The sequence below is a fragment of the Periophthalmus magnuspinnatus genome, chromosome 5, assembly GCF_009829125.3.
Source record: "Periophthalmus magnuspinnatus isolate fPerMag1 chromosome 5, fPerMag1.2.pri, whole genome shotgun sequence".
In the NCBI taxonomy this organism is placed as follows: Eukaryota; Metazoa; Chordata; class Actinopteri; order Gobiiformes; family Gobiidae; genus Periophthalmus; species Periophthalmus magnuspinnatus.
In genome coordinates this window covers 20,209,424-20,337,722 of record NC_047130.1, presented here as the reverse complement: position 1 = coordinate 20,337,722, position 128,299 = coordinate 20,209,424, and the positions used below count along the sequence as shown (strand labels likewise).

At 38.0% G+C, this 128,299-nt stretch overlaps 8 protein-coding genes and 3 non-coding genes across 12 annotated transcripts in view; 6 read left to right on the top strand and 5 right to left on the bottom strand.

Moving 5' to 3' along the window:
• Positions 1–3,959: 3,959 nt before the first annotated feature.
• On the bottom strand, positions 3,960–5,248 carry LOC117371547 (E3 ubiquitin-protein ligase TRIM39-like). The gene is given in 4 exon segments (XM_055221854.1): positions 3,960–4,087; positions 4,090–4,536; positions 4,613–4,756; positions 4,801–5,248. Coding segments are annotated over 4 exon segments (1,167 nt in total).
• Positions 5,249–11,806: 6,558 nt separating this feature from the next.
• LOC117371410 (zinc finger protein 227-like) lies at positions 11,807–15,631 on the bottom strand. Its single transcript, XM_033967091.2, has 2 exons — positions 15,368–15,631; positions 11,807–14,425 (listed from the first exon to the last, which is right to left on the bottom strand). The coding sequence occupies exons 1-2, from the start codon at positions 15,582–15,584 to the stop codon at positions 13,539–13,541; spliced, it is 1,104 nt and encodes a 367-aa protein (XP_033822982.1). The 5' UTR covers positions 15,585–15,631; the 3' UTR covers positions 11,807–13,538.
• Positions 15,632–16,203: 572 nt separating this feature from the next.
• Positions 16,204–24,748, top strand: gnl3 (guanine nucleotide binding protein-like 3 (nucleolar)). Its single transcript, XM_033967070.2, has 15 exons — positions 16,204–16,320; positions 16,498–16,556; positions 17,143–17,283; positions 17,653–17,772; positions 18,253–18,324; positions 18,404–18,533; positions 19,056–19,159; positions 20,061–20,211; positions 20,287–20,374; positions 20,842–21,019; positions 21,611–21,753; positions 22,591–22,727; positions 23,697–23,851; positions 24,056–24,116; positions 24,452–24,748. Exons 1-15 carry the CDS (start codon positions 16,308–16,310, stop codon positions 24,544–24,546), a joined length of 1,647 nt encoding a protein of 548 aa, XP_033822961.1. The 5' UTR covers positions 16,204–16,307; the 3' UTR covers positions 24,547–24,748.
• Positions 19,209–19,340, top strand: LOC117371731 (small nucleolar RNA SNORA47). Its single transcript, XR_004541482.1, has one exon. It is a non-coding gene; the product is annotated as a small nucleolar RNA SNORA47 (small nucleolar RNA).
• LOC117371729 (small nucleolar RNA SNORD19) lies at positions 21,794–21,867 on the top strand. The gene has a single exon (XR_004541480.1). It is a non-coding gene; the product is annotated as a small nucleolar RNA SNORD19 (small nucleolar RNA).
• Positions 23,373–23,446, top strand: LOC117371728 (small nucleolar RNA SNORD19). Its single transcript, XR_004541479.1, has one exon. It is a non-coding gene; the product is annotated as a small nucleolar RNA SNORD19 (small nucleolar RNA).
• Positions 24,749–25,154: 406 nt separating the features above from the next.
• Positions 25,155–32,225, bottom strand: glt8d1 (glycosyltransferase 8 domain containing 1). Its single transcript, XM_033966521.2, has 11 exons — positions 32,141–32,225; positions 31,872–32,017; positions 31,668–31,766; positions 30,372–30,585; positions 29,881–29,998; positions 29,687–29,771; positions 28,954–29,066; positions 27,774–27,940; positions 27,174–27,286; positions 26,235–26,449; positions 25,155–25,782 (listed from the first exon to the last, which is right to left on the bottom strand). The coding sequence occupies exons 2-10, from the start codon at positions 31,885–31,887 to the stop codon at positions 26,265–26,267; spliced, it is 1,110 nt and encodes a 369-aa protein (XP_033822412.1). The 5' UTR covers positions 31,888–32,017; positions 32,141–32,225; the 3' UTR covers positions 25,155–25,782; positions 26,235–26,264.
• A 277-nt stretch (positions 32,226–32,502) lies between these two features.
• spcs1 (signal peptidase complex subunit 1) lies at positions 32,503–33,912 on the top strand. Its single transcript, XM_033966686.2, has 4 exons — positions 32,503–32,668; positions 33,324–33,383; positions 33,466–33,552; positions 33,637–33,912. Exons 1-4 carry the CDS (start codon positions 32,633–32,635, stop codon positions 33,760–33,762), a joined length of 309 nt encoding a protein of 102 aa, XP_033822577.1. The 5' UTR covers positions 32,503–32,632; the 3' UTR covers positions 33,763–33,912.
• Positions 33,778–44,444, bottom strand: nek4 (NIMA-related kinase 4). The gene is made up of 15 exons (XM_033967247.2): positions 44,182–44,444; positions 43,259–43,525; positions 42,575–42,772; positions 42,219–42,326; positions 41,480–41,634; positions 40,058–40,202; positions 39,180–39,815; positions 38,756–38,806; positions 37,956–38,114; positions 37,773–37,839; positions 36,560–36,672; positions 35,862–35,941; positions 35,591–35,775; positions 34,932–35,065; positions 33,778–34,386 (listed from the first exon to the last, which is right to left on the bottom strand). Exons 1-15 carry the CDS (start codon positions 44,269–44,271, stop codon positions 34,288–34,290), a joined length of 2,487 nt encoding a protein of 828 aa, XP_033823138.1. The 5' UTR covers positions 44,272–44,444; the 3' UTR covers positions 33,778–34,287.
• Positions 44,445–45,222: 778 nt separating this feature from the next.
• camk1b (calcium/calmodulin-dependent protein kinase Ib) lies at positions 45,223–101,412 on the top strand. 2 transcript variants are annotated; one of them, XM_033966901.2, is made up of 12 exons: positions 45,223–45,326; positions 58,710–58,817; positions 81,868–81,999; positions 90,072–90,146; positions 93,725–93,863; positions 94,284–94,410; positions 94,496–94,571; positions 94,644–94,756; positions 95,444–95,522; positions 95,601–95,688; positions 96,277–96,385; positions 98,027–101,412. In XM_033966901.2, exons 2-12 carry the CDS (start codon positions 58,738–58,740, stop codon positions 98,068–98,070), a joined length of 1,062 nt encoding a protein of 353 aa, XP_033822792.1. In that variant the 5' UTR covers positions 45,223–45,326; positions 58,710–58,737; the 3' UTR covers positions 98,071–101,412. The 2 variants fall into 2 exon arrangements, with proteins under 2 accessions (XP_033822792.1, XP_033822791.1); XM_033966900.2 differs by lacking the exon at positions 45,223–45,326 and adding an exon at positions 51,725–51,766.
• Positions 101,413–119,032: 17,620 nt separating this feature from the next.
• ccdc3b (coiled-coil domain containing 3b) overlaps positions 119,033–128,299 on the bottom strand; it is a 21,376-nt gene continuing 12,109 nt past the window's right edge. Inside the window, exons 2-3 of the mRNA XM_033966695.2 lie at positions 128,231–128,299; positions 119,033–121,812 (exon numbers count right to left, since the gene is read on the bottom strand). The exon at positions 128,231–128,299 is cut by the window's right edge and continues 106 nt beyond it. Of these exons, the coding sequence (XP_033822586.1) occupies positions 121,528–121,812; positions 128,231–128,299 (354 nt within the window). The 3' untranslated portion in view covers positions 119,033–121,527. The remainder of the gene's footprint in view (positions 121,813–128,230) is intronic.

Below are 128,299 nucleotides of genomic sequence, written 5' to 3'. Positions count from 1 at the left end.
AAATTTAGTTACTCAAGTACTCTCCAAAAGTGTTAAAAGTCCATTTGTCAGTTACATACGTATAAGTATCTTGTTGCTTTCTTTTTATCTTCACCGGCTTTACACCTGCGGTTGTCACTGTCCTTTCTCCGAGAAATTAAAATGTGAAAAGTGAAATTGAGCAAAAATAAATACAAAATCTCAACATATCCTTCTGGAAATGTGAAAACCAAATTTGAATCCGGTATTTCCCATATGTTTTTCCGTGATAGTCTGTTGTTTGGTCTTTATGCTCTTGGGAGTTGTGGCAAACAAGTGCACAAGATTCCTCCAGCTAATTCTGCGCTCTGGTCGAGGGCAACTTAATATGTGACAACTGTGCAGCACGACGCAGGCACGCAACACAGGGGCAGGAGTGGGGGCCGTGATTTACATAGATATGAGTGAATAATGACTTCATACTTTTATTACTGTATTAAAGGCCCATATTTTCTGACCTATGTTATTATGTTTCCTCATCACAAACAGACCTGGAGTTGTGTTTTGTTTCTTACAGATTTGTTTAATACAGAAACCCTGCAAATTTAGTCTCAGTTTGAGTTCTTCTCTCAAACAGAAAACACTCTGTTCCACCTTGTGATGTCATGCTGTAATACAGGAAGTGCTCCACTGTGTTTTTAAACTCCATACACCTTCACCAGAATCATTTGGATAATTTCAGCCCTAGAATTCCCATCTCTACTGAACTAAAAGGGAAAAGGAGCTGTTACTTTGAAAATTACCGCTTCATGACATCACAAGGTGGAACAGAGCATTTTGAGCTTTAGAGATGTTACAGACTAATAATAAAGAGTTACTCAAACATGTGTGAATTAAACAAAACACAACTCCAGGTCAATAGCATAAAAATAGGATTAGAAATAGTTAATACAAAATCAAAATTAGTGCAGTAACTTTCTAACCAAAAAACAGGCTTGCATCTCCACAAACCTGACTCTTATTTGGTGGAGGAGGGACTCATCCTGCCTATGGTTTTAACTTTCTGTTTCCATGAAATCATACAGGTAACATGTCACCTCCAGAAAACTACATATTTATTTGCACATTTACTTTTTATATTTTAAATGTATTTTGTTATTGTTTCTTTTATTATTTATGTGCATCTTGATTTTGATTGCATGAACACTATTTGCTCTTTGTTTTATATTATCAGTGAATTTCTCCACTGTGAGATCAATATAATTCTCTTCTTTATTTTTTGCACCACTATAGTTGGTCAGCAAATACTATTACTACACTCTGACCTAAGTCTGCAGAATGTTATGGATTCTTGAGTGAAAACATTGATTTAAAAAAACAAAAAAAATCACAAAATAAACACAAAATATATCATTTTTGGTCACATCTTTTTATTTACAACTTCTCTCTTTCTGACCATATAAACCTCAGTGGGAAGAACATAACCTTGTTACCACTGATAAGGATCATTTCATAGCAACAAACTCTGAGCTGTTTGCTTGTATTCATACATTTATAATTTATTTGTAACAACATCTCATAGCAAGAGGGTCCCGGGTTTGCAAGTGGAGTTTGCATATTCTCTCAAACATGCACAGTAGACTTAGGTACTCCAAACCCTAGTTCGAGTGGGTCAAATGCAGAGGACACATTTTTTATATATTATCTGGCTTAAGGGCCCTGTACCCATTAATATTTTTCTGTCTTGCCAAGTACAGATATTTTGTATAAGCAGCTCTTTAGGTCAAAATAATTCTGTGTACTGTCTGCATCTTATTCTTAAGCCTTTGATTGTCTGATAATCAGGACATGCACGTTAGCATGCTAGTTGCTGTTAGCATTGTTATGATGACAGGTGGATCAAAAACTCAAAGATTTACAGGGTTTATTAACAAAAGGACAAAGGCTGGGTGCTGGGTCAGAGGTTGATGTGGACTGCGGGTGTGAAGAAAACATGAAAAAACAAAGTAACTGGAAAAATGAACTAAGATGATGATGGCAGCGTGTGGAAGAATCAGCCGAGTATTTGTACTGCAGAGGTTGTAGCTTGATTGGCAATGGGCTGCAGGGAAGAAAAGGGTGGAAACCATCAGTGAGGGTGGTGTCAGACTCTGTGCCCAGCTCCAATCATACAGAGACACAGAAGGGAGAGGGGAGATAGCACAGGCAGTAAAAGTTGTGTACAGTGCTTATAAACTCATTGCAGTGAATAATTAGGATGCATAAGATAAGTGAGGAACAACTCTGGACCACAGCAAACTGTTTAAAATGAACGGTTTTAAAAAGTTTTAAGGCAGTAAAAACCCAGTACAGCACCTTTAACTGCCCCTCTGAAATGGTGGGAGGGCATCAGAGCAAGACAGACCCTGGAGCTGGTGGTAAGTTGTTGAAATGGGACCCAGATGGAGGCGCTGTGAAGAGGGTCGGAGCACAGCGGTGGGCAGAAACCCGAGGAGAGCTGCAGATGTGTGGTGGATCATGTATGTGACATTATTTCTGTTTGATTTGTACATGTGACAAGACTCCCAGCGTTCTGGTATGTAAATAAATTATAGAGTAAGTAAGTGTCACTCTCAAAGTCTGCACTGCAAAAGTCTCTTGTACAGTCTTTTAGATATGTTAATTGGAATTCTTTCTTCGTAAACCTTCCCAGTGTGATCGGGCTGCTCTCAGAGGAGGAGCAGACTTCTGACAACTCTCTCCAGGGAAAACTTTCGCCTGGTTCCTTCTTGATCAATCACATCATCCTGGAAATTGACTCACAGGGCGTCCACCGTAGACTATATAAAGAAGTGGACTATGGGAGTGTGACCCATAGTGTTCGGCTCCAGTCAAATGAAGCTCATCAGTGTTATGTTGCTAATTCTAACAGGAGTGACCTTGGGGAAAGAAGGCACCTGATTTGTCTCTTATTAATGTTCATATCATGATGTACAGACACTATAGTGTAATAAAAATACCAGGATCATATAGAGCGGGTTAATATGAACATTTTAAGACCAAAATGATGAGCATGGCAGCAATAGTTCCAGAGAGAGGGGTGAAGTAAATGGGAGTTGATGTAGTCAGAAGCGAACTCATGATCACTTCCTGTTTGGAACGTGGTGGCTAGTGGGTTAGCTCTGTCCATTTATATACGCAGTTTTTGCCGTCTACGTATAACTAGTAAGATTCACTAAAGAAGCACTATGGAAGTTTTTGTTGGGGAGCTTGTCTCCATGGAGAGATTTTTGTCTGCCTGAAATGTTCCACAGTATGACATTAAATAGGGCTGCACAGATTAAATGACTAATGGTGACTAGTCGAGTATAAAAAATAATCATAGTCGTATTTTGATACAAGTTATGGTCATCTTGAACAGACTCTAAAATGCAAATGGAAAGATCTTTTTTTATGACAGAGACAGTTATTACAATACTCAGTTCATAAACCAAAATTGGACAGAAATATGTAAATATGTTGTGAGAGTACTATATGTTTATAAGTTTATTTATTTTTGTTGTTGTACAGTTTTCATTGATACAATATGTTGGAATTAGATAAAAGCAAAAAGATAAACTAAGACAGTAGGTCACAATCCATTTCCTCCGTGTCAAAAATGACACATCACAGGCTTCCATTCACATATTTACATGTAGACTGTAGTTAAGGATATCAAGCTAAATGTCACTTATGTAAATGTCAATGTAAATGTCACTTGCTGCTAGTGTGGGGAAAATGGCATAGTCATTTCAGAATTCACCTAATAACCAGCAGGTAGCTGGTTTGAATCTCCGCTCATTCTGCCATTGTAATTACAGTTAAAACAACACAAAACTTTATAACAAAAAAGGAAGCAGCCAAATGTGACTTTGATGCAGTAAACATGAGATTGGCTCTGTGGCACTTTAATAGTGTGTGTATAGTTTAATCAGCGGTTTTGCTTTTTCCAGTAAACATTCAGACTGAGGTAGGGTTACGTCTTAATCCTCTGGAAGCTCTCTGGTTTTAGCACCACCTGCTGGTCCTACTGAGAAAAATGGAAACAATGTCTCAGTGAAGGCGTGTTTGTAAGTGTACAGGTGTGTCATGTGCTCAGTGTCATAGAAGCCCTCCTCACTGTGACAGGAGTTCGACACCCATTTGTGTATTTACCGTCTTTGTGTTTTAAACACCAAATTCCATACTCAGGCGTAGCGTAGAGCTGTTCTTTTCTCTGGCCTGACTCTTTGGCCACTCCTGTGACCCAGTCTTTATAGTCCCCCACCTCCACATCCCACTGGTGTGTCCCAGAGCTGAAGCCCTCAGAGCCCAGAACACTGGGGCTGCTTGTGAACCTCTGTGGATTATCAGGGACCACACAATAGTCTGTCTCTCCATGTCTGACACTGCTCAGATCCTCAGACAGAAACACACTTTCCTCTGCCGTGTTGTAGAGGCTGTAGTGGACCACACTCTTCATCTTCTTCTTCCAGACCCTGAAGCCCAGGTTGCCCAGGACTTTGGCCTGGTTGAGGAGGGCCTCTTTGGGCCATGGGGGCTCTACGGTGACGGTTGCATCTTTGTTGTGGGGTTAAGTTGCAGTTTTGAGAAAGGTCCATGTGTCTGTGTGTGCGCTGCTCCAGCTCCTGGATACTGGTGCTTAAAGAGGATAGTCTGTCCCTGAGAATCTGCAGAGCTGAGTTCAGACTGTGGCTCTGTCTGAGCTGCTCCCCCCTCAGCACGGCTAAGGCCTTCTCCTGCTCCTGTTTGAGGAACCGATGTAGCTCCTCAAACACAGCTCTGATGTGACACATGCAGACCGCAGCCTGGTGCTTTGTATACTCCTGCAGTCGCTCATAGGTTGTCTCTGGTCTTTCAGAGCTTGTATATGTGATGATAGCTGCTCCTTTAGCTCCCGCTCAGCCACCTCTGCAGACACCACCTTGTGCTGTGTGTGCAGAGAGAACTCACAGACAGGACAGAGCAGTCGGGCCTCATCTTTGCAGAACAAGCCCGGTACCTCTGGATGAACACTGCACATCCACTGCTGCTGAGACTTCTGCCTCTGTCTGAAGGCCGCACCCAGCTCTCTCAGAGAAAAGTTTATATCCAGATCCTCTTTGGAGGACATCCTGCGGCAGACGGGGCAGCTCTTGTCCTGGTTCTTGTCCCAGTAGTCCTTGAGGCAGCTGTAGCAGAAGCTGTGGTGACAGCTCAGAGACACTGGCTCAGTGTAAGTGTCCAGACACACGGGACAGGTCAGAAAGTCCCTCAGTTCAGACAATGCCATTGTACAGCAGAGTGTAAATGAGTGCTGTTCTGTTGAATCCCGAGACACTCTATCTGAGTACTTTAAGTTTCTCTGCGCTTCCTGTTCGACCAGTCTGTACACAATCCTCACCATTTATCTGAAATCCTCAGTATTTCACTTTAGGTAGTTATTCTTATTCTTATTCTTATTCTTATTCTTATTCTTATTATTGTTGTTGTTGTTGTTGTTGTTGTTGTTGTTGTTGTTGTTGTTATTATTATTATTATTATTATTATTATTATTATTATTATTATTATTATTATTATTATTATTATTATTATTATTATTATTATTATTATTATTATAAAGGGCATTAAAAATGCATCAATTTCACAACACAAATAACACCCCTGCAGCCACAACTGAGTCACTGTGCACCTGTAACTGACAAAACTGTCCATGAGATCGTCACCAGTCTGAGTTCATCTACACGCTGCCTCGATGTGTTACCCACTACATTTCTAAAGTCAACAGTTTGCTGTCACCACTCACTTGCATAGTTAAAATGTCACTTCAATCTGGAACATTCCCAAGAGCTTTGAACACTGCAGTCATCAAGCCTCTCTTACAGAAGAGCAGTTTTGATGCCACAGTGCTGAGCAATTACGACCCATCTCAAATCTTTTTAGGCAAAGTCCTTGAAAAACTGGTTTACCAAATGTGATACAGGCAAAGTCTTATTAAATCCTAAATCCTATTAGATCTGAATGCTGCTTTTGACACCTGTTGATCATGGGCTCCTACAAAGACTAGAGGAGTGGGTGGGCACCTGTGGTACAGCACTAAATTGGTTCAAGTTCTATCTAGAAGACAGGTAGTGCATTGTTGAAATTGCAAATTGTGTCTCAGGTCACACGGCCCTGGTCAATCCTGGGACCCCTGTTGTTCAATGTCTACATGCTGTCATTAGACCACTTAATACAGCAATAATGTGTCCTACCACTATACAGATGACACTCAGATCTATGTCTCACTGCAGCAGGTGAATATGGACCAGTGGGTTCACTCTGCCACTGCATCCAACAGATCAGTGTGTGGATGTAAAACAACTTTCTCCAGCTAAACTCAGACAAGACTGAAGTCAGCATCTTTGGCCCACAAAAACAAAGAGAAAGTGTCAGCAGTCACTTCCAAGCTTCAAATCAGGCTAGAAATCTAGGCTCAAATCAGGCTAGAAACATCTGCAGCTTTTTACCATCTAAAAAAAAAAACATTGCAAAAATCAAAGCTATACTGTCTAAACCACAGTTGAAGAGACTTATCCATGCATTTGTCTCCAGTAGGTTAGACTACTGTAACGTCCTCCTCACTGGCTTCTCCAAACGAGCTTTAAAACAGCTGCAGTATATCCAGAACACTGCTGCTCGGGTCCTGACTAGAACCAGGAAGTATTTCACACATGCCTCCTGTGCTCAGGTCTCTGGCTCCTGTGGCTCACAGAATAGACTTTAAAGCAGCTCTGCTTGTGAACAAGTCTCTCCATGGACCAGCACCAAAGAACATCTCCCACATGTTAGAGCCACATGAACCATCTCACACTCTGAGGACTTCAGGGACCGGCCTCCTGCTGGTGCCCAGAGTCAGGACTAAACATGGAGAATCAGTGATTCAGTTTTATGCAGCTTAAACCTGGAAGATGTGAGACAGGCCTCTATACAATGTTTAAATCCAGACTCAAAACGGTTCTGTTTATCTGTGCATATGACTGAAAGGGTTTTGTTCTGCACTCTTGTCTTTTAATGTTCATTTTATGATGATTATTTATGTTTTAATTTGTTTGTATTGTGATTTTAATGTATTTTTATTCTGTAAAGCAGTTGAATTACTTTGTGTACCAACTGTGCTATACAAATAAACTTGCCTTGTCTTGTCTTGCCTACTAAGTCTTGTACTCAAAAGGACAATACACAATAGATTTTTTTAAATGATTTGTTAAATCCTTTATCTTTTCTTCATAAAGATACAAGTGCCCTGTGTCACATGCTGTGGTTTGGCCTCCATGAAATAAACCCTATCTGTACATTCTATCAGCCGCTGTGTGTAACTGTAGCACTGTGTAAATCTGCTGACGACTCTGTGTCCTTTAGAGTCCATGAACCAGACCTGAGACTGGACTAAACCTGGCCCTGTCTGTTACTATGCAAATACTGTATCAAAGTCCTAATTATACAATATGTTTTTTTGGCATTTAATGATAAACAATGGCACATTTATTTTTTTTATTTTAAACTGTAATATTGATCTAAAACAACTTAAAAGACCTATATTACTGTACTTTCTGATCTATGTTATAATGTTTCTTCATCAAAAATATACATGGAGTTTCATACATGTTTTAACACAAATTCTGCATATTCAGCCTCAGTTCTTCTCTCAAACAGAAAACACTTTGCTCCATTTTGTAATGTAATACAGGAAGTGGTCCATTGTCCTTTTAAACTCTATAAGCCTTCACTGGAATCATTTGAATGATTTCAGCCCTGGAATTGACAATCTCTACTAAAGGCAAAACTTAGCTGTTAACTTGAAAACTACATGACATCACAAGGTGGAACAGAGCATTTTCAGCTTTAGCGATCTAGACAGACTGATGAATCAGGATTACTCAAACAAGTGTGGATGAAACAACACATAATCAGTATGTTTTTGATGAGATTATAACATTATAACATGGCTTAAAGCTCACAAGAATTCATTTTGTGTACTGTAGGACCTGTAATAATAGAAACGAGTCCATTGACTTCCTGGTTGAAATGCAGAACTGATTGCTATTAGCATTTCACTGTAGCAAGCATCTAAAGATCTTCAGTTTTATTTATTTTTATTTTTATTTTTATTTTTATTTTTATTTTTATTTTTATTTTTATTTTTATTTTTATTTTTATTTTTATTTTTATTTTTATTTTTATTTTTATTTTTATTTTTATTTTTTTAATGGCTACACAACATTTTTGAACATTTGTGTCGTGTAGACATTCATTTTTTTGAAGAACTGCAAGAAAGTACAGAATTATGAGCGGGCATAGGTGATATGTGCAAACAGAAATTTTCTAAGCATAGATTACTCAAACATTAATATATAATGTATAATAATAATAATAATAATAATAATAATAATAATAATAATAATAATAATAATAATAATAATAATAATAAAAACACACAATACAATTTAAAAAAAATGGTGTAATTGCTTATGTGGTGTGGAATACAAAAAATTCAAACAGATTTAAATGAAAGTTCAGGTATGACTTTGATAATTACATAACATACATGAACCTGACGAGCCAGTCGTGAAATATCTATGTCTACTTACTGTTGTAGTCACACTGGTCTAACCACAGCCTTACAGCTTGTTGATGACACTGATGCTGTCCCCTGCGTCAGTCTCTCCTCTCTCTACACTCCTCTCACTGTCCCGCTGAAGGATGACTGCAGACTCTATGAAATATGATCAGCGACGACACCTTAAGACACACCAGCACAAAGATCCTCTGTCCCGAGGCCAAACCCACAGATATGTCTGCCAGACTTCTGCGGGTCAGTTAAAACAACACTGCGTGACTTTCAACAGGGGGCACATCACCTATAAGATCACATGGAAATTAAAAGTACTTTAAACATATTTATGAACATTCCCCATGGAGATAGACCGCTTTGCCATAACCAAAAGAACAACATTTCCATGGAAACAAGCAGGTGGAGGCACTTGTCCAGGCCAAATAAGAGTCAGGTTTGTGGAGAGGCAAGCCCGATTACTGTGCCTTTTTCTTGGTTTTACAACAATAAAAACATCCATACTTTAAATAGATGTTTTTTATTTTAGTCTATTCTTTGGCTAAAAGGTCACACAGTGGAACTCAGTCTTTAACTAACTCAAAAACCCACCTCTTCTCTCTGGCATTTAATACTAGCTAGACTGTGTTTTATTGCTCTTTTCTTATGTATCGTGTTATCTATATATTTGTTTTTTGTTGTCACGGGTTGGGTCGACAAAGTCTTTTTCAATTGTACAAGTGTTTGAATAATCCTACCACCTATTTAAAAAAAACCATAGCTAACGATTTCACCATACCAACAGAAAAAAATACTGAACTTGATGTCAGTTTTTCCGTGTGAATATGCCCAGCAATTACTTTAAGACTCTAAACCTAAACGGGGTTAAAAGATTATATGATGTAACTCGGCCTATTTTAAGTACCCATTTGAACAACACACAGATTTTAACAAATATCTTAATGATTGTCCAGTTTTGCCCTGATGTAGACCTGGATTGATCCCATATAGCCCTTGTTTAGTCCTGGTCCACGTTTACTTCCTGGTTTAGTCCCAGTCAACTTTTATGTGGTGTAGCCTGTGCAAAAGATCATCTATATCTTATAACTAAGCATATATAGACCTCGTGATAATAACATCTCCAAGACTAGCCCTGTATTTTCTAGTTCAATGATAAAAGCTCTTGCATATTTCTTTATTAGTGTCAGTCCTGTACAGTGCCTCCTTTGAACACATAAGCAGCAGACAGACACACCCGGGTTAGTCCTGCTTTGGATCTGGTTTTGGACTTGGTTGTGGCTGGACTTACAGAGGGGGACTCCTGATCAAACACAAGCTGCAGACTTCATTAGCCTCATTACAGACCGGCTCACATGGAAATAGGTTAGGTCTATCCCCACTCCTCTGCTCCAGCCAGACTCTCGCCAAATGGTACTCACTGTACATCTGCATATTCAAATCAAACATCAAACTGCTCTACTAAAACACTGAAAACACATGATTATATACTTACCATGCACGATCTGATTGCAAATGCTTCTGATAATTATTTAAATCTAAATTAAAATTAGACACAAGATATATATATATATATATATATATATATATATATATATATATATATATATATATATATATATATAATTTTGTACAATTTTACATATTTCTTTTCAGAGATTCTCTACTTTGCCTGTAGAATATATACAATCTTATCAGTACAAGGTGATTGTTTTGAAGACATCTGAGTAGATTTCTAAAGCAAAAGAGTTTTAGAGTGAAGATGATTTATAAAGAAACATAAATAGATTTCTGCATAGGGAAAAATCAAGGTTTGAGATTTGGTTATGGTGTAATGGATGAAATAGACCAGTGTTTCTCAAACGGTGGTACACGTCAGCTGGGTCCTCTACAGTTTGAGTATTTGTAAAGTGTACTTGTAGCTACATGAGAGCAGACCCAAAGGGAACTTGGCTAAACCAATCAAACAAACCCATACAGTACATCCCTCTGCCTGTGGGCTGAACCAACGCTGACTCCTCGTGGTCCATATTTCCCTATACAGGATTTTCCTTTTCACTAGAGGGCAGCAGAGAGTTGCCCCAATACTGGTAAATTTATGGTAGGAAAGTGCCTGTTCAAACTTTACTGGAGTGGAGCAATGTGACTTAGCTACTTTTGGAACTAACACATTAATGCTACTTGGTAAGAAGATTAAATACCCTAATTATTATGAAATGCTTGTTAAAAATATGAAAAAAGACAGAGAGACAGTGAATCCTGAATACCTACTTTATTAAAAATACATTTATTCCACATGTTTACACATTAACACTTCAGATAGTGAGAGGAAGAGGCTGTCTTCACCACATACTGGATTCATAGATTGTAAAAAAGAAAAGGCAAGTGAAAAAAATAAAAACAAGGCAATAAAACAATAACCCCAACTCCCTGCAGTCTGGAGGTTTTTTTGTTTTTGTTTTTACATGATCTGGAATAACAACACTGCCCCTGAGAAGACATTTGAACTGGATCATGATATGACATTTTGACATTTAGATCGCCCAACTAATAACTTAAAACATTTTATCTAGTTAATATATATATATATAATTTTTATTTTTTTTTGGCAAATTGGACATAATTTAAACAATTGAAAACCATTAGATGAACAGTAATGATGACACATAACCAAACTACCTCTAGTCTGTTAAATTGTTCTGTTGTGAAATTTGTAGTTTCCTGTGACATAAAATTTAAATCTATACACATTATATTTATTTGATTATGTGGGACTCTAAAACAAAGGCTTTCAGTAGCCTGTTGGTCAAATAAAGATAGCTGTTAGAAAAAATAAAAAAGCTAAAAGTTAACTGTATATAGAGTAAGATAGTGGCTAGAAGCATTAGTTTGTTAGTATTCTGTAGCAGTGTTTTTCAATGGAAGATTAAATGCTTTAACTGTTTACAAAACTTGCAAAATGAAAAATATCAGCAATTATAAGTTTGGGAAGAATTTGGAATAATCTGAAATGCTCAAAATGTAGTTAACAATTTGGCACAAAAACTAGGAACTGCTTTGGATTGCATCTTCAGAACTATTTTTATTTTTACATCAATATTTAGCCAATTCTGCAATGCCACAACTCTTAAAATGGATACACCTCATACGAAATGGCATTGAATCAAAAATATAATGTAAATCCAATCAGGATCGCAAGGATTGGAGTCAAATTATCTCACACTAAAAAACTCAAGACATATGTGACATACAGACGTTTTATTGTAAGAAGTAAGACAATGTAATGTAATAGTTATACAATAAATCTAAAAATAGAATAATACATTTGTGACCAGTGCCAGAATGCCTTGTAACAAAATAATGACAAGTTTATCTACATAGAAACTGGCAGCTATGTCCATCAATTATACACTTATTCCATGCAAATATCATCTAAAATGTTGCTAAACTGTGAATCTAAAATAAAAAATAGAGAAACAAAGAGATATAAAGATACACACTGTGCTGCTAAACACTGTCGGAGTCATTATCGTGTAAAGTCACAAAAAATAATGTGGAAGACTAATCGGAAAAGTAGTTATTGTCTTAGAATGTGCCTGATTAAAAAAATAAAAACGTATAAAATTGGCTATAAGGGCCTATGAAGACACTGCAATAGGGCTAGGAGACAGATCCGATCATTTTCAACATTTCACTTTAAACAGTCAGAAAAGACTTTACAGTTGTTTTGCTTGGTTTGCACTACCAACGTGACAGAAGTATAAATATTGGACTTGCAGAAGCCAATTTATTATGTTCAATAGTTTTAAGTATTTTTTTAAGTTAAGTAAATTACTTTTTTGGCTAGGATAGAGGATTTTTCCTCTTCTATCTCTGGTACTATACTGAAATCTGTTGCAAAATGACAATGCCAGCTTAGGTAAGATAGACCTCCAGTAATCAACAGTTTAAAGTTATGGTGAAGGCAGACTATTGTGTTCTCTGTATTTGGACCATTGTTAAATACAGTTGGGGTTAAACCTGTTAAAAGTAGGTTTACTGACAAGAGTACCTAGCTGGAGGATGGACATATTTTAGGTTCATGGGGGAAACTAGAGTCCCTGAAGGATGCATAAATAGATAGATGGATAATAGATTTTTCTATGAATATTTCATCCCATCACAGAAAACATGTCGTTTTATGTGGCGAGTTCATTTAACAAGTCACTGTAGCGCTTTGGTAAGCTTGTCATGTTTGTACAGCGCAATATATATCCAAGCTTTTACACATTATAGCTACTTGACTCAACTACACAGATGTGATCAATAGAAGTGGGATTTCCCTTGTAAAAAACTAAAGCTAAAAACACAAATTGTACCATGTCACCCAGCCCTATTTCTCCTTATGGCAGAGATTGCGCATTTAAAAGACATTTTCACACTGTAGGAATCTTTTAGCAAGCCATTTCTTAGAACTCGTTAAAAAGTTGATTCCTACTGTAAAAAAAAATACCATAGAAAGAACACATGGGTTAGGGAAGCGAAACAAGACTAGAGCCCCATTCACACATGCAGTCTGACCTGGAAATTTTCCTGCATTTTCCCAGAACAGGATCATGTGTGAACGAAGCCAGCCCTGCATTTTTGATCTAGCAATTCCCCGAGTAAACTACCAGGAATATGCAGGGAAGGCTTATGTGTGAATACAGTCAGAAATCAAGGAAACCAGCCAGTATTATCGCTTGGTTTCCTTGGTTACCAGTTTCCTTGGTTGCACTATACGGATACGTTCCATTCTCATTCAATTAAAATAATGCAGTACTGTGTTGCTATGTGAGAGAGCATAGAGAGCCAAATGCCAGGTTATGTGTGAACAGAGCAGACCTGACAATGCTCTGGGACTGCTGCATGTGTGAATGGGGGTCACTGCGGAACGCTGAACCTGGAAATTTACTGGGAACTATGTGTGAATGGGGGGTCTATAGTATTTACTCCCTTATTGACCTGAGAAGTATTGCCCGTCACGGTTGTGGGTTTGGAGGTGGCGTTTGATTTTGTCTGAACGGCTGAAGCACTTGCCGCAGACTGGACAGCTGTAAGGTTTCTCTCCGGTGTGAATTCTCATGTGCACTTTGAGATGAGCCATTTGTGTAAAACCTTTGCCACAAATCTGACATCTAAACGGCTTCTCTCCTGTGTGACTACGCTGATGTTCCTGTAACCTACCGGATGAGCTACAACATTTACCGCAAACGCCACATCGGTACGGCTTCTCGCGCGTGTGAACCTGAACATGCACGTGCAGATGGCCCATGTGACTAAATGCCTCCCCACAAACTTTACAACAGAACGATGACGACATATGTCCCGGGATCGGTGACTTCTGGTGCGGGCATTCTACATTGTTGCTGGCCGCAGCTTGGTTACTCATGTGAGAAGACTGCCCCCTAGTGGCTCTACCCTTCACCATCCCGCTTCCATTATCAACGCCTATAATGTCAATGTTTTCGTTGTTGGAGCAATTTGGGTTGACCGGCGCAAGAGGTTGTGGGTTAGGGTTAGAATTCGGCTCGATTTTGCGAACTGGGTTTCTACTAGGCACATCTCGCTCTCTATTCTCGACTCCCTGCTGCAGATTGGAAGAGTGGGGCGCCTCTTGTGGATAGTCGGAGCGTTGCGGGGGGTAGAGGTTCTCGGATGCGCTGCAGGAGGAGCCATGTTGGTTGTGTGGATGCGGATGGGGGTCAGGGCCTTGGTTTTGGCGGTGGTCGCGTTTGTCCTTGATCTGAATTGGGATACGCTCCTCGTGGCCCATGCTTGGGCTCCACTCGCGGCGAGGGTGTTCGCCGTCTTCATCGTCCAACAGACCCATGGAGGGACGGTCTAGAAATGCAATAATGTAATACAGAAATTAAATGTGTGAATTAAATAAAATACATAAAAACAAAGCATTAAAGATAGTCTGTACTGTATCATTAGGAAATATATCAAAGCAAACAGGGTTAACATTTGGTAACATGATTCAGTTATATGTCATAACATTAGTCTCAATCAAACTAATGCAACCACATTAGTGCAAAGTGTAATTACATTATATATTTTATATTGATATTGGTTTATTATTATTTTAATGATGACAAGTGGAGGGGAAACTGTCCGGTTAATAAAATGCCCAGTAGAGTGGATTGAATGTACACAAATAAGTCTAAGGAGGACCCTACTCCAGGCCTAAAAATTGTAAAATGTTTACATTAGACATTAGGACATACAAATGCGTGGTCAATATAATATGCAACCACATTTTCACATACTTCTTTAAACAAGAATTGTTGACAATGTCAAAATTAGGACTAACATTTAAAATCAATTGTGATTTTGGGCAGATTTACTGGTCGTCTGAGGCCTAGCTCCACCTTTTTTCCATACACCACTACTCATTTTAAAACGGTGAAATAACGATCACAATTTACATTATTTTTTAAATTTCAATAGAAACGACCTGTGCCTGTAAGTGAGTGTAGCTGCAGCTGCATTTTTCACGTCGGCAGAAAAAAAATGCACGTAGGAGGACTCCCACAGAGCCGCTATCTCAAGTCAAAGCTAGTTAGCTTATGAACAAAGGTTGCTAACGCGCTAGCCTCCTTAAAACGCCAACATTAAAGTCAACGATTTGATTTAACACTAGTTTCAATATTATGCTTAGTTTGTATGATGTATAGACCCATCCTCTTTTTTTACTACACGTCTATATTATGCAATCATTCTCACGTAAAAAGTGAAAATTTAACAAGATCCCTGTTAGCATGGTAGCATTAGCATTAGCACCTGGCCATATCTCGATGCCCGCGTCCCGAAGCCTGCGCCTCAGATGATCGTTCTCCCTCTCGCGGATCGCAATCTCCTCCTGGTACTCCAAAATGGTGTCTTCCACAGACTTGTAGATCTCCTGCGCTGCGAGCATTAAGCGCTCGGTCAAAAACACGTTTAAAAACTGCAATTTGGTCATGTTTATTCGGGTTGAACGGAGCCGTCGCGCTATCATCCAGAACGGGCCAAAAGGATGCTCTACCCAAATCACGTGACGGGGTTTGCTCTGCATTTGTTTCCCCTGCGCATGTCACAAATTAGCTTATCAAATATTTTAGTCTTTTATTAATGCTTTATCCAGTGTTTCTAAATAATAGGGGGGACTAAATGGACCCCCATAGTCTAATAACAAGCTGAACATATAATTGGTCAAATAAATTATACTTCCAGCAATTACACTCCCAGCATTACTGTATTATCATAAATATATAGAAGTACTATATTTACTCCCAAAATTGTGTCAGATAAAAAGATTTAAATATAGATCGCTTGTGTCACCAGTCCCAGTAAATAATATATACAAGTGACTGCATTTCTGTATAGTTTTGGAACAGTTGTAGCCTATATTTATTGTAAGTGGTCTCTAATAAATTCAAAATTGTGATTAAAAAGCCCAAGTTCGCAAAACCTTGTTCATTTATTAAACTATATTTCAGCAACTGAGAGTAAACTTACGACTTATAATAAAAAATGTATTCATACTTAATTCCCCCCTTTATAAATTTCCTGTGTTTTAATATACTGTACTGTATTTATTTATTTATTTATTTTAAAGCAATTCCCCCCCAGTCCACAGGGGGCGCAGTCGCCACGTGTCTCAGCACAAACCTCGTTCATTCCTCCCTGCCCCACGTGTGTGTCAGACAAGTCCTGCACATTTAAGATCTACGGCTAAAATATGAAGCGACCGAGTGAGTAATCTTTATAATTCAACATTTATATAGTAAAATTGACCAAAACATGCAGATATGTAAATTTATATGTGATGAAATGTGCGTTGATTTTGATCTCTATTACCCCTGCTCAAGCAGTGCTAGCATACGTTTAGCATCGTGTCTAAAAGTCACTGACTTTGGTTTTTATTCCAGAGTTAAAGAAGGCGAGCAAAAGGGTGTCTTGTGCCAAGCGTTACAAGATTCAGAAAAAGGTAAAAAAAAAAGAAGTATTGTTATGGTTTTGACAATAGCGACTTGCTATTCAATTTACTTCCAAACTATTAGCTGCAATGGAAATAAAACAGTAACTCTAAAAAGATTTAAGATTTACCAATCCTTTGTAAAGAAACCATTACAACTACACTCTTATGGCAGCTTGCGACAAAATTGCCATGTTTCTTCTGTTGGAAATTTTACCCCACATTTCTTGAGTAAATTGGTTTTCATAAAGCTACTTTCTGCTCAATTTAATGTCTAGTGTCAACCCAACTGATGTCAACTAATTTGTAAGCAATACTATGCACGATGAGACAAATTAATCTGATAATCAATAAGGCATTATTTATATTTTATATTATTTAAGTTTGCACTGTACTTAATTTTGAACAAACACTGGCAGTTGGTTTTGCCAGTTGAAAATCTTGTGGCAAGAAACCTTACCCACCACAGTATGATTGGGGCATTATCTAGGGCATCTGGCATACAAATTAAAAATAGATTCAATGAGTGTAGCTGGTTTAAATTATTATGAAGTACAGCAAACAGTGTAATAGTTAAACTTTCCTATTTTCTCATCAGGTCCGGGAGCATAACAGAAAACTCAGAAAGGAGGCAAAAAAGAAAGGAATCAACAAACGTCCTAAAAAAGACCTTGGGGTCCCAAGCAGTGCCCCCTTCAGAGAGGAGGTCCTGAGAGAGGCCGAGCAGCGAAGACTTCAGGTAAACCAAAAATTCAATATGCATTATATTTGGATAGTTAGGCCAGCTACAATGCACAATATATTAGAATATCTGTGTTGTAGTTTAAGATTGTAATTGTAACAAGAAAGATTGGCAGTTTTTTCTTATAAACCATAACAATTTTTTGTAGCACTCAAACAAGATAGAAAGTTCGCCAGATGAATTGATTAGTAGTGTAGCCTTGAATTTTTTGGTTTATTTACATTTCAGCTTTTTAACTTGCTCATTAAAAGGAGATTTACACAAGTGGTTATTAAATATTGTGTTTTCCCTGGTTACAGGGAATTTTAATTTGCTACCCTGGATACATTTTGAAGGCTCTAAATAATTTTCCTTTTTTTATGGCAGATTGAAGAAGAGAAGGAGAAAAGAAAACAGGCCAAAAAAGAGGAGAGGGCCCAGAAACGAAAGAAGGAGAAGGAGGGAGCAACTAAAGAAGCAGAGCCCAAAGTCAAGAAGGCTCGAAAGGTAAACTCACAGCTGCATGATGTTTCTATGGCCTGAAATGTTTGTAGTAAGTGGACAGTAGCAAAATTATTTTATTATGCTCAATTATTGAAAGGTTGGCGGTTTGATTCCCGCCTCTAACAATGGTTTCTGCATTTTATCTGTAGATTGGTTTTACAAAAATCTCCATCCACTTCTAACTACATGTTTGAGGTCTCCCTCTACCTCACTCAATCCAAAGTTGTGATCTAGATTTGATCTTGGACACTCATTATATTGCTTTCATAGGAAACTAAGGCTGGGTTCATACTTGTCCTGGTTTGGTTCAGGGTTGAGCCCTGTTTAGTCCTGATTTAGATTTTTTAAAAGTCCTTTTTAAGTCCTGGTTTAGTTCTGGTCTGTGATGTGGTTGAATTCACCTGTCATTCACTCAAAACATGGCCGAGGAGGAGGAGGTTGTTACTTTCATGATTTTAACCTTACCCTCTTATTCTTCCACAGGACGAAGCTGAAAGAAAACAGAAAGCAGTTGAGAAGAACTCAAAACATTATCTTTGTTCAGAGTTAAATAAGGTAACACACCTATTGGTAAAGCAGTACATTGTCTATATATTCTCTTTCAGTGTTTTAAATCAGAACCTGATTTCTTTAGGTAATAGATGCGTCAGATGTTCTTATTGAAGTGCTCGATGCCCGGGACCCTTTGGGCTGTCGGTGTCCACAGCTCGAGGAGACAGTTCTACAGAAAAACAAGAAACTAATTTTTCTATTAAATAAAATAGGTGAGTATTATGTATAGTAGGGCTGTACAATTTATCACAATTCTAGTTGCTCTAAATATTAAATGACAAAGGCAGCGGTTATTTAGATAATAGGATGTCCTGTATATTTTTGTTTTGTTGTACCTGTGTTTTAGACCTACAAGCATGTTCTGTAATGCAGGACATCTTTGTATTAGTTTATCAGTTCATAGTTCAGCCTTTTCTCAAATGTTAACTGCCCAAGCACAGCCAATCGGAGGGCTTTTTTCAGCTCTTACTTCTGGGTTGAGAAGAAATAAAAAATAATTCATTAGCTACAGATAGTGCGCAGTGGTCTCTTTATGTCACAAAGTAAGTTTCTGATGAGGAAACAACATAGCTCAGAAAATAGGGCAATATGGACCCTTTTAAATAATAACCTATTGTGGAGGGAAAGAATAACCCTTATTTTGAAGCAGCTAAAAACTTGTAATATTATAGTATTGAATTGTACTGAATTAAAACTCTAACTGAATTACTGAATTATTGTTTCTGTGTTTAAAGATCTAATACCCAAAGACAATGCAGACAAGTGGCTCAAGTGTTTACAAAAGGAGTTTCCGGTCGTTGCGTTCAAAGCATCTACACAGATTCAAGACAAAACTATGGTAAGTTTAATAAAAAGTGAAGAATATTTCAGGAACTAATGTAACTGTATGGAGGATTGAGAAGGTTAAGCCGCTCTGAAGTGCTGCTCTAACTGGTTATAACCTCCGAAAGAAAAAACTATGCATTCATGTAAAATCGCTCTGCTATGTGCAAGAGTGATGAAATGCTTGTGAACAAATACATTTTATCACTATTTTGATTCCTTTCCTCATATTATGTGATTTTAATTAACTATAAACGTCCTCCCTTTTTTTTTTTTTTTTTTTTTTTACCACAAACCTATGAGAGAGCTGAGTAGTTAATTTTTTGTGCAGCTGTCTCTTTGTACTAAAGTTTTGTGTGTATTTTTTTTTAGGCAGGAGATTGACCAAAACAAAATATTGACCTATGCTAGAGATTTTAAAAGTCCAAATATCAGCCTGATATATTAATCTCACTCTATTTATCACTGTTGATTTTATATTTATTTATTTTAATTGTTCATTATGGTGAAGCCAGTAGACAGCACTTACATCACTGCAACTACAAGGAATTTAGAATCTATCTCAAATCTTTAAAAAATCGTGCTTGTTGTTCATGCTCATTGTTATTTCTCTATTGAAAAAAAATAAACAGTAGAGATGGATAGATTTAGAAATGGACATATAAAAGTATTCAAATTTAATGCAGATAAAAAATGCTGAAGCTAATGTAGATGAAATGGGTTATACATATGTAATGTCATTTTGTTTTTACAGTTTTCCTGATTTCTACATTTATTACAAATCACAAAAATGAGATGCAAATAATGCACTGAAAAATCCAATCTTTCTTTTAATCTATTTCAGTTGCATCAAATCCCAGGACATCACATTGCTGATAATGAATAATATCATTTATTTTTTGTTGTGATAAATTCAGCAGGAGAAGAAAAGCCGCATCACTCCTTCAAATGGTTTGTTGGACAGATCGCGAGGAGCCACCTGCTTCGGACAAGACTGTCTCTCAAATCTGCTCACGAGCTTTTATACCACCTCCAACAGAGAGGGAGCGTTCAAGGTCGGACTTGTGGGTAAGTAGACATTTTGTAAGTTTTGATGATGTTTACATGAAATCTTTGGGTTTAAATTGTTGTATACGTTGTTAGGTTTTCCAAATGTGGGAAAGAGCAGTGTCATCAACAGTGTAAAGGGAGTTCTGGCCTGTAATGCTGGAGTGAAGAGAGGCATCACAAAGTAAGTTATTCAATAGTTTTTATTGATTAAACACTTTTGAACATACATAAACACTACACAAAAAAACAACAGGACAGCAGGCACTTTCAAATGGAATATATATATATATATATATATATATATATATATATTCTCACACACGCATAAAAAATTAGGCTGGAATTGGACATACTGATCATAAAGTAAGTTAAAGAGTGAGGCAGTTGTGGTTTGCTATAAATGAGCAAGAGCAAAAAATTAGAGCCCGGGACAATACTGCACATCTCGGGTTTGTAAAATCTTCAAGTGTGTGTCCACTCATGGACACAGGTTAAACTACAGAAAAGTGAAACTAAACCATGTGGTGGAGCACGTGTGGTCTCTACTCTGACACCAGCTTACTGAACTTGCTTACCAAAACGTGTATATTTTGTATTTATTATAATTTGACTGTTTGAGTCTGATGGCCTCCTCTGTCCCCCCTATAGGTCGATGCAAGAAGTACACATTCTGAAGAACATAAACCTGGTCGACAGCCCTGGGATTGTGGCCCAGGACTCAAACCCGGCCCCAGCTCTGGCCCTGAGGTCTCTGAGGGTCGAGGAGGGACTGGAATCTGAACTACAGGCAGCAACAACACTGCTCAAGCACTGTGATAAGACTCAGGTGAGAGGAGGAGAGAGGGGATGGGGAGGTCACCAGAGCCGTTGATAAAACATGGAAAGGCCCAGTTTGTGCACATTTAGGCTGTAGCTATGTGTTATTAAAAGTTAGTTGGTGTATGGAAGAGACTAAAACGTGTTCTAAAAAGCTTGACTTGACTTTGACCCGTACTGTATAAAGAAGTGAACTAAGTGTGACGTCACCCATAGCATTCGGCTCCAGCCAAAAGAAGCTCATCAGTTCCAGTTCTGGACAAAGTAGCGAAAATACCAGAATCATGTAGTGCGGGTTAGTACGAACATCTTAAGACCAAAATGACGAGTCTGACAGCAGCAGGTACAGAAAGAGTCACTTCCTATTTGAAAAGTGGCGACTAGAGGTTTAGCTATGTCCATTTATATATACAGTCTATGCTTTAACTTGAGCCAGACGACTTGTAATAACTTGAGTTTACAGTCTGATTGTATATCCAGTGAAACGGGACGATGTCATGTAACCACTGCCTGCGGAACCTGAAGAATGTAAAGGCACAGGACTTCAATAAATAAAGTGGATGACTGAATTTCCTTTACACCCTCTTGTTTGTTGATTCAGGTCATGCTGCAGTACACTGTCCCAGATTACAGAAGCCCTCTGGAGTTTCTCACAATGTTCGCCAAAAAACGTGGATTTCTGCAGAAAGGGGGAGTGGCCAACACAGAACAGGCAGCGGCGGCGTTTCTGGCTGACTGGACCGGGTCAGTACAAAGAATAAATGCGTTAGATTATGTGGATGTTTGGAAATGAGGACAAAACGCAAGTCTGAAATTCATTTTGAAGACTTATAATCCAACTCTGATCCAGACATTACAGTCCAGTGATTCTCAAACTTTTGAAATATTTCCCTCAAACCCGAAAAATTTAATAAAGCTGCTTTTCTATATGAACCAAGATATAACTGGATTAAATCTCATCAATTTAGCCTGAAGTAATTGCTGTCTTATTTCTTAGCCCAGATGGTCACAACAAAGTCCAAGGTTGGTTCTTTACTGAATCTAAGAACTCAACCAGGGCTAAAACTGGTCTTAAAGATTGGACTTGATTTGAACTGAAGCACTAAAACTGAACCAAGCTCTAAAACTAGGAGCTAATTTTAACTGACTAGAATTTATCTGTGTAATCCCTCAGTCATCCAGGTCTGATCCATAGCAAAAGAAAAATAAAATCTCTAATCGACAAAGTTGTAGGAGTGAAGACATTTCCAGTGTAGCTAGCTCCTCCCTTCAGATATAAAGCAGTGTCCACCATTAATCTGACCAGAACTGAAGAAGTGGCTTGGCTGAGCAGCAAAACTCCTTCACTCCTACAACATTTTGTCCAGTTGACAGATTTTTCTTTTGCTTTATCTAGGAGTAACATGGGTCAATATTGAATACAAAAAATGTTAACAAAACAATACAGGGACTGTTCACTTTATAAATAACTGCACAAGCCCCTAACCAGGTCTAAACTGGACTATGCAGTGGTCTAGACTTACTAATAACTAAAACGTGTCTAAATCATTTGGTTTGACCAGATTACTTGTTTTTGTTTAGTGCAAAGTTGAGTTACCACTGCAAACCTCCAGAGAATGCTCCTCTCCCTTCGTACATGTCTGAGGAGACTGTGGCTGAGATGAAGAAGGGATGGGACCTCAAGAGAATAAAAACAGGAAATGAAGAAACTCTGAAAGGTAAAAATATGATGGAAGAAATTTAAAGGTGCACTATGTAACTTTTGTGATTGAGGGTCTGTCACTTGCTTGTGTCCATAGAGATGTTATTACTTTAGCATCTAGAATTTATTGTGATAATTGACAAGTATTATTGTTGCTAAATAGATTCTTACTGTGAGCTGGTTCGTATCTCCATAGATCTGGCCTGTCTCCATGCTTATTGTGCTAATAGTATATTATGGTCGCTTATATCAGCTAAGCCACTAGGGGGTGGCCCCATGCTACTTCATTACTAGAAGAAGCCTGAAAGCACATGTAATGTTGCACTGCTACAGTGACGTTAATTAAAACTGAGCTAAGGTCAATCCACGTATGATTTTCTATGTTTTATTGTAAACAACACTTATCGCCATGGTGAAGTTTAATGCTATACTCTGGATCATTTCAGGCAAAGCAATAGCATGCAGGTAGCAGACCCCCTACAGAAAGGTTACATAGTACAGCTTTACATTTATTAGGTGCACTGTTTTACATTAGTTTGAACACACAAAGGGAGTCACAAATTGTATTGATTTGACTTCCTGGGACAAGTTGTGCATTAGACTGTATTTGCTGTATATAATATTAAAGTATATAATAAATAAACTGTATAGAAATGCTGTTTGGAAATGAGGACTAAACAAAAGTCTGAAATTGATTTTGAAGACTTATAATCCAACTCTGATCCAAACATAGACCTTCATATAGACATAACATAGACTTCTACCTCAGAAAACTTTACCATCCCAAGTGAACCCAACTTTATGTGAATACATTTTACTTTGTGTCAAATGTGGTGTTTGTGTAGAAAAAATGAAAGATTTTCTTTTTAATAGGACAAAATGAAATTGAATCATACATCATAGCCCTAAAGTAACTGTTGCTCTTACTGTAAATACTTTATAATGTGGTTTTTCATTGCAAAAGTCGCTCCTGTTTTTTTTGTAGCTGTGAAGTTTCCAAATCCAGCGAGCAGCATCAGTTTTACCTCCAGAGGACCGACAGCGGGACTCCTACAAGTCACTGAGATTAGGGTAAAAGAACAAGAACCCAAAGAGGAGGAGGAAGATGGAGAAGCAGATGAAAAAGAGGAGGATGAGGAGGTAAAGGAATTCATGTAAAAATAAAAAATAGGGATTCAAATATTTTTTTTTAACTCCAGTAATTTGAAATGAGGACAAAATTTCAGTCTTGAATTTTTGTTGAAGACTTCTAATCCAACTCTGATCCAACAGCTGGAAATGAATTGTGAAGAAAGAGGTCCGAGTATTAAGTGTCACAAAAATGTTTAAAAATGTTATTTTCAGATGGAGGAGGAAGTAGATTTACATGAAGAGGAAAAGAAGAGGCCACAGAAAAAAGTGACAAGTATGTAACATTTTTACTCCGACTTCAGGCCAAAATAAACTTCACTCCATAAAGTTGTGTATTATAAACCCTTTAAGTACTAAATGCTGTTAAACTGGGGTCAAAGTAGATTTGATTGTAAATGCTATCAGGATTTTCAAGCGCAAACCGCTTTTTAATAATTGTTTTTGCAAATAAGTGTCTGTAACTGAAAGTAGGAGATGCCACTTTCATTTGAAGGTGGGACAAACAAATCAGTAAACCAGTGACAAAAGGAGCATGTGATGTGTGGCCTATTTTATGTATATAATATTTCAGATGTCATAAAGAAAAAGGTCAATTATTTCTTTCTCTAGTTGCAGAACCTCTAGCTCTGGTCCGGCCTGTGGTGGTGAATATCTCCAACTCCACTGCAGACGACGCTTACGACTTCAATGTGGACTTCAAATGAACCAAGAGCCAAATGTTCTCCTCACTTAGACAGTTATGAAAAAAGGACTTTGTTAAAAAATATGGACTTTTCTATTGTCAGAAATAGAACATACCACAGCTGTTTTAACATGTTTGCAATATCTTTAAATGTTGTATATAGATTTGACTATAAAATAAAAACTATGTAATGATGACCATTGATTAAAAAGTACTTAAATCATGACTTAATGATTCAGTCAGCTTTCCCCAGCGCAGCCACTACAGATTTTAACCAGTGAATAAATGCATGAAATTGGCTTTATTTGAGGTCAGGTTACAAACGAGGTTAAATGGGAGGCCAACAGAAACGCCAAATGTTATTGGCTGTGGAGAAAGACAGCAAGTAATGGTAAAACGATCACATTTTTATATAACACTTTACATCAAGGAACCTCTCACTCATTCACTCACACATTCATACACCAGTGTACACAGACACTGGGGATGAGGTGGGTTAAGTGTCTTGCCCAAGGACACAAGGGCAGCATTTATCTGTTGGAGCTACAATCGCACCGCCAACTTTAAAGATCAGTGGACAAACACTACGAACTGAGCTACTGTCACTTGTAATAAAAATATACGAGCCAGTTTTGAATAAAAAGCTCTTTATTTAATGTATTTACAAAACTCGACATTATTTACAACTTTTATGAAAACAGGATAAAAACTTATTAAAACTGGCAACATCTCAGGTTAAGGCAGACAGGGCAAGTTATGAAAGTTTAGCACCAGTAAAAACAATAATAAAATACTTGGAATATAGTGTTTTTTGAATGTTAGCAGCTATAAAGCTAAGGCTAGTAGCTAAATTCATTACAGCTACATAAGAGTTGAAAAGGACATAACTTTGAATGTAGAAAATTGGCAAAATAAAACACATTTCTGTTACTATAAATGAAGGCAGACTGATGTTAAAATGTTTGGAGATACAGTAGTTGGACTAATTGTGTCATGTTAAAATGAGGGAAAACTGAACATTACTTTTTTTAAACTAAAATTTAAACTATAAAAAATCTAAACATGATTTGCAGGTAGAATGTCCACAGGTTAAGTGAGGTAAGGCTTTGGCGATAATAAAAAAAATACAATTGATGAGAGCATGATAGTGTTTTAAACCGAAAATTCAGACTTAACAGGGTAGTTTTTCCTGAGGTAAAATGTCGTCCAAAGTAGGTCCACTTGGTTAAAAAGGTCCCAAAACTTGACGTTTTTAAATCTGAAAAAATAAATTAATAAAAAAAATGCAAATATTAGTTTTGATTTTGGACTCATTTACTTAAAGTACAGTACAGTTTTTTTGTTTAGTTATTTATTTTTTTAGCAGTGGTGGAAGAAGTTCTTGTTTTGTTAAGTAAAAGTACAGATACCAGAGCAGAAAAAAATACTCACGTAAAAGTATCATATTAGAAAATCTACTTAAGTAAATGTATTGAAGTACTCATTTGAAAATATATTTAAAGAATAAAAAGTAAAAGTAATAAAGCTTAAAATGTGTTCAACAGAACAAAATTGTGACAATCTTTATCAAAATCACTACAATTCAGCACAAAAGTGTGACAAAGTGTGTGGTTGGTAGTTTGCCTTTATCTTTTTATTAAGAGGCTGTGTTCATATATTTTTTGGACTAAAACTTCAATTCAGTAGAATAATTATCCTGAGTAACTTCACCTTGTGTAAATGTCCTTTTTTGCAGTGGTATTATTCTTTGTCCTCGTGTCGTCTGATGGGGTGGAATTTTCCGGAGGGGTCCTGAATGTACCACAGATCCCAGAGATCAGTAAAGGCAGCGCCACGGCCCCAGGGTTTGTAATGGCCGTTCCAGTGCAGAAGTTTGGCCGCTTTGACGAACTGGAACGAGTAACGGTTACCTGCTCCTGTTGTACCTGGAAAACAAATACCATTTTTGTCAAGTTGTTCAGCATCTATTGATATTTTGCAACTGATGTCATCCTCATTCCTGAGGGTGTGAAGGTAACTGAAGGTCTGTTACTCAAATTAGACTTTAAATCTTTAATCTGAACTTTGCAGCAACACAATCTGACCATAAAGAACTGATTTGTGATTACAGTCACAAAGCTAGCATCAGTCAACAGTTTTTCAGTTAAACTCTCACCGTTTTTGTTGATAATCAAATGGATCGATGATGCTCGTATTGATCACAGGCTTCTGAAAATGTGTGTCATTTAAATCCATTTGTGTTGTTTACATCCATTCCATCCTCAAGATTTTAAAACTTATCAGGCTGTTTTTGCAAATATGTGAAAGTGATTGTCTAATTTTTAAAAACAACTATAAAACAGGACAACTGAGCATCTAGGCATGTTCAGTATGTAGATGCTGCTAATTAATATCAGTATTTGTGATTTCATTTTTGATTCATCAAAAAATGTTTAAATCAGTCCAATAATTTATCATTATACACGTGTTGTACGACAAAGTCAGATGAAGGATTGATCCTGGTTCTAATGTAAATAAATGAGCAATGAAGCTTAAGAGTTCACTGTGAAATAATCAAATACAACTAATTATATAATACAAAATATATAAAAAGTTTAAATTTGTACTCATAAACTTTACTATAACAAAATACTATGTGTTGTGTCTGACCCAGATGCCTGATGTGCCACATGGGGTCGATGGCGCCGTGTCGTTTGTAGAAGACGATGAGCAGAGGAGGAGTGATCACACTGTCACCCAGAGTCTTACTGTACAGGTCCTCACTGGAAAACACACATGTTTAAGGTTTAAAATTAAAAAAACAAAAAAAACAAACAAAAAAACAAACAAAAAAAACACGCTATAGAAATAAGTCGATGCCTAGTAAAAAAATAAGTCGTAGTTATAGTGACAGTAGCATGTGTAGTTGCAGTAATAGCAGCAGTAGTATTAGTAGCTGTAGTAGTTGTAATAGTAGTAAAGTATATTTATTGTAATAAGTTCCATCCAGAGCTTGAGCTGTAGATGTGATAGTGACAGCATCAATAGTAGTAGTTGTAGCAGTGATAGGAGTAGCAGCAGAAGTATTAGTAATAGTTGTAGTAGTAGTAGTACCTATAGTAGTAATGGTAATAGTATTTCTATATCCTCACTGTGTTTTGAGCTCCATCCAGTGCTGGAGTTGCTATAGTTATGGTGACTGTAGTAGTAGTAGTAGTAGCAGTAGCTATAGTAGCAGTGCTAATAGTAATAGTATCTGTATATCCTCACTGTGTGTTGAGCTCCATCCAGTGCTGCAGCTGCCCTGTGATGTTCTGGTTTTTCCACTCTGTCAGATTTGCGATAAAGACTCCAGGGTTAAATGAACATGTGTTTGCTCTTAGACCCAACTTCTTTATTGACTCTTTCCTGAAGTCCAGGAAACCCATGTAGTTATTCTGAAACAGATCATTTAAAATATAATCTAACCATTTTCATTTTGTTTATTAATGTAGAATATTTACAAAAGAATATATATGTTTTTAAATACATTTTTTAGAATTTACTATTACTAATCTATTTGCTTTTAACAATGTATTGATTATTATTTATTGTATTATGAAGGACTGTGTCCAAGCAATTTCCCTTGTGGACTTTAAGGTTTAAGGGCCCATATTACACTATTTCCATCTGCATCTATGTTAAAATGTTGGTTCCTCATCGAAAAAAAAACAACACACCAGAAGGTGTTTTGTTTCATTCACATGTTTAACACACAAACCCTGCATATTTAGGCTGCGTTCTCTCAAATCCAATCATTTGGATGATTTTAGCCCTTGAATTGCCAACCCCAACTGAAATAAAAGGTAAAAATAGCTGTTAACTTGAAAACTACCACTTCATGACATCACAAGGTGTAACACAGCATTTTGAGCCTGGAAGTCTAATAAGTCTAATATTGCAAGGTTACTCAAAAATGTGTGAATGAAACAAAACACAACTCCAGGTCTGTTTTTGAGGAGGTAATAACATTATAACATGGCTTTAAGCATAAGAGTCAATTTTGTGTAATATAGGACCTTTAATCTAAATGTATGAATTAAGTTTTTTAATTAAATATTAAAAGTGTCAATTTAAAGATGTATGAAGATGCTATTGCTTTGCCTGGAATAGTCAATAAGTTTATATTATGAACACCAAGATGAAACTAATACTCTAATATCCTTTCCAATCTGTTTTTAGGGATTTGTAATAATTAAATGGCTTTGAAATTTAAATAAAAAGAAAACAAAACACATTTATGAAAGTTATTGTGTAGTGAAAGAATGATGGATAATACTGTTCTTTTAATGTACACAGACTAACCAGAAAGTTTAGCTGTGATATAATTAAAACCATTGGGAGCCTGTGAGGGGGAAGCGTTTATGAAATGTACTATGCAAATAAAGTGGATTGTATTGTAGGTGGTCACCTGATTCCCAGCTCCTCTAATGATTCCTTTTGCAGAGGTCGAGTCACAGTCGTCTGAGAAGGCTGCAGCTTGTCCTGGTTTAAGATTGGTCTCAAACAGCTCCTGAATATCTCCTAAAACCAAACAAAAATTATTACCATTACCATTATACAAGTCGGAATTTGCACCCAACAACTTTATTATTTTGTCCACATATGTGAAAAATCTAATAAAATAATGTAATAATGTAATGTTGACTTATCTACACAATGTACTAAAGAAAATCATATAAACCTTCAAATTTGATAGTAAAAGCTAAAGTTAAATCTGTCAATTGGACAAAAAGTTGTAAGAGTGAAGATGCTACTCATCCAAGCCACTTCTGGTCAGATTGGTGGTGGGCACTGCCTTATATCTATCTGAAGGGAGGAGCTAACTACACTGAAACTGTAAACAGCAAGAAGGCCCCTTAAGGCTGAATGTAGGCCTTTACATTAAAGGAGCCACTCACCCATTCGAAAATTCATACACCAGTGCACACAGACACTGGGGGCGAGGAGGGTTAAGTGTCTTGCCCAAGGACATAACAACAGCATTCATCTGTGAGAGTCGCACCAACCTCAGGGTCAGTGGATCTGACCGTCCAACCAATGATGTTTATGTCGAGAGTGAGATTTGAACTGTCAACCTTCAGATCAGTGGACAAGCATTTTACCAACTGAGCTACTGTTGCTTATTTCTGAACATGACTTACCTTGTACAATAACATCATCGTCTAAATAAATGGCCTTCTCTGCCTCTGGGAAGTAAAGGGGGAGGTAGAATCTTGCAAATGCCAACTGCAAAATAAGTACAGACAATGTAAGTTATGTAAACTTATATTATTCTTATATAGTGTTACCACAGTGAAAAAAATGTTATGGGTTTGTGTTGTGTAACTTGTCTTACTGGTTTTGAGGCTTCCACGCTGTTTGAGTCTTGAGAAATTTTTCCTTTGAGGAGCTCTGGATCAAATATAACTATTCTATGTTTAATGCTTTTTAGTTTTGATTCACCAAGCCATGCGCTGTGGAACAAAAAAAAACAAAATTATAATAATAGGTCACACAATAAAAGAGCATCCATACAATGCAATTTTAACCATGGTTCCATTTAGGGCTGCATAAAATATAAACAAAAATAAATATGTATTGGCCTAAATGCAGAGTAACAAAAAGAGTATGATAGGCTTGCTCTCCAATTTAGACAGATTTCTGAACCATAAATATCAAAACCCAACCATAACGTAGACCCCAAGATGAGTAGTCTTTGCACTTGTAGACACTAACAGGAATCTGACAAATAAACTATGATGATATAAATTATATATTTTTATCCATCTGCATATCAACATTAGACAAATAACCTGCCCAAATCTCAGTTACACACCACAGACTTACTTGAGGTGCTGTACGGTGTGGTTGAGAGTGACTATAGTGAACACCACATTAGCTTTAGTGTTGGAGTAGATGCTGTTTATGGCCGTCATCGTGGCGCCCAGTCGGTCCTCAGTCGCTGTAATCAGAACCAAGATTTCATCTCCGGATCTGGGCCCTGAGTCTGGATGCAGGTTCTGAGAGAGCTCCGCTTCAAACGGAAGGACCACTCCGGCATCTGGAGAAAAAAGGGAAGAATCAACAAAAAGCAGCTACTGTATTGTTGACTTTTGCTCGAATTAAGCCTGAACTATTTTATGCATATTTTAGAGCAGAGTGGCTCCAATTTTTTTTTTATTTTTTTTTTACAAAATACCACCCAAGAAAACATTTGGCTTTCTGAGTACCCCCAGATATAAACCGGATCAATAACAAGTCTAAAACATGACTATTTCAGGTTTTAAGACCACTGCTTCAGTTCTATCCCAAAGGAGAACAAACTCAGTTAAAACTTTACTCTTAATTAAACAAACACTTAAACTGCAGGAGTCCACTTACCACACTTGTATGGAACAATGTTTTGTCATAAAGCTGTAAGGCTGCAGTACTGCTGACATGGCTACCACATTTTGTGAAGTACAACAATTTTGTCTACTAAAAATTTAAATCAGTGGTTCTCAAACTTAAACAAAAAACTTTTGGCCTTCTGAGTACCTCCAGATCTAAACTAGGCTATAACACATCCATAAGAGGACTATTTCAGAATTTAATTAGGACAAAGTTAGGTCTAAAATATGACTAAACCATTCCTACTGTAGTTCTGACCAAGAAATAACCCCAAAAAGAACAACAAACTGTATAATATCAACATTGAACTAAACACTTGAACTATAGTAGTCCACATACCACAGTATCTAAAACAATATTTTAGATAATTGAATGGCAAAATTACAATGAAATGATTTGATGTTGCTAATTTGAAGGCCTTTTCCCATTTATCTGAAGGTCAAAGTTTGATTATTTCTGCCACCGGAACAGTTCTTGTGTCCTTGGGCAGGACACTGAAATGCAATACCCACACAAGTTTTTCCCTATTTCAGTGAAAGGGAAGAGTCCATCTGTGTTAGTTTGTAACAGTCCCAATAAAAGTGATTTTTATAATGCAATTTACTTTGTGTCACATTTAAATGATCAGGGTTAAAAATGGTTCCCACGGTCACACCAGCTGAGAACCACTGGCCTCTTATTTGTCTGTGCAGATTATTGAACTAAAACACTGGGCCAAAATAAACCACCAATTTTAGTTTATCATAATTTTACCTGGATTCTCTTTGTGTAAAATGTCGCTGAGACTGAGGAGGTTTCTCTGAACAATAATAAGGAAAGCCACAGCCAGAAGCACCAGAATCACCAAGTTTACTGAAAAACACAGATTTACATTCTACACTGAGCAATTCAAGAATTAAAAGGCTTACAGACGAATGCAAATATAAACCAAATTGTACATTAAGAAATAATTCTCACCTTTTCGTAGTGTCATAATGGCGTCTTCATTCGTCCCTTTAGTGATTTTAGAATTGTATAAAAACTAAATTTAAGACGCGAAATAGATGATGTAAGGAAAGGCTGGAGGAGGATGAGATGCTAACTGAGGTCAGCTGCAGCGGCGTCTACAGAAAACAAAGATCATTTAAAAATTCCATTATAAACCTCAGTCAAAACATGTAGATAAATGAAAATACAATAAAAATGCATCTTTAAATCAAATAAAATGGCAAAGAAAGACAATTTACCTTGACTGCCAAACTGCCAACTCAACATTGGCAACTTTATTTGCTATCGAGGTTGGCTGTAGTAGGGTTACGGTCATATTTCCTGAACAAAATAGCAGTAAAACATATGTAATAGTGTTCTTTAAAAATACGTATCTGAATATAAGATATGCTGTAAGTTCAATACTAATTTAAGTATTAAATATTTTGGCCTTAATGAAGGAGAAAAAAATAGAAGTTAGTTAGATTTTATACTGGCATTATAAAAGACAGCTAAAGTATTATTTGCTAACGGTTAACAAAATGGATGGCCGCGGCGCTTATTTAGCCGAGCTCGAGTTGTATCCAAGTACTTTATAGATCTGCAAATCTTTGGGCCTTAGCAGAAACAGGAAACATATTACAACGCGACGTATCTTTTTGTAAAACCGGATGTGTGCATAAAAAAGTGTTTCTTTTTGGTCCAGTTTCATCATTTTTCGCCGTGGAAGTATTCTTAATTGAAGGGAGAAGATGTTATCCATATTTAAATCCATCCCGACTCACATGGTAATGGTTTGTTGCTGGTTTTGGGATCGCTAACATTAAAAGCTGATCAGTTTATTCATGCGCTGGTTAATTTGCTTTGCAGAATTCACAGCTGCTTTCTTGCAAACTAGATCCAACATATTTTTCATTGTTTATGTTGTACAGTTTGCGTTGTAAAATAATGTGAACGCTTTAAGCTACCCATCATATGGCAAATACATTCATGTTCGTGCATAGATGTCTGAAAATGTGAAAATATCTATATTTGGATAAGGGAAGAGATAATTTTGTCACCTTTGTCTTTAATGATTTTTTAATAGCCCATCATTCCTCCAAAATGCAACTGTAACCCACTGATAAAGGGAATTATTACAATTTCACTAGTTACTTTAGGATGTTTTGTATTTGTTAATGAATACATATTTATTGCTTCTGTTATATTTTAAAATAGTCAGTCCAATAAAAAAGTGGAGTCCTAAACTTTATACTCAACCAGTTTCGGGGTCCTCATTTAGCACTGTTTACTTTCCTGTCCCTTAGTAACTGAAATGTAAGCAGAACAACGACAAAGTATTAGATTTGCTGAGAAAAAAGAGATCCTGTGTATGTAGTTTCATATCCTAACACATATTCTTAACTTTAATGTTAACTTAATATTTTTTCTTTTGTGTTACAGGACTATAAGGGTCAGAAACTGGCTGAACAGATTTTCCAAGGAATAATTCTAGTTTCAGCAGTAAGACATTGCATTAGTAGTTAATTTTCTTGACCTATTTTTTATTTGTTTTATTTGAATTAAATCTTGTTCACATTTTCAGGCAATTGGGTTTATTTACGGTTTGATTGTGGAGCAGTTCGGTTGGACTGTCTACATTGTGTTAGCTGGTTTTGCCGTGTCTTGTGTGGTAAGTTATATGTTCTAAAATTAATGCTGCTGCTTGGTTTTGTATTCATGCACAAATGTTGAAATTTGCATCTTCTCATTTCAGCTCACTCTCCCTCCATGGCCGATGTACAGAAAAAATCCTTTGAATTGGCAGCCAACTGTCCCAGAGACAAGTGGTGAACCAAGCCAAAAACCTCAAGAGAATATCAAAAAGAAGAAGCACAAATAAACTAAACCTCATCTTCACTTCAGCCTACTTTTTATATAGAAAATGCATAAAAGTGTGTCAATTATTCATTTTGAACCATTTGATAATGAAACATTTGTTACAGTGTTGCTCAATAATGGACAAGCATTTAAATAAAGTTTCAAAACAGACCAGTTTAAGTGAGTACTTTTTGTTTAGTTGAAAAGAAAAAAACAACAACTATACATTACTAGTGAATAAATATAATCTTCTGCATATTTAGAGCCCTAACCTTTTATAAAATGTAACAAAGAAACAAGAAATACATAAACTATGATACGTGCTAAAAGTACAATACTAAGCCAACAAGCAAAGTTTGCATAGATTAAAAAAAAAAAAAACAATAGAAAAAAGTTCCTCTTAAAAAAATATACAATTATTTACATTGTATTACAAAATATAATGTGATGCAGAGTTTATAGTGAAAAAAAATGGCACAGAAATATTCAAATCAAGCGTGATGATCATCTAAAAGTGTTTTGTGAACTGAAATGTGAGTGGAGGGTTTTACACTTTGAGAGCCATGTCTTCAAAGAACTTGAGCTGCCGGACCATCACAGCGTAGGCCTGGTACTTGTCATCCCCCATCAGCTCTCGGAGATGCAACTGAGAGACAGAAAGAAAAAGCAACACTGTAATCTATGACACTGCAAAAAAGTGATTTATGATCATTTATTTTGGAAAACTTGTAATTGAAGAGATTTCACAGCACACCAACTACAAATTAAACCATCTTCAAATCATACCTTTTGAGTAAAAATGGGGTGTATGTCTATTAATAACTATGCTGCTGTCTGGTTCATTAAATTGGCAATGGTGAACGTTTTGCTCTTTGGTGCAAACATTTGCTCAGGACACTCTAATATAGTAAATTATTTCATTAAATCTATGTGTGATTCTGTTACCTCAAATTGGAAATGTTTTTCAAGGCACACAAGTGTTCATACAGATTGAAAATAAAAAGATTAAGCTGAGAATTGACAAAAAAAGACTGAAATATGAACTGACAAACTAATACAAAAATCACATTTCAGAACATGTTTGTACAGAGCTAAACTACAGGTTTAGCAGTCTTTTTGCAGAATATGATAGGATATTTTGTCATCTTGGAGGAAAATATGGTACTTCAAAATTTGCAGCCTTTGCTATACCTCTCGTTTATTCTCGTCCTCCTCTTCCATGACCTCCAGCACTCTGTCCAGGAGTTTGATCCCAAGTCCCTTCAGAACGTCAGTCCTCAGCTGCTCCACGGCTCGTCTCACCTTGGCCGGACCCGACGTAGACCCTGTGAAAACACCAGGATCAACGCCAGTGTCCGTGTTTTTAAATGTAGGTATAGGGGAGGTCAGAATAGGTTGCGTTCAAGGGAAGAGAGATGAAGCATTTAAAGAAAAATATCCTACATTTAAATGGTGAAAAGTATTATTGGAAGCTGAAAGCCAAGAATAGTTTAAACAGAGCTGGAGGACTGGTCAGAATTCTGTGGTGGATTTCAAAGTTCAAAGTTTTCTCCATCAGAAAACACAAAAGTTAAATAACTTTTCACAATATCTTCAGAAAGTGATGAATTATTCAAACCCAAAAAACCCATTGTTAGTTTAAAGGACTTTAAGACATTAGATGAATATGATGAATTTGTGAAGCCAAACCAAAACACATAATGATAAGGTTTCAGGATAAGGATATTTCTTAAAAAAATGTTAATACTCCAATGAGTTATATAAATCTGTACCCACCATCTGAAATCATGACAGAATTCAAGAAGGTTGTATATAACTCTATGCACTGCTTGATTTAATATCTCTCTCACCCATACTGATGTTACTGAGGGACAGGTCTTTGGGGTTTTTGCCGTGCAGCAGCAGAGTGTCCCTGTACTTCCTGTTCAGCCTAAACTCCTGGAGGTCACATGACCCCTCTCCATCTGTGGCGGGCATCTTTAGAGTCTGCGTCATCATCTGCACCAGGTCCTGCATGTCGCTGGACTCTGCTTTCCTGATGACACAAACAAAAGTATTTAGATGAGTGTGAAATTTCTCTAGTGATGAATAGTACATTAACACATTAAACTGGACACTGACCTCTCTTTGCTATCTCCCACTGAGCACTCAGTGGAACTCGTAGATGAACTAAAATCTTCCTCATCTGACTTTTCCTGCAGCTGAAAAAGAAAATATAAATAGATAGAATTTTAGTTTAGGTATGAAACACTACTATCTGTCATCTGTGTCCTCATATATTAAGTAAACATTAAATTATGATTTGAATTGTAATGCTGGCTTAATCAAAATGACAGTTTACATGATGTGTAAGTTGTTTCTGTTTGGTAGGTTATTTGGTATATTAATATCCAATTAGAAACCCAAATGATCCATGCATCATATTGTACTTATGTGATATTTTGTGTTTAGTAACTGCTTTTGCATGTGACACTTGGTTGCTCTGCCGACACGTTGACATGAAGCTTCTATTGGTCTTTTACTAGTGTGTTTTGGAGACTGGCTCTAGTGAGATGTGACAGTTGTTGTTTTGGTGTGAGTTACGGCCTATAGCAGCCCTGTGTTCAGAAAATAAACAACCAAAAGAAAATTGGCGTGTTTCTTTACATCAAAATGCTACAAAATTATCCATATTATACACCTGCAGTATATGACAGCTAATGACATCAGGAGGGCATATTAAAACCATAAGTGTTTCATCAAAATGTCCATATTATAATAAGATTTATATTATCTGTATTATTTTGCATGTAACATAATTTGTGTGCATATACCATTACCTTGTCAGTCCTCTCTGCGATGGGGACAGACACAGAGCGACTCACTTGAACACTGCTGCCCTCCGGTTTTGAGGAGGTCACATCATAAGATGCCCTTCTCACTGGATTTATACCTGAAATAGTAAGTACAAGATAAATGATTGTGAGTACTGTAAGGAAATGTGTCCTCTGCATTTGACCCATCCACCAGTGTGTCTGGGGTCAAACCTGTCAGGCGGAGGACCAGATGTGACGATTCTGGTCAGGACTACCTTTTAGGACCATGTTTGTTGTGTAATGGTTGTGTTAAACATTTATTTCTATTCTATGCTGCTGCTCTAAGTCATCTGAATCTCTTAATCTGAAAAATTACACGTCCAGGAGCAAGACTTAAATATGAACTGCTAAACTTACACAAGAATCACATGCATTTAAGAACATGTTTGTCAAGGTTTAAACTACAGGGTGTGTAGGTTTTCTTCATACTAAGACCCCACAGACACTGTGTATTTTGTTCACTGCAGAGGATATTGTGTTACCCAAATAATTGTAGCCTTCATGATTTGCATGTTTTGGTTGATGTGGAAACCAAAGAAGTTCAGGAGACTCACTCTGTCTGAGCAGATACATCAGAGACTTTATCACTGTGAGGCGATATCTGTGAGTTTGAAAAGGATCAACAACTACAACTATTTAAAACTATATTATATCCCTTGAATGGTAAAAAGTCCCCAAAATGTCGCCTATAAACAAAAGCTCATTAACAATAACACTCAAGATGTTTTGTTTTTCTAATGACATATCCAGTTACACAGTGGTCATATTATTTAAAGGTGCACTATGTAACTTTTCAGGTGGGATGTCCATTGTCTGTTGGTCTATTTCTTTGCCTAGAAAATTCCACAGTATGGCATTAAATTATGTACATCCACTCGGATTAGCAGGCCATTATAAACAGATCTGTGGAGAGGCTCAACGTAAGAATGTGCGTTTTTCAAGATACGTTTGAGCAATAAAAACTATAATAAAAACCTGATACATTTAATGTCATACTATGGAACATTCCAGGCACAATTCTAATATAATGATGGAGACAAACCCTCTCTGATACTTTCAAATCAATTACTATCTAAATGTAAAAGACCTGACTGGCTGTTTCCAATAAAAACACAAACATGTAAAGAAAGTCACTGCTAGATGGATATTTAAATGCAACACTGTGGAAGTAAAGTACCTGACTGACAGACTCCTTCCTGTGACTGTCTCAGCCTCCTCCTCTCTCGGGCCGATAGAGGGCGCCCCTGAGAATAACCAAAGCACCGCAAATATAATAACACATACAATTCATTCATTCATAAATAAATAAATAACTCCACAGTAAAAGGTTTATGATGTCAAACAAATAGCAGTGTCTGACCTGGTGCAGAGGAGGTGTGTCTCTGTCTCTGCTCTCATTCACAGGAGTAGAGGCTGGTACATTGGGCGGTTTGGATTTTTCATTATCTGTGTGTTTCTTCTTTTTGTGGTGAACTGTAGAGTGATGTGGAGGAACGGGCAGAGGTCTGGGAGCAGAGACCTGAAACCCACACAAACAAATCTGCTTGATTGCAAGTTCACAAAGTGCTAAATAACCTGGCATCAGTGGCAGTCTGCTGACACAAGACAAAAACAGCTGAAAAACATTTGGTAAGAGGAAGGACACGCAGTGGAGTATTTGCACCAGGCTGGATAGAGTGGATCAAGTGTGAGTGATTTAGCAATTCACAGCAATAATATCATCCAGCTAACACAGCTAAACAACAAAATGCTACAATATGGTCACATTTTTATATAACGCTTTTCCACCTTCAAGTCACTCAAAGCTCTTTACATCAAGGAACCACTCACCCACTCACACACACATACACACACCACTGTACACAGACACTGGGGGTGAGGGGGTTTAAGTGTCTTGCCCTAGGACACAAAGACAGTATTCATCTGTGGGATCTGGAATCACACCACCAACCTGTGAGTCAGTGGATCTGCTCTACCATTGATGTAGAATGTTTTTTTGTTTATTGTGTGAACTTTTTCTAACCAGAGATGTTTTTTCCTGCATCTAAACTATGAACGGGATCACTAAGAATTCCATCCAAACTCCTTATTATCAGTATCATCATTGGCCCCATAACCCCACAATGATCAGGGTCTTTTTAAAGTCCAGATATGACACACCTGAACTACGGGCGGTGGCTCCAACAGTTTTTCTGTGGACTCTAGATTTGTCTGAAACAAAACAAAATAAAAATGTGTCATAAACTTTAGAAAAACAGTTAGACTCTAGGCCTTTCAAAACGCTAATTCTGAACAGTAAACAGTAATATTTAAACTACTTCATGCATTTGAGACAATAATCCCAGCAAACCCCCTTTTAAAATGAACCATATTGTAAATAACAATGAAACTGAGCTCAATAAATAAACAGTAAAGTGAAAGACTCGAGTTCGTCCTGTGATATAATAGAGAAGGTAAATATATCACCATCTATTTTAATGTATACAAGTCTAGACAATTTTTTATATTTTATGAATTCGATAAATAAAATAAATAAATATTGTGACAAGCCTAAGTGCTCTCATTACATTATAAAGCCACTCACTTGTATCTCTGGACTCTGTTTTTCCATTTGAGCTCCTCTCAGCAGCATCATGGTGTCACCTTCACCCTCCTCTTTACAATCCTCCTCCATGTCTCCTTCTAAATACTGGTTTTCTTCCTTTTTCTCTGGAACAATCGCACATTTAACCTCTTCTTTCTCTCTGTCAAAGTTGAAATCTGGGATGCCAGCTTCCTTCAGTAGCTCCATTGTATCAAGCCTATCATTTACAGCAGGGTTTTCACCTAATAATAAAAATGTATCACTTGGATTTGGTGTTGTTTTTGGACTAACATCTGAAGAGTCACTATTTACACTTGTTACAGCTTTTGAGAGGAGCAATGGGGGAGATTTAGAATGCAAAACGTCCAATTTCTTCTTGTTTTTACATTCTTTCTGGCTGTGTTTAGATGTAGGTTCGGTATTTTGGTGTTGTGAAAGAGGGGAACATGTTTTTTTAGCCTGATTTTGGTCATTTTGAAGAGGGATGTCGATGTTGATGTTGCTGATGGTTGCCATGTTGTCATTCAGGTCTTTTAAGGGAAAAGCAGGAGGAGGAGGTTTCGGAGGAGGAGTGCTTTGTTTTGGAGGGAGGTCACAGACACCATTTTCAGATATAGGTGGATGAGGTTTCGCTGGCTGAGAGAAAAAAGTGAAATTATAAAAATGAATTAGAATAATCAACTTTACATTAGCATTTGAGCATGTGTTACTAGAGTCTATCCCAGATTACATCACGTACATCGGTTTGTCACCGGATGGATTAATTAATTGCAATGCACTGTATTCCTAAATAATTTTAAAATGTAGCATGTACGGAGTCATAAAAATACATTTAAATTCATTCAGTCTAACTGGTAAACAAAAGTGAGCAGATGTACCAGCTGTTTGGGTCTGGGAGGAGGCTCATGTTGAGGACTGGGAGACATGTTCTCAGGTTTTGGTTTGGTTGCTCCAGACGACGTACTAGACTCACAATCTCCTCCTCCAACAGCAGCAGACTTCCTTTTGGAATTGGATGTTTTTCTACAGAGAGAAAAATACAAAAGAACACAACTCTATGGCTTAAAATATAATTTTTTATTTGGTTGTGTCATAAGGTGCTGTATATCAGTGCAAACTATTAATTATTACATCGTTATTGAGCACCTGAAAGGTAGATCTCAGTATGTCAAGCTGGGGACTGTGTCTCAGAAACTGTTATTAGTACCAGAGGGTTTCCTCAAGGCACTGTTCTTGCTCCATTCCTCTTCACATTATACACTACTGATTTTAATTATATCTCTGAGTCCTGCCACATTCAAAAATACTCTGATGACACAACAATAGTGGCTTGCATCAAAAATGGACAAGAAGAGGAATACAGAGAACATTTATAGATGGAGCCAAGAAAACAGTCTCATTCTAAACATCTCCAAAACTAAAGAGATGGTTATTGACTTTGGGCGCGACAGCCCCCAGTTCAAACTGTGACCATCAGTGGGGAAGATATTGAAATGTCCAACAATACCGGAGGTTCTTCCAGACAGCCATAAGACTGTGCAATAACGAGGTTTATGGCCAGTGAAGTTTTGAAGAAACCTACAATCTGAATTTCCCCTTGGGGATAAATAAAGTCTTTTTGATTTGATTTGATTAGTTTAATTTATTCAATTACAAGTGGATTTAGAAAATTGTACAAGCATCTTCACTGCCAAATAACTTTGATAGAAATAAACAGACTATGTGTTATAGGGTCTTGCAAAAGTAATGTCCTCTGGAATCACCAATGTATACAACTAAAGTAGGTTTGATTTCTTTATGTAACTAGTTTTAACATTTTTAAAGTACAACCAGACAAAAAAAATAAAAAATATCATTTAGGTTACACTAGGTCTAAAAGAGATCCAAAATTGTCCTAAACCAGGGCAAAAACTATTTCACTGACTAAATGCAAGATAGATAACTTTAATACCACATCTCCATGGAGACAAGCAGGTGGGAGATCCCCCATCAGAAAAGTTACAAAGGGCCCATATTACACTATTTTCTGATTTATGTTATAATGTTGTTTCCTCATCACAAACAGACCAGATCACACATGTTTAACACACAAACCCTGCACAATTAGTCTGAGTTCTTCTCTCAAACAGAAAACACACAGTTGCACCTTATGATGTCATGTGGTAATCAATTAAAAGAAAGGCAGAAAGAGGCAAAAATGGAGCTCACATACCATCAGGGCGAACCACACTCTCCTCTGTTCTGGTTAAGTAGAGCCATTTAAACTAATTTGATCATAACTCAAATATATAGTGCCGTACCCTTTTGTGGCCTCAAGGAATAAAGAAATCTGTCGTTTGATGTAGGGCTGTCGCAGGATGTGTTTGACATCAGGTCTGTCCTCTGGTCTTTTACTTAACAGGCTCCGGATCAGGTCTCCGAGCTGAGGGTCGTACCGGCTCGGCATCTGAGGCAGCTGTGAGAGAGGGAGAGACTGTCAATAAAACATTTCATAGAAGAAGAATTACTATGATAAACTTTGTGATTAAATACTAACCAAGGAATATTGCAATTCACAACAGAGGCAAGTCAAGTAATAAAAGAGTGAAACATTAACCTGTTAAATTCTATGTGGCAGATTTGTGTGATGACCGCTTCATAAAAGCTTACATTTTGTGGCATTTTTAATGTATGCATCATTTTGCATTTGAAAGTGCTTTAAGAAGCCAGAAAAAGAAAACTAGAAATATCACCAAAGATAGGCAGAGATCTGTTTGTCCTTCAGAATACATGGTTTTGTATTGTGTGAAATGTAATATCAAGGTCAGTTCAGGGATTTTTAAAAGCTTTTAAACAAATCTGCAAATATTATAGGTTAAATTAGAATGCAATCGCAATAATAACTTGGTGTGTTACCAGTGCTTTTAAAATCATATCTTATTCGTGTGTGGACCCAATCTTGTGTAATCTAAGTCTCACCAGTTAGGTCTAAATATCTCTTCATGATTATATGTTAAAATTTCAATAATAAAAATCAACATTATATTATATTTGACCCACCTTTCCCTCAACAATGCGATAGACCAGTGAGTTCATGTCTTTGGCGTTGAAGGCGTGTTTCAGCGTCGACATCTCATACACACAGCAGCCCAGTGCCCAAACGTCCGACTGAGGTGACAAATGAACAAAACAGAAAAAAAAAAAAACTTTATGCAAATAAATACAAATAAGGTCAAAACTATTTTAACTTGAAAAACTATATTTTTTGCATTCTAAAGTAAAAATTACTTAGTTTACTTTGACAGTACTTTAAGACGAAAGTAATATGCTAATAATAATAATAATTATTATTATTATTATTTTATTTTTATTTTTTTTATGCATAGTAGTGCACAGTAGATCTGTGTATCTTGTACCTTGTGGTTGTACGGTTTGTTAGAGAACAGCTCGGGGCTCATGTAGTAGGGCGTCCCGATCAGAGTGCTGGCCATGTCGTTCTGATTCTCCAAAACTCTTGCAATTCCCAAATCTCCCACTTTTATGATGTTTGTTTTAGTTAAAAAAATGTTCTGGGTTTTCAGATCCCGGTGGAGGATGTTTCTGTCATGGAGGTACTGAAATTAAAAAAACAAACATCACTTCTCAAAACCTCATCAAGAAAATATAAAATATCACAATAGGAAGAAACACACCAATATATTTGTGTCAGGGTACTGTTTAGTGAGTTGTATTTGTGAATAATTAAAAATATTTAGTACTACCTAGATCAGTGTTGTAAGGGCATATACATAAAAATGATGTATATAAAAATTATTTAACCACAAATTAATTGCTATGAAGGACAAATTCAGATGTTTGAAACCTGGTTTGATAAATGGTGTTTTTTGGTGCCGTTTGATAGTAAACATTTTTAAAAACAAAAACACCTCTTTTTAGAAATCAACAAAAATGTAAGGTCATGTACATTATTTGTCATTGCAAGCAAAGTTATACAGTGGAATTGCATTGGTCGAATGGAAAATTTGTCCTGAGCCTGTGACTATGCAGGGTCACCACTTTGGGCCAAGGTAAAGGAAGATATCGACAGACACCCCACTCACCTGCAGAGCCATTGCGATCTGAACAAACCACTCCACCACCTGTCTCTCAGGCAGCAGCTCCCCCTTCTGCTGCTTGAGGCGATGGTACAGGTCTCCTCCTTCACAGAAGCCCATCACGATGTAGAGCAGGCAGTCTTCCCCCTCCCACGACTCCCGGTACGTCACGATGTTCGGATGTTGCAGCTGAGACAAGAGCTGGGCCTCCTGCTCGGCCGATCGGCGCTCACGTTTAGAGGAGGTCTTTAGGTTCAACTTCTTTATCACATACTGCAGGCAGAGAATACCTTTTAAAAAAGAATATACTAACTGACTATAACTGAGCTGCCTATAGTCTCTTTTACCATGTGTTGTGCATACATAATACACTTCAATTACTGATATGTCCATCCTTGTCCATGATAGCACTATAATATTATAAAATATATAATTTTACTTAAGTAGAAGCAAAAAAATATTAGGCCTACGATAAGTAAAATCCAAATGTATAATCTGTCAACTGGACAAAAAGTTGTAGGAGTGAAGACGTTTTGCTGCACATCCAAACCACTTCTTCAGTTCTGGTCAGATCACTGGTAGACACTGCCTTACATCTATCTGAAGGGAGAAGAGAGATAACTATACTTTTCCATCTCATACACAGGCTTTACTTAGGTTGTTAAATAAACAACTATATAGATACATTTATATTAATTGTAAATCTCACACGTCTGATCAAATGAATAATGGAAAAGTGAACTTCTAATTTACATAAACAGACCAGCAAAACAGTGAGTTGAAGCTTTTAATTTGGGTGTAACTTTGATTTGCAAAATATTTGTCTTGTTTTTCCATCCAAAACAACATTCCAGTACAATAAACCTATAAACCTCTCAAAGTTAACTATTTAGGATGAGTAAAGTGTTTAATTTGAGCAGTTTTCTGACCTGTTTTCGGTCTGTTTTGTGCTTGACCAGGTGGACTTCGCCGTAGCTACCTCTACCCACCACCTTCACGAAAACGTAATTATTCATCATTCTTCGCTTGTCTCCGTAAAACAGAAAAGCACAAGAAAACAGAACCGACTCGGAGACGCATTTTAAAGACTTTTCGTATTTTTCCACCTCATGTTTGGACGATAAAGCCTCATATAAACAATGGATTTGAGCGAAAAGTTGGCTCCGTGGCGCTGGACAGAGATGCGTTTGAAAACCCCGGAAGTTCAGACTGTGGAGTTTGTCGTCACTAGGCAACAGCAGCTCCCTAGCGACGGATAAAAGAGCGGGGATACAACACAGCGACACATACAGGAGGGAGGAGGAGATATCAAGGCACAATATTAGAAATAGTAATAAAAATGAAGGTTAGTTATAGGTAAACTATGTAACCTTGCTCGTGTCACTATGTTGTGCTTAACAAGTAATCACAAAAATTTATATTCAACACAAACTTGAATTGCGAATCTGTAGTAAAGCCAGCATATCTTTTTTTTTTTTTTTTTTTTTTTTTTTAACTCAGCATTATTTTAAAATGTCTTTGTTTTTTCTGGACAAACAACTGATGCTTTCATTTGAAGTAAAAAAAAAAAAAAAAGAGTGGACTCTGCATGGATTGTTGCGTTACTAATTTCTTCCGTTAGATGGCGCTAAAATTCTATCAAATAAAAGCGCGCGCTCTTCAAACCTTTTTTTCTCCCTTAACATTATCTCTTATTGAAACTAAAAATAACCTGACAAAAAGACAAAATGAATGCACCAACTGACTATTTTATTATTTTAAATTTTACTAGAATTAATCTTAACTAAACCAACTCACCTTTGCGTCAGTTTATCGGAAGTGACTGACATTAGTTTTGACCAATAGAGTCTCAAATATGTTCACCTGCTCTCCGGCTCTGTCTTCTGATTGGTTTACGTAGAGTCTAACCCCGCCTCTTTTGTATGTGACTTAGCTGGAGGCTCGGAGCGGCTGCAGAAGTCCAGATTTACACCGAGAGGTTCAGCCGGGAGGGACCGGAGAGCAGCGAGATTCAGGCGGAGTAAACACGGACTGAACACAGGCACGGAGCTGGAGGATCACCCACATTTCATAGGTAATGCGATCTCTTTTGCTTGCATTTATAAGCACGGATCTTTACAAAAAACACTGAACTTCGCTAAGGTTTTTGAATTGCAGCTAATCTAAACTTGTATCATAACTTGAACCAATTATGACTTGGGGCATTTTAGGCACGTGTATGAAGCCAAAATATTTAATAAAACAAAAAATGCTATTATAAAGAATATAATCTAAACTTAGGTTGCATTTGGTTGTGCTTAAAATCAAATATAGTAAGCAATTACGCAAGTTATTAAGAATAATAATATCCAGAGGAGAGGAGGACAGGGAATGAATGCGTGAAATAACGTTGAGATATAATTTGCTACAATATAAATTATAGTTTTATATGACCATGTGCCTTGTCTTTCCCTGAACATATAAGATTCAGTCAGTAAATAGGTAAAGTAATAACATAAAGAGCAGAATGAGTCATAGACTGAGCTGGTAAATATGAAATGTCTTTAGTTGTGCAGTAGTGCATTAACCAGAGAAATTCCATATTTATCATTGAATCTTCAATTCAATTCCCCTTTATTTCTATAGCACATTTAAAACAACTTCAGATGACCAAAGTGTTTCCCATAAAAGTAAAAAAAAAAAGAAAAAGAAAAAAAAAAAAACAATATACAGAGAGCACAATACATAGGAATGGAACAATAAAACACCAAGATATTCTGTCCAGCTAGTGTTAAATGCCAGGGAGAAGAGGTGGGTTTTTAGTCTACTCTCAGCAGGAGCTGATCAGCTGACCTCAGTGCTCTGGGTGGAGTATAGGGCTGCAGTAACTCAAATAAAGTGGACCCATAGATCAATCAATAACATTTTGAATTGCACCCGATCAGAGAGCCAGTGCAGCTTACACAACACAGGCGTGCTCTTTATCATATTATGTATAATGGACATGTCCATTGACCACTTAATTTCCACAATATGCACACTTTTATTCTTTGGCAGCATGCGGATTGGGACAAGACATTGGATTTGGGTGGACGTGGTGGGACAGATGTGACATGGTATAATAACCTGTCTAGAATAACACGCATGACAGTGTTAAATGCAGTATCAGACGAGCCGTACCTACCGTACATATCTCTGTTGTTGTTCAGATAAGAGACTAATTTGACACAATAGAAGATTAGAAGAGTTTCCTAGTTGCCAAACTGTGTAGGGCGTGCGGTCTATTGTCATAATTTTACCTCAAGGCAAATGTGTTGGCAAAACATAAAAAGGATGAGGTGTGTGCATGTGTGTACTAATCTATTATGTCTTTTAATAGTAAAAGGTGCTGTAACTACTTTTGCAGGTTTACACTGCCAGTCAAAAGTTTGAACACATCCTCTCATTCAATGTTTTTTTTCTTCTTTATTTTACTACTACAGTTTATATAATTACTGAAGACATCAGATATATAAAGCAATATATATAGAATTATATAGTAAAGAAAAAAGTTAAATAACTCAACAAAATGTTTTTCAACAAAGCAGAGGGTGGATACTGAATATAAAATATAAGAAGCATATTTAGCAAGTTATTTACTTGTTTTTCCTTTACTTCATAATTCCATATATCTTACTTCATATTTTGTTGTGTTCCATATGTATATAAAATGTAGAAAGTAGTAAAAAAAAAAACACAGAATGAGAGGATGTGTCCAAACTTTTGACTGGTAGTGCACACACCAAAGAGCTAGGAGCTACACTTTCTGCACCTCATGAATCAACTTGAAAATACAGTTAGTATATTTAATAAGGTTTTTTAAAGGGTTTTTGATTTGTATCAGTGACACTAACTGGCCTTACAGTTGGCTTTTGTTGGCGTTTCATTGTTGTGACTACCAATTTGATCCTCTTTTGTTTGAAATTCTTTGTGTAAACATGTTAATAGTGATTGAATATGTGAGCATGAAAGGTTGTCTCAAATTTTTTTCAAGCTAAGCTGTATGGCCTGTTCATTAGAAGAGCTGTCACTATGTTTCATTTCAGTGTTATGATTATTGTGAGAAAAAACATCACAATCTTCATTAACTTTTATTGACATTCCCAAGTTAATATGACATTGAAAACATTGACTTTACGTTTTGAAGTGTTGATTTAATTGGAATTACTGTAAATCTATATAATATTTTTCAAGCCATAATGAAGTAAGAAGAACGACTTAGTTAAAGAATGAATCAGGCTTAATTAACCCCACTTAAGTAAGGGGTTAGGGTAAGAGTAAAAGTAGTTACAAAGCCTAGTTCTTTCGTAATACACATTTGTTCATTATGAATTAAGTCTTTCTTAATGGTTTATAGGTCTGACACAATAACAAATTTTGAAGTTGGATATATTGCTGAAACGATAATATTGAAACTAATTTAAGCCACTGACACGATAACCCAAAAGCAGATTTAAACCACAAAAACTATTCTAAATCTACAATGTTGTTAAAAAATTCTGCATTAAATAAACAGCAGAATGAAACACTTTAGTGCTTTAGTTTGCATCTGTAATGAGTCATAGAAGTTATTAATTCAAACTTTTATGGCTTAAATCTTATCATATAATGAAAAAAACACCAGTAGTCCAAAGAAAAAGTACACAGGATAATACTGACCCCCAAAAATTATTGTTCCAGCTTTCACATACTGAATTATACATGGATATAGTAATTACAGTGACAACCTAATGCTTTATAATGGCTTTTTAAAGTGTAGTCATTAAAAATCGTATTACTGAAAGACTTATTTGTGCTTATAAAATAAAAAGGAAATCTATGGTGAAATCTTCATGTACTTGGCACTAATGGCACAGCAGTAAAAGCTTGTGGCTGCAAACCTGCTTATGATGATGATCTAATAAAGTACAAGTCATAAAATAGGACATTTATCACTGGCTTTGGGGAACACAATGTAATCTTTTGTTATGATGTGTTGTAATTGTGATCATCTGTGAAGAGGTTAGGCCTAAGTACTTTTTAGGAATGTTTACACACTGCTGCTGCTGCTACTGCTGGCACACTCCATACAAGTCACTCCCATTAGCTGCCAGCTTGTTCACATTCACATTCTAACAGTAGGCCTGTCATGATAACATGTTTGAAGTACGATATATTGGTTTAGTTTATTGGTTTATTTTAACAGGGGCCATGTGCAAATGCATCAATCTCATAAAAGAAAAGATGCTTTACACCAGATTTAGCTAAAGCTGGTTTCCATCTGCAGTTTCTGGACAAGTTACAATTAAAATACATCCAAGTATCCATCCATTTACAGTCAAACCATGCATTCTCCCATTCTTTCATTTAAAAACATCACACTCCAAATTTCCACATTTACTGGTGAAAAAATATAGACAAGAAACGATAATATTCAGTGTAATTATGCACTTATGACATGATCACCCTAAAACAGGATGTCCCCCAAAACAACTATTATATATGTACAGTGTTTTTAATGAACATGAGCTACTATATGTGAATGAAACACGTAATGAGTCATAGAAGTTATTTATTCAACCCTTTACAGCTCAAATCATCAGAAAAGTACAAAAAAATAAGAAAAAGTTCCCCACTACTACAAAGAAAAAACACCCCAGTGATAAATATTGACCCTCCAAAATGATTGTCCCATCTGTCATGTGTTGAAGGATAAGTCGACCTACCACAAGTCTTCACCTTGTATCAGTGACACTACACTCATAGAATGTACGTGGGGACTTTTGTTGTTGTCACTTTAAATTACTTTCCCAATAATCTTTCTCTTTCTCCAAAATTGAGCTCAACTGTGCACAATATGCATTCTATAAATTACATATACCGGTACTTTTAGAATGAAGTTGTCTTTAATTTTTTTGTATTTTAACAAAAAATCCTAAAACATGCTTTTCTTCCATAAAACTCTAGAATAAGTCTGTTGTGTCAGAGTCATTTCATAAAGGTGTTAGTGTAAATGTAAGCAGGTTTGCATTACACTGGTCCCTCGTTTATCACGAGGGTTACATTCTAAAAATAACCCACAACAGGCAAAATCCGTGAAGTAGTCAGCTTTATTTTTTACAATTATTATATATGTTTTGCAGTTGTAAAACCCCTCACTACACACTTTATACACTTTTCCCAGACAGGCCTTAACATTTTCTCACATTTCTCTCTTGTTTAATTAATTAATTGTGACTCTTGTGTATTTCACAGTTCCTCTGACCGTGCCTCTTTGCTCCTTTGTAGTGTCAATCCAACATTTATGTAAATTTGTCTGAACACATTCTGTACTGTACAGGAGACACGGCACGGTGGAGACTGACGGACAATGGTCTACAGTCCCTCAGCCAATCAGGACACAGAACACAATGCACGCTCATACACTGTAAAATTGCACTAAAAAAATCAGCAAAACAGCGAGGCTGCGATAGGTGAACCACGTTATAGTGAGGGACAACTGTACTTGATAAAAATGATACCTTTATCTCCACTTTAAATCTAAAAAATCTAAAAGCAGTTTCATGGTGTAGTCCAAAGTGTGTCCTGTGGTGTGACATGAAAAATCACACATTTAAATAGTTAACCAGAATGAGCTCATCTGACATGTGTGCACCAGGAAGAGCTCAGGGGTTAAGGGGTCAAGATACAGGTCAGAATTAATAATTATCTTTTTCTTATTTTTGTAAAATCCAACTTTTCTGAAAATTCTGAACCTGTGCCAGCTTGATGTCCTGCAGTGTGACAAAGAGAAAAATACAATTGTCAAAATTATATTCTTTACGATGGAACAGTTAAATTATTATTAAACTAGCAACTTAGACATATTGAGTGATTTATTAACACTTTTTAACATGGCTACATGGCTATAGTGAAGTGTAGGTCACACCACAGGGGCAGGTTCAAATGTTTAAATGTCTCACATTAAAAGAATTGCACAAAAATGATGTAGTGTTTGTGAAAAGCCTCCTTATAATTGTTGTAGAACTGATTTGTTTTTGAAAATCATTTTAGTGTTTTGCTACAAAGGTGTGTCACACCACTCGACAGGAAAAAAAAGCAAAATTTCCATTTAACAGACACTAAAGTTGTATCTTATCTCTTATCTTGCTTTTATAAGTTACTGTGCATGAGTGCCAGACCAGAAGAACAAGCACTGGATCGGGACATGGGTGAACAAACTGAAATCAGATGCCTGTTTATTATTGTTTTATAATGTTTGTGTTGATCATAAGCTGAAAATGAAAGAGTGTCTAGTGTCAGTTCTGGGTGTCAATTTGAAGATATAAAATATGATAAACAGAAATATTGAAATTACTTTATGCCACTGACACAAAAAACTCTGAAACAAGATTATCTCAGTTAAACCCTTTCTAAATCTACAATACCGTCGTATTTATAATCAACTCAAATCCTATGGTACTACAAATATAGCACGTTTCAGTCCCTCTGATCTTCCACAGACCTGAGAGACTGAAACCTTTTACTTAGGCCTGTCATGATAACACATTTTGAAGTGCGATTAAATTGTTGACGAAAATATAGATGATAAAAGATAATGTTGAAACCAAACCATAAAACAGAATTATGTCCAAAAGAGTATTTTAAATGTATAATATTGTTTAAAAATATGAACTGCAATAAATAAATAACATAATTAACACATAAGTAGTTAGTTTGTGTCTGAGTTATAAAAGTTCAGTAAAGTATGCTAAAGTTAAGAAATAATAGCAGAGGGGGTGGGATTAAATAAGTTTTCTTCTTCCCACTCCTTTTTGGGCAATCGGAGATACTCTTTTTTTGTGTGTGTTTTGCTGTCTGTTTTTGTTTATTTTTCCTTGTCTCTTGTATCATGTGTTGATTGACATCGATTGTGGCTGCCTAGGCTATGCAAGAGAAAAGATGTCTATTTGCCCAAGACAAATAAAAAAAAAAAAAAAAATTCAAGCTCCACAGCGCAAATCTCATTGTAGTACCTAAAATTCCCACTAGTACAAAGAAAAAATGATCATGATAAATATTGACCACCAAAAATGATTGTTCCAACTATCATGTGTTGAACAAGAAGTGGATATAGTAATCATCATGACAAGCCTAATTGTACTAATAAAAGTGAACGTACACAGTCTACAGTCTAATTATGTGTTTCAGGCTTATTCATAACCTATTTTTGACACCACAGAGTAACTCCTACTAGTATCGTTTGACTTTTTCACTTACTTTACCACAAACAGCACAGCCCTTAACACTAAAGCAAATACATAAAACAGGAACCATATTTTTGTAACCTTCTCAGGAAATGTAACATCACTTCAAGACTAGAGTTCAAGACACAAGCTCCTGAATTCACTTATATACTTATAGCTGACTTAATTTTAGACATTCAAAGTTGTAGTCTGAAACGTGTGAATTCTATTGTGTTGTTGGTAAAGAAGTTGTGTCTCTTTTCTCTCTGCTCGTCTCAGGAATGGGAAATCAGTGAGTACAGCTGTTTTCAATCTTAAACCTACAGTCGGTTGCATGTGCTCCACTCATGCATAAATCTTTCCTTTTTTCCAGTCCGATTCTGTTTTTCCACATATATAAAGTTTTTTTGACTTATTATAAATTGCATGTGTTCAAGACCTGTTCCTTTTAGCTGCTCCCATGTCAATCCCTTTTCTGCCCTGTTTTGTAACTTTATTTCTGTTTGGAAGAAAAACGGAAAAATTGATGCATAAAATGTAATTCATGCAGATACGTGGTGTTTTATGGATGTGCTGTAGTTACACAGTGAATCCCATAGTATTTTTCTTTTGTTTTTATTAACAAATTATTTTATCAGGGTTATGAGGACTTGTTTGGACCACAGTAGACAGGAGGATGCATGGACTGAGTTAGCTGGAGTTTTGGACAGTTTAAAGTGGGACTAAACACCTAAACTCCGCTCAAAACCACATGTAAAATAGAGCCGCTAACATGGACAAAAACAAGGCATGAGGAGGAAGGAGGCGGGCTCTTGACATGTGAGGAACACTGTGATTGGTCTAACAGGTATCCACATTTTAAACACCGCCCCTGCAGCCAGGTGTTTGAAATCAGAAACACCTGGCTGTAATTAGGGCAATTCTGTGTGATGTCATGTAGTACTTGAAATTGCAGTGGTCACCTGAGGCAGTGCACACTCACTTTTCGACTGTTTTTGTACAAGAAGCTGCAAATTTTCCTAGTTTGCACAAAAATGAGAAGAAAGAAAAAACTAGCAATGGGTAGGAATGGGTATTAAAACATGGTTCCAACTCCAGTGCCAAATCTCTATTATTATTATTATTATTATTATTATTATTATTATTATTATTATTATCATCTCTTATTAATGGTGCTGAGGAGTGGCACTAATGTCACGCAGTCACATACAAGCATGAAACCTCTCTCATATAGTTTTAGAAGATTTTAAATGTTTGAAGCATCCATTTATTATAGTAATTTTATTTATTTCAATTTGAAAGTTAAAAATACATCATGTTTAAATGTTTCAGAGGACATATGTTAATTACTGTAGGCAAAATTATTATTTATTTGTATTTATTTTGCTGTAAAAGTACCATTAAGAGTGCCGTTAAAAGACTGACTCGATAAACAGTATTGACAAAAGTAGTAGCATCGATACATTTTTAACGATACCCGTCAAGTCCTACTTTAATCTGCCTTTTTACTTTTGAAGAAGCTGCTAGTACTATTACTATAGACCTTATTCCAGAAGTTGCCTTGAGTGCCACTATCGTCATTCGGGTTGTATTATTTTGCATGAATCTGCCGATCTTGACGGCAAATAAGTTCTATTCGGACTATAGAGCTTTTTGAAGCTGCCCAGAGATTTGGTGCAGTGTTGACTTGTTGTTGTACATAAACACTGAACACAAATCAACCTGCTTTATGTAATGTTTCAGCATGAAAATGTTTCCCAAATTCTCCATCAAAAAGAACAGGATCCCCACATAACCGGAAGTGTTACCCCAAAGAAGCCACAGTTTAGTTGCATTTACGGAAAGAGTGGGTGGGGCTGAATAAGGTCAATATGATTGTTGTCAGCGCTACGCCCTCTTTTAATCAGTGAATCTCCACACAGGCCATGTCTTTAGTCGACTACAACCCTAAAAATTATAGTTGTGATTGATCAACAAAGGAAAAACAACAATTATAGCCCAATAATCCAGGTGGTAATGTGCTTTCACTTTTGTTTTAGCTTAATACAATTCCTTTCTGTCAGTGAATGCATTCTTCAGATTCTGCTGACGAGCTGCAACTTGTATATTTGAATTTTATAAAGGAGACTTGGCTTCTCTTATTATTCTTTACCTGCAGTTTAAAGTAGAGCTGCGCAATATATCTCTGAAGTATCCATATCCCAATACTGGCTGTCGTAGTCATCGTTATCACAACAAAATAAATAAATCTCAACAACACACAGTTCTCCATTTTACAGAAGTGTTTTTGGAAAGTAAAAGGGAAAAAAGTTTTTATTTTGGCTCAGTTTGACTAGTAAATGAAGACATGTGGATTTTTCAAAAAGTAAATTAAAATATCGCAATAATATTGTTATTGCCATTCAAAACAGTTATCAAATATCATCTTTTTCTCATATCATGAAGCTCTTATTTAAAGCTGATCACATATACAACCATTATAGTTGAGTATAGGCCCTGTAAAGTTATTTTATTGTTTAGTGCAGTTGTTACATTAAAGCCCATATTATGCTATATTCTGAAATATATTATAATGTTGTTTCCTCATGATAAAAGGCATGGCAAGTTTATTTGTATAGCACAATTTGCAGATGAAGTAATTCAAAGTGCTTTACAGAATAAGAAGGACATTAACACAAATCAAAACATAAATAATCATCATAAAATTAACATTAAAACAGAGGAGTGCAGAATAAAACCCTTTCAGTCATATGCACAGATAAACAGAACTGTTTTGAGCCTGGATTTAAACATTATCAAAGTAGAGGTCTGCCTCACATCTTCAGGAAGACTGTTCCAGGTTTTAGCTGCAGAAAACTGAAACACTGATTCCCCATGTTTAGTCCTGACTCTGGGCACCAGCAAGAGGCCGGTTCCTGAAGTCCTCAGAGTGTGAGATGGTTCATATGTCACTAAAATGTGAGAGATATACTTTTTTTGCTGGTCCATGGAGAGACTTGTTCACACACAAGCAGAGCTGCTTTAAAGTCTATTCTGACAAACAGACCTGGAGTTATGTTTTGTTTCATTCACATGTTTAACACATAAACCTGCATATTTAGGCTGAGTTCTTCTCTCAAATGAAGACACTCTGTTCCACCTTGTGATGTCATGTGGTTAATACAGGAAGTGCTCCACCTTCAGCTCTGAAACTGACAGAGTTTACTGAACAAAAGGTAAAAGGCAGCTGGTAACTTGAGAATTACCGCTTCATGACACCACACGGTGGAACAGAGCATTTTGAGCTTTGCAGATGTAGAAAAAGTAATAATGTAGGATCACTCAAACATGTGTGAATGAAACAAAACACAACTCCAGGTCTGTTTTCGAGGAGGTAACAACATTATAACATGGCTTAAAGCTCACAAGAGTCAATTTTGTGTAATATAGGATCTCCCATCCCACTTACTTTTACAGGTCCAATTAAACTTAAATTGAAATGAGTTGTTTTGTGATTATCGCTGCATGTTTTAGCATGAATTCCATCTGAGCAGGTTTTAAACAAACAGAAACTGGAACTGTCTCACCTTTCAGTGTTTTCTCAGTGTGATCCAGACATGAGTTATTTCTGTATAGTGACAAGTTCTACGTGTTAAAAATGTTCAAAATGTAGCTATGTAATTGTGGGAGGAGACATAAAGTTTTACCAACCCTTAAAGGTGCGTTATGTAATTTTTCTAGAAGATGGCATGCCTGAACATTTTCACAGTAAGATGTAACTTTATTATCTTGCATTTATTTTAAATTATTATTATTTGTTTATTTTATTTTTTATTATTATTATTATTTTTTTTTTTTTTACTTGTGAAAAACATGTGTTCTTACAGTGAGCGGACTCGCCTCTCCAAAGATAACTTGTCTATTTGCCTTATTTGTTTGATGGACACAGATAAATTTAATGCCATATTGCGGAACATTCTTGGCAAAACATTAACATCTCCATGGAGACAAGCAGCTGGTGGACCCTCCTCTAAAAAGTTACATATTGTAATGATGGCAACCTAAAACGTGATCCCTCAGTGGTACTTAGATGTTTACAAATTCAGCTCTGAGCTCAAAACATGTATCTCAACTATGAAATGTTAGCGTCCAGGTCCATTTTTTTGTAAGTTTGATTGGACTTCCTCTTGTGACTTCCTCTAAACTCAATGGTTTGCATACCACGGTTTCATGCCCAGTTTAAACACTTCCTTTAACCTCTGCTCTTTTAGTGACATGCAAAATATCACACAGGAAATTGTTGAGTCAAATGTAGCTTCAATAATAAAATATTGTACTCTTGTCAATGTGCTTAAGATCATGAAATAGTTTTTTTTTTTTTTTCCTTTTTGTACAAATCAGAATTCACTCCACGATTAACCAGCGTGAAAGAAGCCGATTACAACTCCGAGTATTTTTTTGATGAATGAAAAACATTAGTTTTATAATCCTCCATCTTGGTACTCTTGACCTTAACTCTTACTTCTGATGTATAGAATATCATATCAGCACTAAAATCATGTAGTAAATTCTGTTTACGACATCTTCATGTAAATATACCACTATAGGTACATGTACATAGTGTAGTGTAGTACTTTATCGCAGTAGTTTCCAGTCTGCAGCAGTGACAGAAGCAGAGCTGATACCAACAGCTATTTCTGTCTCCTGCTCCAAGCCAGAGGAGCTTTGTAAAACCAGGGACAGTGGGGTCAAAATGTGATCCTTTAAAACTAATATTTGAGTCTTGCTTTAACAACGACAAAACAAACATTTCTGTTTGACCTTAAACGCAGCAGTATATAAGGTTTATGTATGCAGCAAGGTCATTACAGGTGTTATCTATAGTAGATAAGGTTTACTAAATAATGTATTGTCTTACAATGTGGAGTTGTGTGGAGACAACTTTACATAATATTGTGTTTGATAAGGAGTATTATGTTGTTCTAGAGACTCTTTAGAAGTTATAGTGTGTGTATAGTCTCAAAGCAGCGAGACCTGAACCTGGATAGGTCCAGTCTGGTGAAATGGAGTCTACTCTCAAACTCTATGGATAACATTTGAGAAGCACTGTCATAAAAACTCCAAAGTTTCCCTCATAAAATTTAGTCTAATAATTAACTTGAGAGTGGTGTTTTGCCCTTCACATAATAAATAAACTGTAAATTTGCCTATGCATGGTCTATTATACTACAATATTATAGGAAGAATTTTGAACGGAATGAAAAGTTTGTTAAATATACATTAATAGTAATGTGTTTTTATTTTTAGTTTCTTGGTACTGTGACAGAACATACATGTTTTTGTGTCTTTGAGCAGGGCACTCCATACAACTTGCATTATAAGTTTATAACAAATGAGTCTGATGAAGTGGTTGATTCCTATACTCTGTTGTACATTGGCTGATATAAAGTGCTTGTATACATATGCATTTAATTATTTATTCTGTGCTATGCAAAAGAGAAAGTATGGGATTTACATATTATGGTTATTGTAACATTCAACATAGTGGTTGTACATCTTCCTGTTTTTGTAAGGCCTACAGACCACTTGTAGTAGCTGCCATTTTGAGGACCTTTGCCAGTCAAAAATCTGAATACTTTATTTTGAAACTGTTGTTTCCTAATTCAAAATAATACCAGGCATTATCTTTTGTTTAGGCTTGAGGATTTGAAACACTTGCCCACAGTCTAGATGTGCTCCTCCATATTTTAGTCTCTTAACCTTTTGTATGTGACTCAGATCAGATTCTCTATATCAGGGCTGAAACCAATTACCTTATTTTCCGGACTATATGTCACTCCAGAGTAAAGTAGGACCAGCAAAAAAATGCGTATAGTAATGAAGAAAAAAACATATATAAGTCGTACTGGACTATAAGTCACATTTTTTGGGAAAATTTATTTTACAAAATTTGGGACCAAGAACAGACATTTTATTTTTAAAGGCAAGTTATAATAATGACGACGAAGTAGAACAACAGGCTGAATATCAGTACAGCATGCTAACAATACATTTATATTTTTTCAGCTACATGAAGCATAGGCAGAACTAAACACGTGTCTGGTATGTTAAACCAAGATATTAACAGTTAATCAGATACGCTACGTTAACGTAACATATACGGCTTGTCCACAAACACAAGAGAGAGGAGTTCTTTTCACTGATGTTTACTGTGGTCTTACTCGCAGACACATCAAATATAACTTAAGCTCTGTCTCATATTACCTGTGCACACAAAACTGCATATGAACTCATATATACACACCACCACCCGCTAGTAAACAAACCAGTGAACCCAAAACGTTATATTTTGCTTTTCAATTGTTTCTTAAATAGTGCTTTGTCGGGTAAGACTTCACATTAGCCTAACAGGCTTAACCGAAAAACAGGAAGTAGTTTTTCGCAACCTTAAACTAGACTAGACTAAACATTTACAATATTGTTCCAAATGAAAAATTATCACCTTTATGGACTTATAAATGAAGGGAAAATAAATAAAAGGAAATTAAGTATGAAATGTATAAAAGAAAACAAAAGTACATTTTCTTAAAGGTATTACAAACACACCACCGCCATCTAGTGGTCAAACAAGTGAACTGTAACATGTATAATCAACCGTTACCCAACACATACGTAAACATGTAAATAAAGCATGGACAGAACTTAATCCGTGTCTGGTATGTTAACATAAGATATTAACAGTTAATCAGAGAACTAAAGCATAAAAAACAAGCATCTGTTGATCTCACTCCAAGTCACTAAATCCACTGAATTCTTCATCCTCGGTGTCGCCTCTGAACAACTCCACCATCTCCAGAGGTATGAAGCGCCGCTTCAGAAGTAGATGGCTGTCATACTGGTCACAAGTCTAGAGTGTCTTCGCACAGTTGTCAGTGTGACAATAATGAAGATGTGAAAATCTATATTTTAATCATTTCACTTATAAGTTGCATCTGAGTATAAGTCGCATCCCCGTTAATCACAAATAATTGATAATTTAAATCATTTTTAACTGGACTGTTCACAGGCTTCAAAACATGCCATGTGCTGAGAAAAGAGCTTTCATAACTGTGCAAAATAAAAAATATATATATTGTTTATAATAATTATTATTTATAGAACTTCAAAACCCAAAGTTGAGATGCCCTAAAGTAGCGAAGTACCTCATAATTGGACAAAATATTAGGTATAATTATATTTTTGTTTCTTCTTTGCAGTATCATTTGTGATCGGAACCACAAGAAGATGCCACTGGGAGAGCAACATTCATGGAAGAAAAAATCTGATGTGAAGGAGAAATACGATTTTAAGGAAGTACTGGGAACGTAAGTCTGTTTACCTTGTATGTGGGACTGGCCCTCGGTTAGCATGCTAGCTGTTGCTGTTGGCTTTACCGTAATTAGAAATTTCTACTCTGGCCTACGAAAGTTGTGAAAAGCACTTATAAACTCATCACTATGAGTAATTAGGATGCTCAGACTGTATAAGGCAAGTGAGAAATAATTTTGGACCAAAGCAAACCGTTTAAAATGAACTAGTTATGTTTATGGAATTGGCGCTGCGATTCCAGCCCCCACAGATGACTGCTGTCATCTGTGGGGGCTGACTCCGTCATTGTGTCCTTGGGCAAGACACTTCACCCACCTCGCCCCCAGTGTCTGTGTACACTGGTGTATGAATGTGTGTGTGAATAGGTGAGTGGTTCCTGGATGTTAAGTGCTTTGAGTGCTATATAAAAATGTGACCATTTACCATATAAGCTTTTGTCTATTTTTTTAAGAGTCAGCAGTATTGACAAAAATTAATACCACTGTTTTTGGGATGATGGTATTCAGACAATATTTTGACTGTACATCAAAAATTCTCAGAAGATTCAAAATGCAGTTACAGCCCTACCTTTTTGTTCTACTTCCTTGTAGAGACATGGTTGAATTTTTACTAAGCTTGTGGTGAGCTTTTTATTGACACTGGGCTTAAGTTAAATGATCAAGTTTAAGTATGGCTTTAGTTAGGCTTACATTTGAGGTTAAGCTATTTATTCTTATTAGCTTAAAAGAACACGACTACTACTTCTGGACCTACTACTACAACAATTACTGCTAGTACTAATACTACTACTCCTCAAAGTATTTTGTTTTAGCTGCAGTTCAGCCCAAATGTGAAAGATGCCATTATAACTTTTTATATTTTATATATTACGGTATATATTTATTTTTTGTGTAAAGCTTCTAGTAAGTTGGAAAACAAAATGTTTGTCCAAGGAGTCACACACATCCTTGTTAGTCCAGGATTATTTTTATAGACTCTGGTTTAGTTTAAGGTGAAGTTTGTACAACCTTTAATTCATTTACTTAACTCACCATAGGCAAAGTGCAGGTAGAAACATGGCCTCCCTGTGTTACTGTGGCAGAGTGGTTATCCTATCTCCTCCTCTTTGTAAGGAGGTTGCAGGTTAGACTCCTATAACTGGTTTAGTTATGTAGTTAAGTCCTGGTTTAGTCCTTGGTTTTGAGTTGGTTGGATGCACCTGTTTTTGGTCTAATTTCCTTTCATTTAGAGCTTGTTCTGATCTGGTTTAGACCTGGTTTAGTCTTGGCTGAGATCTGATTTATGCTGGCTTTGGCCTGATTCAGGCTTCTTTTTAGTCCGGGTTTCTTTCTGGACTGGTTCAGTCCTGGACAGGTTCGGTCCTGGCTCAGTCCTGGATCAGTCCTGGATCAGTCCTGGCTCAGTCCTGGCTCAGTCCTGGCTCAGTCCTGGTTCAGTCCTCATTCAGTTCTGGTTTAGTCCTGGTTCAGTCCTCATTCAGACCTGGTTCAGACCTGGTTCAGACCTGGTTCAGATCTGGTTCAGATCTGGTTAAGACCTGGTTCAGACCTGGTTGAGTCCTGGTTGTCTTGGAGACTCTTTCCATAATGGACTCCCACAGTCTCTATGGAAACAAACTTTTTGATTTGCTATTTATAATCTCCACAGAGACAGAGGCATGTGAGCAAGCCACATAAGCTCCTGCACACAGAGAGAAGGGACATATTTCATCTCTTTTATACTTTAGTAAGGTTAATTCTGTGACTAAAATCTAAACTTTATCACATTTATTTACACATATTAACAAATTACTACAGAAAAAGCAATAGTATTCACTGCAATGCTTTTATCATGTTTGATCTGGAAAAATGCACTGCCATAGCTCAACCAAATCAGATTACTTCTCAAAAACATTACTAAAACCTATCTCACTTTTCTTATTCGTTAATGACTCTTTATGAGGGCCGTCAGTGTAATCCCTCAGTCGTCCTGATCCATCACAAAAGAAAATTCAAACTAACTAACACACCTGTTTGTTTACAGTTTCTGTTTGAACTACACTAAATATGAACTGTGCCTGAGTCATAGTTTTGTTCAGGCTCATAATGGCTGCTCTCACACCTATTAGCATGCTGGCTGTCACTATTGTTTAACTTGTTTTCATTTAGGTCTGAGGATGGAGTATTAAATAGGAGACAGATGATGTTTAGGCCTCATATTCCTGTTCAAAGATGGATTGAATTTCCTCTTTACTTTTCTTTTCTTAAAATCTGTACCTCACTATCTTATGAGTGGTTAGTGTCTTTGAGATGGACATGTACAGCAGACTGAGATCCCAAGGAGCTTTCACGACGGTGTTGGTACATTCTCTTATGAAGTGGCTGTTTAGCTTCTCTAATATAACGCTCACTGCAGTCCACACTACACTGAATGGAGTAGACCACATTACTTTGTTTGTGGCTTTGGATGAACCAGTTTCTGTCTCTGTTTTTGTAGATTTGAAATAGACTGGAATTTCATGTTGTCTGAAAATCCTCTGAAGCTTTTCAGACACACCAGCTGTGTGGGGAATACTTACACCTTTTCCCTGGGTTCTGATTCGCTGTCCTGTTTTTTTTTAACTCTCTTTGATCTATTGACATCATTTATCTCCTATTTATAACTCCATCCTCAGACCTAAATTTAAACAAGGAAAACAACAGGGCTAGCCAGTACGTTGATTGGTGTGAGAGCACCCATCAGCAGCCTGAAATGATTATGCAAAATATGACTTAGTTCTCACTTAATGTAGTTCAATAGACCGAGCCTACAAACAGAAACTGTCAACAAATAATTTTGTTAGTTTAGGTGAAGTTGGCTCCTCCCTTCAGACGGATATAAGGCAAGGTCCCAGCTGAAGAACCCGCAAAACATCTTCACTCTAAAACTTTTCTTGGTATTAGGGCTCCACAATAGCTGATATCGGAACTGAAATGAAATCAGAATTTGAGTCTATGCAATTATCTAATTCTAATTCTAATTCTAAATGCTGCAAATATTCAGATAGAATATCATAGAATAGAATATGTTCTTAGCAAACAACATTGCAGCTATCCATCTATATGTCTTTTTATCAAAGAATCTTGTTATACCTGTAATTTACACCTCCAAACATGTTATGAAATTCATGTGATTCTTGTATTAGTTTAGGTTATCAGTTGATATTTCAGTCTTCTCTCAACAGAATCTTACTTTTTAAATAATATCCAAATCCATTCACAATTGCTATACTTCAGCAGTTCTGCGTTTTAAGATCAAGCCCATATTTTAATCTTGTGTGGGTTTGCTTGTCTGATCCCAGCTGATTGTCACATGTTAAAGTGATTCAAACAGATGGAGATTAAGGCCAAAGTTTTAAACCCTCTCCTCTTTATAATGTGATTTTCTACATTTCATATTTCTAGTGAAACGTTAAGGATAAAGGTGCACTCTGTAACTTCTGGGTGGGTGGGGGGTCACCACTTGCTTGTCTCCATGGAGATGCTTTGTTTGTAATATTGTACTGCATGACACTATAATTACCTTTCTTGCATTTGTGAAATTTGTGCTTTTATTGCTACAAAAATGTCCTTAACCACATGCACTCTTCCCTAGTGGGTCCTGCTACCTGCTCGTCTCCATTGAGAAAGATCAGTTTAATGTTTAATACTGTGAATATGACTATCACAATAATACGTTTTGAAGTGCTGAAGAGAATACAGACGATAAACTATTTTATTGAAACTAACCGATTTATACAACAATATTCCAAATGTACAATATTTTTAAAAACAAAAGCATAATGAAGCACTTCAGTTTGTTTGTAATGAGTCACAGAAGTCACTTATTCAACTCCTTCAGCTCAAATCTCACTTTAGTATAGAAAAATAACAAAATGTTTTCACTACTGCATAGAAAAACTACTCGCGATAAATATTGAATCCCAAAAATTATAGTTCCAACTCTCATGTATTGAACAGTAAGTCGATATAGTAATTACTATGACAGGCCAAACTAAAACATTCTAGGCAAAGCAGTAAGATCTTTATGGAAACAAGCAGAAAAGTTACATAGTGCACCTTTAAGGTAAGGTAAGGTACTGTAATGAACAGTACTTTACTACTTTTACTTCGCTGAATTCGTTGCATCACTGACAGGTATTAAGTTTGGGTTGGTTAGAACTAGGGCTAATCACAATCAAAGCAAAAACGCAATTTTAATGTTCACAATTAGCAACTCACAAAGGTTATAATTATTTAAGTACAGTAAAACAAAACAAAAACTGCTAACCCTGCAGTTAAGACCTCTACAAAAATGTTCTGAAATGCATGGGATTCTTATATTAGTTTACAGTTCAGATTTCAGTCTTATATTTATCCTGTGTACTGTGAAATTTTTGATCATTTCTTGTGTATATGATAAAATTTTAAGTTGTAAAAGGTTGAATTCATAACTTCTATAACTCATTATAGACGCAAATCAGCTACTAAAGTGTTTCATTCTCCTATTTATCTCTTTATGCTCTTGGGTTTTTGTGTCATTGGCATAAATTAGTTTCAATATTATCATTTATCTTCTATATTTACTAAAGCAATATATCGAACTTTTGAAAGTTTTGTCGTGACAAGCCTAGATGATGTCATACTTCCAGATGGGGGGCAAGAGCCAGTTTTTCCTATTGACTATATTGTACTTTGCACAAATGTTGAACCTGATCATTTCTGTTAGTGACTAGACCCAAGAACTCACTGCATTACAACAAAACTGCATTTGAACAATATTAAATGTAGCTGTCCCCATGTGTATTAAAAACTATTGGCCTATAGAACGTGATGTCATCTGAAACCCAGCACTTAGATATTTTTCCAAACTCATGCAGCTTTAGTCAGGACTACCTTAGCTGGAGGATTTCACCTCGTAGATCTTTACCCATGTCTCCTCTCTATTCTTGCTTGCCTTGGCGCTCTGCTGTAGTTTTCATTTGGATCAGTAAACACCGCTCAGATTAAACCTTAAGCTCTGATCCTCTTCAGGGTCAATGTCAATAAGGTATCTGTGTCTGAACGATCCTTAATCTGTCCACATGCAAATGCCGCAGGAACAGGGGAGGAGGAGGACTGCTCGCTCTCAACCAGACAATGCGGTTTCAAATAACATCATACTTAGGAAGTTAATTGCCTATGCACTGGAGTGTGATAAATGATTTGACAAACATGGATTTAATCCAGTTAAAGGTCCTATATTATACAATATTATTACTTATATTACACAAAATGAACTCTTGTGAGCCTTAAGCCATGTTATAATGCTGTTATCTTATCAAAAAACATATCTGGAGTTGTGTTTTGTTTCATTCACATGTGTCTGGGTGTTTTCCGTTTGAGAGAAAAACTTAAATATGCAGGGTTTGTGTGTTAAACATGTGTGAATGAAACAAAACTCAACTCTAGGTCTGTTTATGATGAGGAAATAATATTATAACGTAGATCAGAACATAGCGTAATATGGGCAGTTTAAGTCAGCTTTAGGCCTGGTTTAGCCACTGTTTAGTCCTGTGTATAGTCTATAACATGTAGAAGACTACGGTAAGACACCCTCTTCAGAGTGCCATCACAAAACAATCACCATGCATCCTGCCAATGAAACACTGCAACATCAGGTTTGTGAAGTTGCAGTGTATTGTTTTGTTTGATGCTTTTGTATATCTATGAAAAATGGGTGACGTAGGTTTGTACACGCTGCTGTACTGCTAACCGTAAGAAGCATTTGAATAGGGCCTGGGAGAGATTGCAAGATTACTCATGGATGGAGAGAACATTATAACATGATAGAAAGCTCCAATTTAACATAATACCCATTCTTTAATGCAATGCAAACCACCAGCCACCACCATACACCATTGTTCTGATTGAGTCCATGTTTGGTCATCATTTAGTCCTTGTTTAAGGCCTGGTTTAGTTTTAAACCCAGAATGCTTTGCAGAGTGCTCAAGGCATGGAGAGAAGCAGGACCATGTGAGAGGAAGTCCACAGTGCAGAGGCTGATGTCATGTTTAAATCAATGGTAACTATGGATTTGCAGTGTTTCCCTGTCGTTTATGTGGAGCAGTCACATGACCACCCTTGGGCCAATCGAGGAAAGAGTCAGAGTTCACTATAGACTTCAGATATATGAATATGTCCCATGATGCGTATAGGGCAACAGTGTTCGAAAGCTGTTACAATGACATTTATAATTGCTTTAGCTGGAGGTGAGCTTAGTGGAGCGAGATTCTGCAAAGACAATGATGCAGCTTCAAAGTCAAAATGATGATTACACTATGAAAGTTGTTTTGACGATGTTGTTTGTATGTTGTGTATATTTATAATGAGAAATGCTGAAATTGAAAAAAACAAAAACAAAAAACCCCCCTGTAAACCATGTAAACTTCCAAAAGATTTCTTTTTTGTGGGCCATTTTACATTTATCTATTTATTTAGCTGTAGCTATATATATATCTATAGCTATATCTAGTTATCTACTTATATCTCTCTTTATTTATTTATTTATTTTTTAATAGAGGGATGCATTTTTGTCTATATTGCCAGTTATAGCCTGGAGAGGGTAATGTTAATTTTGCTGTCTTTCTTTGATATAATGCTTTAATTTTTATCTATGTATGTATATTAGTTGTATATTTGGGGACGTAATGGCATTTGAATATTGCAATATAATTCTGATGAGCTCTGGTTGGTGATTTCTCTGTTTCCACTTAAAGTTTAAATGTTTAATTGGTTTGGCTGGCTCTGCACTTGGGCCATTTTGGCGTAAAAGCTTTTATTTGTGCTGTTCTGAGCTGTTAAGTGGTTCAATATCAGGATACATTTGTGCAACACTAAAGTGGTCAGTTCACTGAATTCACGGAAACGAGCCATTTACAGACAATAGGCGACAAGGGTGTGAAGTCAGACTCATCACAGCTCTAACTTATTTTACTGCATGACATGGCTGCAGTCCTGAAGTTGAAGCATAGATTTTACTGTCATAACTGGATTTATGCAATAAAAAAAAAAAAAGGTTATTGGACACATCAAAACCACAAATTCAGACACTGAACTTAAGAAAATGGTTTTAAATGCAACGCTGAGTGAACAAATGCACATGCCAAATTCAATTATGTTGAGGTAGAAAAAAAATCTTGTGGTAACTGTCTTTGCACCATAGTGTGAAAAATTTGCCACATTGAGGTTTTACTTGTAAAATAACAACAACAAAAAATAGAGCTGGGCATGAGTGATGGAAAGTGCTGTTCGTAGTTGCTCTAAATGTGTACACTTCACAAAGTAGTATAGCAGCTAACTTGTACTTGCAGTTCACTTCTGGGTCATCTGCTTTTCTTAAATTCATCCATCCATCCATTTTCTTCCACTTATCCGGGGCCGGGTCGCGGTGGCAGCAGTCTAAGCAGGGACTCCCAAACTTCCCTCACCCCAGACACGTCCTCCAGCTCCTCCGGTGGGATCCCAAGGCGTTCCCAGGCCAGCCGAGAGACATAGTCCCTCCAGCGTGTCCTGGGTCTTCCCCGGGGCCTCCTCCCGGTGGGACATGCCCAGAACACCTCCCTAGGGAGGCGTCTAGGAGGCATCCTGAGCAGATGCCCGAGCCAGCTCAGCTTGCTCCTCTCAATGTGTAGGAGCAGCGGCTCTACTCCGAGCTCCTCCCGTGTGACTGAGCTCCTCACCCTATCCCTAAGGATGCGCCCAGCCACTCTGCGGAGGAAACCCATTTCGGCCGCTTGTATCCGCGATCTTGTCCTTTCGGTCATTACCCAGAGCTCATGACCATAGGTGAGGGTAGGAACGTAGATTGACCGGTAAATCGAGAGCTTTGCCTTTGGGCTCAGCTCCTTCTTTTCCACAACGGACCGATACAGCGACCGCATCACTGCAGACGCTGCACCGATCCACCTGTCAATCTCACGCTCCATCCTTCCCTCACTCGTGAACAAGACCCCGAGATACTTGAACTCCTCCACTTGGGGCAGAGACTCACCACCCACCCGGAGAGGGCAAACCACCTTTTTCCGGTCGAGAACCATGGCCTCGGATTTAGAGGAGCTGATTCCCATCCCAGCCACTTCACACTCAGCTGCAAACCGCCCCAGTGCCTGCTGCAGGTCCTGGCTTGATGAAGCCATCAGGACGACACCATCCGCAAACAGCAGAGATGAAATCCTGTGGTTCCCAAACCAGACCCCCTCCGGCCCCTGGCTGCGCCTAGAAATTCTGTCCATAAATATAATGAACAGAACCGGTGACAAAGGGCAGCCCTGGCGGAGTCCAACATGCACCGGGAACAGGTCTGACTTACTGCCGGCAATGCAAACACAGCTCCTACTCCGGTCATACTGGGACCGGACAGCCCTTAGCAAAGGGCCCCGGACCCCATACTCCCGGAGCACCCCCCAAAGGACACCACGAGGGACACGGTCAAATGCCTTCTCCAAATCCACAAAACACATGTGGACTGGTCGGGCAAACTCCCATGGACCCTCGAGGACCCGATGGAGAGTATAAAGCTGGTCCAGTGTTCCACAACCGGGACGAAAACCACACTGCTCCTCCTGAATCCGAGGTTCGACTATCGGTCGGATTCTCCTCTCCAGTACCCTGGAGTAGACCTTACCGGGAAAGGTGAGGAGTGTGATTCCCCTGTAATTGGAACACACCCTCCGGTCCCCTTTCTTATACAGAGGGACCACCACCCCGGTCTGCCACTCCAGTGGTACTGTCCCCGACTGCCACGCGATGTTGCAGAGACGTGTCAGCCAAGACAGTCCCACAATATCCAGAGACTTGAGGTACTCGCGACGGATCTCGTCCACCCCCGGAGCCTTGCCACCGAGAGGCTTGCTAACCACCTCAGTGACTATAGCCAGGGTGAAGGACGAGTCCGCCTCCGGGTCCCCAGTCTCTGGTTCCTCCTCGGAAGACATGACGGGGGGATTGAGGAGATCCTCAAAATATTCCTTCCACCGCCCGACAACATCCCCAGTCGAGGTCAGCAGCTCTCCACCCCCACTGTAAACAGTGTTGGTGAAGCACTGCTTCCCCCTCCTGAGGCGTCTGACGGTTTGCCAGAATTTCTTTGAGGCCGTCCGATAGTCCTTCTCCATGGCATCACCGAACTCCTCCCAACCCCAAGTTTTTGCCTCTGCAACCGCACGAGCTGCGGCACGCTTGGCCCGCCTGTACTCATCGGCTGCCTCACGAGTCCCACGAGCCAACAAGGCTCGATAGGACTCCTTCTTCAGCTTGACGGCATCCCTTACTTCCGGTGTCCACCACCGGGTTCGGGGATTGCCGCCGCGACAAGCACCACAGACCTTACAACCACAGCTACGAGCGGCCGCATTGACAATAGAGGTGGAGAACATGACCCACTCGGATTCCATGTCTCCAGCCTCCCCCGGGATCAGGGAGAAGTTCTCCCGGAGGCGTGAGTTGAAGACCCCTCTGCCAGGTGTTCCCAACAGACCCTTACAATACGCTTGGGTCTGCCAGGTCTGTCCGGCTTCCTCCTCCGCCAGCGGATCCAACTCACCACCAGGTGGTGATCGGTTGACAGTTCAGCCCCTTGCTTCACCCGAGTGTCCAAGACACAACAACAGAGTCGATCATCGACCTCCGACCTAGAGTGTCCTGGTGCCACGTGCACCAATGGACACCCTTGTGCTCGAACATGGTGTTCGTTATGGACAAACTGTGATTAGCACAGAAGTCCAATAACAAAACACCGCTCGGGTTCAGATCAGGGAGGCCGTTCTTCCCAATCACACCCCTCCAGGTGTCACTGTCGTTACCCACAAGGGGGCGTTGAAGTCCCCCAGGAGAACAACGGAGTCCCTGGTTGGTGCACTGCCTAGTACCCCTCCCAGGGACTCCAAGAAGGCCGGGTACTCCGCACTGCTGTTTGGCCCGTAGGCCGACACAACAGTGAGAGACCTGTCCCTGACCCGAAGGCACAGGGACGCGACCCTCTCGTTCACCGGAGTGAACCCCAACACGAAGCGGCTGAGCTGTGGGGCAATGAGCAAGCCCACACCAGCTCGCCACCTCTCCCCGTGGGCAACGCCAGAGAAATGGAGAGTCCAGCCCCTCTCAAGAAGTTGGGTTCCAGAGCCCAAACTGTGCGTGGAGGCGAGGCTGACTATATCTAGTAGGTAGCGCTCAACCTCCCGCACAAGCTCAGGCTCCTTCCCCCCCAGCGAGGTGACATTCCATGTCCCCAGAGCCAGTCTCCATGTCCAGAGATCCGGCCGTCGAGGCCCCCGCCTTCGACTGCCGCCCAGATTTTCAAGCACCGGCCCCTTACGGATCCTCTTGCAGGTGAGGGGTCCACATGAGGACGGCCCCACGTCACTCCTTCGGGCTGAGCCCAGCCGGGCCCCATGGGGAAAGGCCACCAGGCGCTCGCTGTCGAGCACCCACCCCAGGCCTGGCTCCAGGGTGGGGCCCCGGTAACGCCGGTCCGGGCGACATAAATGGCCTTGTTTTTACACTCGTCATAAGGGGCTTCTGAACCGCTCTTCGTCTGACCCGTCCCCCTGGACCTGTTTGCCATGGGTGACCCTACCAGGGGCATGAAGCCCCCGACAACATAGCTCCCAGGATCATTCGGCACTCAAACCCCTCCACCACGTTAAGGTGGCGGTTCAGGGAGGGGGGGCTTTTCTTAAATAGAATTTTAACTTGCTCTGAACGCATAAACTGCTCTACACCATGTCCCATTGAGATCGACCCTGACAGACAGTGAGCCAGCTTCGTAGTGCCAGGAAACAAGGGTTAACCTCAAAGTAACCACTAACTTTTTAATCCTGTTTAGCCCTTTACAAACATACACTTTCATGTGGTGCTTTTATTTCGCTATTGTGTCCATAAATTAAGATATGAACATTAATAACAGTCAAATCGGGCGCTTTCTTTCCTTGACAGTGTTGCTTAGCGCTTGCTCTCTCCTGATTGGCTCTTTGGTTGCTGTGATACTCGCGATCAGAGCCAAGCGCTATGGGTGACGTCACACTCCCTTAGCCCACTTCTTTATACAGTTTATGGCGTAAGAGGTGACAATATCAGTGCATTTATTGCCGCAAATGTGAAGAACTCCACTTATTTCTCCATTAGTTTTGAGTTGATAGGCGGCAAATACGTCTTCATTCCCCACTCTCCTCACGGCACACGGCCTCCTCTTCTGTGTTCACTGTTTGTAAAAGGCTTTTGATCCAAGCCCAGGTCTAAAGATGCGTGTGTTGGAAACCGACCTACTGCAGACCATAAAAGATGAAAATTCTCCAAGCCAGTCCTCTTTAGCCAATCCAAATTTGCCAAACCTTCTCAAATCCTTGCCAGCTTTTCCTGCGTAACATTTCAACATGGATAAAAGTTCACTTGTTTCCTTGTATAGATATTTCCATCTGCTTTGTTTTGTAATAAAAACACTTTTCCATGACACCGATAAGTCTTTTTAATGTGCCTTTAGTTATGTTCAGTATGCATTTGTAATCTTTATCTTTCTGGGCCAATCCACGCTGCCATTTCCTCTTTTAACTTTGGCAGAGACGGGCACATCTAAGCTTGAGGTTAAGTAGATATAAGAGAACTAAAGCTGTTCTTAATTGACTGGGGCATTCCTCGAAATTCAAAGGAGTCGTAAATCTCAAAGATACAAACATGAAAGCACTAATGATAAGGTTATTTTTGACATTTTTTTCATCTTTGTACAGTAATCCGTATGGCTCAGAATTGCAAAATAGAAGAAACAAGTTACAATGCATTGCTGTCCTCGTCTCAGTCCAACCATTATCAGGAATTACTATTATTTAGCATTTGAAATCTTTAAAATGCTTCAAATCTTTCACTAGAATTGCAAATTTCTTGCGTAAAAGTAGCATTTCTACCGTGAACTGCAAGGAATAGTACTATTAAATGTCCTATATTATGCAAAGAGATTGGTAATTCCAGGGCTGAAATCATCCAAAAGATTTTAATGAAGGTGTATGGAGTTTAAAAACACAGTAGAGCACTTCCTGTATTACCACATGACATCACAAGGTGGCACGGAATGTTTTCTGTTGGAGAGAACAGCTCAGTATAAATATGCAGGGTTTGTGTGTTAAACATGTGAATGAAACAAAACACAACTCTAGGTATGTTTGTGATAAGGAAACAACATTATAACAAGCAGAAAATAGTGTAATATCGGCCCTTTAAATGTGGTCTAAATCAGCACACATTTTTTTGCTCTGTTACTACTTAAGCTCATGTTTTGGCAGCATTGTACTTGACAGAATAGTAATAAAAACGCCATGGTAACTAAAAGTGTTATTACTACACAGGGAGCAGGGACACGTCGGGCATTCTACTATTTTTTTGTTGGTAAAAATAATTATTCTTAGCCCAAACCCTATATAATGTAAATTACCATGGGTAGTATTTTCTTGATAATATGGAAATTAGAGTGCAAATATTTTTATCTTAGTTTGCAGGGCTAAACTACAACTTAACCAGGACTAGAACAGGGCCAATATAAGTCTATACCAGGACCAAAATGGGGCCTAAATATGCCACTTCCATTGTATGATCATGCTGCTACAATGCTTTACGTAATCTACATACCTTTTTTTTCCCTTGTTGTTTCTAAACCTGGAAATGTGCATGTGTGTGTTTAGCCCTGTGGCCTTGACCTGGTTCAGCTGTGGTGCTGTCCTTCCTGGACTCTGCCTCAGTCTCTTTCTCCATCTGCTCTGAATCTGAAACTCTTCAAAGTAAACTCTGTGGATTGGATTGGTCTGTTTGGCTGTGGCTGCAGTAGAAGAGTGACCTCGACTGGCCTTTAGACTGCTAAGAGTTATACGCAAATTATATGTTTTTAAGGGCACCATGTTGGGTCATGGTTTGAGCCCAGTTTAGTCCTGGTGGTAGATCTGGTTTGGTCCTGTTCTAGTCCTGATCAAGTTCAGGATTAGATATTTGTCCCAATTTTGACGTGGTCTATGTGCAAATATGACTGCACCCTTAGTGTTTAATTTCAGGTATGGGTGATATATCGATTCTATTTTCGCTTTATGTTAATACTGATTCTTCTGTATTGGTCAATATCGATTTCCAACACCATTTGATACTGATGTTTTTTGGCACTGCCCTGTCTGCCTTTTTGAACAGATGAATGACTCAAAAAAGGAAATAGAAGAGTGTAGCACATTATTTCAGATCCCAGATAAATACATTTTGTTATTATTTTACAAAAGTGAAAAGTGAATTTGTGATCGTTACTTGAACTTAAGATACATTTGTGGGCCTCAATATGGATTTTAAAAGCTAAATATCAGTTATCGGCCACAGCAGACTAAATATTGGATATCGGTATCGGCTCAAAACATTAATATCGACCCATTATTATTAAGTTTAACCAGATTTGAAGATGGCTGCAGCCTGCAACAAGGAAAATCATCAGTCCTTATTTTTTGTCTTATTTAAACCAAATAATAACAGAATTCAACCTTAGATTCATGAACAGAAATGATAGAGCCTTGCGCATCACTTAATAGACATTGGCTATGGACTTCTAGATTAAAATACCCTAAGATGAGAGTTTGAACTCTGGCTGTACATGTGTCGATTAACATCCTCAAGCCAATAATGGTAATACTTATCCCCTTTGTTCAGTATAGTTGATTTATTTTTGGTCATTTAAAATATTCATCAGGGACACACATGGTCCATCTGTAGCAAAACAAATATGGCTGCTTATGAGGAAAAAAGAAAGGAAACAAATATCACAGGGGCTGAAAAACATCACAGAATCAAAGCACTAAACTTGATTTTCAGTTTATTCAAAAAGACGATGACCAATGAAGCTCCTTTGTTTCACATAATTGCATGGTATTACAAAAACTATGACAAAACATTATCAGTCAAAAAAAAACAAAAAAAACAACAAACAGAAATCAACCCTAAAATAAATACTTGTGCCTTAACCTGCTTGATTCATAGAGTTCACTTTATAAATGAATATAAATGGGCTAAAATGGGTCTGGAGCATGTACAGGAAGTTTCTAAACCGTTTTTGTGGACACAGTGATCAGAGCTTCCTTTTTCCTCCGCACAGATGGCAGTTCATTGTCTCTGTCTGACCTCTGAACCATTAGCGCTGTTAGCATTATTAGCATCTCCAGTCCGTACGCTAACTCTAACCTGACCAGCTTCTTCACAGGGACAGATGGAGCATGTGCTGCTAAAATGTGGGATTCTTTGTAACAAAAACACTTGGACAGCACTCAAACGTATTTATCACCATATAAAACAAAGATGCTAAAATGGTCTTGTTTTAATGTGTGTTCATAGCACAACATATGTCATCTCTGGCTCTGAAAAGAGTGGAGCAGATGGGGACAAAAGACCAGAGCTTTTTATAGACGTGTTTAAATCTAACAGCTATTGCACTTTTGGCATATTACACTGGTGTTGGCTTCAAATGTTTGTGGATTTGACTCTTGTTTTTATTTATTGCCACTGGGGTTGTGCAATTAATTATGTTTAAATTGTGATTAAAACTATCAGGCCAGACAATTATTTAAAATATTTAAAATTAAAAGCAGGGTCAGCACATGTGCCTATTGACCTTGGGCAGTCCCAGTTTTGAGCCCTGTGTCCCCTGTCCCACCAGATTTATCCAAAACCACTGATTTGTCTCTGTTTTTTACAAGAACTGACCAATTTGATCCATACCAACAGTAAAAAGGGAATATATTATAATTTGCTTAGTTTAAATACAGAAATATGTGCTTGAAAATGAGCATAAGCAAAAAAAATGCACCTACAGAAGCCCCTCAGATTATGACTGGCACAATGTAACATGCTCTTTTCACAGTTTTATTTATACCAACCATCCCAACCCGGGTATGTCCCAGTTAGTACACTTATTCTTACGGTATTACTGGGTTTCAGAAGACACCACAACATTCTAAAGGTCAATAATATTTAATACAGATGTTATGATATTGGGTTTTAGGGTTCAGTCACTAATAGAAATGATAAGGTTCAATATTTGTGAATTAATGTTTTATTATTTCAACAAAAAGTATGACGTAATCAATAGGAAAAACTGGCTCTTGCCATCTGGTAGAATAACATCATCACATTCTTGAATCTGAAGGCCATCAGTTACTGTAGGTATTATAATTCTGTTCTACAATGTTGTGGTGTGTGTGTTTGTCATTTATTTCTGTATAAAGCATTATTGAATGTCTAAAAAAGCTTATACGTTTAGTGAATTAATATTAATAACTTACTTTTATGTGTTTTTTTGAATTTACTCTACCTGCTGTAGCACTTTGAGAGTTCCTTGAAATGTAAAGTGCAAAATAACTAAAATGTGTTATCATTATTATTAGTTTGAAACTGAAACGCGCTGCTCAGTGAAAGGTGTTTTTGTCTTTGGCCAGTAAAGTTCAGATGTAAATATTTCCCATTGACTCTACTGAAAGAAAGTTATTCATTAATTCAAGTTTACAGCAGCTGCCTTGTAACTGGAAAACTGGTAGTTCTATTCCAGCTTCGATTCACTGTTCTTGAGTTCACTCACATTACCTCTGTTAATGTGGTCTGTTATTTTATTTTATATTCTTAATTTAACCAATAAAGACAACATGGAAACTCCACAAAGAAATTTCCCACGCTGCCTGGGAGTCCAACCCAGGGCCTTGTTGCTGTGAAGTAGAAGCACTAATCTCTGTGCCACCAGTGAGTGTTTTGTGGTGTCTGAGAAGCAGTTGGCACAGATTGACAGCCACACTTTCACCAGTCCGCCTCAGGACAGGCTATGGTGAGTGAAAGATCTTACTGTAGGGCTTTGAGTAACTTGTAAAGCAAAATTGAGCCATTATTAATTTAAAATAAGGAAGTCGATCATCTTATATATATATATATATTTTTTTAAAACTGTCTTCCTTTTTGTGGTCCTGCTCCTTTTTTCCCATAAAACATCTTTCACTTTCTCACGACATGCTAACACAAGCTGAGTAAAACAACTTTATATTCCCGCTCATAAACCTGTTACCGCTGGCTTTGTGCCCACTCTGTTCACCCAAACCACTTCTTCACATAAATATTTGTACTTTACTGTGTCCATCCCATGCTTTCATTACTGTGCATCTATTTTTAAACCATCTCAAAATACGTTCTGTTCATGTCTAACAACTTGTTTAAAGAGGGTGGGATGCAAAAATCGACTTTTGGGGGCTTTCTTCTGTAATGTTTTTCCATCATAAAAAACATGCTTTTGTCATCCATGCATGTTTGAGTAATCTAGTGATCTCTCCTTATGGTTAGCAAAATGATTCTGCTCAATGCTCTGCCCATAAGTCTAAGTCACCCATACTCCCACATGATAATTGTCCATATATATACAAAATCATGATGCAAAACAATACTCTGCAACTTCACAAACCTGATGAGATGTAGAGTGGTTTCATTAGGCAGATGCACGCTGATTGTGTTGCGACAGCGCTCTGAAAGGGGAGCGACTTAGTGCAGAGAACAAAGGTAGAGGGAACTAAGAGTGTCAAAAATGAAACTGAAACTTATTAAACACCATAATACATTGTTTTCTGTAAATATAGCATGTTTAAAACAATAAAAGGGAACATTGTGATTTAAATATGTTATGTGTTAGTAGTTAAAATCCTCTTTAAAATGTAAGAAAAGTCACTATTTTTGAACAAAATCCATGAATCTTGAGCCTGATTTTTTGTGTTTCAGACCACACAAACTCCACAAATGTTTATCTTGTAGCTCAATGTGATAAGTTTTTGTTACTTTACAAATACACAAATTCATAATTAGTTTCAGTTTGGGTAACTGACTTCTGTTGACGTCTTAACTAGAGTGGGTATTTAATACAATTACAATTATTTCTCTCAATAAATTGTATGTTAAAAAGTGTACTAAAGCTCGTTATGAATGATGAGTGCTTATTCTGCCCCTCAAAACAAAGCAACCTGTCTATAATGTGTACAAGGACTTTTAAAACATACATTTCAAAACATGAAATGATAATAAGTTTGTTTGTTATCAATACATGAACTTTTGGGTTCTTTGCTCATTCCTTAAAGGTCCTATACTATGCAAAACTTACTCCTGCGAGCTTTAAGCCATGTTATAAAGTTGTTACCTTCTCAAAAACAGACCTGGAGTTTTGTTTAGTTTTATTCACACATGTTTGAGTAAACCTTTATTATCAGTCTGTCTTCAAGTCTATAGCTCAAAATGCTCTGTTCTAGTTTATGATGGCATGAAACGGTAGATTTCAAGTCAACAGCTCCTTTTACCTTTAGTTCAGATTGGAGATTAGAACTTCCAGGGCTGAATTGATCCAAGTTATTGTAGTGAAGTGGTGTGGAGTTTAAAAACACAGTGAAGCACTTCCTGGATTACCACATGACATCACAAGGTGGAACAGAGTGTTTTCCGTTTGAGAGAAGAACTCTACATATGCAAGATTTGTGTGTTAAACATGTGTGAAAGAAACAAAACACAACACCAGGTCTGTTTGTGATGAGGAAACAACATTATAAAATAGAACAGAAAATATCTAATATGGGCTCTTTAAATATCACAAAGCAATTATCAGATATTGTATCAGTCCATCCATATTATCCCAGACAGTCACTGACCAAGCTGACCCTGTATTGAACTAAACTAATAATAAAAAATAGTAAGCAGCTGTTTGTAGCTCACAGCCCTCTGCCCTGCACCTGCCCTAATATTAAACTATAGTCTCATTACACTGCCATGATATCAGGTGGACCTCTCCATGTTAGTACAGCGGCTCTGGGTGTGCCTGGGGATTTGGTCAGTGTTATTTCTATAAACGTGTTGTGGGCGTAGATTCGAAATATCCTGCTCTCTCGATAAGGGCGTCCTGTTTACAATCCTTCTGTAAACATCTGCGTTTATTCAAGAATGAACCAAAACTCACAGTACATGAAGTTCAGGGAAGGCTCTCACAGTGTTTGAGAGGTACTTATTGATAAAGGTTCTATATTGTCCTCTGTTCTGGTACTTTTGATCGAGGTATCATTGGGGCTTTGTGTTTTGTAACTTATAGGGGCATTGTGTAACTTTTCTGGTTGAGAGTTCACCAACTACTTGACTTTTTGGATACCAGGGCACGGTACAGGTCAGATCTGTGGAGAGTCTACCCTACTGACAAAAAGATATGTCCTATATTACGCAAACAAGAAACATGCTTCAACTGTTAAAATAAGATACAAACACATAACTGCTGGCTAGTTGGTAGCAGCAGGTTTTTCTAGTGAAGGCTGGAGTTGCAAGATTAACCACAATTGAATCTAAGAATGCAATTAGCAAATTGCAAAGGCTGCTGTCATGAAGTACCATCATTTCCTCCACAAACAACAAAATCTGCTGTCTTATTCTACATAAAAACTGTTAACGCTGTAGTTTAGCTCTGTATAAACATGTTTTGAAATGTCCCTGTGTGTCAGATGCCCTCCCCGTGTCTCCATGGGGTCTTATTCTGTGTAAAAACTGCTAATCCTGTAGTTTAGATCTGTAAAAAATGTGCTCTGAAATGCGATTCTTGCATTAGTTTGTCAGTCCATATTTCAGTCTTTAATAAAACATAAATCGTGAATCTAATCCCAGTCACTTTGCTTGTCAGATAAATTGCAATTAGATATTTTTCCCAAAACATTCGGCCCTAGTGGAGATGATCTAAAATGATCTGTTATAGGGAAAGTTTGATACGTTTTTTAAAATTATGTATCACTTGAAGCCTGTACTAATCCCTTACTGTCCACATCCGGTGCAGTAAATTCCTGTATATCTCTCTTTCCTTGTGTCTCTGCATGTTTCTGATTTTCGAGGTTTTAAAATAGAATCAGTTTTCCCGACTCCTCTGTTGTAGTGTCTGCTTCTCGTAGCCTCACGCTTGTATAAAATAAAGCTCCAAGTCTCTGCTCCTCTTCAGCCTTAATCTGTTTAATCTCAGATTGGCTCTGACATAACTCCAGTGTCTGGTCTTAATGCTGCCTCGAAAGCACTATCCAAATCATTCACACTTTTAATTCTGCCAGGAAGAAAGCAGGAAGAATTAGATATCCATTTTTAAGTCCTTTATAGACTATATGACAAAAATATATTTAATTGTGATATTACCCAAACACACTATTAGCAGAAATAGTATAGTCCGGATAATGTGTACCCAGTTTCATAACACTCCCTCTAAGTATGGCATTAATACAGTTTATACAGCTAAAACCGGTTGGAAACAAACCAAAACTAAACCAAAATGACTCTATTGAATCCTCACTAATCCCCAGCTCTTGCAGCCAATCGTGAATCAGTGCTAGTGCAGCCTTTGCAGCTCAATGAGGGACTTTTAGAGGTTTTGAGTTTTCACATAAGACATGGCCAGTCGTGTATATGTCATCATCTGCAGATTAAGGCACTGGCAACTAGTCCTGTCGCGATACTAAAATTTCAAACTTGATTTTGATACTAAGGAATACTTGTAACTGATTCCCATACAACAATCATAACAATACAATGTGACTTTCAACTTTAAGTAATAGTACTTTCTTTCATCTTCCCATGCAGTCTTACATCTGTGTAATCCCTGAGTCGCCCAGGTAGGTTCCATAGTGGTCCATGGGTGCAAGTCTATGGGGTCTTATACTTGTTCTGATACAACTCAAGATCATTCTAAAGCTATTCAGGAAAGATTCATTTCTGTCCTGTGAATGTGAACTCTTTAGTTTCGATACCTGCTCAAATGAGTATCTAGTTTTGATACTAGTTTTAGCATCGATTTGTATGTGATTTTTAATACTTTTGGCATCCAGGTTCAGTTGTGACTGTAGTTCCTTTTGCCCTGAGTACATTCCGTACCTTTAATACAATGAATATGCAGTAGCTTTATCTCTCAAATACATCACAAAAACATAGTGAGACTTGAATGTTCCTGTATAAAAGCAGAAGTTTGGTCATTTTGTCAGACACAGTTTGTTGTTCAGTTTACCCAATGGTATGATGGTGTTTTGAAAAGCCTTTTGCTCCAATTTGTTCATGTTCTCGTAAATGGTAGAAATAGGAAGCTGCAGTGGGAAGTTGGGTGAGGCATTGTCCAAACTAATCAATAGGAGGAGCATTATGGGCCCTAATGGTTGTTCCTCTATTCAATAATTTTGAGCGACAGGGTGGGTACCCTGTCTCCTGCCTCTCTGTAATGAGGCTGTGGGTAGGACTTTTGAAATTGAAAAATACGATAGCAGAACTTTATAGGGAGAATTTTAATGGTACATTATGTATATATTTTATTGTGGGATTTGCTGCTTGCTCATCTCAATGGAGATGCCATTGCCTGTAATCTTCCTCAGTATAGCATTAGACATATATGCTGCATTTATTCAGGTGCTTTTATTTTTAAAGTCTTGAAAAACACACATTCTTACTGTGTGCAGAGTTGCCTCTCCACAGATCTGACCTGTAACATGACTTGAATGCACCACCTCCTTATCATACTATGGAACATTCCAGGCAATGTGGTAATGGTGCTTGGCGGCACGGCGGCTGAGTGGTTTAGCCCTCAGGGTTCGATCCCCGAGCCGCCCGTGCCTTTGTGTGCAGAGTTTGTGTGTTTCTCCACGTGTCTAGGTGGATTTCCTCACTCCGGCCAAAAACATGCACAGTAGATAAGGTCTTCCAGCTTCCAGTTCCAGATCTGGACACTGGGAAAACTGCACTGCAGCACTCACTGCTCCTGAGGAGGTGCCCCAGGTGCATTGAAGGATGGGTCAAATAACCTTAACCAAGGAGACGAGCACCTCCATCAGCAAAATTAAAATGCACCTTTATCTCAACCTCACATTTTAAATGTTTTTGACAAGGTGTTGATTGTTTGACTGGTGTAATCAGATTGTGTCAGATCAGCTGTAGCTTTGACTCTGTTGTTTGTCCCTGGGGTTTGTCCGTCAGGCTGTAGGCGTTCAAACAGACTCTGTCCCAAAGGCTCAGTGGAATGTCCCTCCTTCACATTTGGACCAGGGCCATATCTGAGTGACCCACGGGAGCACGTCCTGTCTCCAGAACAGATGAAATCCCTGACCATGATTGTAAACAGGAAATAGCTTGTTTTATACTACTTAAGCGTGCACTATGTAACTTTTCTGGTGGAGGTTCTGCCATGTGATTGTTTTTATGGAGATTATTGCTTTGCTTTAAAATTTCTACAGTATGGCATTAAACAAGAACTAACACTACCAGGCCAAGTTATAGGTCATATTTGTGGAGAGGAGACCCTGCTCACAGTAAAAATACTTGTTTTTTGTATTTTGAGACACAAAAATACCAGTAATTGAATAAGATGTATCATTTTAATGTGATACTGCTAAACATTCCAGGCACAGCAATAACATCTCCATGGAAACAAGCAGGTAACACTCACCTCAAGAGACGTTGTATTGTAACATTGCATCTGTGGTTGAACAGTAAAAATATTATACATTATTTTGTCATTTCCACCTGAGTTTATAAGACTCACTAAACTAAAACATAGTTAACATCATTTTAAAAAGATTTTGCTAAAAAGCTGATTAGAGCTAAATATTTCATAGAACTGGACTACAACTTTTTTAACAGATGTGACACTACAGTTATTTATCACTACAATATTACTATATTATCCAACCAAAATAAGTAATAATATTAACTGCACAAGAGCGCCCTTGCTTTGTCCCTTTGTGGGCCCTCTCCTAGGCCTGTCACGATAATCACTATATCGACTTATTACTCAAGATATGAAAACTGGAACAATATATTTTCGGGCTCAGTATTTATTGTGTCTCTTTTCTTTGCAAAAGTAGGGACACTTTTTGTATTTTTTTTATATAAAGAGATCATATTTGAGCTCTAGAGGGTAGAATAAATAACATCTGTGGCTTATTATTGGTTCATTCTGCTATTTATCTGTTGCTGCTCAGGCTTTATACTATATATTTATAAATAGGCTTAATGGCATAAAATAATTTCAACATTAGCATTTATCACTATATATCTCTGTAGCAATATATCATGCTTCAAAATGTGTTATTGTGACACTCTCCCCATCACTCCAGTCATGCACGACTTTCTGGGTCCTATGCAAACAGATTTTCATTAATATTGGTTAGCAAGTAGGTAAAATACATATTAAAATTAAAACAAAAAATAATGTTAATAATTTTTCAAGGTCCAGTCAGCCCTGGGCCTTAGAATCGTTGTAACCTCTCCTGCCCTGTTCTGTGAACCCGTGTGCATTTATTTGATTTTTATTTAATCAGGAAAGTCCCACTGAGACTCAAAATGTGTTTTAGGGGAGCCATTCTTCCACTTTAGGGCTTCCCCACTGCCCTCTCTCTGCTCCTCTTTGGTTTTATGTTGAACGTTCAAACCCAGAGTCGCAGTTGGTTCGTGTCACAGTTTGGGCCTCTGCCAAATCCAGCCCCAACTCTCATGTAGGTCATGGGAAAACGACACAGTTAACGTCCTCATTACACTTAACAGACTTTCCCCCCAAGAGAGAAACAGAGAAATGCTGTGTTTTGATTAGGCCAGTACATGCTTTCATGATGTAGCCTTTTGAACTTTAAAATTTGCTGTTTTTACACCACTTGTGAAAAACTGTTATGTCATTGTAGACTTTATTGGCCCATAGAAAAAACGATTGAATTAATCATCAATGCTCCTGGGATTAAACGGGTCAAAAGCAGTGGATCAGATCTGAGACAGGATCCTGGTCACAGATAAGTTTGTATTTTAATATGTAATATGTATTCAATATGTTTAAATTTCCCTTGGAGATAAATAAAGTTATTGTGGTTGAATGGAGGATTTGTTGATAGCCCATGTTTCAGGTTTTTTCTAATACTTTTGTCAACGACACTGTGTTTTAATGTGTAGATATTTTACCACTTAAATAAATGTTTTAACATCTCCTTCTTGTCTGTTTCAGGGGGGCTTTCTCCGAGGTGGTCCTGGCTGAAGAGAAGAGGACCCAGAAACTCGTGGCTATAAAATGCATCCCCAAAAAGGCTCTAGAGGGAAAAGAGACGAGTATCGAGAATGAGATCGCTGTTCTCCACAAGTAAGTACTCCACATATATTATAATATTTACTGCTGCTGTTAGGCCTGTCACGATTAAATATAGCTAAAGTAAATATAGATGATAAACGATAATATTGAATCTAATTAACACAACAACCCAAGACCAGATTTAAACCACAGAAACTATTCTAAATGTACAATATTGTTAAAAATTTTAAGCTGCAGTAAATAAATGGCAGAAAGAAACACTTTGCATCTGTAATGAGTCATAAAAGTTATTAGTTCAACTTTTTATGGCTTAAATCTTATTATAAAGCCAAAAAATAACCTTAAAAATACCAGTAATGCAAAGAAAATGTACACATGATAAATATTGACCCCAAAGATATATTGTTGCATCTTTCATATATTGAATGATAAGTCGATATAGTGGTTATCATGACAGGCCTAGCTGCTGTGTATGTGAATTATTGTCTTTTCTTCTGGTACTTCTCTGGAGGTATTCTGTGCCATTTACTGTTTTTCCTCTAAAGTCCTTAGCTTGTGCAGAAAGATGAATTCTCTTAATGTCCGTGAACCCACAAGAATCCATCTTGTCAGGCACCCGCTGTTGTGATTGGATCCAGGCCACCACTGGTTCAGAGATCGGACCAATCACAGAGCAGCATTGTGGTTTTGGGGCTTGAGTCAAAGGTGAAGCGACCAAGTGAACCAAACCAAAACATGGCAAAAGCAACAGACATACTTCAGACTGTCTTAACAAAAATAATAGTAAACGGTCAGGTTTTTATATAGCACTTGTCCATCTACAAGGCACTCAAAGCGTTTTACCTCAAGGAACAACCCACCCGTTCACACACATATTCATACAACTGTGTGCACAGACAAGGTAGGTTAAGTGTCTTGCCCAAGGACACGAGAACATTCATTCAACATTCATCTGTGGGAGCTGGAATTTCATAACCAACCTGTGGGTCAGTAAATCTAACTGCTCAACCAACGTATGTCGAGAGCCGGATTCGAACTTCCAACTTACTGTCGCCCCATTACTGACAATTTTATGTGTCTTTGTGCATTTGCTGATGGGAAAATGTCTATGCTTTTCTTGTAACTGGACTTAACAAAACTTGTATCTGCTGTTGTGTCACTCAGACCAATCAGCTTGAAGTATTTACCAAAAAGTTCTACCGTTTCCCGACAACAGCGAGAGCCATCCCAAACTGATAAATGTGCTGAAGAGTGCTACACATCAATAAAGTCTGAATTCCAAACCACATGGCTTAAAATTTGAATTGCATTGTGCTCATATTTTTCGCCCCACTCAAGTGTAATAGTTTTGTAATGTGCACTGTAGTTCCTTATAATGCACTCAACCACTTCTGCTCCCCGCTGCTGTAACTATAAACCCAGTATGTTCACTAATATCCATCTGAAATACTAGCTCCAACATGGTGAATTTTTCATCAGTGCAGATCTGTTACCGGAGCATTAGAATGTTTATCGCCCAAGTGCATCCCATATGAGCCGGGTAAGCTTTATGACAAGGAGAAATCCAATATGGCCGACAGATCGTGCGACCGGTTTACTTACATTGGTTATGCAGATCATGATATTTGATAGGAATGTTTTTTTTAGTAAGTAATACATGCATCAATGAATCACCAAGTAGGAGTTCTGTAGAGTTTACTGTACTACAGTTTGAACAAAAGCTGTTCAGTTGTGTTTAACCTTCAGTTAATGGTGGGCCGAATATTGTCTACCAGAAATTGTTGTTTAAAAGTGAATTTTCTCTCTGTCTCCTATGTTTCACCCCCCCCTCACTGTTTCTCTCTCTTGTTGCCTCCCCTCTCTCCATCTGTCTTTCTTGCCTTGTCTATATATCATTCAGCTTTCATTCTTTCTCTTCACATCTGTCTTTCCCTCTTTTCATCCATCTATTTCTCTCCACTCTATTTCTCTCGCTCCACTAATTTTTCACTTTCTCCACTCGCTCTTTCTCTCATCTCTTATTCTTCACCCCCTGCATTCTGTATCTTTTTCTCTATCTCGCTTTCACTCCTCTCTCTTTCTACCACTTTCTTTTCTTCTCCCCCTCTCTCCTTTCTGCATCTCTTTCCCTCCCTGTCTTTGTTTCCTCTCATTTTTCTCTCTCTCTCTACCTCCTGCCTCTCTCTTACTCGCCTTCCTTCTCCATCTCTGTCTCCTTTCTTCTTTTTCCACATCTCTCTCGTCTGCCCCCTCTTTTACTTCTCCCCATCTTTTTCCTTGCTTTCTTTTTTCTTCTTCCCTCTTTGTTTCATTATTTTTCTACATCCTGTCTCTTTTTTCTCTTTTGCCATCTTTCTCAATATGTTCTTTCTTTCTCTCCACCAATTGCCTTTCTCATCTCTCTTTCTCAGTCTTCCCTCATCTTCCTCTCTCTTCCCTTTCCAGTTCGGTCTCCTCTTTCTCCCTCTCTTCCTCTCTTTCTCTTACTCTCACTCACTCTCCTGTTCACCTCCTGCTTTTAACCCTATTTCTGGCTTTCTTCCCCATCTCTCTCTCTCTCCTCCTCTCCTTTGTTCTTTCTCTTTCTCCCTCCTGCTCCCTCTTTCCATCTTTCTCTTTTTTTCTGCCGTTAAAACAAAGATGGAGGTGGCAGGCAGTAATTATCAGGTGTGTTCAGATGTGTTCATGGTGGAATCACAGCCCACAGTGAAAAACCTGGACAGTTATTTATAGATCTCATGCTGCTCGGGCCATCACGACTTCAGTTAGCAAACATGAACAAATGATAAAATACAGAACAAGCAACACAAAAAACTTGAACATGATAAAGTATCTTGCTCAACGACACAGTGGTACAGTGTTTAGTGCTACAGCCTCATAACAGAAGGTCCCGAGTTTGACTCCTGGACTGGGTGTGGCCTTACTGTTTGGATATCTTTGTAATCCTTCAGTCATCCAGGTAGGTTTCATGGCAAGCAAAAATTTTATTGAAAATTTAATTCTGAACAAGAGGAGAGGGTGAATATACGCTTTGACACTCATCCAAGTAGCTCTACATGATCCTGGTATTTTTATGTCACGACTCAAGATGTGAACATTAATAACAGACACATCAGGCGCCTTCTTTCCATGAGGTTTTGCTCGGCCTGAATGACAGCATCGCTAAGCGCCCGCTCCCTGCTAAATCAGCGGTGCAGGTGCTAAGGGGCGTAACGTTCAACAGCCTCGCTCCAGACTGGCTTTTTGGTTGCTATGATACTCGCTGTCGGAATTCCAAATATGGAATTTTGCCCCAAATTGACCCCTATGACCTCTAGCTTCGATGAGCTTCATTTGACGGGAGCCAAACGCTATTACAGTTAGGAGTATCTGTTATTCGTTAAGTCACTCGTTGCACTACCCTAAGGTGTGAACTGCTACCTGAGTCATATTGCTCTGTATGAAATTTTAAATGTTCTCCTTGTGTATGTGTAACATCGCGCCAAGTGCTCCGGTTTCCCCTACCACTATAAACATTGTCAATCTCTGTAAAGAATAAGTACATTTAAAATAAGTAGGGATGCACCGATCCAGCTTTTTCAGTTCCGATACCAATATTGATGTTTTGATTTTAAGTATCTGCGCATTCCTGAAATTGAAGGTCCTATATTTGGCAAAATGGAGTAATATGGCCCATATTACTATTACTATTACTTAAACCAACACCAGTGTATGGAGGGAAACAGCTCTTATTTCTTTAGAACACAGTGAACATATTATACAAGAGATCCAATTGTGTTATTCAATTGTTATTTATCCTTCTGAACAGCTTTGTATGAATAAAAGTTCAAATATTATGAGACGGTCTAGGCTAAAATAAGCCTGTAAATAGTCTTAAATTTACAGGGGAAGTTTACATGTTTCTGTTGATTTAGCAGAGAGAACAGTGTCCCAGCATGTCCCATTTATGTGCTGGATTCCTCCTCAGTACACACAGTGGTGCATATTTATAATGTGGTTATTTATAATGTCACTGCAGCCCAGATATGTTAATGATTTAACAATGATTTAAAACCAGGGTTCATAATCTAGATTTTTACACGTTTTATGTAAAAAGATACCTGCATTTGTGGTTTCTCCCATTCGCATATGTGTTTCTACAAATATTCTGCTCAAATGGCCTTCACTATAAACCATGTCTTGCTTGCAGTTATCGTTTTAACCTTTTTTTCTGTGTCACTCCATGTGCCTTCGGGAATGTCAAGATTGTTTCATTGATTGATAATCCTGGGTAGTATTGACAAAAATTAATATCTCAATTTAAGAGTAAACTTTATTTTTTATCATTATATCTACAAAACACCTGATCATAAGAGTTAAAAATACAATCCTGGTATATTCTGCAGTAAATTTGACATATTCATTGTTTTGATGGTTAAAATGGCTGTATTTCAGATTAAGTTTATGGAGGTAGTTTAACAGAGAAATACCATTGTTTGAAATTATAAATTGCAGAATATCTTGTGCTACATATATATCAATTATCACATGTGTGCAAATCTATATTGTCATATCATGAACCACATATATAATTTCAAATTGAATCATGAGGGACCCTGTGATTCTCAACCTTATACCAGTATGAAACAAGTAGATATTGTTCCAAAGGGGCGACAGTGGCTCACAGAAACATTGACTGACCCAGAGGTTGGCAGTGTGTCCTTGGGCCTGACACTTAACCCACCTCACCCCTAGTGTCTGGTGTATGAATGTGTGTGTGGTTTCTTGGTGTGAAGTGCATTGAATGTCAAAAAGCACTACATAAAAATGTGACCATCTACCAAAGTTGTTCATTGTCATGTTCATTAGATATGGCTGTAGCTTGATGCGCTTTGGAAACAGTGGTCACTCTTTTCCTGCTCCTGTCTCATCTCCTGGCCAAATATTTATCAGACTTTGGCTCTTGGCATATTTCTGTTTAAGGCGATTATAAAAAATAAGTGTGGTGTGACCTTTAGACCTGTTTACTGACTAAAGTAGCAAATACTGTCCAGCTAAGGAACAAAATAGCTGTAAAGGGCAGACAGCCATAAACAGCAATATGTCAAAGATCACTTACAGTATTACAGAAACCCCCCGTCAAGAAGAGAAGAAAGTACAGATACCTGCTCTCAAACACAGTGAAGTAAAAGTAAAAAATATTCACTGTAAAATCTACTTAAGTCAAGTACAGATACATAAAAATTCTACTTTACTGTTTGTACTTCGTTACCTTCCACCACTGTCCCCTGTACTATTCTCTATGTATAGTATTATTAGTGAACACGAGCTGCAATAAATAAATGAAACACTGAATGAGTCATAGAAGTTATTTATTCAACCCTCCATAGTTCAAATCTTATCATAGTACAGACAAATAATGAAAAGTTCCCCACTAGCTCAAAGAAAAAGTCCCCGTGATAAATATTGACCCCCAAAAATAATTGTTTCATCTGTCATGTTTTGGACAGTAAGTCGATATAATAATTCAGCCATTTATCTGGTCATTCTGTGGTTCTTTTGTTTACCTTTTACATCATTTTTGTTTTTTTTATGCATCTCTATAAACATTTGGGTTTTTTATGTTGAATTGGTAGTTAAAGTAGGTAGTGGAGTACACAGCTTATGTTACTTTGACTAAGCTGCTGTCAAATACTATAAAGTGTAGAGTGTGTATTGACCCAAGTGAGAACCAGCAGAAATGTTTATGCCATAAATTCTATTATTTTGACCTGGATGTGTCATGAAGTACAGTCATATTAAATACCAGACAGTCTTTGGGCTGTGGGTCTGAAACGGTCCTCTACTTCTCATCGCTAATATAAATAAGACTAAAGCCAGACTGATAATAATGTAAAATCGTGTTGGCAGAAATTAAAGTTGCACTATGTAAATTCTCTGGAGGGGTTGTCTGTTAAACTTGCATGTATTTAGTTGTGTATATATTGCTAAAACAAATATTTTGAGTAAGATTCTTACTGTGAGGGGGGTGTTTCGCCACAGATCTCATGTATAACATGGCCTAGCGGCGTCACCTACTCGTCTCACTTAATGCCATATTGACGAACACTCCCAGAAAAGCCATAACATCACCGTGGAGACAAAGTTTTTTGTGCAGTAATCGAAGTATGGGTCTTTCTTTTGTGTTTTTTTCAGTGGTACCATAGCACTGTATATATAAATGGGCATAGCTAACCTGCTAGCTGCCACATTACAAACAGGAAGTGAGCATGAGCGCACGTCCAGCTCCTTCGACTCTGACTCCAATTCACTTCCTAAACCTTCACAGGTTTGATTGATAGTGTTGCTAAGTGCTAGACCAGTGGTGCAAGTGGGAAGGGGCATTCATTTTGACAGCTTCGCTCCTGATTGGTTCTTTGGTTGCTATGATACTCGTGGTCAAAATTTAAAATGTGGAATACAGCTCCAATTTCACCCATTTAACCACTAGCTTCAATGAGCTTCATTTTCCTGGAGCTGAAAGCTGTGGGTGAAGTCACACTCACTTAGTCCACTTCTTTATGCAGTCTATGGACGCGACTTAATTTCTTGTTTTTACACAACGCCTTTAAAATGTCACATGTAACATGAGGACACGTGTGAGAAGCTGGGATAAAGGCAGCTTTTTTCAGTCCATAGCCAAGTACTGTTAAGTATATTATTGTTTTAATTTGTTTTATCTATTCAACTCTAACGTAAAAGGGAAAATAGAGAGATCGCTATCGCCATCACTAAAAACAAATCTGTTAACTGTTCAAATGTCTTTAAGAGTGAAGACATTTTGCCACTTCAGTTACTGTGTTAGAGAAGGAAAGAGGAGCTAGTAACACTGAAACTAACACACCCTTGTTGTTTACATAAAAAGGGCTGTATATGTTATTAGTCAATTCCATTGAACCTCTCTGTGTTGACAGTGCAATAGATTATAGCGCACACCTTAGCCATTCAATGGACTTGACTAATAACAGATACTCCTACATTAAAAGAGAAGAGTGCTGAATAAAAATCTTTTTGTCACATGCACAGCTAAACAGAACCATCTGAGCCTGGATTGAAATATGGTCAAAGTATAGGGCCTGTTTCTACTCCATAAAATATACAGCAGTGACTTACAAAACCCTGTCAGAACTGAAGAAGCTACTTGGATGAGTGGAGAAACTTTGTATAGTTGACAGAATTCATTTTTTGTGGTAGGTAATACAACTTTTTATAAGAACAATATAAACACAAAATACAAAAATTGTACATTATTATCATGATCATCTTTTTTGCCATATCCAGGTGAGTCAACAGGAGGACAAAGTGGTGTGTTGTCTGGGGCCCCACGGTCTTAGGGGCCCAGAATTTGACCCTCTTCCTATACATTTACATTAGAAGGGGGCCCATGTGAGGACTTCTTGCCGCAGGCCCCCAAATCTCTTTCGACGGCCCTGGCCATAACCCTCACCCTCAATGTCTAGACTAGTTAAAATAAAGGGTGCCTCAGGTGCAGTGCGGTTTACTGTCGGTGGTAAAACAGTTCTCTATAATTGAGTGTTTTTGACGAGGCCAGATCTGAGGTGCGACAAAGGCCATGCACGACTCACTGTGGCCACCAATTATCCACAATGCTGTTCACCTGTCCTCTCTTTCCTACACCAAGTACAACATTAAAAAAAAAAAAAAAGCAAATTTAGCTGCATTAATTTGATGTCTCTTACTCAAATGTGGATAGAGGCCGGCATTCCTGTATTAATATCATACTCATTTTAGGCCACAAATATTGAACTTATAATTTATTAGTGAGAAGAATTTATGATAATACTACAATATATACAGTCTTAATAAAGCAGGAACAAAGACGTAATTCATAACAAAATGTTTATTAAGAATGATTCAGTCATGCTTTATAAGGATGCAAATGGTGTAGTTGGCTGCTTTTGGGTCCTTTGGCAAGACACTACATCCGCCTATGTTGGTGGCATTCAGAAAAACCAATGGCATAAAATGGCTGCCCCTAAAAGCAATTAGTGTTTCATTTTTAACAGTTTAAAATAAAAGTCAGATTCTTTTTTTTATGTTTTTTTAAATAAATGTATTTGTTCCTTTTTCTTTTTTCTCTGCAGAATCAAACACGCCAACATTGTTTCGCTGGAGGACATTTTCGAGAGCAAAACACATCTGTACCTGGTCATGCAGCTGTGAGTATTACAATCTTCTTCATGTTCCACCAAGAAAAAATTGAAGTATCGGTTTTAAAAATTGCTTTCAAACTGGTTTAAAAAAACACACACAAAACTAGGAGTCACTTAAGTTTTACCCCTCGACATAGAACCTTTTTTCTGTCAAATGGAAGATCTAATTTATTGCTCATTGTTTTTCATTTTCACTCATAGACTCCACAGGATCTCTATAATTCCTATAATCACATTTATATTGTCATGTTTTGACAATACACTGCTCTATCCTGTGTCTATCTCTATCTGTCTCTTTTCTGTTTTTATTCCCTCTTTTTTTCTCTCCCCCTCTCCAGTTACCCCCCCACTCTCCCTCTCCCTCATCACAACTCTCTTTCCATCTCTTTACCTCCCCTGTCTCTCTCTCCATCCCTCTCTCTCCTCTACCTTCCCTTCTTCCCCCCACTATCTCTTCTCACACCTGCCCCACTTCTCTCTCTGTCTCTCTCTCATCTTCTCTCCTTTTCTGCCTCCCTCCTCATGTCTCCTTTTTCACCTTCTCCTCTCTTCCTCTCCTCTGTTTATCCCTATATATTCTCCCCTCTCTCCTTCCTATGCCCTCTATCTCTTCACTCCTCCACCCTTTTCTCCCTCGCCTTCACTCTTCTCACACTTGCCCCCTTCTTTTTATCCCTCTCTCCTTTTCACCCGCCTCTCCCCCACCCTTCCTTTCTTCCTTCAGCTCACTCTCTCCTCACCCTCCGCTCTATCCTCTCCCTCTTGCCTTTCTCCTCTTTGCTCTCCCTCCCTATTTCCCTTCCACTATCCCTTTCCTTTCTCTCCTTCCATCCTTGTCTCCCTCCCTCTCTCCTCACCCTCCTCTCAATGGTCCCTCCAATCTTCCCTCTCTCTCTTGCCTTTCTCCTCTTTGTCTCCCCTTCCCCTCTCTCCTCCCCTCCTCCTCTCTCCTCTCTCTCTTTCTCTCATGATTTTAATTGCAGCCTGTAGTTCCCGTACAAAGGGCTGATGGTGGTCTCAGGTGGGGGCAGCTCCACCCTCCTCCAGTGCTCAAATGTCAAAAGAAAAGAGCAGCACATTTAGAGGAGCCTTCTCCAAATGCATCAATCATTCATGCGTTTATCAAAGAACAGAAGCAAAGGGGGAAATGGGGGCTGTAGGTTACTGAATTTGTCTAAACTAGAACTTAACCAGGCCTAAAACAGGACTAAACCAGGACTAAACCAGGACTAAATCAGGCCTAAACATAGGATAAACCAGTTCTACACCAGAACTAAAACGGGACTATAGCAAAACTAAACTAGGACTAAATCAGATCTAAACCAGGAGTAAACCAGGAGTAAACCAGGAGTAAACCAGGAGTAAACCAGGAGTAAACCAGGAGTAAACCAGGACTAAACCAGGACTAAACCAGGACTGAACTAGGTCTAAACCAGGACCCTAAACCATGTCTAACAATAGTCAACAATATGGGACAAGAAACAAGAATTTAACCTTACAAAACCAGTTCCAAACCAGAACTAAATCAAATCTAAACCAGGTCTAAACTAGGACTAAACCAGGAGTAAACCAGGTTGAAACCATGTCCAAGTTTTATTCCGGATGTTGCCATGGGCGCCACCATCGTCATTGGGGTTTTATTACTTTGCATGGGGCTGCCGATCTTAAATATACAAATAAGAGAATAGGGGGAAGTGTTGACTTGTTGGTCACATGAACATAGAATGTTTTACACACATCAATCTTCCATCTATCCATCCATCCATGCTTTTTCTTCCACTTATCCAGGGCCGGGTCACGGGGGCAGCAGTCTAAGCAGGGGACTCCCAGACACATCAACCTGCTTTATATTTTATGAATGGGATTCCCACTTAACCAGAAGTGCCACCGCAAAAAATGCTGTTTAGTAGCATTTAGAGGCAAAAGGGGGCCGGGCTGAATGATTTAACCAGGAGTAATCCAGGACTAACCAAGGTCTAAACAACGGGTACACAACATCAATGGTATCTGATCTAAACCAGGAGTAAAACAGGACTAAAGAATGGATAAAGCAGGAGTAAGCCAGAACTAGTCAACTATAAGGAACTAAACCAGAATCTTTACCAACCATAACTTAACTTTATAAAACCAGGTCCAAACCAGGTCCAAACCAGGTCCAAACCAGGTCCAAACCAGGTCCAAACCAGGTCTAAACCAGGTCTAAACCAGGTCTAAACCAGGAATAATCTAGGTTTAAACCAGTAATTGGGTCTAAATAAGGCCTAAACTTGGACTAACCTCAGACTTGACGAGACCACAACTAATATATTAGGTCTCAACAAATAAACCATAAAGGATCAAACTAGACCTAAACCAGGACCAAGCCAGGTCTAAACCAGGACCACACCAGAACTAAACCAGGTCTAAACCAGGACTGAAGCAGGTGGGTAAATTTGTAGCCTGATGTCTGCGTTTATATTGTGCTACCAAGGAAACACATTGGTTAAAAATAGCCTGTTTCTTTTTACATTACTGAGTCTTATTAAAGGCATGGGAAGCAGACACATCCATTTTAGTTAAGTGAGCTTTTGATACCAGTGCTGTTCTCGGAGATCAGTCAAATCCTAAAATTAGGTTAGATTCATGTAATGTTTGGGTTTTCTTATTATTTATACTCAAATTTTAAATTATGATCGGCCGTTTATCTAACTCAGCATTTCTCTAAATGTGGTCTAGGGTCCCATTTATGGCACATACATTTATTTTTGGTAGTGTGCAGATCAGGAGACAGGGCGCATTCACACTTATCCTGGTTTGGTCCTGGTTTGAGTCCACTTAAGTCCTGATGTAGATTTGATTTGTTCCAAGTCCAAGTCCAAGTCTAGTCCTGGTTTAGTCCCAATTCTAATGTGATGTGTGTAAAGTCAAAACACAGCCTTTGTACCATTTTAGTTCTGGACTTGACAGCAATGCTTGGTCATGGTGTAGGATTACAGTTTTTATTTATGTAATATGGAAGGACAGTACATGTTGATGATAAATTTCAGGTACAGATTAACAAAAAAATAACTTTACCAAAGCGAGGACAAATGGGATCGATAACACACTGATACCTCAGGCTTTATAAAGCTACAATATCAAAAGTAGACACACATTTGGACAAGTATTGATGCTGAAAATATGACAAAGTATAGCAGAATTGTGCGTTTCCATTGTTTATAATGATCTCGGTCTATAACCTTAGAATGTCTTATACTTGTGCTGATAAACTGCACAGATATATTGACTTGAATGATGGGACACTGGTTCTTACAGCATGACAGTAATTTGCATAATGTACAGTAATCAGTCATTCTGTCACTTAAAGGAACCTCTCCAAACCAACACACGCTTTTTTTAAATAAAGTTAATATTGCCCTCTAGTGGTCAATATAATACACACTTTTCTTTCAAGCTAAATGAACAGAACATTCATAACAGCAATATAATAAGACATTTGAAAGGATAATTTCAGAAGATTAGAAGCTAAAACATGTGATTTTAATGAAACACAAAAATATTACTGCCACATTTTTCACACATCGTCCATATTGGGTTTTATTCAGTGTGTCTGGGGGCGAGCTGTTCGACCGCATCATAGAAAAAGGCTTCTACACAGAGAAAGACGCGAGTAAACTGATCCAGCAGATTCTGGACGCTGTGAAGTACCTCCACGACATGGGCATCGTACACAGAGACCTCAAGGTAAGACTCTGCAGGCACATGGACAAGTTTATCACTAAACTAGGACTAGCTCAGGGCTAGACCAGAATTAGACTATGATTAAACAGAACAAACTTGGGGTTCACTCATGCACAATTAACACAAAATTGGGACTAAAACAACCTGGAACTAAACCTGGACCAGACTAGGGCTAAATCAGGACAAGAATAGAGCCAAACTAAATCTACATAAGGACTAAAACTGGGCCCAATCCAGGATCAAAGCACACACCCAGAGAAAAATGTCCTTTTAAAATCTAAAACTGCACAAAAAAAACTTTTGGACCCAAACAAACAGTGATGATGTCACACTTAACCGCCCCATACTAAACTGGCCCCACTGACACCTGTCAACTAGAAATAGCACTGATGTTCTTCTTTGATTGTCCTGTGAATGTTTCAGCCGGAGAACCTCCTGTACTACAGTATGGAGGAAGACTCTAAAATCATGATCAGTGACTTTGGTTTGTCTAAAATCGAGGGCGCTGGGAGTGTCATGTCCACAGCCTGCGGGACCCCGGGATATGTCGGTAAGGAACTTAAGTCATTATTTCAGTAAAAATAATGTCTGTACAAAACTAGATTCAGTCTTCATTAACATTTTGTCTATTTCAGCCCCTGAAGTTCTGGCTCAGAAACCCTATAGTAAAGCAGTAGACTGCTGGTCCATTGGAGTCATTGCATATATTCTGTAAGTGCAACAATTGCACTTTTTGTGCAGTTTTTTACCAAATCTAACACAGTGAAATTTCCATTCTTTTAGATTGTGTGGGTATCCCCCGTTTTATGATGAGAACGATGCCAAACTGTTTGAGCAGATCCTGAAGGCTGAGTACGAGTTTGATTCTCCGTACTGGGACGACATCTCTGATTCAGGTACAGGAACACAGCTAGGCAGGATATCTTGGTATTTTATCCTTTTATTGTTCTTTGCCTTTGTGTTGTATTTGTGTATCTGTTTTTGTTTGTTGTTGTTTATGTGAAGCACTTTTGGCAGCTTTAGTTGTATTTTAAATGTGATATATAAATAAAATTGAATTGAACATTGAACAGAAATATGTGTCCTTCTAATCTATTCAGAAAAAACTTATAAGCACACTATGTAACTTTTCTGGTGTATGGTCCGCCACCAGCTTGTCTCCATGGAGATTATTATTGCTTTACTTGGAGACAGGCAGGTGATGTTACAAAGCCAAGTAACAAGTCAGATCTGTGGACAAGCATAGTAGGAACATTTTTAAGTTTTTTTTTTAACAATAAAAACAGTAACTGAAGTTATGCACCGTAGATGAGTTTAATGTCTTACTATGGAACATTTTAGACAAGGCAATAACATCTTAACGAAAGCAGGCAGGTGACAGACTCTCCACCAGAAAACGTACAAAATTCAGCTTTAACCTGCCAGAGAAGGGTCAAGTGAAAAGTGGGGAAGAAACTGTTATACTTATTCAAATCAGTGTTGCATAAATGATATTATGACCTGAATAATCTTGATGAATGTTTTTAATATAATTTTGACATCCCTGTTTAAATAGCTCTTTGTGGTTCTTCTCTTTGTTTCAGCCAAAGATTTCATTGTTCACCTGATGGAGAAAGACCCCAGTGTGCGATACACGTGTGATCAAGCTCTGCAGCATCCCTGGTATGTTTGTTTTTACTTAAATACATCAGCCATAACTTTAACTTAGATTTTGTGTTAATAGTTTGATATTTATTGTAGGATTGCTGGAGACACGGCTCTGGATAAGAACATTCATGAATCTGTCAGTGCACAAATTAAGAAAAACTTTGCCAAAAGTAAATGGAAGGTGAGTCTGATCCTTCATGTTACGTTATTGTAGCAGTTATTCACATTTGCACATGTGCTGCAGCGATACAAGATGAGGGTTATTTTTGCCTTTTAAAGAGTAAAAAATTAAATGATGTCATTTAGATGAGGTAAAATAAGAAAAACTTTAGTCCAATGAGGAAATCGCCCCATTTATTTATTTAAAGTAAACAGTAGTTGTACTTAGGATTTATAATGCTGCTTTTCTTTTGAGAGAGAGAAAAATACAGAGAAAAACTGTTCAGTTATACTAAAGATTCACTATGTAACTTTTCTGGTTGAGGATACTCCACCTGCTTCTGACAGCACCAGGTCAAGTGACAAGTCATATCTGTGATGAGGCGACCCCATTCACAGGACAAATGCCCTTTTTTCAAGATTAATACAGGCAATGAAAAACACCCATAATTAAATAAATGTTAATCATTTAAATTAAATGCAATAATGTGGAACATTCCCAGCAAAGCAATTTCATTTTCATGGAGAGAAACAGATGCTCCTTATACAAAAGTTACATAGTTAAAGCATTTTCCATATGAGTTATATAATGTTTCTCTCTCTTTTGCAGCAAGCATTCAATGCCACGGCGGTCGTTCGTCACATGAGGCGCCTGCAGCTCGGCACCAGCTCAGAGGGACCCACCTCTCTGCCCAGCCCCTGCAGGAACGAGTGCTCAGGTGAGAAAACAAGCACACCTTATTCTGCCCCACCCACTTTTGCCTCTAAATTCCACTAGAAAAAGAGAATTTCAGAAATGTTTTGCTGCTAAAGTCTGATATAAAGCAGGTTAATTTGTATAAAAAGTTCACTGTTCATGTGATAAACTCACTGGGAGACTTTAAAACAGCTCTAGTCCTTATAGAACTTATTTGCTTATTTAAGATCGACAGCCCCATGTAAAATAATACAACCCAAACAGTGATGGCTGTGCCAAATGAAACTTACAGAATAATGTTGAGTTTATGTGCAGTTGTGTTGTGTAGTAGCAGTAGTTGTAGTTGTAATAGTAGGAGTAATAGTTGTGAGAGCAGCATTAGTAAACTGGCTTATGTATTTTTAAAGCATTTGTTAATTTTCAGTTGTATTAACAGGTCAAAAACAGTCTTCCCAAACCAAGAAGACAGCAGGTACCATCATGAACAATTATAGTAGTAGAGTAGTTTCTGTAAAAGTAGTAGTAGCAGTAGTAGTTGTTTTTCCAGTAGTAATTCATTCTTGGTAATGAGTAGCTTGAATAGTTGGAGTACTGATATGGCAGTAGCATACAGCAACAGTAGTAGTAGTAGTAGTAGTAGTAGTAGTAATCATTATTAAAACCTAGTCCAGATTTCTGTTTCTGAGACCTTTGTTACCATCTTCATATGCACATTACATACTCCTAAAAACTGAAAATTGGTTCAGACATAAATAAGTACTTCTCCCATATCTACTTTCATGTACTGTATGTAATCTACACCAGTATTTCTCAAACTAAGATGGTACGCTGGGCCTTCTTATAGATTTGTCTCTGAATAAAGCAAACAGCATTTTTTTTTTTTTTTTTTTTGTCCTTAGGGTGAATCATTATTTAGTAGCAGTGGTGGATGAAGTTCTGAAGTACAACTATTTAATTACCTGTTTAAAAATGTACTTTACGAGTAGATATATTGTTGATATTGTTAAATGTAGTGATACTGATTAAAATGATATATATTTTTCGGTCAACAGTGACAATACAAATCAGTTTCTTAACTCTTCTTATGAATTTTGTGTATTTATTTTTGTTTTGCTCAAAGCCGAAGCTTGAACTTGAAAAATTTATTCAGGATGTCGCCACGAACATGGTAAAAATACTCCTTCAAATCGTATGAAAAGTACTTTTTTGCTTTTCAGTCCTGTTCAAAATGTAGTGAAGTAGAAAGTACAGATACTGCTCTCAAATGTAGTAAAAAAAAGTAAAAGTAAAAAGTATCCATTATAAATTTGACTTAAGTAAAGTATAAATACATAAAATTCTACTTAAGGATGAGCAGCGAAATGTCTTCACTCCTAAAACTTTTTGTCCAGCTGACAGATTTCACTTTTAGCTTTTGCTTACAGTACAGTACTTTACTACTTTTACTTTCTTGCCTTCCACCAGTCTTTAGTAGTACCTTTAGTCTCATTTTAGACCGTGATCAGCCCCAATAAAAACCTGATCTAGTCCTGGTTCAGTTCTAGTCATACCTGAAAACCCAAAGATGAAACTTGATGTGGAAAATCTTAAGAAACACTGCTCTACATATAGATTTTTTAAATTCCTGACCTAACCCAAAATCCGTCTCTGTCTGTTTCCTCAGAGGGTCGGGGTGAAGGGGACGTGGACAGCACAAACTGCACATAGCACACTCTCCTCCTGCTTTTGATTTACCACCAAAACAACAACAACACAATGACCCAGAGACTTCACTCCTCTTTGAAAACTCCTGCTCTGGGTCTATTGAACTACTGCAGCGTCACTCCAGCTCGCAGCCAGAGGGGGGCGCTCTCACACTGCCTCCCAGCCGCACACAAGGGGCCAGAGGTGAAGAGAGAGAGAAGAGGAGATGGTACAAAACTGGTTGAAGACAGAAGAGGAGTAATTTAAACATGTTTTGAAGTATATTGGCTGAAGTAGGTTAAGATGGAGATTGGTTTTATTCACAAAATTCACTTTTCGTTTTAGTAATTATTGTTGTTTTTATATTTTTATGTGATTTTAACAGCATATATTTGTGCATAAAGGGGAATACGTAGTATTTAGTGAAATTTTATTTAAAATGCTTAGTGGGGTTCATCTTGGTACACGAAAATTGGCCTAGTTTTTGGGGATACCATTTTGTTATTTTTGCGGTCTTTTCAACAACATAACCTCATAAGATTTACAAGTTATATATAAAACAAACCACATTTTGCTTTTAATTTTCTTTCACCCTAGAACTCACTACGAATATATGACCACTGTTTACATGTGAGCCGTCCAACTTATAATTCAGACAGCACAGAAACACCTTAATAGACTACAAAAGTATATGTTTTTAGATACTATATAAAAAAGGTATGTGGGTTACTGCTTTGGTCTGTTTGAATGTAAGGGAAAGTTTTGCATTTTGTGTTTTAAGATACTAATTACGGTGATGTGCTCCTTGTATTAATTTTTCGAGTTGGGTTATGGAAAAGTTTATCATCAACATAATATTTTTGCAGATTGAAGTAAAATGAATTATTGAAGACTAAAACTATATAACTATGACTTAATGTACATGTATATTTTTGTTAATTAGTAAAAATTTAAGCAAAAACGAGCAGAAGTTTTGAGTGGAGCTGAGATGGAACCTTGCTTTCTGTGTAATAGCAGCCTCTGACCTGTAGGGAGTGGTCTGTCTATGTAGTGCTTTTTGACATGTTTCTGGAGTAGTTTATGCAGAAAAACTGTAGCCTTTTGTTCAGTTATGATGATGATTTATGTTGTGGATTTTTAAAGCGACAGTGCGTAACATTTTGGTTTTAAATTTCATAAACATAACCTTATCTGTGTCCCTAGATCCGTTTTTAAACTTCGTGCACCTTCACTAGAATAATAACTGTAAAAGTGTCATATTTATTTCAAATCAAAAGATACCAAAAGTGAACATCTGTAAGGGTTTTGTTCAGTTTGTAGCTACATGTTTTTATGGGACAACAGTGATATGAGAGGTAAAGCAAGTCATTCTGTGTCTATAGGGTTGGCAGTGCGAACCCCCCTTCTCCCTATTGCATGTAGCCTTTGTGTCACTGGGCAAGACACTTCTCACACTTAACCAATGTGAATTTGTGATTAGGTGCATTCACACTTGGTCCTGTTCTAGTCCTGGTTTAGCCCTGGTCTAGTTCAGGTTCATTTCAGGTTCAGTTCAGGGTTTAGTCCCAGTTTAGTCCCAGTTTAGTCCCAGTTTTGATGTAGATGCTGTCGGCACTGAAAGGTAGCCATGATTGTTATGTTTCAAATCATTGGCCAAAAGTCATTGTTGAGAAAACCTGATTGACATGATTTAAACATAAACTTCTTCTTCTTCCTGTTCCAGTATAAACATGTTTTGTGGTGCCTTTAAGAGCAAGCTTTTGGTGGTTCTTTGTGCTTCAAACTTTGGACCATTTTTGCAAAAATGTTCATTGTTTTGTAGCAATCAAATGCAGTCAGTGTAGGAAAAAAATCTTTTAAAAGCACACTATGTAACTTTCTGGTGGTGAATCCACTACCTGGTTGTCTCCATGGAGATTTCATTGATTTGCCGTGAATGTTCCACACTATGGCATTAAAATTATGTATCAATCTATTTAGCTCTTTTCTCTATTTTTGGGTATTGCTCAAAGATTTCTTGAAAAACATCTTTTTCTATAGTGCGCACGGTCACCTCTCCCCAGATCTGACCTGTAAAATGATCTGGTAGAGTCACCTGCTTGTCTCCATGGTGATTGATTGGTTTAATGGCATTCAAGTCAAAGCAATGGACACAAACAGGTGCTAGACCCTTAACCAGTAAAGTTTCATAGTGCGCCTTTAAACTGATTAAGCAGCAAAGAGATTATTTTTATTTTTTCATAGAGTATAAATATATAAGTATATATAAGTCTGTATATCTGTAAGGGTTTTTGTATTCTGTAAAATAACATGCTCTGCTTGTGGGATGGGCCTGTGTGTAATGATACCAGTGAATATGGTGTGTTTTAGTGGTGAGGTTTTTGTTTTAAACAATTGGGGATTTTTGCAGTGATTTTGAGCAGTGGGTCTTGTTTTCTGAAGAACACTTGGTGTATGTAGCTCTCAAGGTGAAGGGTAAATAAATTTATTGTTCTGAACATTAACAACATAAGAATAAAATGTGTCCCTATAGAAAACAACGTAAAAGCTCCCAACTGCGGCACATACAATTTACGTCATGTATGTAACTTTTTAGCCAAATAAATAGACTAAAATAAAAACATGCTTTCTCATTTTGTTTTGAAAATCTCGGGTCCTTACTCAGAGCGAGCGTGCATCTCCACAAACCTGACTCTTATTTGGCTTCTTCTGCTTGTTTCCATGGAAATATATGGTTTTAACGCTCTATTTCCACAGAATCATGCAGTAATGTGCCACTTCCAGAAAGTTACATACTGTACCTTCAAGTTAAGTTTGATTTAGCCAAAAGTGCAGTATTTTTTCTAATTATAATGGGTAAATGAAATAATTTACAGGTGGTTTTAAGTATAGACCACGAGGCAGTGATTGTGGTCTTGTGATGCGCTGTAAAAATACTTCTAAGCTTACAACACTATTTATTATAGACCCTAAAATCATTGTTATCCCAAAAAAGGCTTGAATCGAAGGCTTGCATTTCCATTGGCATTGAAGTTTTTGAACCGTGTATTACGCCACTGGTCTGGTATGAACGTGAACCAAATCATTACATCACCATCTCCCACCACAAAAAGCAAAAACCGTGTCAATAAAAAAGCAGAATGGGGTGCTAACTACATGTTTACAATATCTTACTCAGAGAGAAAAAATTATTTAAAACAATTATATTTTATTTTTTAGTTTACACAATCTTTAAAATTGTGTTGTACTTTGAGGACTTTAAGATTTGTACAGTAAATACAGTATGTTGCCTTGTCTTTAGTTGTAGCTTTTGGTCAGTGCAATGCATTCTGGGTTGTTGAAAGTGATTAAAATTCTGTCTATGCATCACTGGTGTGTTGTCTTTTATCTAAATCATAATGAACATTGAGCTCTTGAGGTTTATTTTTATTTTATTTGCACATATAACAATAAAAAAGGACATAGTATATAAAAGGCAGGTGCAGGAAGAGGCAAAAATCCCAAAGATTTTTAAAAGCCTAAGGGTTATGAATACATAAAAGTGAACATTACAGTATAGGTTAAAATAAGTTTGTTGTGTACTCTCTACATCTAATTAGAAAGCATTTTATTTTTATTATTTTATGTATTGTCTAGTTCTGTTTTTGTTTTGTTTTTTTTAAGATTTAAAAACATAAAAAAATCAGGTACAGCACCTTTAAAGTTATTTCTTGGCTAGTTATTGGCCCCATTAGACAAGTTCATACTCTCACTCTAAGCAGGTGTGCAATATTATATATATATTTTAAGTCAATATTTTTATCCTCTATTTTCATAATAGAAATATTTATATTTAACATCTTGGGGGATTAGTTGGTAGGAGAGCATTCAATCCCTGCTCTCTCTGCTGCACACTGCCATTGTGTCCTCAGGCAAGACATCTGTGTAATCCCTCAGTCGTTCAGGTCTGAGCCATTGCAAAAGAAAAATATAAAAATCTGTCAACTTGACCAAAAGTTGTAGGAGTGAAAACGTTTTGCTGTTCATCCAAGCTGCTTCTTCAGTTCTGGTCAGATTACTGCTGGACACTGCCTTATATCTGTCTGAAGAGAGGAACTAACTACACTGAAACTGTAAACACCTTTTGTTTATAGTTTCTGTTTGTAGGCTAGGCCTGTTGTGCTACTTTAAGTGTGCACTGTGTGAGTCCTACTTAGCAAAGTCATTCAATCCCCAAATGTGTGATTTCACATCCATTAGCATCTTGGCTAGCCCTGTTATCTATTCTTTTGTTGTCTTGACTCTTTCAACGTTTTGTCCAGTTGACAGATTCTATATTTTTTATTGCAAATTGTACCAAGTACCAACCAAGCCAAAACCAAAAAAGGACTTTCACCTTTTGACTTTGTATTGATCAATTGTTTTTGATTCAGTCGTATTGTTGCGTATAAATCGATTAAACATGACTCCAACGAACAAAAACGAGACAGACTTTGAATTCATTTTTTCCTGAAGTCTCTTCTTCAAACCACATGTTTTTACAGACGGAGAGCACAGGCTGAAGACCTGTCCATTACAAACACCCAAACTCTGGACTGTTTGAAATGACAGGATCTCTGTTCAATAAAATGTGGCAGTGGCACAGTCCTACTTCAACCTGTGGTGGATGAAGTACTCAGTATAACAGATACAGAGGCAAAAAGTATCACATCAAAGTACCTGTTTAAAAATGTACTTTAAGAGCAGTATTAGTGTTGTTAATTTGTTAAAGTATTAAATGTAGTGATATTGATTATAAAAAATACATATTTTGTTCAACAGTAACAATATGAATTAATTTGTGCATTTATTTTTGTTTGCTCAAAGCTGAATCTTGAACTCGAAAACTTTAGTCAACTTTAGTAACCCCTCAAATCATATGAAAAGTACTTTTTACTTGTGTATGTACTTAAGTAAAATACAGATACCTAAAAATTCTACTTAAGTACAGTAATTTACTACTTGTACCTCGTTACTTGTACTTTCCACCACAGACTTTAACAGACATTACCTGATAGTAAGTTTATAAAGAAAATAATCCATCTTTGGCATTAGCAGACTGTACCTAATAAAGTGGCCTCTCATTGTGTATATTTTAAATACAGTGATTTCCTTTTGCAAACTCGACACATCCTTTTCTGACATAAGTACTACCTTACCCTCAACCTCTGGCCCTGCTGCGGTCGACCCTCTGTGCCAGTGTCGGAGCATGCCCCATGGAATTCTGGGTAATTTCAGGCGTGTGGTTTGGCTGCTGCGGGTCTGGAAATGATGCGGTCAAACCAGGAACAAGCTGCAGCTCCGAAAAACACGTCACAAAATACAGAGACCGAAGTAAGAAATCAGAGGGACAAAACCAGCACCAAAACCACAAGTACAGAGTGAGGAGAGACAAGAGGAGGCAGCCAGGAGAGGGGAGGATTTAGGCTCAAAATGTTAGGATTCAGTTACTTTAAAAATAAAACAGCAGCGTCAGACAAAGATGATACCATGAATTATGTTCTGTGCAGTCGCTTGGTTTAAATTTAAAAGACACACTGTGTAAATTTTGTGGATGTACCACCTGCTTGTCTCATTTACAGCACATTTTTGAGTTTTTATTTCTATTCTGTTGCTGTTCTTGAGCTGTTCATTGCAACACTTGAATTTCTCCATTGTGGGACAAATAAAGGTTCTCTTACTTTACATACTGTGTCTCCATGGTAACAAGCAAGCAACACTACAGGACAAGTTACTGTTTTGGATCTGTGGAAAGGTGAACCCGCTCACTGAGAGAAGCTATGTTTTTCAGGTAGCTTCTGGTTATAAAAACTTTTAATTTAATGGGTGCAAGATAAGATATGTTTAATGCCATACTGTGGAACATTCCAGGGAAAGTAAGGACATCACATAGACAAGCAGGTGGCAGATCCTCCACCAGAAAAGGTTACTGCACTATATTTATTCTCTTTCATAGTCCGACTCCTGCTTGTCTCCCTGAAGATGTTATTGCTTTGCCTGGAATATTCCACACTATGGCATTAAACCAATCTTTATGGCTTTTTTTTTTCAATTATAGGTATTTTATTGCTCGAAATATCTTTAAAAACATGCATTCTTACTATGAGCGGGGTCGCCTCTACACAGATCTGACCTGTAATGTGTTTTGTCATGTCACCTGCTTGTTTTAATGGATATACATAGATGTGTTTAATGCTATGATGAGGAACATTCCAGGCAAAGAAATCATCTCCATGTAGGCAAGGAAGTGGTGGACCCTACAACAGAAAGGTTCCATTGTGCACCTTTAATCTAGTGTCATTGAAAATCCATATGGGGTAGGAATCTTTGAGCTTATATGAAATAACTCATCTTTTGCAGCTGATGTCATCCCTATGTTCCCCAAAACTCCTCTTTCTGGTTTGTCCTGAGCACGACATTCACTCTGAGCGTTTAGGATCAACGTTTTCTTTGGAGGTGCAAACACAGTTAAAGAGGACGTGTTTGTGTGGACTCTATTAGGTCCACACATCTCCTCAGGGTCCCTGCTCTGAACAACGCAATCACATCATGGAGAGATTTAAAGGGAAAGGGGCCAGTTTCACTCTTGTATTGACAGAACGCAGAAACATCTTAAAGGGAATGTCCATGAGGAAGCAGCAGCTCATCTGATTTTCAAGTTTTTCCCCAACCAACTCCCAAAAAACTGATTACTGAAACTATAACATGTTTAAAAGCTCTGAAAAGTCTCTTTGGCATAATAGGCCTGCTTTCAAACAAAATGGGTGAAGTGTCTTGTCTAAGGCCACAATGACACTAGAGGCACTGCTACTAACTTTGGCATCGGGTACTCTATTCCCATCGGTCTCCCATCCAAGTACTAACCGGGCCCTCGCTTAGCTTCCAAGCAGATATGACCACAAATATGTCTATGAACGCAGTGTGTGACAGAGGGAGGCTGGAGGGGCCGATGGCAGGCGCTCACGATAATTACTATATCGTCTTTGTTCAATATACGTTTTATTACAGGTGATAGATTTGAAAGACGTCACTGAATTCTCTATGGAAAAGTGGGTTGGCCAACACTGTCTGTTAGAAGAGAACAGCACTGTACGAAATGTATCTATAAGGGACTACTTCAAAACCTGCCAGAGTACCTCATGTGCACGTTAATCATTGATACAGGAACATTTAGGCAAGACAATGATCTGGTTACAAACTTTTATACACACACCTGCAACTGTTTTTAATGTTTGTATGGACTTGTATACTTATTTGTCTTGTTTGTTTTTCTGTCTGTATTGTATTTTAAACAGGGTGTCAATGAAAACATAGAGGCCAAGTGTTCTCATTGTGTTCCCCTGTGTAAATAAAGACAAATAAATAAGTAAAATACATGACAGATGGAACACTTACTTTTTGGGGTCAATGTTTATCGTGGGGAATTTTCTTTGTACTAGTGAGGAACTTTTTGGTATTTGTCTGTGCTATGATGAGACTTGAGCTGTTGAGGGTTGAATAAATAATAATATCAATGCTGCACATATGCAATAGTTTTTTGGGGATAAATCCTGCTTTGTGTCATAAATTAGTTTCAATATTATCGTTTATCGTCTATATTTTCTTCACCAAATACTGTACTTCAAAATGTGTTATCGTGAGAGGCCTGGGTGGTCCCATAGTTTGAGTTATTCTACTCCAGGGCAGATGTGGCGACACGAGCTCACCACGACTCGGTGTGGACATGGATGGAGTGACTTGGAGGAGTAATAAATATGTTGTTTCAGTTACATACATACTCAAAATGGGACTATAAAGATTAAAAAAACTATTAAAACGACACCTGGTTTCTTTCTGGTCATGGATCCTCTGAACTCCCATCAAATTATACAGTTCGCAGGTCATCTCCATAATCGTAAATATCCAGAAATCAGATAATAATCAGATTTTAGTGAGCATGTAAAACAATGGTGTAATGTAACAAAGTAAAAATAGTAAAGTGTCGTACTTAGGTATAAATTTAAGTATACTTGAGTACATTTTTACTTTTTACTTTACTACATTTGAGAGCATTATCTGTGCTTTCTACACCACTACATTTTTGAACAGTACTGAAAAAAAGTAAAACTATTTTTTTATTATTATTAAGACCTGCTGGAAAGTCTGAGGGTTTGTTTTTAGCATGTTCGTAGTTTGAGCAAACAAAATTGTCCAAAAAAAAAAAAAAAAAAAAAACAGCTAGAAAAAGAAAAATAATGTATTCAATTGTTTCTGTTTAACAAAATTCAATACAAATCTGTATCAAAATCACTACATTTGAAGCCTTATAAGACCTCAAAACCTGCACAAAATACTTTTACCTTTTGCTCTTCAAGTACATTTTTAAACAGGTACTTTAATACTTTCACTTAAGTAGATTTTTCATGTGATTACTATTTATTTTTTTGCTCCAGTATCTGTACTTTCACTTAAGTAACAGCATTAAGCACATCTTCCACCACTAAGACAGTACAAAAAAAGCAAAATCATTGTTGCTCTTGTATGAAAGTAGAATTATACTGTTCAGTGAAAAGTAGCAGATCCCACATCCTCAGACCACAGAGAGGAGTAAACAGGAACAGACTGAAGAGCCAAAACGCAACGCACAACATCCTACAAGTATTTTTGTGATGCAGTGGTTCAGTGTGTAAGCTGCAGCACATCTGTGACATGGGACCATCTGAACTCCCTCCTTCAGGAAACTCAGGGCACATTTAGAACTGCTTTTGGTGTTTAAACGTCTTATATTACACAAAACTGACTCTTGAGCTTTTAGCCATGTTCTAATGCTGTTACCTCATTAAAAACATACCCGGAGTTCTGTTTTCTTTCATTCACACATGTTTGAATAACCCTTTATTATTAGTCTGTCTACATCTCCACAGCTCATAATGCTCTGTTCCATTGACTGTATATATAAATGGACATAGCTAAGGTGCTAGCCTCTGCATTCGAAATAGAAAGTGATCGTGGGCGCGCTTCTGGCTCCATTAACTCTGGCTCCAATTCACTTTACATTAGAAAACAGTCACCCCTCACGCCATAACTGCTGCTGTCAGACTCGTCATTTTGGTCTTAAAATGTCCATATTAACCCGCTCTACATGATCCTGGTGTTTTATAGATCTGAACATTAATAACAGACATCAGGCGCCTTCTTTCCCTGAAGTCGTTCCTGTTAGCGTTAGCAACAGGTTTGATTGACACCGTTGCTATGCGCCCACTCCCTTCTAAACCAGCAGTCCCGGCGGGAAGAGCCGTTACCTTCGTCAGTCCTGTTCTGGATTGGCTCTTTGGTTGCTATGATACTCGCAGTCGGAATTCATAATATGGAACTCTGTTCCAAATTCACCCCTATAACTGCTCTAGCCCCGATGAGCTTCATTTGACTGGAGCTGAACGCTATAGGTGACTTCACACTCACTTAGTCCACTCCTTTATACACTCTACAATACAGGTCTACAATAGCCCTTACTCAGAAAATATACAACCAGAAGAACTTCAGTGTGTTTCCTTACACCAGAACGCTACAATATAACCATATTCATACATTTGCTCCCCTGACACAAACTTTCCTCAGATTAATGAACAAAAAAGATATTTAAACTCTAACCCTAACTCATCTCATCTTCTTATTCAAACACGGCCTTGTCGCTGTAACTCCCTCGTCCAGACTCAGTTCTATCTATAGCCTGTTTGAATTGTTTCTCATGAACATATTTCAGATTTTGTGGCACGGTGACCCCAGTTTGACCTTAAAATTGACCCAAAATTCCTGCGTGTCTGCTCTGAAGTCCTCTTTCATGTGAGGAGGGGTAGGCTCACTAAAGCCTGTATTCTGAATGTGCATAGGTGTGTAAAACACACTGTTTGATCACACGTCTCTCTATCTCTGTCCTAAGCCACTCAACTCCACCCTGACAGCACCGGCTTTTTCTGTCACAGGACTGAAGATACGCTAGGATCAACTATGCACACAACGGAGTACAAGACAAAGTAGTAGGAGTACTAGTAGTAGTAGAAGTAGTAGTGACAGTAGTAGTAGTAGTAGTAGTAGTAGCAGTAGTAGTAGTAGTAGTAGTAGTAGTAGTAGTAGTAGTAGTAGTAGTAGTAGTAGTAGTAGTAGTAGTAGTAGTACGGGTAGTAAGGCATGGAAAGTTTATATATAGAGCACAATTCAAACACAAAGATATTCAAAGTGTTTCACAAAACAAGGCCATTTCTATAAAATAGATACAGTCAAAGACAAAAATCCCAAATTTTACTTTAAAGAAACGCTGTGCAACTTTCTGGAGATGGCATGATTCCATGGAAATAAAACTTACTTAGGAACATTCTCCATGGAAATGGAGAATGTTCTCACAGAAAGGATGTATTATGGTTATTTTAGTCTATATTTTGGCTAAAAAGTGTCGTAACGCTCGGCACAAGGGACTAAAGATACAGAATTCGGGGAAAGTTTAACAGTGTTTATTTACAAAGTGCAAAAAGTGAATGCGGTTCAATCGGTGAGTCGGGAGCGGGGCGTGGGCCATGGTCCAGGGGCAGAGCGTGAGGAGCACAGTCTGAGGCGGGATGGACTGTACCGGTAGAGAAGAGCTGGGTCGGATACGGGAGAGCTGAGCGAGTCCAGGGAGCGGGATCACAGAGGTACGCGGACGATCTGGCGCTGGGTGTCAGGTCCTGGCTCCTCTTATTCTCCCCAGGTGCAGCTGATTGTCGATTAGCCCCAGGTGTGCAAGGGAGGAGCCCAGCTCTCCGCCCCAGCTCTAGACTCAGACACGTGAGGGGGATAGGACAACAAAACAAGGCAGGACAGACCAGGATCATGACAAAAGGTTACACGGAGAGGCTTTAAAAGAGAAGCAGTAGAAGTTAGAGTAGTATTCACAGCAGCAGCTTTATGTTTAGATGCAAATGTTAAAACAATTCATTTTTTTCTGTCATTTATTTTATTTTATTTGCATTTTAGTATTTGACTATTGGCACAAATACATCTAGTAATCTAAAAACAAATCCTAAAATGTAACAGCAGTAGTAGTAACAGTAGTAGGAGTAGTAATGTACCGGTAAGTATCATAAGTACATAAGTGCTTCTTGCTCTTTAAACTATGCCCAGAATGTGAGTCCCTGGCAGTCTGACCCTAAATTGCAGAGTGGACCATCCATCCCACAAGTGGAAAATTATCGCGTGTGTTCAGAACTCAAGAGGTTTGGCATCGGCTTTTTTTAAAATATATGTGCTCACAATATTACAGTTATTTTTACAGTTTAGCCATAACCTATTAAACGGTGCATTATATATTCCACCTGAGTCAATAAAGAGTCAGCTTTCTCAATTTTGGGTTCTTTTCAGTATTTGAAGCAGAGTTTTAGGAGTACCTTTGCCTAACAAATCCAAAATATCTTTCTGTATTTTTATATAGATTGAGTCTGGTCCGCACGCCCTCTTTTGCTTCTCAAGCCTGGTCAAACGTGATCGGATCAGATTTGTTTTTTCAGTGATGCATGAGAAATGAAGGACCTCATTGGTCACATGTCATGTACAAATAAAATCAATTTATAGTTTAGTGCTTCGCTCAGAAATCTGCCATGTTTTTCAGCCCCCTGTGGTACTTTTGTCATTTATTTTTTCTGATACAGACAGCCATTTTAGGGAGGTGTTCTGGGCATGTCCCATTAGAAGGAGGCCCCGGGGAAGACCCAGGACACACTGGCCTGGGAACGCCTTGGGGTCCCACGAGAGGAGCTGGAGGAAGTGTCTGGGGTGGGGGAAGCAGAAGAAAATGGATGGAAAATGCATGTCCCTGATTGGCTAATCCACCTGTCAATCACGGCCATTTAAAAACAGGACCAGACTCACATCTTTGTAAAGTGTTGAAGAAGTATGTATTCTGAATTGCCCGATGTTTGTGTAATAACAGAGTACCCTGGCCTGAGGAGACCCAACAGGTAAGATCTGTGGAGAGGTGGTACCGCTTGCAGCAAGAATGCATGTTTTTCAAGACACTGTTTAGCAATACAGACACCTATAATGGCAATAAATTCAAGTTAGATGTGTTTAATGGCATACTGTGGAATATTTGAAGCAAAGCAGTTTTAACAATAACAATATGAAGTTACAGAGTGCACCTGTAGTTACTCTGCCACAGTCGAGATAAAGACAGATGTTTCAGAGTCTTTTAAATGTCATTATATTCAACCTGCAGTGCATTCTGTAGAAACATTTCTTATCTGATGTAGGATAAATGCACTCCTCGTTTAAACTGGGGACTCTCCTTTTATGGCCACTGTTTTGTTTTTATAGACTGCATTATGACCCACCCTTCAACCAATCCCTCAAGGTCAGGAGTGAAGGACCAATCTGCAGCACTGGGGATATATTTACAGAAGAATGATTTCCATATTTCAGAAGAAGCTAGCTTGAAATTAGCCCAGTGTCAGAGGTGGGTAGTACTTTGAAATTGTACTTTTCAGAGCACTTTTCTAGCAGCATACTTTTACTTGAGTAATATTTTTATTGAAGTAAGAATACTCTTACTTGAGTAAACGTTTTGGTTACGTTTTCCACTGTGAGATAGTCTACAAGTGACAAAAGCTTTACGTTGACAATATGAAACATGTTGAACATTTGTGTTTCTTATGGTGCTCCTTCAGATATAATGTCATTTTTCTCTTTTTTGTGTTTATCCTTGTGTATTATTTAAAGTTATGTTCCTACAATTACATTCACTTCAAATTACTTTGTACTTCTACTTGAGTAATGTTATTTTTAAGTAAGATTAGTCATACTTGAGAACTATTTTTGGCTACTCTACCCACCTCTACTTTCTGGTTAGTTTTTTTTTTGTTTGTTTGTTTTTTTTGCTGTTGAAAGTAATGCCCCGTCCCGCCCGCACCACTGGTTTAGCGGGGGGAGGGTACTTAGCAACACTGTCAATCAAACCTGTTGCTAACTGTAGCGGAAGTGACCTCGGGGAAAGAAGGTCATCATTCATCTGTTATTAATGTTAATATCTTCATTTACAGACACAATAGCGAAATAAAAACACCAGGATCATGTACAGCAGATTAATAAAAACATTTTAAGACCAAAATGACGAGCCTGACAGCAACAGTTTTGGAGGGGTCACAATTTTTCAATAGAAAGTGAATTGGAGCCAGGGTCGATGGAGTCAAAAATGCGCCCATGCTCACTTCTTATTTGGAACGTGGTGGCTAGCTATTTATATATACAGTCTATATATACAGTCTATACAATCTGCTCATCCAATCTCTGTTTACTATTTGCAATTTTGTCTCTCTTGAAAATGCGCCGTGACAGAGGATTAAATGTGTGGGAAAGTATCAGGTAGATGTTTTCCCATGATTCTCAGTAACAATGTGCCCTATTGGACAAAAAAGGTGACCCTGCTTAGCAAGTTTTACCACAATGCATGATGTAAAGAGCATTTATCTGGACAAGAATACTTTTAAAGTTTCAGACCCTTCAATGGGGGAAACACAAACTGCATGATCTATTTTCAACATGCTACTCTGTGTTTTTAAATCCTTTCTCCTTCTGCTCAAATGTCCTTCAGTTCAGACTGTTTCACCCCTCCGTGCACCAGCAAATAGAGTCCTTGTGTCCTCTGCCAGTTTTGTGCGTAGGTTTTGATATTTTGAAACTGTTTTCCATAATATTACTCTGACTGATCCCCATAGAGAAGCTATAATGACCATGGTATGACATTAAAAGTATCCACCTTTCAAAAACATGTCTTCTTCACAGATCAGACCTCTAACCTTACCTGGTGTGTGACATTTTCCAAAACTTAAATAATTAAAATCTAACAGAAGAGGAACAGGTGGTCCACGTGTCATCCCGTGTCTTCAGTCACAGTTTAGATCTGGATTTAGAACTGGTTTTCCTGCTCAAAAAGACATCTGGACAAATAAAAACATGTCCGCCGTGTGCAGCTGTGGGCACAGACAGAATCCCACTGTTCTCTCTCTGTGTGGAAAATACACAGAGGTTAGCCCTGGACTCAGAGTAAACAGCCGAATATAAACGACACAACCACAGACTGTACACAACACAAATCAGGAAAGACTAGATTCAAAATGCCACTGCTGCTACCACCAACTTGGTCTGGGGGCATCACCTGCTTGTCTCCATGGCTTACATAAGTTTAATGCCATACTGTGGAACATTCCCGGTGAAGAAATAACATCTTCACGGAGGCATAAATGGTAGAAACTCCATCAGAGAAGTTGCAGAGTGCACCTTTAAATATTTAACGCTCGACATCTCAAAAAGGAAAAAAAAAAAAGAAACTACTGAAGGAGATTTTACAGTGGATACTTTTATTTTTACTTTACCACATTTGAGAGCTGTATCTGTACTTTCTACTCCACTACATGTTTGAACAGGACTTTAAAGTAAAAAGTACTTTTCATATGATTTGATGGGTTATTTTTTTACCATTTTCGTGGAAACATCCTGACTAAAGTTTTTGAGTTCTGGCTTCAGGTTTGAACAAACAAAAATAAATACATAAAAATTCATACGAAAAGTAAGAAATTGATTTGTATTGTTACTGCTGACCATAAAATGTGGGCTTAATCATCCATCCATTTTCTTCCGCTTATCCAGGGCCGGGTCGCGGGGGCAGCAGTCTAAGCAGGGACTCCCAGACTTCCCTCACCGCAGACACGTCCTCCAGCTCCTCCGGTGGCTCCCCAAGGCGTTCCCAGGCCAGCCGAGAGACAAAGTCCCTCCAGCGTGTCCTGCGTCTTCCCCCGGTGGAACATGCCCATGTGACCGAGCTCCTCACCCTATCCCTAAGGGTGCGCCCAGCCACTCTGCAGAGGAAACCCATTTCGGCCGCTTGTATCCGCGATCTTTTCCTTTCGGTCATTACCCAGAGCTCATGACCATAGGTGAGGGTAGGAACGTAGATTGACCAGTAAATCGACAGCTTTGCCTTCCGGCTCAGCTCCTTCTTTACCACAACGGACCGATACAGCGACCGCATCACTGCAGACACTGCACCGATCCGCCTGTCAATCTCACGCTCCATCCTTCCCTCACTCGTGAACAAGACCCCTAGATACTTGAACTCCTCCACTTGAGGCAGAGACTCACCACCCACCCGGAGAGAGCAAACCACCTTTTTCCAGTCAAGAACCATGGCCTCGGATTTGGAGGAGCTGATTCTCCTCCCAGCCGCTTCACACTCGGCTGCAAACCACCCCAGTGCCTGCTGCAGGTCCTGGCTCGAAGAAGCCATCAGGACAACATCATCTGCAAACAGCAGAGGTTATGTCCTTAATCATTAAAATCAATATAACTACATTTAACAACACTTAATCAAATCTGTGTGAAATACTTTTACTTGAGTAGATTTTTTCATGTGATACTTTTACTTTTACTTAAGTAACAAAGCTGAGTACTTTATCCACCACTGTCCAATAGCATAAAACAGCTGATAATGAGGAGTTTATTGCACAGGTAAGTATTCATCATTTAGAGATGGAAGGTGGACCAGACAACCAGGTGGAGGAGTAACAAAGACTGGATGAGGAACACTGCTACTGTCCATTTACCTGTCCAGCCAAAACCACACGCTTTGACAAAACTTTACAAAAACGAGTGGGTCTGGAACTGTATCCTGTCTCCCTGATTTCATATGGGTGTGACTGACAGGAGGATTAACCAATCAGAGAGATGCATGGCCAATTCATGTGAAAATAACCATGGCAACTTACATGTAAAAAAGGGGGGAAAATAACACAGACAACAAAGAGAAACAGTGCAGAATTGTCCAGAATCAACAACTGAAGCACTAAACTGATATTAATATCCGGTAAAATTATATATATTGTTCTGAACGACAAATGATACAAATTAGCAGCTGTGTTTGGACCATCTCACATTAAGACAGAGGTTTTTCATGCTTGATGGTCCAAATCCAGACCCTTGTGGATTCAAACACAATGTAGAATAATGAAGGGAATAGCAAAGAGGCCCAAAACTAAACCTGGACTAGACCAGGACTAAGTCAGGACTAGAACAAGACCGTACCCTGTCTGTCATTTGGGCTTAAACTGAGCTAAAACTAGGACCAAAAACAGACAAGTGTGAATGCAGCCGAATACTACTGCCACTACTTCTAGACTAGTGATGCTGTAGTTTTTATTGCTGTTTCTGATAGGTCTAACTAGTTACTTAGAAGCCAAGATATTGCACATTTTTACCTAATATACTAAGAAAATGTTTGTTCCCCTAAGTACAGTGATCTGTCTGTTTTTCCAAACCACCAGCTGGTCCTGCAGTTGACACATAAATGATAACACAGGTGCACTGTTCATGGAAATGATACAGTTTGAAAAAGCCTCATGTTCTAATGTTGATTTGTTGAACTCCGTGACTTCAAGTGTTTTGAATGTTCAGGACACCATTGCCCCAATGAAGCTTAAAATGTTTAAAAATTAGCAGAAAACACCAAGGAGGAATGATGACTCGGTCAGGGCACAGAAAAGGGAGTGCCAGAGGGCCGAGCGGGAATGGCACAAGTCAAAGCTCCAGGTTCATCATGAGATTTACAGTGAAAAGATGTACACAACCACACTTTATGTAGAACAAGGGAGAGGCATCTCTGGTACTGCACTAAACTGGTTTAGGTACTATGTTGGAAACAGAAAGTACTTTGTAGAGGCTTAAGACTGTCACAGATCACATGGCTATGATCTTTGGGGTTCCACAGGGGTCAAACCTGGGACACATTTTGTTAAATCTTTAGGCTAATTAATACACAGCAATAATGTGTCCTACCACAACTCTGCAGATGACACTCAGATCTATGTCTCACTGCAGCAGGTGAATATGGACCAGTGGATTCACTCTGCCACTTCATCCAACAGATCAGTGTGTGGAGGCCAAACAACTTTCTCCAGCTAAACTCAGACAAGACTGAAGTCATCATCTATGGCCCACAGACTCAGACTTGAACTTTTACAGCCACATCAAGTCAGTAACATCTGCAGCTTCTTACCACCTAAAAACATGGCAAAAATGAAAGGTATATTGTCTAAACCAGACTTGGAGAGACTTATCCATGCATTTATCTCCAGTAGGTTAGACTACTGTAACGTCCTGCTCACTGGCCTCTCCAAACGAGTCTTAAGACAGCACTACTACTCGGGTCCTGACTAGAACCAGGAAGCACGAGCACATGTGTGCTGTGCTCAGGTCTCTGCACTGGCTCCTGTGGCTCAGAGAATAGACTTTAAAGCAGCTCTGTTTGTGAACAAGTCTCTCCATGGACCAGCACCAAAGAACATCTCCCACATGTTAGTGCCATATGAACCATCTCACACTCTGAGGACTTCAGGGACTGGCTTCCTGCTAGTCCCAGAGTCAGGACTAAACATGAGGAATCAGCCTTTTAACTAAAACCTGGATCGATCTTCCTGAAGATGTGGGACAGGTCTCTACAATGTTTAAATCCAGGCTCAAAATGGTTCTGTTTAGCTGTGCATATGACTGAAAGGCTTTTATTCTGCACTCTTCTCTTTTAATGTTCATTTTATGATGATTATTTATGTTTTGCTTTGTTTGTATTGTGATTTCAATGTCTTTCTTATTCTGTAAAGCTCTTTGAATTACTATGTATGAATTGTGATATACAAATAAACTTTCCTTGCCTTGCTTACATCTTTAAACCAATCAAAACCAGGTCTAAACTAGGACTTAATCAGGACATTCAAAACCTCACGAGTATCACCTTTTAATTTCAGAAATGATGGATATAATCAGGCCAGTGTGATGACAGAGAATGAGAACACTAGAACAAATAAAATCAACCAATCATTTTCTTTTGGACTGAAGTCATCTTTGAGAGAAGTAAAGTGTCGTCAGGATAAATAAACATGTCCCCCTCCCCACCCCCCTAATTAACTTTTCTCTTTCCTTCTCTGTTGTCCCCTCCATCTCTCTTTCTTGCTTCTCTCTTGCTATATCTCCCATGTTCTAGGTTCTATGTCTCACACCCTGATTATCTTCTCTCTCTCTCTCTCCTTCTCTGTCTTACACACTTCTCTCTCTTCTCTCTCCTCTTTCGCTCTCTCTCTCTCTCTGTCTTACACACTTCTCTCTCTCTCCTCTCTCTTTTCTTTTTACAATAGCTTGTCATTGGAAAGACAAAATGACTGTAATTGTATTTCTAAATGATCATATCATCTTACACTACTTCTGCTAAAGTCCAATCTTGAACTTTTTCCCATAAATACTTTTTTTTACAGTAGCTCAGTTGGTAGAGTGTTTGCCTTCCAAAGATGGAATCCCGCTCTCGACCCCCAAAAAGCATCACTGGTTGAGCAGCCCGATCCACAGACCCACAGGTTGGTGATGTGATTCCAGCTCCCACAGGTGAATTCTGTTTTTGTGTCCATGGGCAAGACACTTAACCCTCCTCGTCCCCAGTGTCTGTGTACACTGATGTATGAATGTGTGTGTGAATGGGTGAGTGGTTCCTTGATGTAAAGCCTTTGAGTCCTTTGAAGGTGGTAAAGCTCCACATAAAAACGTGAGCACTGACATTTTTCTTTTCTTCTTTTGGCAACCCTTGCTACAGCCCTGATTTTGAAGAGGACAAAGAAAGAAAGAAAGAGTAGAGTCATATATAAATCCCACTTTTTACAGCACATTGTAGTTATTAATGTGCCCACTCAGCCTGTACATTCTACTCTGCAAGGACAACTGCAGCAGACACAAAACAAATGCAGCCCTGCTCCAGAGTTAACGCCCCATATGGAACACATTACCCCCTCCTCCTGAAATGGTGCTGAAAATTTCATCTGCCAACATGGTTTTACCTGAGGAAGTCCTGCGTTCTGCCTCCTAAAAGTGACACGAAGAAAAGAGGAACGAGAAGAGAGTGGGACAGGTTTGAATTTATGATTTATGCTTCCCGTATGTCTACAGCTGTGTACATGCAGCAGAAGAGTATGAAGTAGTACAACTAGCTGTAGCAGTAGTAGTAGTAATAGCAGCAGCAGGTATAGTAGAAATAGTGTTATAAGCAGCAGTAGTGGTATTAGCATCAATAGTTGTATTAATTAGTTGTAAGTATCTGTAGAAGCATATAGGCCTAGAATAGTACAAGTAGTAGTAGCAGCAGCGGGTACAGTGCAAATAGTGATAGTAGTAGAAGCAGGAGTAGTAGTAGTACTAGTATCAATAGCTGTGGTAAGGAAGAAGCATAGTGGGCATAGACAAGTAGTAGTAGCAACAGTAGTAGTTATAGTAGTAGTAGTAGTAGTAATAGTAGTAGTAGTAGTAGTAGTAGTAAGGAAAAAGCATTGTGGGAAGAGACTAGTAGTAGAATAATAGTAGTAGTGCAAATAGTAGTAGTAGTAGTAGGAGCAGTAGTAGTGTCAATAGTAGAAGCATATAGGCCTAGACATTAGTAGTAGTAGTAGTAGTAGTAGTAGCAGCAGTAGTAATAGAAGTAGTAGCAATATTAGTAGTAGTAAGGAAGAAGCATAGTGGGCATAGACAAGTAGTAGTAATAGCAGCAGTAGTAGTTATAATAGTAGTAATAGTAGTAGTAGTAGTAGTAGTAGTAGTAGTAGTAGTAGTAATAGTAGTAGTAGTAGTAGTAGTAGTAAGGAAGAAGCGTAGTGGGCTATGGGTAATAGTAGTAGTGCAAATAGTAGTAGTAGTAGTAGCAGTAGTAGTAGTAGTGTCAATAGTAGAAGCATATAGGCCTAGACATTAGTAGTAGTAGTAGTAGTAGAAGTAGCAGTTGTAGTAATAGTAGTAGTAGTTGTAGTAGCAACAGCAGTAGCACCTATAGTACTGATAATAGTGGTAGTAGTAGAAGCAGGAGTAGTGGTAGGTGTACTACAAAATGCACTGCTGTACAAAGGTATGATACTCCCTACAACTGAACCATAGCTAGATGGTGACTGGACTGCACTAGACTGAATGGACATCACTGTCACAGTGTGATGAGGGTTCATGTCTCCAGGAGCTGGGTCCTATTCTGATGGTAAATAAACTTCTCCTGTGTTAGAACTGCAGCCTCACGTCTCTTCTTACAACTCTCAGACTACTTCAATCCATCCTACAACAGCAGTATAGGGTCTAGTATAGTGTAATAGTATAGTAGGCATAGACTAGGAGTAGTAGTAGAAGTAGCAGTAGTAGTAGTAGTAATAGTTGTAGTAGTAGTATTTGAAGAAATCCTGTAGGGCTAGACTAATAATAGTTGCAGTAGATGTACATGCATCATTGGTAATGGTAGTAGAATGGTAGTAGTTGTAGCAGTAGAAATATCAAAAGCAGCAGTACAGAATAGAAAGGAAGCACAAAAGAGGAAACTACATCAAGCTGGAATACATTTTGAGAATTATCTTCCACACATGTTCGCAGCATGTTTCATTATTTACATTTTTAAGCCAAATGTGATTGACAGAGTTAGTTTTACGAGAATGTGCTGTACAGGAAGTATAAGTATGTGCAATATCAGTACCTGTAATAGCAATAGTAATGAAAGGAACAATGGCACAACAACACCACTAGAGCTCAGGGGTAGTAGCAAGTAGGAGTAGTAGGAGTTGTAAGAGAAAGAGTAGTGGGAGTAGTAACAGTAGTAGTAATAGTGGTTGTAATGGTACTATAAAATTAACAATAGTGGTGTCAATAGTAATAAACTGTAGTAAGATTAATAAACATACAATTTGTAGTTGTAGTTGTAGTAACAGTAATAGTAGTAGTAGTAGTAACAGTATTAGATGTGGTTATATGAGGTGTGTGTTTGTGATAAATGGTGCGAGTCAGAGGCAGTAGTCCAGGATCTGAAAGTGTTGAGTGTCACTAGACCATAGAAGAATGTGAGTGGAACGGCCAAAGAACCTCAGAACAGGACTGAGCACAACCATAAGAGAAAAGGCTCTGCGGGCTTATATAAAGACTCATTTATTATCAAAACTAAAGTGATACACAAGATTATGCAAGTAAGTAACACATGAGAAATGACACAATTCTTGTAAACAACGTGTAAGCTGTAAATATGTTTTGGTTTGGTGCATAGAAGTCGGCAGACGTGAACTTATTGTGAAGTTTAGTTTGAATATAATTTTAGGTTTTTTACATTTCAAGGTTTTTCTAAATACGTTTCATGCCATTGCAAAATATAAAACATTCTGAAACATCGCCAGAAATTGCTATACTTTTGCGAAACAATTTTTTGTTTATTTTTATTTTATTTCTGATGCTTTTATCATAAAATGTATCACTACAGTATCATAAATTTTGTAACTGTGCAACATGTAAAAATATAAATGTTCTATGTTACAAAGTTTTAAAGTGATAGTATCCTAAAAATACTTTTCCTGTTAAAACATGGCAGGCCCTACCACTGAAATGTTCTTAGCCTATACTATATACTGTACTCTTGCAGGGGCAGCACCAGACATTTTAGTTGAAGGGGTTAAGGGGCTGCTAAGGTCTTCAATGCGGGTGCTCCCTCTATTTCCTTTCTCTATATGTATATCTTGCACACCTATTATACTCTCTCTCTGTCTCTGTTTTCTTGGAGCTTTTTAACAATGGAGCACATCCCCACCCCCTTCTGTGTTTGTTTTCCTGTTTTAATCAAGTTCAACTGTAGTGATTTTATAAAACATGTACTTTTTAAAATATATTGTAGTGTCATTTTGAACACTCAGAATTGGATTTGTCTTAGGGAGAGCTATGGAGGAGCATTGGCCATTGTATCTGAGCCCAGTGCCCCCTCAAGCCCCCTCCTGGCGCCGCCCCTGCTCCGTTGGTAATACACTTATGGCTTTAAACAGTTTACTAATAGCTACCAATAACAGCATTTTTGGCTTAAAACAATGATTACACAATAATCTCGGACCTCATAGGCTCGCAGTAGATGCTCAGCACCTGTTTATCAAATACAAAACACTTAAAACAGTTCTTGTAATATAATATTGTCAAAATAAAAACAAAACAACAAGGACAAGCTTACCCACACATCAAGTATAAAAATAGTTGTCTAAGCTGCATTTTCTCATGTTAATATTACAATATAAAACAAGCATCCTCAAATGACAAAACTTTAAGCTTCGTAACAGATTCTGCGAGAGATTTTTTTGCTTGATGAAAATACAATATAAAGAAATGCAATTGTGTCCAGCACAGATACAACAACAATGTTTTGAAATAAGGTTGAGTTGGGGAAAAAGTCTTATTGTAATGTTTGGGAAAATTTGGTAATAGTGATTTGATGCGTGCGCGTTTTACACATTTTCAAGAACATAAACAGTTGAGGAAATGTTGAATTCTAAATTGCTAAACCAACATAAGAGTTCTTACTGTATACTGTAGGTGTGGGGAAGGGAGAGGATGTAAAGGTTCTATAGAGGAAAATATCTTCTTATGGGGTTTAAACTCTGGTGAATAGGAGGAGAAGATGAAGAAGATGACAGGAGGAGGATTTAGGCCAGATAAAATGGTAAATGTTGACATATACATAGCGCTTTTCTACCTTTAAGACACTCAAAGCACTTTACATCAACTTTCACTTACTTTTATAGTGTACACAGACACCGGTGATTTGATGTGTGCACTTTTCAAACATTTTCAAGAACACTGACAGTTTAAGAGTTGAATTCTAAATTGCTAAACTAATATATGAATCTGTGCATTTCAGAACAACTTTGTGGAGGGATAAACCAAGGTTCCCCAAACTCAATTAGGACTAAACCTGGAACTAAACAAGGACGAGACCAGAATCATACACTGTATAAAGAAGTGGACTAAGTGAGTGTGACGTCACCCGTAATATCAACTGTCAATTAAACCTGTTGCTAACATTAGTGGGAGCGACCTTGGGGGAAGAAGGCAGCTGATTTGTCTGTTATTAATGTTCATATCTTGAGTTGCAGACACAATAGCGAAATAAAAATACTAGGATCATGTAGAGCGGGCCAATACGAACATTTTAATACCGTTACGGAGAGAGGGGTGACAGTTTTCCAATGTGAAGTGAATTGGAGCCAGAGACAATGGAGCTGGTAGCGCACCCCATGATCAGTTCCTATTTCGTACGTGGCAGCTAGAAGGTTAGCTATGCTCATTTATACATGCAGTCTATGACCAGAACAAGAACAGGTCTACATCAGGACTAAACTGTTCAAGAACACTTGTGAATATATGACTTATGTGTATAATTGAGTGATTGGTGGTGTTTGACAAATTGGCCATCTTGCATCTATCAGTCTACCCCAAGGCAGCTGTGGCACTGGCAACAATATTACTCTACCACCACTGAGTATGGAATGAATAACTTTGAGCGTATGGAAAAGCGCTATATAAAATGAATGCATTATTACCCTATCCTTATATACATACTACTAAGCTGTATACAGTCCAGTAGGTTACTGTACAATTCTAAGTCTTTAGTTTCCTGTTGGGTCCCTTTTTGCTTGGTGCTGTTTTCTCCTCTCCGGTTGTATCCTGATCGGGGTGAGGTTGCGTGGACTCATAAATCTGTTTGAGATTGAGAGTCTGCTGGTCCTTATTGTCCCTTTGGGCTTGCCGTAGCTGACGTTTCAAGGTTTTCACTCTCTCTCTCAGATGGCCATTCGCTTTCTCCAAAACTCGGACTTGTTGGGTCAAATTCTGAACGCGCTCCTCTTCTTCAAATAAAGCCTTTTGCACCGTAGAGCACAGCAACTGAAAGAAAAATGCCAAAAAACTTAATTAGTAATAAGAAAATTTAACTTAAATTGAAATCATTGCTATACGGTGCCATTTTGGGGACGGTTGACCATTCAAAAAATATTATATTTTGTTTTGAATTGTTAATTGCTGTGGTAAATGTCCCAACTTTTCATCATTCTGACACTCATGGACAGGTTACAGATTACTTGTTAAACATAGTTCAAATAGAGTGGTATTTAAACAGACACATTGGCATAACAACTTCAAGAGAAAAGACAGTAGCTCAGTTGGTAGAGCGTTTGTTCACTGATCTGAAGGTTGGCGTCTTCACTTCAATTTTTGTCCAGTTGACAGAATTTAATTTTCTTTTACTACAAAAATACACATAAAATATTGTTCTATTTGATAGTTAACTTTGACAGAGCAGAAAAGTGTATTTTATAAACCTTTAAACACATTGAAGAATCTCTGTCAGTGCAGATTGTGTTCACTGTGCTGCTGTCAGACGGAGTAACTTTTATCACATAAAACTCGACAGATTCTTGGAAAACCTGATTTATTTTGGATGTGCACTTTGGGAATCCTCGCAGAGCTCCGTCTCTGCCAAAAGCTGTAAGTCCTTTCAATCCAGAAATGTGAAAATAAATGTTCTCTGATTGTACAGCTGTTACTGTAACTGTCCATTTTACAGCTTCAATGAAGATGTATGACTTTTGTTTTCATTACTTTTATTTTATCTGTTTTTTAGAGACTATTTATTACACACGCAGATCATTAGTTTACATTTTGTTAATTGCAAATCACCACATTGATCTATAATTATTTTTTGAGCATTTGCTCCTTGAATTCACTAGAATACTACTACTATCTCCTGCTGCAAAACGTTTTTTTCATTTCCTCTATCTTTAAAGTTACAACCCCAACTATTAATGTTGTCACGTTACAAAAATTTCAAGCATGTGGTCTACTAGTTCTGAAATAAATCGAGCCTATTCAAAAACTATTCAGGAAAGGTCCAAATTTTTCCTGTTTATGGGATTTTATGGGATTTCAGTATCAATGCATGTTCAAAATAGTATATAGTTCCAATACTAGTTTTAGTATCTTTTGACAACCCAATTTGGCCCAACTGCCACTACAACAACCATTGCTACTACCATTCAACTGCTGTAACCACCATAAATACTGCTACTACTACTACTACTACCACCACCAGCACTGCTACCACAACTAATACTGCAACTGTTCTACTGATAGGCCTGCTGATACTATTGATACCATTATAAGTTCTTAAACTGTTACTTCTAATACACTATCCACAGAAGTCATTTTACAAAGAAGGTACATGGAGGTGCATGTCGCTAAAGCCTTATTATGAAACCTCTCCCATCCCCTCTGCTCAGGGCACAGTCTGCTAACTGCATTACCACGGAAACATAAGCTGCTGACTCCTGACACATGTTCTCACTTATGTCCCACTGAGATCCAAAAGACCAGAAACTTTATAACGCAGCACTCCAAGCAGCTAAACCCCGTTATGGTGAGGACACGCTGTCAGACAATACAACAGTGTTGGTTTTTTTAAGATAAGCCTGGACAAACTCTGAATGTTGTGGTGAGATTTGGGAAGTTAGGCTAAAATGGTTTGCTTAGCTCATTAGCAACAGGTGCCTCGTAACCTGCAGCCCACAGATGGTCGGCTCTGTGCAGGTTTATGGAGCCTTTTGGGAGGGTGAAAATTTGAAGTTGGAAAATATTTGAGCTTTAAAGAGGTGAAATCCCACATGATCTGTCTGAGCAAAGAAGACTGTGAAATACAGTGGCACAGGACAGAGGCTGGGGTAGAGCAGTGGACTTATAACCAGAGGATTGATAGTTTGATTTGCGCTCTGGAAAGTCAAACTGCAACATCTCAAGCATCTCGGCCAGGGGAGTCCAACCTATGACCAGACCAAATGTGGCCTTCCTGCTTCTACTGAATTGACAAAGTTAATTAGACTGAATAAAGAAATGGAGTAAGTGAGTGTGACGTCACCCATAGCGTTCAACTTCAGTCAAATGAAGCTCATCGAGGCGAGAGCAGTTATAGGGGCCAATTTGGAGCCAAGTTCTGACCGTGAGTATCATAGCAACCAAAGAGCAATCTGGACCGAGGCTGTTGAAGGTTACGCCTCTTCCCGCTCACACTGCTGGTTTAGCAGGGAGTGTGCGCTTAGCAACGCTGTCAATCAAACCTGTTACAAACGCTAGCAGGAGTGACTTTTGGGAAAAGAAGAGACGCCTGATTTGTCTGTTATTAATGTTCATATCTTGATTTTCAGACACAATAGTGCAATTAAAATATCAGCATTATGTAGAGCGGGTTAATAAGAACATTTTTCAATAGAAAGGGGGAGCCGAGCCGAGGAGGAGTCGATGGAGCCCAACGTAGCGACTTAGCTGCATAGGTTAGCTCCATTTATATATACAGTCTATGATAATAAAAAAAACACAAAAAACAACATAAAAACATACAATTAAAACCCTCAATAACAAGTATTTTGTCTGTGTGAATGTAAGGTAATGTTCCAAGCAACAACTCTGTGTTGTTCGCTTTACTGTCCCCTTAGTGAAACTTGTCCTCTGCATTTGACTCATCTTCAATGCTTCTATTGTGCATGTTCTGGGTTATGAGAAACCCACCCAGACACGTGGAGAAACATGCAAACTCTACACAGAAAGGAACAACCCATGAGACTAACCCAGACCCTTCTTGCTATAAAGCGACAATGCGTGACACCATCTTTACTACAGGCTTCATCTGAATGATTAACAATGTTCTTCTGAATAAAAAGGAGATTCCAAATCTGACTTTCAGTTGCAATGAGCCAAAGCGTGTCCCAGTTTGTGGCTCTTCGATTTGTGCATGCTTTGACCTGCGGCGCTCTCTGAAAACCCCAAATGATTTTTTCTTTCCCAAAGATCCTATAATATTTTGTAACACCTGAATTACCACACAATGACATCATGTAGGGGGGATCAAGCGGTTTGAGCTTTGACGAGACAAATATGAAAGATTACTCAAGAGCAACAGAAACACAAGTCTCGGTATGTTTTATGATAACAAAACATGGAACACGTAAACCGTAACATAATAACCCCATTTTATCTTTTGACCCTTAAACTTGGCTCTGTGTGATAAAAACCCGTCCCATTCCGCTTTCCAAACAAAATTAAAATCTGCACGAATGAATATTTGAGTAATCACAAACACTCAGACACAATCGCTGCCACATGGAAGTTTTAAGACGCTCATAAAGTCCATAAAGAATAGAGGAAAACACAGTGTACATCTCTAATTAAGCTGCTGTGGGCTTGGAAACCATCCCTGCAGACAACTATAAATGTTTCTTTTAAACCAGTCTTGGAAAGAAAGTGGAGTTTTGAGTTACTTACTGCTATCTAATACACAGCAGGTTTTGTGTGTTTTGAAGGAAATGCGAGATTAAGTGTTCAAATAAAACGAGATTGGAAGCAGCGAGGTTGGATTGAGAAGAATTGAAGGTTTAGCTGTATATTTGGAATGAAAGAGCAGGCAGTAGTTTATAAGTAGTGTATTTATATGAGCCATTATATTGTTGTAAGGATACGGGTGGGCTAGGCAACAAAAATGAATATCAGAAGTGCATTCATTTTTCTCTGTTGCATACTTGTCCTCATGGCGAAGTTATTGCCTTGGATACACTAGAAATTTCAAGTATATGGCATTAAACTGGACCAGTGTGCATATCAGTTCATTTCAAGTTTATTTATGTAGCATATTTAAAACAATTAAACCAAAGTGATTTACAAAAAAATAAAATAAAGCTCACACAATACATAGGTAGAATAAAACACCTGTTTATTGTGTCCTGTCCTATCCTATTTATTCAAATACAGGTGTTTATAATGCTAAAAACATTCCAGACAAGACCATAACTTAACACTTCCAACAGGTGGCAGACCCTTCACCAATAAAGCTCCATAACATACATTTAAACTTCTTTCTAAACACTTCTGTGATGTATCTCTTTTGCATCCTCTGCTCAACCTGACCGTCTTCTCTGCAGATATAACAGGTATACTGCAAATCAGGCCTAAACCAGGACTGTATGTGACCCACAGACTGAATAAAGAAGTGGACTAAGGGAGTGTGACGTCGCCCACAGCGTTTGGCTCCAGTCAAATGAAGCTCATCGAGGCTAGAGCAGTTATAAGGGCCAATTTGAAACTGAGTTGCATATCAGGAATTCTGACCATGTGTATCATAGCAACTAAAGAGCCAATCTGGAGTAAGGCTGTACCATTGGTTTAACAGGAAGCAGCGAGGTTGGATTGAGAAGAATGGAAGGTTTAGCTTAGCAACGCTGTCAATCAAAACTGTTGGTAATGCTAGTGGGAGTGACCTCAGGGAAAGAACGCACCTGATTTGACAGTTATTAATGCTCATATATTGATTTACAGACACAGTAGCAAAATAAATATACCAGAATCATGTAGAGCAGATTAATACGAATATTTTAAGACCAAAATGGCGGGTCTGACAGCAGTACGGAGGGAGGGGCAACAGTTTTCCAATAAAGTAAGGTGAACTGGAGCTAGAGTCAATGGAGTCGGAAGTGTCCATGCGCACTTTCTATTTGGAACGTGGCAGCTAGCAGGTTAGCTATGTTCATTTATATAAACAGTCTATGGTGTGACCTGAGCTGCTCCTCTTTGTCCAAACCTCTCCACAGGGATCTGTGTCTGTTTGTATTTAGACCGAAGGAGATGACATCAGGACACAGAGCCGTTACCATGACGTCACAGTACAATTATAATCACTGCTTTGACCGAAGAGTGGAACAAAACGTGCTTCATTTCATTTTATATGGACTCAGCTGTTGATTGGGAACAGACAGAATGAAGGAGATAAGGCCAAAAGGTTTAGATTCATTAAATAGGATAAGGCAGGACTGAAAGCCATTCAAAGCAGAGGAAACATACAGGAAATGCAAATTGTACTAATAAAAGGTAATAGACCATGCATCACACTGAGTTTTGAGAATACTAGTATTTCACATTGTAAAACATGATTTGAATTGTCTGAGGCATTGTTTTCCTGTGCACCAAACATCAGCAGGGGCTGCAAGGACAGGTATATAAGTTAAAGCTCAATTGCATTAAAAAAAGACTCAAATAAAAGCTTTTGTTTCTATTTAATGTTTTTATCTGAGACTGTATATATAAATGGACATAGCTAATAGGCTAGTCGTCTGCTCTCGGTCAAACTAGAGGTGCCGTGTCCTGTTGAAGGTCGTGACCCTGGTGGTTGGTGCTGTGACACGACAGGTTACATCAGTAAGTAGTAAAGGTAATTTGAATGTACAGAGATGAGCTTTTCCAGGATTGCCACGTTATGACATCACATGGTGGAATAGAGTGCATTCAGAGTCTAAATATGCTATTCAGAAATGTGAATGAAACAAAGCATAACTCCAAGTATGTTTTTCTTGATGAAATGTCTGAAAGATAACAAAAAGCTGATTTAGCACCATGTTTGACCTTTAAACTTCCTGTTGATAGAACCTCCTTTGTTATTGAAATCAACATGGCACCTTATTTGGAATACTCTGAACTGACCCCAGTAAATGTTGCAGTAACACATATTATAGCTATAAAATGCCATGGTAACAAGCCAGGGGTGGTCACATGATCTCAATTATCTCCATATTAGGATGTTTTGGAACAGAAGAAAGTAATCCACCAACTCACTTCATCTGAGCCAACTGTGGTCGAATGTTTTGCAATTTTTCCGTTTAATCCTCGTCTGTGCTCTGACCAAAATGCATTTTATGGTTTTCATTTCAGTTAAATGTTTGGAAAAGGGAAGGTCTTTGAACAGTCTATTTAAAACATAAATCATCTGCTGCATCTGACCCTCTCCTCTTCATCCTCAGCTCCATCTGACCCTCTCCTCTTCATCCTCAGCTCCATCTGACCCTCTCCTCTTCATCCTCAGCTCCATCTGACCCATTCCTCTTCATCCTTTGCATCATCTTTGTCTCTCTCCTTTTCTCCATCTTAACTATTATTGTTGTTCATGGCCATGGGTTTTAGGTTTCTGTTTAAGACAACATTTTGAGGACCTTTCACCTCTCAAAAGATAAGATATTTTGTTTTAAGTTGTTAAATACCATGGCAACAGTCCTAAATCCTGAACTCCATGCATCCAAAAAAATCAGGATCTTCATTTTTGTCAATATGCTCCACCTCAAAAGCAGCTTAGGCTCCTTTTTGTAATAACAATAATAAAAATGTTTATCCTCCTGTGTGCATTGAATACTCCAGGTCTAAACCATGACTATCTAAACCAGGACTGGACTAAACCAGGACTACACCATTTTCCTTGTTGTATAATGAAAATAGTTACCCTGGTGTCCTCCTGTGCCTCCCACTCTGCAGTGAAGCTGTGGACCTGGGTCCCATGGGTGCAGTTGGA

What these genes read in the sequence shown, in the direction of transcription:
- nek4 (XM_033967247.2), bottom strand. Translation starts at nt 44,271, where the DNA reads ATGATGAATAATTACGTTTTCGTGAAGGTGGTGGGTAGAGGTAGCTAC. An exon ending in TTCCTTGAGGCCACAAAAGG is followed by an intron (nt 40,203 to 41,479) that starts GTACGGCACTAT and finishes TTCTCTCTGTAG; the next exon opens with AAAAACATCCAATTCCAAAA. An exon ending in CCTCAGTAACATCAGTATGG is followed by an intron (nt 35,066 to 35,590) that starts GTGAGAGAGATA and finishes GTGTTTTCACAG; the next exon opens with GGTCTACGTCGGGTCCGGCC.
- LOC117371410 (XM_033967091.2), bottom strand. Translation starts at nt 15,584, where the DNA reads ATGATAGCGCGACGGCTCCGTTCAACCCGAATAAACATGACCAAATTG. An exon ending in GGGCATCGAGATATGGCCAG is followed by an intron (nt 14,426 to 15,367) that starts GTGCTAATGCTA and finishes TTGCATTTCTAG; the next exon opens with ACCGTCCCTCCATGGGTCTG.
- gnl3 (XM_033967070.2), top strand. An exon ending in CCGAGCAGCGAAGACTTCAG is followed by an intron (nt 17,284 to 17,652) that starts GTAAACCAAAAA and finishes TTTTTATGGCAG; the next exon opens with ATTGAAGAAGAGAAGGAGAA. An exon ending in TTTTCTATTAAATAAAATAG is followed by an intron (nt 18,534 to 19,055) that starts GTGAGTATTATG and finishes CTGTGTTTAAAG; the next exon opens with ATCTAATACCCAAAGACAAT.
- glt8d1 (XM_033966521.2), bottom strand. An exon ending in GCGTGGAAGCCTCAAAACCA is followed by an intron (nt 29,772 to 29,880) that starts GTAAGACAAGTT and finishes CTTATTTTGCAG; the next exon opens with TTGGCATTTGCAAGATTCTA. An exon ending in GTGGCACATCAGGCATCTGG is followed by an intron (nt 26,450 to 27,173) that starts GTCAGACACAAC and finishes TTTGTTTTCCAG; the next exon opens with GTACAACAGGAGCAGGTAAC.
- spcs1 (XM_033966686.2), top strand. Translation starts at nt 32,633, where the DNA reads ATGTTATCCATATTTAAATCCATCCCGACTCACATG. An exon ending in GAATAATTCTAGTTTCAGCA is followed by an intron (nt 33,384 to 33,465) that starts GTAAGACATTGC and finishes TCACATTTTCAG; the next exon opens with GCAATTGGGTTTATTTACGG. An exon ending in GTTTTGCCGTGTCTTGTGTG is followed by an intron (nt 33,553 to 33,636) that starts GTAAGTTATATG and finishes TTCTCATTTCAG; the next exon opens with CTCACTCTCCCTCCATGGCC.
- camk1b (XM_033966900.2), top strand. An exon ending in GAGATCGCTGTTCTCCACAA is followed by an intron (nt 82,000 to 90,071) that starts GTAAGTACTCCA and finishes TTTTCTCTGCAG; the next exon opens with AATCAAACACGCCAACATTG. An exon ending in CTGTACCTGGTCATGCAGCT is followed by an intron (nt 90,147 to 93,724) that starts GTGAGTATTACA and finishes GGTTTTATTCAG; the next exon opens with TGTGTCTGGGGGCGAGCTGT.